Source organism: Notolepis coatsorum (assembly GCF_963971535.1).
Source record: "Notolepis coatsorum genome assembly, chromosome: 1".
Taxonomy (NCBI): domain Eukaryota; kingdom Metazoa; phylum Chordata; class Actinopteri; order Aulopiformes; family Paralepididae; genus Notolepis; species Notolepis coatsorum.
Window position 1 is genome coordinate 194,502,192 of NC_140165.1, and position 144,179 is coordinate 194,646,370.

The window sequence follows — 144,179 nt, forward strand, 5'->3', positions numbered from 1 at the left end:
CAGACTAGTAACGTCTGCGATTACACAGTCCGACTCCTGAGCACTCCTCGCTGAGAGGCGCGCCGCGCAGGTGCTTTGGTACCATGAGGTGCAAGCATAGTCGTAGTACCCTTAAATGAGTGCTCCTGCCAGCGTCTTCAGGGTATTCTTGTTTACCAGAGAGGAGATCCGGTACAAGAATCTAGTTCGTTGGTTGACTTTTTTTATTACCTTGGATGCCATTTTGTCACAGGAAAGATTTGCCTCTAGGATGGAACCTTACCTAGGTATGTAATTTCATCTTTCCTTGTGACAATAATTTGTCACCCACTGTAACTGAGAAGCCGTCGGTCTTGCTTAGTTTGTTATTTGATCCGAAGAGAATGGACTCTGTTTTACCAAGGTGTAATGATATATATATTTTTTTTTTATCCACTTTTTCTCCCATTTTCTATATTTTCTCCCATCCCAATTTCGTATCATCCAATTCAACCCTCCCCTGTCACGGACGCTGTTTCTTGCCTCCCACAAGCCGGCTGCAATGTGGACTAAGTCATACATAGCACAAGTCCCCTCCGGTACTTGAGGTAACAGCAGTCGCATCTTTTCACCTGCGCAGCTCGATCTCTCAGTGGCGAGGAGTAACGCGTGGGAGGCTCACGCTGCCCCGACACTTCCTGATTCTACTGCGCAGGCGCACCAACCGACCTGTAGGAGTCGCTGTCCACAACGCCCGATCCCCACCCATCAGTTTCCCACCCCCTAATACGGCCAATGTGTATTAGTACGGACGACCAGCTAAACTGAAAGCAAATGTGGAGCACTGGGCTCGAACAGGCAAGCCCAGCGTCTCCAGATTTCGTGGCGAGCGCCTTGCCCACTACGCCACGTAGCCGCCACCCAGGTGTAATGATAGTTTGTTATCAGCGAGCCAGGTGCAGATTCTGCCGAGTTCAGAGCTGAGGGTTTTTTCAACCTGTAACTTGTTCTTGTCAGAGACCAGCAGGGCTGAGTCGTCCGCGAACAAGAACAAGTTGCAGTCACAAGCTAACAACATGTAATTTGCATTAGGAACAGTAGCGGTCCTAGTATGCTTCCTTGTGGAACACCACAGCTCACTGTGAGAGGGGGGGATAGAGTACCGTTTACCTCCACCATCTGTTCTCTCCCCTCAAGGTAGGATTGCATCCAGCTCACTGATAAACTATCAAAACCAATTGCTTTTAGCTTGTCAATCAGAATGGAGTGATTGACAGTGTCGAAGGCCTTTTGTAAGTCCAGCATGACCATGCCGCAGTATTTTCCCGCGTCCACCTCTTGTTTGATGTGGTCGTTCAAATAGAGAAGGCATGTGTCTATAGGCCGATATCCAACCTATACTTACAAAAGATAAACTCAAGATACTTACAAAAATAAACTCCTTTCTCAAAGAAAGCAACATAATGGAGGAATTTCAATCAGGCTTCAGAATGCACCACAGCACTAAAACGGCTCGTACTAAAATAATTATTGACCTCAGAAAAAACTTGGTTGTAAATAAAGTCTCAATTCTCGTCCTATTAGATCTAAGCGCAGCGTTTGACACGATCGACCATGATATCCTATTATTACGGGTTCTAAACTGTGGATATCAAACAGGGAAGGTAAGGATAAGGATGAACTTTATTAATCCCCTTGGGGAAATTTGGTGACATACACATACAACCACAGCGTCATTATACAAATATTCCACAATTATTACATTGACAGTAATAACACTATGTTGACAGTAATAATGGCACACATAAATTCACACAAGCATGCACATTTGTTGATAACATGCAGGACTACAGTAGATCTTGAGACAGTGTATGCATAAATACGGTTTTAATCTGTTAAACAGTCATTCAGAACTATTTTATTGCACTGTCCATTCTATTACTACTCTATTATTACTCTTTTATTACAGGTTCCAAACTGTCAGGTATTGAACTGTGTGGGTATCAAGCAGGAAGAAAGACTGTCAGGTTTTAAAACTGTGTAGGGGACCCAGGCCTAGAACTGCGCCATGAGAGAGGGAACTGCGAGGGTGGTTGAAGTAGGGCTGGGCGATATAACGATAACGATAAATATCGCGATATATTTTAATAATCGATATCGGGGAAAAAAAATCGATTTATTTTTATTTTATTTTTTATTTTTTTGACCTGCAACAGAGACAGTGGACAGACTTGTCTTTTTTGCCTGCAACTTAAAGTAATGGCTTTGCTTGTCCAAATGACAATACTGACCAAATTGAGATTTCTTTTTCTCTTGTCCATTTATTTTGTTTGCTTTCTAATTTAAAATACAGTTTGAAACCGTCTGTACACAGTAGGCTATGTGTGCTAGCAGAGCTAGACTCCAGTCACGAGTCACGGTGCACATGTGCGGTGGTTTGTCCACCAAAAAAGCGCCAAAAGATAGAAAAGAAACTAGCAGAGCCAGAACTGTTCAACTCCCCTGGAGCCACAGCCAGCAGAGAAGCCGGTTTACTTTAGCTTTTAAACCAGCTGCAGCCTGAGAACTGGAGTGTGAGGGGATGTAACACTAAAGATGGCGGCAATGACAAAGAATTGCTGCAAAATAAACATACATCTGTTGTTTAAAAAAATAAAAATAAAAATTCTTATAACAATTTCGATAATTATCGATATCAAATGATATGATAACATTATCATATCGTTATCGCAATATGATTTTTTGCCATATCGCCCAGCCCTAGGTTGAAGGGTCAAAGTGGGTATCAAGCAGGAAGAAAGACTGTCAGGTTTTAAACTGTGGATATCAAACAGGGAAGGTAATGACGGTTTTAAACGGTTGAACATTAATTCAGAACTATTTTATTGCACTGCACTATTGCACTATTTTACACTGTCTATTCTATTTTACTCTTTTTATTATTGCCATAGAATAAAACCATAAACAAGGTGGCCTGTTGGGATGTTTTTATATGTCTGCACTTTATGTGCTCGTGTTGTGCCTGTCTTTTTTCTGCTGTTAAGCACTTCTTGCAATTCTTATATGAAAGATGCTATACAAATAAAGTTTATTATTGTTATTGTTGTATATCACTCTCTGTCCTTAACTATCTCTCTCTGTCTCTCTATTTCTCTCTCTCTGTCCTTAACTATCTCTGTCTCTCTGTTTCTCTCTCTCTCTCTCTGTTTCTCTCTCTCTCTCTTTCTCTATTTCTCTCTCTATTTCTCTGTCCTTAACTGTTTCTCTGTCTCTCTTTCTCTCTCTCTCTGTCTCTCTAACAGCAAAGTATGCGTGAGAATAAGGAGAAACAGGCTCTAGGTGACCTGATGATTAAGCCGGTCCAGAGGATTCCTCGTTACGAGCTGCTAGTCAAGGGTGGGTGGGTGGGTGGTGTGTGGGTGTGTGGGTGTGTGTGTGTGTGTGTGTGTGTGTGTGTGTGTGTGTGTGTGTGTGTGTGTGTGTGTGTGTGTGTGTGTGTGTGTGTGTGTGTGTGTGTGTGTGTGTGTGTGTGTGTGTGTGTGTGTGTGTGTGTGTGTGTGTGTGTGTGTGTGTGTGTGTGTGTGTGTGTGTGTGTGTGTGTGTGTGTGTGTGTGTGTGTGTGTGTGTGTGTGTGTGTGTGTGTGTGTGTGTGTGTGTGCGTGCGTGCGTGCGTGCGTGCGTGCGTGTGTGTGTGTGTGTGTGTGCGTGCGTGATGTATGTAGGGGAATGTACATTGCAAGGTATGACAGAATTTACTAATAGTTAAGGACATAATGCCAGATGCTCCATCTTCTGTTAAAATGTACTAATAACTCATGTTCAAACTGTGTAATTATGTATTTTGTATGTGACTGCTAAATACACCAGATGTGGTTGTTGTTGATGAGGACAGTAGAGAGGACAACATTTTAGAAGTAGGATGTACTTTTGATTACAGTCTGGAAGAGACAATTCTTACCAACTGCTCAAGGATGGTATTACACAGCTTGGGTACAAATGTAAATAGCTGGCGTTTATATTTGGAAGCCTAGGTAATGTTCACAGACTAGTTGTGAGAAGACTGCAGATGGCAGTAATGTCGAAACCAAGAGCTAAAGCATTGTTAAAGTTCTGCTCTATATCTGTGATAACTAGTCAAGTTCTGCTCTATATATGTCATAACTGGCAACGTTCTGCTCTATATTTGTGGTAACTGGTAAAGTGCTGCTCTATTTCTGTGATAATGGGTGATAATAACTAGTAAGGTTCTGCTCTATCTGTGATAACAGGTACAGTTCTGCTCTATATCTGTGATAACTGGTAAAGTTCTGCTCTATATCTGTGATCACTTGTAAAGTTCTTCTCTATATCTGTGATAACTCTTAAAGTTCTGCTCTATATCTGTGATAATTGTCAGTTGCCACTTTTGGAGGAGACGCTGCTTCCTGTATCCATAGACTCAGACTAGATGTTGCTTCCTGTATCCATAGACTCAGACTAGATGCTGCTCCCTGTATCCATAGACTCAGACTAGATGTTGCTTCCTGTATCCATAGACTCAGACTAGATGTTGCTTCCTGTATCCATAGACTCAGACTAGATGCTGCTCCCTGTATCCATAGACTCAGACTAGATGTTGCTTCCTGTATCCATAGACTCAGACTAGATGTTGCTTCCTGTATCCATAGACTCAGACTAGATGCTGCTCCCTGTATCCATAGACTCAGACTAGATGTTGCTTCCTGTATCCATAGACTCAGACTAGATGTTGCTTCCTGTATCCATAGACTCAGACTAGATGCTGCCTCCTGTATCCATAGACTCAGACTAGATGTTGCTTCCTGTATCCATAGACTCAGACTAGATGCTGCTCCCTGTATCCATAGACTCAGACTAGATGTTGCTTCCTGTATCCATAGACTCAGACTAGATGCTGCCTCCTGTATCCATAGACTCAGACTAGATGTTGCTCCCTGTATCCATAGACTCAGACTAGATGCTGCTCCCTGTATCCATAGACTCAGACTAGATGTTGCCTCCTGTATCCATAGACTCAGACTAGATGCTGCTCCCTGTATCCATAGACTCAGACTAGATGCTGCTCCCTGTATCCATAGACTCAGACTGGATACATGTGTTGTTTTGATATTACAAAGGTTTGTGCTTGCCATGATTGCATTCAAGGATCTTTGTCTAAATGTGTTTTGTTGATGCCTTTGTTGTGCCTTTTATCGCTTTTATCCATAGTTGGGGGCTAAGTGTCTTGCTCTACCTCCTGAGCCACTGTCACCCCGTAATACACATACACAATGGCTTTACTGCTGTTGTGTTTTTTTTTTTTACTTTGTATTGACTTGCTTTCCATGCTAACTACTGAGTTAATCTTCCATTCATACCAAACAAACTACTGTTGCTGCTGGTGACGTACATACAACGCATCACGTCCTGTGTACTGGACCATTTTCTTTCCCAGGAATGTCCTATCAGCCTCCAGTGTTTAGAACAGGAATGTCCTATCAGCCTCCAGTGTTTAGAACAGGAATGTCCTATCAGCCTCCAGTGTTTAGAACAGGAATGTCCTATCAGCCTCCAGTGTTTAGAACAGGAATGTCCTATCAGCCTCCAGTGTTTAGAACAGGAATGTCCTATCAGCCTCCAGTGTTTAGAACAGGAATGTCCTATCAGCCTCCAGTGTTTAGAACAGGAATGTCCTATCAGCCTCCAGTGTTTAGAACAGGAATGTCCTATCAGCCTCCAGTGTTTAGAACAGGAATGTCCTATCAGCCTCCAGTGTTTAGAACAGGAATGTCCTATCAGCCTCCAGTGTTTAGAACAGGAATGTCCTACCAGACACCAGTGTTTTGAACAGGAATGTCCTATCAGCCTCCAGTGTTTAGAACAGGAATGTCCTATCAGCCTCCAGTGTTTAGAACAGGAATGTCCTATCAGCCTCCAGTGTTTAGAACAGGAATGTCCTACCAGACACCAGTGTTTAGAACAGGAATGTCCTACCAGACACCAGTGTTTAGAACAGGAATGTCCTATCAGCCTCCAGTGTTTAGAACAGGAATGTCCTATCAGCCTCCAGTGTTTAGAACAGGAATGTCCTACCAGACACCAGTGTTTAGAACAGGAATGTCCTACCAGACACCAGTGTTTAGAACAGGAATGTCCTACCAGACACCAGTGTTTAGAACAGGAATGTCCTAACAGACACCAGTGTTTAGAACAGGAATGTCATACCAGACACCAGTGTTTAGAACAGGAATGTCCTATCAGCCTCCAGTGTTTAGAACAGGAATGTCCTACCAGACACCAGTGTTTAGAACAGGAATGTCCTACCAGACACCAGTGTTTTGAACAGGAATGTCATACCAGACACCAGTGTTTAGAACAGGAATGTCCTATCAGCCTCCAGTGTTTAGAACAGGAATGTCCTATCAGCCTCCAGTGTTTAGAACAGGAATGTCCTACCAGACACCAGTGTTTAGAACAGGAATGTCCTACCAGACACCAGTGTTTAGAACAGGAATGTCCTATCAGCCTCCAGTGTTTAGAACAGGAATGTCCTACCAGACACCAGTGTTTAGAACAGGAATGTCCTATCAGCCTCCAGTGTTTAGAACAGGAATGTCCTACCAGACACCAGTGTTTAGAACAGGAATGTCCTACCAGACACCAGTGTTTAGAACAGGAATGTCCTACCAGACACCAGTGTTTAGAACAGGAATGTCCTACCAGACACCAGTGTTTAGAACAGGAATGTCCTATCAGCCTCCAGTGTTTAGAACAGGAATGTCCTATCAGCCTCCAGTGTTTAGAACAGGAATGTCCTATCAGCCTCCAGTGTTTAGAACAGGAATGTCCTACCAGACACCAGTGTTTAGAACAGGAATGTCCTACCAGACACCAGTGTTTAGAACAGGAATGTCCTACCAGACACCAGTGTTTAGAACAGGAATGTCCTACCAGACACCAGTGTTTAGAACAGGAATGTCCTACCAGACACCAGTGTTTAGAACAGGAATGTCCTACCAGACACCAGTGTTTAGAACAGGAATGTCGTACCAGACACCAGTGTTTTGAACAGGAATGTCCTACCAGACACCAGTGTTTAGAACAGGAATGTCCTACCAGACACCAGTGTTTAGAACAGGAATGTCCTACCAGACACCAGTGTTTAGAACAGGTAGGTCCTACCAGACACCAGTGTTTAGAACAGGAATGTCCTACCAGACACCAGTGTTTAGAACAGGAATGTCCTACCAGACACCAGTGTTTAGAACAGGAATGTCCTACCAGACACCAGTGTTTAGAACAGTAATGTCCTATCAGCCTCCAGTGTTTAGAACAGGAATGTCCTACCAGACACCAGTGTTTAGAACAGGAATGTCCTACCAGACACCAGTGTTTAGAACAGGAATGTCCTACCAGACACCAGTGTTTAGAACAGTAATGTCCTATCAGCCTCCAGTGTTTAGAACAGGAATGTCCTATCAGCCTCCAGTGTTTAGAACAGGAATGTCCTACCAGACACCAGTGTTTAGAACAGTAATGTCCTATCAGCCTCCAGTGTTTAGAACAGGAATGTCCTATCAGCCTCCAGTGTTTAGAACAGGAATGTCCTACCAGACACCAGTGTTTAGAACAGTAATGTCCTACCAGACACCAGTGTTTAGAACAGGAATGTCCTACCAGACACCAGTGTTTAGAACAGGAATGTCCTACCAGACACCAGTGTTTAGAACAGGAATGTCCTACCAGACACCAGTGTTTAGAACAGGAATGTCGTACCAGACACCAGTGTTTTGAACAGGAATGTCCTACCAGACACCAGTGTTTAGAACAGGAATGTCCTATCAGCCTCCAGTGTTTAGAACAGGAATGTCCTACCAGACACCAGTGTTTAGAACAGGAATGTCCTATCAGCCTCCAGTGTTTAGAACAGGAATGTCCTACCAGACACCAGTGTTTAGAACAGGAATGTCCTACCAGACACCAGTGTTTAGAACAGGAATGTCCTACCAGACACCAGTGTTTAGAACAGGAATGTCCTACCAGACACCAGTGTTTAGAACAGGAATGTCCTATCAGCCTCCAGTGTTTAGAACAGGAATGTCCTATCAGCCTCCAGTGTTTAGAACAGGAATGTCCTATCAGCCTCCAGTGTTTAGAACAGGAATGTCCTACCAGACACCAGTGTTTAGAACAGGAATGTCCTACCAGACACCAGTGTTTAGAACAGGAATGTCCTACCAGACACCAGTGTTTAGAACAGGAATGTCCTACCAGACACCAGTGTTTAGAACAGGAATGTCCTACCAGACACCAGTGTTTAGAACAGGAATGTCCTACCAGACACCAGTGTTTAGAACAGGAATGTCGTACCAGACACCAGTGTTTTGAACAGGAATGTCCTACCAGACACCAGTGTTTAGAACAGGAATGTCCTACCAGACACCAGTGTTTAGAACAGGAATGTCCTACCAGACACCAGTGTTTAGAACAGGTAGGTCCTACCAGACACCAGTGTTTAGAACAGGAATGTCCTACCAGACACCAGTGTTTAGAACAGGAATGTCCTACCAGACACCAGTGTTTAGAACAGGAATGTCCTACCAGACACCAGTGTTTAGAACAGGAATGTCCTATCAGCCTCCAGTGTTTAGAACAGGAATGTCCTACCAGACACCAGTGTTTAGAACAGGAATGTCCTACCAGACACCAGTGTTTAGAACAGGAATGTCCTACCAGACACCAGTGTTTAGAACAGTAATGTCCTATCAGCCTCCAGTGTTTAGAACAGGAATGTCCTATCAGCCTCCAGTGTTTAGAACAGGAATGTCCTACCAGACACCAGTGTTTAGAACAGTAATGTCCTATCAGCCTCCAGTGTTTAGAACAGGAATGTCCTACCAGACACCAGTGTTTAGAACAGTAATGTCCTACCAGACACCAGTGTTTAGAACAGGAATGTCCTACCAGACACCAGTGTTTAGAACAGGAATGTCCTATCAGCCTCCAGTGTTTAGAACAGGAATGTCCTACCAGACACCAGTGTTTAGAACAGGAATGTCCTACCAGACACCAGTGTTTAGAACAGGAATGTCCTACCAGACACCAGTGTTTAGAACAGGAATGTCCTATCAGCCTCCAGTGTTTAGAACAGGAATGTCCTATCAGCCTCCAGTGTTTAGAACAGGAATGTCCTATCAGCCTCCAGTGTTTAGAACAGGAATGTCCTATCAGCCTCCAGTGTTTAGAACAGGAATGTCCTATCAGCCTCCAGTGTTTAGAACAGGAATGTCCTACCAGACACCAGTGTTTAGAACAGGAATGTCCTACCAGACACCAGTGTTTAGAACAGGAATGTCGTACCAGACACCAGTGTTTTGAACAGGAATGTCATACCAGACACCAGTGTTTTGAACAGGAATGTCCTACCAGACACCAGTGTTTAGAACAGGAATGTCGTACCAGACACCAGTGTTTAGAACAGGAATGTCCTACCAGACACCAGTGTTTAGAACAGGTATGTCCTACCAGACACCAGTGTTTAGAACAGGAATGTCCTACCAGACACCAGTGTTTAGAACAGGAATGTCCTACCAGACACCAGTGTTTAGAACAGGAATGTCCTACCAGACACCAGTGTTTAGAACAGGAATGTCCTAACAGACACCAGTGTTTAGAACAGGAATGTCGTACCAGACACCAGTGTTTTGAACAGGAATGTCCTATCAGACACCAGTGTTTTGAACAGGAATGTCGTACCAGACACCAGTGTTTAGAACAGCCATGAACAGCAAATGTAAAAACATTCATGAACTGGTTATAGAATCACTATTATGTTTTATCAGCTGGAGATGGAAATACTTTTATTTAAATGATAATCAGAAGTAAACCAGGTTCATAGAAGATGTGGTGAAAATCTTCAAACCACCCTGGTGCATGTCTGTGTGTGTGTGATCTAGGACCTGTTGAAGCACACTCCAGAGGACCACCCAGATCACCCCTTCCTATTGGATGCCCAGAGAGACATCAAGCAGTTGGCTGAGAAGATCAATAAGGGGCGTCGGTCAGCGGAGGAGGCGGAGCGTGAGGCCAGAGTGATGCAGGAGATCGAGGCCCATATAGAAGGAGTGGAACATGTGAGACACACTCAACACATGTGCAGAATAAACTCAACACTATGCAGAATAAACTCAATACTCAATACAAATACTGATCACACTCAACACTATGTAGAATACTGATCAAACTCAACACTATGCAGAATACTGATCACAATCAACGCTATGCAAAATAAATCCAACATTATGCAGAATTCTGATCACTCAACACTATGCATAATATTGATCACTCAACACTATGCAGAATACTGATCACACTCAACACTGTAGAATACTGATCACTCAACACTATGCAGAATACTGATCACTCAACATTATGCAGAATACTGATCACTCAACACTATGCAGAATACTGATCACACTCAACACTGTAGAATACTGATCACTCAAGACTGTATAATACTGATCACTCAACACTGTAGAATACTGATCACACTCAACACTATGCAGAATACTGATCACACTCAACACTGTAGAATACTGATCACACTCAACACTGTAGAATACTGATCACACTCAACACTGTAGAATACTGATCACTCAACACTATGCAGAATACTGATCACACTCAACACTATGCTGAATATTGATCAAACTCAACACTAAGCAGAATACTGATCAAACTCAACACTATGCAGAATACTGATCACACTCACTATGCAGAATATTGATCAAACTCGACACTAAGCAGAATACTGATCAAACTCAACACTATGCAGAATACTGATCACACTCACTATGCAGAATATTGATCAAACTCAACACTAAGCAGAATACTGATCAAACTCAACACTATGCAGAATACTGATCACACTCACTATGCAGAATACTGATCACTCAACATTATGCACAATATTGATCACACTCAACACTATGCAGAATATTGATCACTCAACACTATGCAGAATATTGATCACTCAACAATATGCAGAATATTGATCAAACTCAACACTGCAGAATACTGATCAAACTCAACACTATGCAGAATACTGTTCACACTCGATACTATTCAACAATATGCAGAATATTGATCAAACTCAACACTATGCAGAATGAATACTGATCAAACCTCTCTTTGAAAGCATTCAAGCGCTCAGCAGCATTAAGCCTTTGATATACTTGCTTCTAACCACGCATTCGCTTGCGCAAGATGGCTACCCTGTGTGTCCCGTTGGTTGAGCACGTCCTCACAAATTAACACTATGCATCCGCAAGATGCAACAATTCAGCATGTGAACAGCGGGGGCAGTATATCAGGATGTGACATGAAGTCACGGGAGGTCACAGGCAGGTCAGCAGCAGACTCTGAACAACAACAACAATGGTGGAAAGAAAGATATTTGTGTCGGTCAGGGATGATTCTATCCTGATCTGCCGCCTATAGGGAGGTGTAGTGGTTACGTCATTGTTGTTTCCGGCCGGTCCACCTCGCTTGAAATGTATTTCCAATGGACACATTTCTAAATCGTCTCGTTTAAAACAAATAAAGCATGAACATTGGCATGATGTACATTTCTGTGTGTATTCACCCACAATCTATAGCTCAACATGAAACAATTCGCAATTAATCGTAAAATAATTACGTATAATTTTGTTTCAACCAAAAATGCTTAAACAATAATGTTAGTGATAGAAGGGAACTCATTTTGTGCAAAAATGGAAAGCTTGCCAATGTTCATGAGGCAGAATTATTACAATAGCCGATAATACATTTTCCCAATGATAAATCCCTATACGAGTGGACCGCGTGGGAGACTAAAGTGACGTCAGACTACACCTCCCTATTGGATATATGTTTAATCCTCCAGGTACATAAAGTACAAGGGCAGGTATGTGAACAACGCTGCTTGCACCACCACCTCTCTTCTATGTGTTGTTACTAGTATAGTAAGTATATAAACCCCTTAGGAGTTAGTAGGCACTGGTTTGATCATGTAAAGTCTGTGTGTGTGTCTCAGATCCTGAATCCCCAGAGGAAGTTTCTGCGACAGGAAATGGTCATGGAGGCGGTGAGTTCTACTACCTGAATGAATAAACATTTATATGGAGCAGTTTAACCCTGACAATGTTAGTGCCTTGCTCTACCCATTGCACTACACAGAGAATATAACCCCTAACCCTGGATGTGTTAGTGCCTTGTTCTACCCATTGAGCTCCACAGGGAATAGAACCCCTAACCCTGGCAGTGTTAGTGCCTTGCTCTACCCAGTGAGATACATAAGGAATGGAACCCCTAACCCTGGCTGTGTTAGTGACTTACATTTACATTTACATTTAGTCATTTAGCTGACGCTTTTATCCAAAGCGACTTACAAGTTCTGTACGACAAGTCATCAGGAAGGGCACAACTCTATCAGCTGAGTAACAATGTTCATCAAAGTGTTGCGTGCTACAGTGTAGGTTAGTATATTGTGCATGACAGTAAGGTTAGTTAGGGTTAGATTATTTAAAAATATATATTTTATACAGCAGTGATGTTGAATTTATATTAAAACCTAAAGGTAAATAGATTATAGACATAGAATGATTAGAAAAATAGACAGAATAAGAGCAGTGCAATAAAATATTATATTGGGTGTTACCATGTTGATGAATGGGTTCGTTTATATGTTGTATTAGCTTGTGTTGGCTATTGAGCTACACAGGGAATGGAACCCCTAGCCCTGGCAGTGTTAGTGCCTTGCTCTACCTATTGATCTACACAGGGAATGGTGTTGGTTTGCTCTGTTTATATTTAATATACAGTAGGTCATGGTGTTGGTTTGCTCTGTTTATATTTTATATACAGTAGGTCATGGTGTTGGTTTGCTCTGTTTATATTTTATATACAGTAGGTCATGGTGTTGGTTTGCTCTGTTTATATTCAATATACTGTAGGTCATGGTGTTGATTTGGTCTGTTTATATTTAATATACAGTAGGTCATGGTGTTGGTTTGCTCTGTTTATATTCAATATACTGTAGGTCATGGTGTTGATTTGGTCTGTTTATAATTAATATACTGTAGGTCATGGTGTTGATTTGGTCTGTTTATAATTAATATACAGTAGGTCATGGTGTTGGTTTGGTCTGTTTATATTTAGTATACTGTAGGTCATGGTGTTGGTTTGCTCTGTTTATATTTAATATACAGTAGGTCATGGTGTTGGTTTGCTCTGTTTATATTTAATATACAGTAGGTCATGGTGTTGGTTTGCTCTGTTTATATTTAATATACAGTAGGTCATGGTGTTGGTACGTTATAAACAGTCTCCAGCTTCCAAAACCATGAGGAAATACATTATGGGTAATAATCGTACAGTTGAGTTAAGTTGAACTTTTATTAATCCCCTAGGGGAAGTTCATCCTCTGCATTTGACCCATCATAACTATTTAGGAGTTAGTTGGTAGAATACAATTAATACCAGTCATACCAGACAACCTGTCCTTCTAATAGTTAAAGCAACAGCAACATTACTCTACTGAACACATTTTTTAATATTTCAAACCTCTCATATCTCTCTTTCTCGTTCTATCTCTCTGTCTCTTTTGGCTTGCTCTGTGTAGAAGTCAGTAGGAGGGAAGAAGGATCGTTCTCTCTTCCTGTTCAGTGATCTGTTGATCTGCACCACTTTGAAGAGGAAGTCAGGCTCCCTGAGACGAAGCTCCATGAGCCTGTAGGACACACACACACACACACACACACACACACACACACACACACACACACACACACACACACACACACACACTGTGCAGCTTTACTCCCGCTGCTGGGGTGAAGGGATGGACAGGATGCCACTCAGTTGTAAAAAGGTTTTAATTCTTTTCTCCAACAGGTTACAAACCTTGAAACAAAACACACATTCAATCAATAACTACCACAATACTACTATCATTCTTAAAACAAATCGCTTACACACATTCACTCACCAGTCCTCACTCGTTTCCCTTAGCTGCTGTCAAATTCCCCGCAACTTCCTGTTTACTGTTTCACTGACACCACGTGACGTATCTCGACCAATTACAGCCAACTCCTCGCTACGTCCCTGGATCACATGTGAAATGAATACACCTCCATTCACAACTTTAACCAAGCATACAGTGCCTCCATACATCCGAAATGACAATATAATTATAACCATAGCTCAACTACCACTAATCAACATTCACATAAACGCACAGCATAAAAAACAACACAAAAAAAACATTACTTATTTACAAACACAGACTAAAGTGCACCTAACCTCCACCACCACAATAGAAAGCTGCACACACACACACACACACACACACACACACACACACACACACACACACACACTCACACACTCACACTCACACTCACACTCACACTCACACTCACTCACTCACTCACTCACTCACTCACTCACTCACTCACTCACTCACTCACTCACTCACTCACTCACTCACTCACTCACTCACTCACTCACTCACTCACTCACTCACTCACTCACTCACCCACCCACCCACCCACCCACAACACACACAAAATATCCCATCCCAAAATATTGTGCCATCTCCCAACTATTTAAAGCATGTACCGTACACACACTCTTTAGAAGTGAACCACGCTGCCCCCTGGTGGCGTTTCACAGATATTACAACATTCTGCCCATCATGTAAACCAGATACACACCAAGAGTGAATGAAGATACACCATCAGAATGAATGAAGATACACCATCAGAATGAATAAAGATACACCATCAGAGTTAATGAAGATACACCCATCAGAGTTAATGAAGATACACCATCAGAGTTAATGAAGATACACCATCAGAGTTAATGAAGATACACCATCAGAGTTAATGAAGATACACCCATCAGAGTGAATAATAATACACTTTATTTGTATAGCCCCTTTCATACAAGAATCGCAGCCCAAAGTGCTTCACAGCAGTAAAATAAAATAGACATAGGTATACAATGAGCATAAAATTGGCATAAATATAGACAGGCATAAAATTAGCAGAGAATCTACTAAATAAAACAATGCATTCAAGTAAATCATAAAATAGACAACATGTTTCATACGTTATCACAATTGACCTGTGCTATGTGTCCTATCAATCTATCAATAATACACTATGAATTAATAAGTTGTTAATACTGTATCCATTAGCTGTATGCTCTATGTTGCTTCGACACCACATAAATGAGAGGTGCCTCAATTATAATTAGCTATAAATCAAAATACTCTGAATGAAGCTAAACATCTGATATCTTTACTTCTTCTTCAGAATGCTGTACATATCGTATACATATATTTATCATACATATACATTTATTCACATTAGTCTGTACATACCTGCATATAATCCTTTTTTCATACCTGTAGATGCTATATATATATATCTGTACATATCCCTTACCTACTCGTTAGGCTGCTGGCCAGTATGACTTACTACCATAGTTTGATTTGATTTTGATTTGATTGAACTTTATTTCAAATATGCAACATAACAAACAAACATCAAGTACATATATAGCCTAAAGCCGTTCAAATAATAAATGTATATAAAAAAATAACAAAGAACAAACAAAAAAGTCAAACTAAATTTTTTTTGTTGTCATTTACTGGTACATTATTTGAAAATGACTGGGAAGAAGCATACACTTATTTAATCCCACCCCTATTTACTCATAAGAACATACTATATTTGATTTACTAATTCATACATTACTAGACTTATATTGAAAAATGTACTTAGTTAACAAAACAATACATTTTTTAATAATACCTTATTAATATTTGCCAAACTGTATGTTACCCTGTAAAGTTCCTCTAGCCATTTTTTACATATATACAACTGTATACCTACATATGCACATATATACATTTATATAAATAAAAATACACATACATACTGCCAGTTATCAAACCCCTTCTTCATCTCTGTACCTCTGTAAAACCATTTTACTGTATTTTATTTTAAACTGTTTTATGTTTTGACATTGCTTTAACTACCATAGTTATACCTGTATCACTGTACATTAGGGCTGCAACGATTAGTCGACATAATCGACGATGTCGATTATAAAAAATCGTCGACGAGGAATTGTTGCGTCGATTAGTAGTTTAAATTTTTTTTTTTTATTATTATTATTATTATAATTTTTTTGCACTACCTATCTTTGTGAAAGTGGCTTCTCAGCTCTGGTCCAGCTGAAGACTTCTTAGCTTAACATAACAGACCGACAGTAAGTTTGGGGGAACTAATGGGATAACTGGGGATGTTGTTTGGTCCTGACAAGAGTCTCAAAGTCTGGGGTGATGGTAGACAAAGCAACTATGAGGTCATGCTCAATGTCCAATCTGTTCCTCTGCTCTGTCTTCAGCTGGACCAGAGCTGAGAAGCCACTTTCACAAAGATAGGTAGTGCAAAAAATTAAAAATTAAAAAATTAAAAACAAATATAATTTTTTTTTAATATAATTTGTTTCCGATTAGTCGACTAATCGAAAAAATAATCAACAGATTAGTCGACTACCAAAATAGTCATTAGTTGCAGCCCTACCTTACATAATAATACTATAACACTGTACATACATCTGATTAGCACTATTACTCAGTAGTACTAATTTATATATTTTATATCCAGTTTAATCACCTGTACATTCTATATTAGCCTACTATTGCACTTTACTGTTATATTTGCACTCTGGTTGGATGCCAAACTTATTTTTATTGAGAGACTGGTATGGTATGGTATGGTTTATTTCTTAATCCCCGAGGGGAAACTTGGTTTGCCATCAGAGCGAATACAAATAATTAGTGCTGTCGGGCGATAAAAAAAATGTATCTAATTAATTACAGGATTTGTAATGAATTAATCTAATTAATCGCATTTTAATCTCATAACCATTTTAGGCCTGATATTCTATATTCTATAATCATATTTCAAATTGCATGTGTCCGGATGGCAGAATTCAGTACTGTTATCTACAAAACCTTCTGTTTAATCATCTTCCCTTTATTCATTTGCTTAGATTTTTCAGGTCTGGTAAATTTTAGCATGGTGTTATTCACAGTCAAAGATAAAAAAAAAAATTAATTGATATTCTCATTTGGTTCATTACAATTCACTCAAGCCTAGTAACACTTTCTGACACTGGGAATACATTCCCTGAGATCCATAGATGTCCCTAGAATCAAATACCAAGAACATGCAAATGGACCATTTAAAAAAAAAAAAGTCTATAAATGTTTATTCTACCGCCTTACGGAATGAATGAGATAAAACAAAATAATAATTCTTTATTAAAGGGGAACTATCTTATAAATGGCCTTTTTCAGTGTTTAGCATTGTTTCCTAGCTATGTGGACTTATATTAATATGATCTATGTCTCTAATTCTCATATTGGCGCATTCTTCCAATTCTCCTCTCACAATATTCACCCTCACTGAACTGAGTCATCTGAAAATGTGCTGATTTGTGATGTCAGAGAGACACCGCTGCATGATAATGTTCAGGCGGCGCAGTGGTTTAGGAGCCCAGGCTCAAAACGGCTTAAGATCTTGAGGTAGAAAAATGCTGTTTTTGAGGACTTCATTAGAAATACAAAACTATGAATTAAAAAAAATAAAAAATTACAGAGGTGTTCCATAAACTCACAGGAATTGTGTAAAAGTGCCCAAATAGTGAAAGAAATAGTAAAATAGTTCCCCTTTAAAACTTTTTTTTAATTTTTTTTATTAATTTTGCGTACATTTTCACAACGCGATAATTTGCTGTGTAATTAATTAATCTAATTAATGCGATAAACTGACAGCCCTACAAATAATACAAACATGAAAGAAACCGTTACATGATACAATACAGGATACACAACACAATAGGAGAGCCTCTCAACACAGTGCTATCGGTGTTCGTTAAAAGATTTAACCGCAGCAGGAACAAAGGACCTTCTCAATCGCTCAGTAGAGCATTGAGGCATCAACAATCTGTCACTAAATGACAGTGGGTGGCCTTCAAAAGATAAAATGGTGTTCAGTTTAGTTCTGGTTCGCTTGGCTATGATGATCTCCAGGGAATCAGGAGGAAGCCTTTTTAATGATTTTATTTATACGTTTTTTGTCAGAAACCGTGATGCTGCCCCCCCAGCAGAGAGCAACATTAAAAAGGACACTAGCCAGGATACCTTGATAGAATACATCGAGAAGTGACCTGCTGATCTAAGTTCTAAGGATCTAAGTTTCCTCAAATGAAAAAGCCGAGACTGGGCTTTTTTTAAGACAGAATCTGTGTTCTGCTTCCAGTCCAGCTTACCGTCCAGGTGAACGCCAAGATATCTATAGGACTGGACTATTTCAACCTCCTACCCCCTAATGATGACAGGAGAGACATTCACCTTCTTCCTACTGAAGTTGATGACCAACTCCTTGGTTTTTTCTATGTTTAATTCCAAGAAATTGTCATCGCACCAATGGACAAATGAGTCTATCTCCTTTTTATAGGCCCGGTTATCACCTTTGTTGATGAGACCGATAAGAGCAGTATCATCAGAAAATGTTTGCATATGGCACATGGCCTCGCTGTGTCTGCTGTGTATAGAGCACAAAGAGGAAGGGAGCCAAAACTGTTCCCTGGGGGGCTCCAGTTTTTGTCTAGATGACATTCGATACTATGTCATCCAGCCTGACAAACTGAGGTCGAGGAACAAGATATTTCGTGCACCAAGAGATGGTTGAGTTGTGCAGTTTAAGCTGAATCATTTTGTTTGCTAGGATATGTGGCTGAATTGTATTGAAGGCGCTAGAAAAATCAAAGAACATTACCCTAACAGAGCTGGCAGGCGATTCAAGGTGGCTATACATTTGGTGCAACATAAAAATCAGTGCATCGTCGACTCCTACACTTATGCAAATTGCAAGGGGTCTAAATAAGGTGCCACCTGCTCCCTGAGGTGGCCCAGCACAACCCTTTCAAAACATTTCATGATGTGACATGTCAGAGCAATAGGTCTCAGGTTAGTGAGGCTATTACGCACATTGTTCTTTTTAGGAATAGGGACAAGACATGATGTTAACCACATTACAGGAAGAGCAGATGAAGACAGAGATAGAGAAAAAAGATAATGAAAAACATGGCATAACTGGTCAGCAGAGACCTTGAGGGTGCGTGGATAAATACCATCAGGCCCGGGGCCCTTGTTTATCTTTATGCGCTTAAACTCCTGACGAACCTCTTCAGTAGAGATGACAATAGGGGGACAACTGTCCACAGGACTAGGCTGAGCCAGAGAGGAGAGGATACTCTCCTGCTCAGCAGAGAAATTAAATGTATCAAACCTACTGTAGCAAAGAACTGGTTTGCATGATTAACATCAATCTCAGGGCCTAGACAACTGGAATTGTTGGTCCAATCAGTGATTGATTTAATGCCTTTCCAAAGGCCCCTGGTATTGGTATTGGACATTTGTCTTTCTACCCTATCTTTATATTTAAGTTTTGCTTGTTTTATTTTAGCTTTCAGCTCCTTTTGAGCATGTTTAATCATATCTCTTATCACCGGTGAAAAATGCCCTCTTCTTTTGGTTAATTGCAACTTTCACCTCCCTGGACACCCAATGTTTATCATTGGGGAAGGTTTTAATTGTTTTACAGGGGATGGCATCATCAACACAGATGGTACTTGTGTTGTATAATGACATAAATACATTTTAATGTAATCTAGAATGGCTTAATCTCTCTCTCTCTCTCTCTCTCTCTCTCTCTCTCTCTCTCTCTCTCTCTCTCTCTCTCTCTCTCTCTCTCTCTCTCTCTCTCTCTCTCTCTCTCTCAGATACTCTGCAGCCAGTGTGATTGACACCTCCAGTAAATATAAGTTTCTGTGGAAGCTTCCTCTGGAGGATGTAGAGATGGTTAAAAGTAAGTTACACTCTCTGACATAACCATCATGGGTGTGGTGTGGGGATGTCTGGGTTAAGCTAATTAGACCTGGGAGCAGCCCTGGGTCAAGCTCAAGTCAAGTCAAGAGTTTTATTTGTCACGGCATAGAAGTTGTCATGTACAAAGGTCTGATGACCACACAAAAAAGTAACTGGAGCCGGCTGCACATGAACAAAAAACAGCCTCTCTCAGTAAATGCTTGTAAAACAGTCCCGGGCAGGTAGGTAATAAACAAAGGCGTTTTCAAATGGTAAATAATATTTATTGTAGCGGGACTTGAAACCCACTGCTTTTCCCCAAAGGGAAAATTATGTTTATTTTAGAGGGGATTTAAACCCAGAACACACACAAAGGGAAAAGGTAGGGGGAGAACACACAAGGTGAGATATAGATAAACAAACTAGATTAGCGTCCGCCGACACTAACCAACCAGCCAGAGGTTGGTACTGGGAACCACCCAGCCAAAACGTACCAAAGATACAAGTCCACACAAAGTGGCAATGGCATACAATTTACAAATACATATATATATACAGTTCCACTTAAAGGGAACAATAGCAAAATGGCAGCAAAGTATCACTCCACACTCAGTGGAAAATAGGCGCAAAGGCCAACAAGAGGATACTCACTGTGCAGCTTTACTCCCGCTGCTGGGGTGAAGGGATGGACAGGATGCCACTCAGTTGTAAAAAGGTTTTAATTCTTTTCTCCAACAGGTTACAAACCTTGAAACAAAACACACATTCAATCAATAACTACCACAATACTACTATCATTCTTAAAACAAATCGCTTACACACATTCACTCACCAGTCCTCACTCGTTTCCCTTCGCTGCTGTCAAATTCCCCGCAACTTCCTGTTTACTGTTTCACTGACACCACGTGACGTATCTCGACCAATTACAGCCCACTCCTCGCTACGTCCCTGGATCACATGTGAAATGAATACACCTCCATTCACAACTTTAACCAAGCATACAGTGCCTCCATACATCCGAAATGACAATATAATTATAACCATAGCTCAACTACCACTAATCAACATTCACATAAACGCACAGCATAAAAAACAACACAAAAAAAACATTACTTATTTACAAACACAGACTAAAGTGCACCTAACCTCCACCACCACAATAGAAAGCTGCACACCTCCCACTTGGTATCCTGGGCCCTCATTCATCAACGTGTGCGTAGAACATGTTCTATTTCCACACGTAAGCACAGAATTTAGAATGAGTGTACGCACAGGAATATTGGGATTCATCAACCGTGCGTACACAGGTCCTATGCTCCTCCGTGTTGATGAATACCACTTTGTTCTACCGTCAATGCTCGTGCATGATTATCCATATATGGTCATGAAAGTGAGGAAACACCCCCCATGGGATGTGAAATAATGGACGGACCCGAGCGGAACTCTGAGAAGCTTCACGGAGATTTTTCACTGCTGTCGAACCAAGAAGACACAACGCGCGTGTTTATGGGATAAATAAAAGGCGGACTTGTAAACGGTGATGTCAGATATCAACGGCTCCTAAGACCATTGCTGCAATTCTGCCTGGACAGCTCAAAATACTAATAAAGACCGTTCGTTGACCACTGTTTGGCGTTGGTTGTGTGTCATTATAACCGTGCTGTAATATGAATGCCTTTATTAGTTGTGTTCGATTGGCTATATGATTTTTAGAGGCATCTATTTTGTTGTCGGTATTACCGACAACAAAATAGATGCCTCTAAAAATCATATACTATTAGGTAGCCTATATGAATTACATATAATAGCAGCCATAGCCTACATTATGCAACAGTAACTTGCGCATACCAGTGTATGCGACGGACCAGTGTATACCTTGTATCATATCATATTCATATAATAGTTTACTCTATCAGCATACCAGCATGTAATATGTTCTTTGTTAGAACTCAACTCGTTCGACAGGCTGACAGACGTGTACACTTACGGTGATGTCGGATATGATATCATTATCTATTAACCATTGCTGCCTGGGCAGCGCAAACACAAAGACCGCGCTGGAATATGACTGCCTTTTCCCTTGTTGTTTGATTAATACCCAGGGATTAAAGTTCTCCTCAATTTTATTCCAAATCGCGATGGATCTTCCGTCAATTTTCTACCTGCTGCATATGATTTCTAGAGGCATACTACAATCTATTTTGATGTCAGTATTGGGTAGCTATTTTACAATGAACTATAATGAATTACGGTTCATACAGAACTTCTGTATGAACCGTAATTCATTATAGTTCATTGTAAAATAGCAACAGTAGTGTAATTATGGTCAAAACCCTATAAATAGCATTTGGAATAATAGATCTTTCTCTCAGAATGAATGCAGCATGGTTTATATAGCGTTATCGGAATATACGGGGTGTAGGCTACTGACTGACTGCGCTCCGCTAGTGTTATTATGCACAGAAGCTCATTTCCTTGTTGTAATAATATATTCTACCACTGGGCGTCAGCTAAGTGTGCTCTGACCTGTGCGTACACGTAAGCACGGAGTCAAGTTCAAGTTGAAATTGATGAATCCCACTCTTTGCTTAGAAATGATCGTACGCACAGGGTAAGCACAAATCTGTGCGTAAGACACGTTGATGAATGAGGGCCCTGGTCTTTAGACCCAAGGAGACCACAACAGATAAACACTCTCCCTTGGTGGTGGACACAAGCCTGTTCAGAGTTGACTCAGGGAATGCTACTCCCTTTTTAGCTGCCAAACAAAGTTCTCGGAAGCGGCCCCAAGCTCCCATGCTTCGAGGACAGACCCTCTTTTTGAAGATGAAGAAATGCCCCTTCAAGGACAAAAATGTCACATATTTATTTTGTTACAGCTTGAGTTTGAGATGTAATGTCTTCCATTTATTCTGTGAAACTGAAATCTCAGTTCCATTGCTAACAGGCTGTTGTAGTTTCCAGCTGTTTCAGAGAGCTTCTGTGCTCATATTCCATTCTTCCCAACTGTGCTATTAGACCATTGTTCTCTTCAGCATGTTTCAGCCTTTCAATTGAGGCAGAATCCATGACATGGGCAATGGCTGCATCATTCTCCTTCAGCTGTTGACCGAGTCCAGCAAGTAATTCCTTTCTTTGACTTATTTGAACGTTGATGCAGTTGATTTGCTCATCTTTGGCTTGCAATTCATTGTGTAGACAATGATGTTTGTTAACTGCCTCTCTCACTTTATCTGACTCTTTATGGAACTGTACGTGGAGATGCTCCACTTTCTCCTTCAGGGCAGAGGCCCCTTCACACTCATCATGGTGGATCTTCTCTCTCTCCTCAAGACTGTACTCAGTCATTTGCAACTGTGCTGATACTTTATCCAATTCACTTTTTAAAGAATTAATCTCAGACTGATGACTTTCTTGTGACCGTTTCATCATAGTATGTAAAGAGGCCTTTTCTTCCTCTAATGCAACACATTTCTCAGCCATGGTTAGCGACAAAATTGACAAATCTTTATCAGCACACTTTTTGCTTGCATCAAGTGCTTTGCCTCCCACTCTGCTCTCTCTATGGCTCCACCTCGGATTCGCCACTTGTTCACCGCTCGGCGGACCCAGCTGATGGCCCCCCCACAGAGCTTGGCCAAGCTGCTGAACCTTACACACAGCCTCTCTGGCATTGGGCAACACCAGGGTTTCGAGCGCCAGACTCAAAACCTCACCAGATTGCTTGGGCTGACTTCTTTCATGCCTCCCACTTTGACCGGACTGAACCCATGGCTTGAGAGAGAAGCCTCCAGCGGGGAGGATCTCTTCCACTCCTCTCGTGACCTTGTCCAGTTTCTGAGCCCTTTTTCTTTTGGTGTTTACCAGCTCGCAGGAGATCTCCTCCACCGTGATCGCTTTTGCTCTCATAGAGTGTGCAAAATGAGTCTTAGAGTTGTGGATTGACATCTCCATCTCCTCAAACAGATCAGGGTGCGTTCCCCCCACAGTCTTCCCTAGCGGGCCGTCCCACAGCACCAGATCTCCCACTCTCTTCATCCGCTGTGGAGCAAGCCGACCCTCCCGGTGGCTGATCAAGAGCTCGATCTTCTCTGGCCGGACCAGCTCCTCTGTTTTGACTTCTGGGAAGAATCTTTTAAGCTGCTTCGGGCTGACGACTCTGCCTGCTCGGGCGATTTCATCCAGGCCATAACAGACTATCTGGTGGGGACTCCATGTGTCCTCTGAAATATGCATCCTGACCTTGAGCAGGTACCTTTCTGTCTTGACTCTCACTTTCATCCCACCAACTCCATGTACAACCAACGTTATCTTCTCCCCTCTCAGTCTGAGTCTTTTGGCAGCTTGGTGGGTTATGTAGTTGGTGTCGGACGCAAGGTCTACTAGGGTCCCAATAGTTTGCCCTCCGTTTGTCATGACCTCCATGATCATCATAAGCACAGGATGCTCCCTCAGGCCATTTTTTCCACGGAGACTAACACCCTTACTGCTTGTGCTCATTGACACTGTTGTTTGATTGGTGAATGCCCTTAAAATCTGGTCCGCTGCTTCGGGGGAGACGTTAGCAAGTGCCTTCTGTTGCTCTTCTGAGAGTGTTCCCGTGTTTACGCCGCTTGTTTCCACCCTTTGCTTTCCCATTCTCCTCTCCTCTCCTTTTTGCCCTCCTTCTGCAGAGCACATGAGGTAGTGGTGGTCGGAGGTCTCTCCCTTTTGGCAGCACTTCCTGCAAAGGAACCTGTCGCTGCATTCTCCATCCCTCTGATGGGATGTCAAACATGAATGAATGAATGAATGAATGAATGAATGAATGAATGAATGAATGAATGAATGAAAACTTTATTTAACAGATTGCAGGATGGGTACAATACAGTACGGCTCAATACATACAATTGTTAAGGGGATGCAGACCTGAGAAAGACGTTTGTCTTGTTTCCATCAGGGTCCCCCATTTTCATTTCATATAGACATTTATGACATACACAACATACATGACATTTATGGCATAGGGACATATAGGTATTTAGTACTGATACATTTGTGACATAAGCGGTATTCAAATATACAGTACTGTTACCCCTAGATCCTGACAGAGTATATACATATGATGGGGAGGGGACTGTACATTAGGAGGGGGTGGGTGGGTGGGAGGGAAATATACATACGGCGGGGAGGGAATATATACATGCGGTGGGGAGGAGACTGTCTATTAGGAGGTGGTGGGGGTTTTGGGCATTTACGGTGGCCAGTTTCGAATTGCAGCCTCCCGTAGGTGCTCTTTAAGAGCGGTTTTGAATGTGGGCAGGGATTCACATTCCTTTACAGCTTTGGGTAGGGCGTTCCACATTGTTGTGGCATAATTGCGAAACGTGTTTAGTCCCTTGTTTGAGCCGAATCTGGGTTTAACATGATTTGTTGAGCTTCCTCTGGTGTAGTGGTTGTGGTATTCACTGACCTTTGGGAAGTATTTTGACATGTACATGGGCACCCCGGTCGTATAGTTTATCTTGAAGACCAGGCCCATTGCAAGTTGCTGTACTCTGTCGTCTACTCTAAGCCATCCTAGGTTGTCAAAGTGGGCAGGGGTGAGGTGGGTTCTGGGGTTCAGGTCAAGTAGTAGTCTGACCAGTTTGTTTTGTGATGTTTGTAATTTTGTTTTAAGCGCCTTTGAGGTGCTTTGGTACCATGAGGTGCACGCATAGTCATAGTACCCTTGAATGAGTGCTCCTGCCAGAGTCTTCAGGGTATTCTTCTTTACCAGAGAGGAGATCCGGTACAAGAATCTAGTTCGTTGGTTGACTTTTTTTATTACATTGGATGCCATTTTGTCACAGGAAAGATTTGCCTCTAGGATGGAACCCTGGTAGGTAATTTCGTCTTTCCTTGTGACAATATTGTCACCCACTGTAACTGAGAAGCCGTCGGTCTTGCTGGCAGGCTTCATTCCTTTCGACGACGTCTCTCTTCTCAGCCAGACTGAGCGCTTTGAACCTTTTGCAGAAGAAAATTTTGCCTCCGTGCTCCTCATCTCCACACACTCTGCATTCTTCTCCAGTCGCAACCATTCCTGTTGCTCGTGTGAACGTCTTCCACCCTGGCTTGCTTGGCTTCTCGAACACTTCTGAGGGTCTTAGCTGCACCAACGCCTCAAGGACTACTTCTTCATTTTTTAAGAATTTTAGGAGAGCGTCAAAGTGGCCTTCAGGGGTGACATTGTTCACAGGTGCAGCTTTAAAGGTGAGCCAGCTCCTCAGCTCACATTCCGGCAGTTTGCTTTCAATAGCTTTGATAACAAGTGGATTCTTTATAGCTACAATATTTCCTAAGTATGTCAGGTCAGTAAGGGCCTTCTCAACAGCTTGGATGAGCTCTATTGTTTTTCTCGGCTGGTTACCTTTTGCCACCGGCAACTTCTCCAACTCTTCAATTGTCTGAATAGCGATGGTGGTCTTATTCCCGAACCGGTTTTCAAGGACCCTAAACATATCATGAGCTGTGTCGTAGCTTGAGAGCCTAACGCCATTGATGATTCTCTCCTCCACACTGTCTAGGAGCTGGAATTTCTTTACTTCGACTGACCCAGATGGATCTCCCTGTCGCTGGAGGTTTTCCCAGTCTCTTCGCCAACGGTGAAAGTCTCTCATGCAACCATTGAACTTTGGTAGCTGTATTGGGTAGCTGTATTGGGTAGCTGTATTTTTTGGCCAGCTCGGCACGCTCTTCTGCGGCGGCCTCTGCCATTACCAACTGGATCTCAGCTGCCTTTTCTCTGGCATCTGCGGCCCTCTCCTCAGACCCAGCGCTAACTTCGGCTGCCTTTAGCCTGGTCTCGGCGGCTCTTCTTTCAGCCTCAGCGGCTCCTTTTTCAGCTTCTGCAATGTCGGAGGCGGCCTTTAGCCTGATTTCAATGGCTCTATCAGCCTGCTCTTTCTGGACCCTGCCGAATTCAACCACCCACCTTCGCCAGAGGTCAATTCTCTTGTCCTCCAGTACTTGCAGATTTTTTCTAACCTCGCACGCAGCGCCTTCAGGGATCCACCCTTCCCAGACAGCTAGCAGACTTTCTGCCTTGGTGATGAGAGATTCCAAGAGTGTGACTTGTTCTTTACCATTTTCGTAGGTGATTGTTTCCAGGTTAACTTCTCCCGCACCTTCATAGCTTCTTTCTGCCCGTCCAATGGCTGCTTTTAGCTCGGTCTCTGCATATTTTGACCAAAGGTTGGAATGGATTGCCTGCTTCACCTCTTTTAATGTTGTATCACACTCTATGGTTACCCTCTCCAAGTCTGCTTTGGCTTTATCATCCACAGCCTCCATGTCGCCTGCTTCATCAATCAGACAGGCCTCACACACATAATTAGCTGCATGAAGCCTTTCTGCGTCCTCAGAAAGGGATTTCCACTCACTTTTCAATTCCTCTCGCAGCATAGTTGGCGCCATTCGCAAAATGCTGTTGGCCTTTCTTGTGAAAGCTGCCTTCACTTTGGCCCTCTCTTTCTTTAATTGATCAATTTTTTTTTATTTTTTTTTATTTATTATTTATTTGACCATAAAATAAATAATTGTACAACAGGCACAATCATCTCCCAAATATTTCCGGTATCACGCTCTGCCAGACAGGGTTGTCCTCTTAGTCCCGGACTGTTCAATCTATCATTAGAGCCTTTAGCACAATATATAAGACAATCCCAATCCATAGAACCAATCGTAATCAAGGGCACACAACAAAAAATGTGTTTATATGCGGACGATGTAATATTGTTCATGCAAAACCCCAACACCACATTGCCTCATCTGCTCAAGTTGATTGAGGACTTTGGTGATTTATCAGGATTTAAGATAAATTGGCCGAAGTCGGCTTTCCTTCCACTTAACACCCCTGCAAAAAAAGATACAACCCTCCCAGGACAGATACCGATGGTAAAACATTTCAGATGCTTGGGAGTGGAAATATTCCCTACCATAAGACAAACGGTGAAGCACAACTACACAAAAATCCAAAACAAAATCAAAGACGACCTTGATAGATGGGCAAAACTTAAAAACACAGTACAAGCACGGATATCAATAGTTAAGATGGATGTACTACCTAAAATCAACTTCTTCAGTTCAATGCTACCGTTACCCCCTCCAGAGGGTTACTGGAAAAGATTACACTCCTCCACATACAAATTTATTTGGAATAACAAACCACCACGTATAAAAAGATCCACCGCACAGAGAAATAAAGCAGATGGTGGCATGGCATTTCCAGATTTTTTCCTATATTTTAAGGCGTACACATTAAGTCCATTGACAACATGGTTTGACTCCCAAGCATTAGCATCCTGGAGAAAAATAGAAGAAAACATAGTAGCCCCACATAGACTGAAGGACATAGCATACACTAAACTACCAATCAAGCACTGTGAACGAAAATTTGGCCCCATAATTACTCATGCGATCCGGATATGGCGTGAATCACAAAAAAAAAATCCTAACCCACAAAAATGGCACAATCATACTCCCTTATTCAATAACAATGCACTCTTAATTGGAAAACGACCTATAAGATTCCCTATATGGGAAGAGCAAGGCATACACTCATTAGGGGATGTTTTTAACAAACAGGGTTTTTGTAGTGATAAAGAAATACGCAAAAAATTTTATCTCACCAAGTCCACATGGCTTTTTCACAAACAGTTAGAGCTATGTTTGAAGTCTCACGGTGTTCCATTAGACAGACCAATTGAACACCACAGATACCACAAATTCTTCTACGCAAGAGAGACATCGAGAGGTTTTGTTTCAGAATTTTATCATCAATTACTAACGTCCTCGTATGAAACCCTCCAACTTGACTCTGTCTGGAGGAGGGATATACCAGACCTGGAAAATGACTTTGATTGGCAAGGAGCCTGGGCAAATGTCAGACTTACATCAAGGAACCCGGATCATCAACAAATCAATCTTAACTATATTCACAGGACATACTTGACTCATATAAGACTGTGCCGAATGCGTCTTCCTTAATGATAAGCAAGCAGTGCAAAAATGCTTCCGCATTCGTCACCGCACGCCAGTACGGTAAAGCGCCTTTCTTTTCAGGCCCCGCTTAGACAAATGCTATGGCATTTCCGCGTACATTGCAACGAATCACTTGAAACCTCGGCTGTCTTTAACTATGAGTGAACACAACTGTCTTTAACTATGAGTGAACACAACGCAACATTGTAACGTTAACGTGTAATTTACTATGGAATATAGTATATTATCACGACGATTGTAACGTTAACGTGTACTTCGCGAATATAGTATATTATCGCGACGCGTCGTCGGACTAAACGCTGTTGTGAACACAACACATTGTAACGTTAACGTGTACTTTACTATGGAATATCAGAAGAAACTACTCAACCTCGGCTGTCTTTAACTATGAATGAACACAACACTCTAACTCACCAATGTACAGTTTCTACGCCAAATGTATATACACTCCTTTTTCTGGACACTTTTGTATCACAAACAGTACTGTATTTGCAAATCTGATATGTCATAAATGTATAGGCGTAGCAGTACTGTCTATCTGTATGTCATGTATGTCATATATGAATTGAAAATGGGGGACCCTGATGTAAACAAGACAAGTCTTTCTCTGGTCTGCATCCCCTTAACAATTGTATGTATTGAACTGTACTGTACCCATTCTGCAATCTGTTAATAAACTTTTCAATCAATCAATCAAACCATGTTTAGATAATAAAGTACTCAACCTCTACTTGTCTACTGTCTGACTGAACACAACACTCTAACTAACTTACCATGTTTAGATAATGAAGTACTCAACCTCTACAGTCTTTAACTATGAGTGAACACAACACTCTAACTTACCATCTTTAGATAATGAAGTATGCAACCTCTACTGTATTTAACTATGAAGGAATTACAACCTTTATTTAATGGTTAATAGTTTGATAAAAGGTAATTTACTATATTTGTATCGCATTTACACTTAAAGTAGAAAAACAAAAGTAATCTGTAAAATAATAGTGAATTTCCTGTGAAAAAACATTTATTTTTTACAGTGTACGTTACACACACACAAATGCTACAGTCATTATGACACATTTTACAAAGAAAGTCTTGTATGAACTACCAGTAATATAAATAATATTAACAACAAAAATGTGTTCCATCTTCATGTCAGTAACACAGTAAAAGGTCTAAAGGCTCTGGTTCTGTGCACTGCTACTAAAACTGTTGAACCACAGTAAAAGGTCTAAATGCTCTTGTTCTGTGCACTGCTACTAAAACTGTTGAACCACAGTAAAAGGATTCTCCCTTTACCCTGGAGGAACTTTACGATGCACTGAAAGAAATGAAACAGGGGAAATGAAAGGCGCATTACTGCACGCCACTACGGTACATTCTTGCACTGCTTGCTTGTCATTAAGGAAGGGGGCTTAAACAAGATTCCAAATGCACCCAATGTGCAAATGGGGACGAAGGGACATTTATGCACATGTATTGGGACTGCTCACCAGTTAAGGCATTCTGGAAAGATGTGACCCAACAAATATCAAAACTCGTATCTTGGAATATACCTGTACACCCCTCGGTATTATTATTGAATGATGTTTTTGAGTTTGCAGTGAATCCACAGCTAAAGAGATTGGTTTTATCGGGTATCACAGTAGCCAAAAAGCTGATCGCATCACGCTGGTTTCAACCGGAAAAAATTTGCCGTAAAGTTTGGTTTCTTACATATCTCGATGTAATTTACCATGAAATATCTATAGCAAGAATTCTGGGTCTCAATGAATCCAAAATGTCAATGTGGTTAGAAGTGGTGGAGAGAATAAAAGCTAGCTTATAATGGTAGTGTCTGGTTAGGTGCGAGGGATAGTGGAGGTACTTCTCAAGGTGGGGTCCGGGAGGGGGGGGTTCGAGCTGAGCATATGTGTGTAGGTTTTTTTAGATAACAGGTATTAGGGGTATATCTTATATAAGACAACTAACTAAAATGTGATCTCATTGGATGTGCCCTGACAATTAATGCTTGTATATCTTATCGTGTGTTGTCATGTTTGTTTATATGTTTGTTTAAAAAATAATAAAAAAATAAAATACAAAAAAAATAATAATAATAATTGTAATAATAAATAATAACCTAATAAATAATAACCTAATTGAGCGTACCCGTAACTCCTTGTCTACCTTGTGTCTTCCGCCCTCTCTAGCTGCCTAAACTAGCTCAGAAGCTTCTTCCCTGACTATCCTAGCCTAACTAGTCTTCAGCGGCGTTACCAGGCTCACCAGAGGTCCCCCCAGGGATACCGCCCAAAAATGGAAAACAATACAAATAAACAAAGTGGAGTAGGTTTCACCTTCTCCCGCCGGCTTGCCACCCAGGTACACTCAAACTAAGCTAAAGGTCTTGAAATTAGAGGGCTACTAATCAGCATACACCTATATAATATGATTGGCACCATCGCAGCGCTAGTAAACAAACTATAGCTTTTATCCTCAACTGGATGGGGGACCCTGATGTAAACAAGACGAAAGTCCTCTCTGGTCTACATCCCCCCAACAACCGTGTGCACTGAGCTGCACTGTATTGCACCCACTCTCCAATCTGTTAATAAAATGCTCAAACAAACAATCAACTGCCTTCATTGCTTGTCCACGTTAGCTTTGGTATGCTATTTGATAGCCAGTTTCAGTAGCTTGGCATTACTCCTGATCGCATTTGAAGTTGGCACTGACATCTGCCAAACAACGTTTTCATTCATTCACTCATTCAGCTGCGTTAGCTTCCTTAGCTGTGTTAGCTGCTTGCATTAACATTTGAACCAGGTGAAAGTTCCTGCTCGCTGACCCGTATGGTCTGATGCGCGAGTTATTCCATTTACAACGACACAGGAGTACCTCATATCCCTCGGTTGTTTTGTCCTTGTCTGACGGCGCGTTTCAGCCACTCTTCTGCCGCCGTCGGTGGTTTGTAACTGTGCAGCTTTACTCCCGCTGCTGGGGTGAAGGGATGGACAGGATGCCACTCAGTTGTAAAAAGGTTTTAATTCTTTTCTCCAACAGGTTACAAACCTTGAAACAAAACACACATTCAATCAATAACTACCACAATACTACTATCATTCTTAAAACAAATCGCTTACACACATTCACTCACCAGTCCTCACTCGTTTCCCTTCGCTGCTGTCAAATTCCCCGCAACTTCCTGTTTACTGTTTCACTGACACCACGTGACGTATCTCGACCAATTACAGCCCACTCCTCGCTACGTCCCTGGATCACATGTGAAATGAATACACCTCCATTCACAACTTTAACCAAGCATACAGTGCCTCCATACATCCGAAATGACAATATAATTATAACCATAGCTCAACTACCACTAATCAACATTCACATAAACGCACAGCATAAAAAACAACACAAAAAAAACATTACTTATTTACAAACACAGACTAAAGTGCACCTAACCTCCACCACCACAATAGAAAGCTGCACACTCACTCAGGTAGAGAAGTGGCACATAGGCCAACAATATATATATATATTAACACACAGTACTTGGTCCACACAAAGTGGTAAATAAGCACAATAATAATCCCACACAAACAGTGGAAAACAATGGCAACCCCACTCCACTCTGGTCACTGGCAATTGACAGAATGAGCCGATGTGTGTCACCTCCCACTCTATTATCCACCCATCTCCACTGCCTGTTCGAAGGTGCACCAATCAGGCGCAACCAATCCAATCAGGGAGATGAGTGGCATCTGTGGAACAGAAACAGTGATTAGGAGATGACACAACATCACACATACAAAATATAACACATTAAATATACTAACCTGATGTTCAGATGGTGTCATAAATACAGTAATAATGGTAATGACCAACCCACGTACCCATGTACGTCACACCTCCCCCCATAAGAGCGAACCTGTAGGGTTAGCAAAACATTATTACTTATTACCCAACATCAGATTAGTACCACATACCAGGGAGAACAGAAACAACAACAACCTCTACTTTGACAGGCCGCTCCACCGATACCGACCTGTCAACAGGAGACAACAAACTGGAAACTTTTCCTGGGAAAAAAATAAAGAACAAATCATCTCATCGCGCTTAACAGGACAGCAAACAGGGAAACAAAAATCAGCACATGTCCCTGGCACCATCACAGCGCCCATTTCCTTTCAAAATGGCATCACAAAAATAACATGGTCAGGATCCAAAATGGTGTCAGTAAAAATAACATCAACAGGACCCAAAATGGTGTCACTCAAATTAGAACTTTGGTAATGGCCGGAACACTAATTCCCCCTCCTCTATCACAAAGGCCGGGTTCCTACTAACAGCAGCACTGGCCACTGCCGCAAAACAGCTTGATAGGGAGGAATCATTGTGCTGAGTAGTGATCAATGCTTGACGTCTCAGTGGCAATGGTACGTCAGCAAACTTGGGAATTACCAGCTTCCCCTGAACGCTACTTACAGCAACCTTTTCCATCTCGCCAATAGATGCCCCCCCCCCTGTCCTCAGCGAGAGCCTCGCCACAGACAGAGTCACTCAACGTCAAAGCTTGAGTTCGCTTCCTCTCCTGTGCCTTGGTGACAACACAAGTACAAAAAACATTGGGGTGATTATCAATCAATTCTTCACAACACAAGTCAGTCAATGGAGCGTTTTCAACCTCCACTCCTTTTGGTTCCTGGGCTGACCCTTTTCTCTCCTGTCGCTTCCTCAGCGTATGACAACTTTTTACCATATGGCCCATCTTTTTACAATAATTACACACCACCGGTCTCTTAGACGGCGGTGAGCGTGGCTGGAACGTTGACTCACGAGGAGTGAATGAGCCACCTCCAACACATACATTAGGACGTACAGAAACATGTTTGTGTGACCATTCAAACTCGTCTGCCGAAATCGCAGCCTGTCGGAGTGTTGACACCCCCTGCCCATGTAAATAGAGCACAGTTCGGTCTGGCAGGGAGGCTTTGGACTGCTCCATAAGTACCAATTCACTCAATGATGCAAAGTCTTTTACCTCACACGCAGAACACCACCGATCAAAATTAAGTCTCTCCTCCCGGGAGAAATCAACATGGGTTTGGGAAGGAGACTTACGGCGGTTGCGAAAATGCTGCCTGTATGCTTCTGGTACCAGTTCGTACACACGCAAGACAGCGCTTTTCACACACTCATAGTTTAAGCCGTCATTAAATGACAACGCAGCATGTGCTTCTTGTGCTTTCCCCGTGAGCCTGCATTGCAACATAATTGCCCACATGCCCACTGGCCAACACAGAGCCTGCACGATGCGTTCAAACGCAGAAAAGAACACCTCCACTCTAGACTCATGAAAGAGGGGAACCAAGGACATATGCTGGCTAATATCAAAGGGTGCCTGGGGGTCGGAAAGTACTGGAGAGGAAATTGTGCTACGTTTAGCGTCACCACACTCCAACTCCAGTTTCCTCATCGCCAATTGAAATTCCCTATCAGCCACCTCCTTTCTCTCCAGCCTGTCTCTCTCCTCCTTTCTCTCTTCCCAGTCTCTCTCTCTGTCTCTCTCCTCCTTGTCTCTCACCCCCTTCCTCTCTTCTCTGTCTCTCTCCTCCTTTCTCTCTTCTCTGTCTCTCTCCTCCTTCCTCTCTTCTCTATCCTCCCTGCGCAAAGCCGCCCTCTCTAGACAGGCTAAACGCAGCTCAGCGCTCAGTGCGCTCAACTCACCAGCAGAAGTAGTAGAACCATGGTCTGAACCTAGTGCAGAGTCAACACTCTCAGGATCCGACACACCAACATCCTAATCACAAACCTCCATAGCTCTACTCATGAAAAATCTATACTCTGCACCCTGCACTCTGCACTCTGTACTCTGAATACAGTTATGAAAGAAAGTATACTGCCGTAGCAACACACAATACTACCCACAATACTACAACAAATCAGACTTCAATAAGCCCTACAAAATAGCCACTCACCTATAGTACTCAATAATGTCCCTGTGCAACACTCAACAGCCACATTATGCAGTATGACAATCTGACCAATTCGATTTAATATCCACATCTAACATTCATGAAAACAATAAATGTCGGTTCTAACCACCTAACTAGGATCACCTGGGTAACACTAACTACCCCGACTAAACTACTTCCCTAGCGGAATGAGGACTACACATATCTTCAGTCGCTTACCGATTTCATTGCGCACTCCACCGGAATAGACGACGCGTGCCCCCCTCCCCCTAACCAAGCAGGTGATCCACCCTTTACCTATGTGGAAAAAAATAGAATGGTTAAGAGCATAACTTACAACAATGGTTTACAACAGTCAAGTGTGCAGCACGGAAATATAATAATATAACTTACCAAATGAAAAAAAACGCAACCTACCTGACACGCTCCAATCGACAAGTCCACATGTCACATAACAACAAGGAACAATACAATTGTGCAAACTAACGAGCCCCCATGTCATGTACAAAGGTCTGATGACCACACAAAAAAGTAACTGGAGCCGGCTGCACATGAACAAAAAACAGCCTCTCTCAGTAAATTCTTGTAAAACAGTCCCGGGCAGGTAGGTAATAAACAAAGGCGTTTTCAAATGGTAAATAATATTTATTGTAGCGGGACTTGAAACCCACTGCTTTTCCCCAAAGGGAAAATTATGTTTATTTTAGAGGGGATTTAAACCCAGAACACACACAAAGGGAAAAGGTAGGGGGAGAACACACAAGGTGAGATATAGATAAACAAACTAGATTAGCGTCCGCCGACACTAACCAACCAGCCAGAGGTTGGTACTGGGAACCACCCAGCCAAAACGTACCAAAGGTACAAGTCCACACAAAGTGGCAATGGCATACAGTTTACAAATACATATATATATACAGTTCCACTTAAAGGGAACAATAGCAAAAGGGCAGCAAAGTATCACTCCACACTCAGTGGAAAATAGGCGCAAAGGCCAACAAGAGGATACTCACTCAGGTAGAGAAGTGGCACATAGGCCAACAATATATATATATATTAACACAGTACTTGGTCCACACAAAGTGGTAAATAAGCACAATAATAATCCCACACAAACAGTGGAAAACAATGGCAACCCCACTCCACTCTGGTCACTGGCAATTGACAGAATGAGGCGCCCCGATGTGTGTCACCTCCCACTCTATTATCCACCCATCTCCACTGCCTGTTCGAAGGTGCACCAATCAGGCGCAACCAATCCAATCAGGGAGATGAGTGGCATCTGTGGAACAGAAACAGTGATTAGGAGATGACACAACATCACACATACAAAACATAACACATTAAATATACTAACCTGATGTTCAGATGGTGTCATAAATACAGTAATAATGGTAATGACCAACCCACGTACCCATGTACGTCACACAAGTATACAATGAAATGCGGGGGGGTCTTGCCCGCAACGATGTGCATAATACAATAGTAATATATAATAAGAATCCAATAGAACGACATTGTGCAATAAAACAAGTAAACAAAGTAGTGCATATCGGTATATGTACATGAGTTATTTACAGAGCATGGTAGGACATGCTAGGTCCTGTGGCGTACAGGCTGTGGCAGAGGCTGTGGCGTACAGGCGTAGAGACAGCTCTGTGTAGGAGTGTGCCCAGACATACATCAGACCGGTTATAGACATCTGTCATGTAATGATGTTAGCTTTGTGTGTTAGTAATGTGTCTGTTGCTGCTGTCACTGGATTATAAAATGGTCAAAACATATTACGTTGTTATGCAGAGAGACTTGCCAGCCTGTTAGCTGTTAACAGACTGTAATGCTAACAAGCATAAAGAGAGACTGGTAGCAACGCTAGCCTGTTAGCTGTCAACAGACTGTAATGCTAACGGACATAAAGAGAGACTTATACTAGCAGTGCTAGCTAGTTTGCTGAATCCAGATGGCTAGATAAGTGTCCCATGTGGATATATTCAGATATTGTTTTCCACTCTCAGTTTTTATCATGTCAGATTGTAGTTCTCATTAAACCTGATGGTTTGTCTTCCTGTACGCTAGGCTCCTCGCAGGCCACCAATAAGGAGAGTATCCAGAAGATGATTGGTCGTTTGGACGAGGACCTCAGCACTCTGGGACAGATCAGCAAACTTTCTGAGACTGTCAGCTTCCCTCACCAGGTACTGCACATGCACGCACGCACACACACACACACACACACACACACACACACACACACACACACACACACACACACACACACACACACACACACACACACAGACTTAAACTTAAACAGTCTGCTGTAATGGTCACAAGCACAACTCCTGTGGCTCACACTCTTTCTCTCTCTTTCTTCTCACTCTGTCTCTCTTTCTGTCTCTCTCTCAGTATAATATTTGGCTCAAAATATACATAAATAAAACAAGATTTGGTTACAACAACACAGTCCTAGGCTCTGACACATACTGGGCAGATACCAAACCCCTATCTCTCTCTGTGTGTGTGTGTGTGTGCGCGTCTCTGTCTCTCTCATGCTGACTCTTTTCTCTCTCACTGACTCTGTCTCTCTCTCTCTGACGCTCTCTCTCTGACTCTCTCTCTCTCTCTCTGACTCTCTCTCTCTGTCTCTCTCTCTCTGTCTCTCTCTCTCTCTCTCTCTCTCTGACTCTCTCTCTCTCGCTCGTGCTGACTCTCTCTCTCTGTCTCTCTCTCTCTGTCTCTGTCTCTCTCTCTCTCATGCTGACTCTTTTCTCTCTCACTGACTCTCTCTCTCTCCCTGACTCTCTCTCTCTCTCTCTGACTCTCTCTCTCGCACGTGCTGACTCTCTCTCTCGCTGACTCTCTCTTCTCTCTCTCTCTCTGACTCTCTCTCCCTCTCCCTCTCTCCATCTCTCTCTATCCCTCTCTCTCTCTCTTCTCTATCTATCTCTGACTCTCTCTCTCTATCTCTCTCTACCTCTCTCTCTCTCTCTCTCTCTCTCCCCCGCTGACTCTCTCTCTCTCTCTCTGACTCTCTCTCTCTCTCTCTCTCTCTCTCTCTCTCTCTCTCTCTCTCTCTCTCTCTCTCTCTCTCTCTCTCTCTCTCTCTCTTTCCTAGTCTCTAGATGAGGTGATTAAGGAGGTGATGGCATCGGTCCACAGGGAGCTGTCAGAGAAGCAGTGTGTAGCGTTCAGTTTGAGCCTCCTGCCCACCAAGCTGGAGTTCAGCACGGCGTCCGCAGAGAGCAGCTTTGTGTTTGACTTCACGTCCCCAGACGCTCGCTCCAACTTCGAACAGTCCTTTGAGGAAGCCAAGAAGAAGTTAGGTCAGAGGAATAACTACATCCACTGTGTCCACAATATGTTCTGTATTTATAAATATATATATATATAATATATATATAGTATATACTGTATATGCAGGTATATACAGACAGATGTGGATAAATATATACTGTATACTGTATGTATATGGTATATACAGCAGCATGTACAATAATGCATTGTATTGTACTTGTGCTGTATGATGCTGAATCTGAAGTGCAATGTTAAAGGAGCACTTCACCAAAAAACAATGCTGATTTATTTTGCACATAATCTCACACATATCCAAAAACTCAAAACAGTTTTGCACATGTTCATTTAGTGAATAAATGAATGAATTAATAGTTTACCGTAATTCCTCTATTGTAACATGTATTCTATTAAAATCCGGGTCTCTATTAATATCCGGGTGCGCTGTTGAGCTAAGCAATTATAAGCCGGCCTCCTAATACAAACCGGGTTACTAATATACACGTGAGCGAACCTCTCCTTACTTCCGTATGGAACACGGGTCGCGCGCAGCACGTAACACAACAACAGAGCTGAAAGCAGCTGACGGTAAAAGAGCACGTTGCTACCTACAGTTGTTCTATATATATCTATGCCTACAGTACCCGGAGCTGCTAACTGGCTAACGCTATGAGAGCCAACGTTGCCACCCACAGCACCCGGAGCTGCTAACTGGCTAACGCTACGAGAGCCAACGTTGCTAACTGGCTAACGCTATGAGAGCTAACGTTGCTACCCACAGCATCCGGAGCTGCTAACTGGCTAACGCTATGAGAGCTAACGTTGCTACCCACAGCTCCCGGAGCTGCCAACTGGCTAATGTTATGAGAGCCAACGTTGATACCCACAGCACCCGGAGCTACTAACTGGCTAACGTTATGAGAGCTAACGTTGCTACCCACAGCACCCGGAGCTGCCAACTGGCCAACGCCATGAGAGCTAACGTTGCTACCCACAGCACCCGGAGCTGCCAACTGGCTAACGCCATGAGAGCTAACGTTGCTACCCACAGCACCCGGAGCTGCCAACTGGCTAACGCCATGAGAGCTAACTTTGCTACCCACAGCACCCGGAGCTGCTAACTGGCTAATGCCATGAGAGCTAACGTTGCTACCCACAGCACCCGGAGCTGCCAACTGGCTAACGCCATGAGAGCTAACTTTGCTACCCACAGCACCCGGAGCTGCTAACTGGCTAATGCCATGAGAGCTAACGTTGATACCCACAGCACCCGGAGCTGCTAACTGGCTAACGCTATGAGAGCTAACGTTGCTACCCACAGCACCCGGAGCTGCTAACTGGCTAACGCTATGAGAGCTAACGTTGCTACCCACAGCACCCGGAGCTGCCAACTGGCTAACGTTATGAGAGCCAACGTTGCTGCTACCCACAGCACCCGGAGCTGCTAAGGTAAAGTTACTTGATTTCACTTTGAAAACGTTGAAATGACCAATGACCACCTGTAATTGCACTGTTTACTATTTCATACAGTACTTGGTTTCAATAAATGAACCCAGTACATTTTACTGGGTTCAAACTGACACAAAATGTTGATTTATTCATTATGATCTGTTTGAAAATTAGAAATATAGGCCTCTCTCTTATACATGCCTCCTCCTAATACAAGCCTGGTACCCGCTACAGTTGAAACAAATACAAGCCGGGGTTACTATTAGAGGAATTACGGTATTTCAAGCAATATAAAATTATTAAAAAAATAACAAGATAATTTACTGTGAAAGAAAAAAAAGAAAAGTAAGATAAAATAATAAACAAAACAGTTTATTGTCCGAAAAGGAATAGGAAGAAGCAAGATGTTTATCAGGTCCTGCCCCTTGTTAGTTATTGAGAGTAAATGTCAATATGGCCACCAGTGATGTCATCGGGTACATTAAATCCTTGTGTTGTGTTAATTACAGCTGCATGAAATGATGTAGATGAAGAAATATTAATACCTTGTCTTATAGCAGACCTGGGCATTGTACATGCCCTTTGTTATTAATGTTTCACATTTTGTTTATCATTTTGGAAATAAATTCTATTTGAATAAATGATATTTTTGAAAGCTAACCTCACCTTTTAATTGCCAAATAATAACATACACTCTTACCAGGGGTCAAAACAATGCCATTTACTGCTTTTTATATAGAAATAAAATTTATATTATGCATAATTGAGTTTGGAATTTTGGCCCGGCCCTCCAACATATTTTCAGTTGCTCATTCGGCCCCCCGGGAAAAATAATTGCCCACCCCTGTCTTATAGGGACTGCTACCTGCTACTTACAGTACCTAGTGCGACTTCTAGTGGCTGAATATTATCTATAGCACATTTAAATTTGTTCTGAAAGCCCTAACAAGTACTATCCATGCTAACCATATGGTTTAATGTAGTTTGCATTGCGTGAAAAATGTCTGCATGCTGCCTGATGACATATCTTCGTCACGCCGCACTGAAACCGCAGCGTCTTACATCCTGCTGTTGATTGGTTAATTCTACTTTCACCCATGTGACATGCTCGTTGGTCATGGAGGTGTTAGCAGTCATCTGTATTTCTGAAATATTAAACAATAAATATTAGGTAGAATTTGTATGCGTGGGCCCCGGTCATTTAGAAGAAGTCTTTATTTGTCATGCAGATCCATTTAGGATATTCCTTATTTCTACAGACACAGCCTTTGTCTATAAAGACGGCACAGTGGCTCAGTGGTTAGTGCTGCCACCTCACAGCAACACGGTTGTGGTTCCGCTAACCCCAACCCACTGCTCTTAGATAGTTAGGATGGGTCAAACGCAGAGGATACAGTACATTCCTGGTACAGTATGTGTACAAATGTACTTGGCAATAAAGACATTCTAATTCAAATGAGATTAACTTGTTGTGTGTGTGTGTGTGTGTATATAGCTATGAAGAAGGACCAGTGGAATCCTGAGTTTCTGAAGGCCATCCCCATCATGAAGACTCGTAGTGGGATGCAGGTGAGATTATCTCCAATGATATCTCTGTTAGACATCTTATCTCTAATGATATGTCTGTTGGACATCATTATTCTTATCTCTAATAATATATCTGGAAGACGTCTCTTATCTCTGTTATACATCTGTTATCTCTAATAATATATCTATTAGATTAGATTAGATTTAAATGTATTGTCATTATACAGTACAAGTACAGTGCAACACAAATAAGTTTGATATCCAACCAGAGTGCAAATGTAACAGTAAAGTGCAATAGTAATATACAATGTACAAGTGATTAAGCTGGGTATAAGATATCTAAATGAGTACTACTGAGTACTAGTGCTAATCAGATGTATGTACAGAGTTGTAGTATTTATATGTACAGTAATACACAGGTATAAAGACACTATGGTAGTAAACACTGGCCAGCAGTGTAACTAGTAAGAGTAGTTTCAAGTTTCAAGTTTCTTTATTAGTTGTCATACAGAAGTACAGAATAGTTTTATACAAATTCCTTCTTTCTGTTTCGCTCCAGAGACTGTGCTAGGCAAAAATAGATAAGTATAAAATAAGTATAGCAAGTATAAAATAGAAGTCAAGAATATATATATATATATACAATGCTCAATGTAGAGTAGAAGTAACTGAGTTACCATACAATAATTATACTATACAGTGCAAAGGATGAGGTACAATTTAGGTACACTTTACAGTAAGGTGTAATGAGGTTGAGGTATGGGTTGTAGTGCAAATTCTTTACCAATAAATATAAAGTGTGCGTAGGTGTTCTAAAGTGGTTAAAGTGGGTGCTGCAGTGAGTTGTATGTTTAAAGTGAGTGTGTGCGTGTGGATGTGTGTGCTGTGAGCTGTGAGTGCATTTGATGGTTGTTACATATTGTTATTGTTCGTTGATGGCCTGGGGATAGAAGCTTCTTCTGAGTCTCTCTGTGCTTGCCATGAGACTCCGGTATCGCTTGCCTGACCGCAGCAGTTCAAAGAGGCAGTTGTTTGGGTGGCTCGAGTCTTTGATAATTCTCTTAGCCTTGCCCATGGCTTGTTGTAAATGCCCTGGAGAGTGGGAAGCCCCCCTCCAATTGTGCGTTCGGCTGAACGGGCCACTCTCTGTAGTCTGCTACGGTCTTGTGCGGTGCTATTCCCAAACCAGGAGGTGATATTGCCAGTCAGGATGCTCTCTATTGTGCATGAGTAGAAGTTCTTAAGGATCTTCTGACTGACTTGGAACTTCCTTAGGCGCCTGAGGAAGTAGAGGCGTTTCCGTGCCTTCTTCACAACACTGTCAATGTGTGTGGTCCATGTCAAGTCCTCGGATATGTGGACTCCGAGGTACTTAAAACTGTTCACTCTCTCAACCGGTGCCCCGTCGATGCTGAGGGGGCTGTAGTCCCTGACCCCCGACCTCCTAAAGTCCACAATCATCTCCTTTGTTTTGCTGACGTTCAGGGAGAGGCTGTTCTCTTGACACCATCCCGCTAGAACCTTGACCTCCTCCAGGTAGGCCCTCTCGTCGTTTGCAGAGATCAGGCCCACCACTACTGTGTCGTCAGCTAATTTGATGATTGTGTTGTTGTTCCACTGTGCCACACAGTCATGTGTGTACAGGGAGTAGAGGAGGGGACTCAGAACACAGCCCTGGGGGGCCCCTATGTTGAGAGTGATGGATGAGGAGGTGCAGTTGCCTGCTCTCACCACCTGGGGTCTGCCCGTCAGGAAGTCCAAGACCCACTGGCAGAGGTCATAGTTCAAGCCCAGGTCCCTGAGCTTGGCTATGAGTTTGGAGGGGACTATGGTATTGAATGCTGAGCTGTAGTCGATGAACAGCATTCTCACATAGTTCCCCTGCCTCTTGTCCAGGTGTGATGCTGCTGTGTGCAGTACATGGGCTATGGCGTCCTCCGTGGACCTGTTGGGGTGGTATGCAAATTGCAGGGGGTCCAGGTTGATGGGGAGGGAGGAGCAGATGTAGCCCTTTACTAGCTTCTCAAAGCACTTCATGGCTATGGAGGTGAGAGCTACAGGGCGGTAGTCGTTGAGGCAAGCAGGCTTGGATTTTTTGGGTACAGGGATAATAATGGACTTCTTCAGACAGGTGGGGATGACAGCCTGTTCCAAGGACAGGTTAAATATGTCAGTGAATACCGGGGCCAGTTGGTCGGCACAGATTTTTAGGACGCGGCCGGGGATACCGTCCGGTCCTGCTGCCTTCCTGATATTCACTTTCTTAAAGGTCCTCCTCACCTCATGTTCTGTTACCCTGAACACTGAGTCTCCATCAGCAGTGTCCCCCCCCTCCATTGCAGTGGATTGTAGGCTGGTGCTGTTATTCCTAGCCTCAAACCTCGCATATAAGGTATTGAGATCATTTGCTAAGGAGATGTCACTGTTCAGCTTGAGGGAGGTGCCTTTGTAATCTGTCATCGTTCTGAGGCCCTGCCACATAGCTCTAGAGTCAGCCTGTTCATATTGAAGTTCAATTTTATCCCTGTAGTGCCTCTTTGCTTCTATCACTGCCCTCCTCACGTTGCATCTCGCCACCTTGTGGTCATTCATGTTGCCTGCCACAAGCCCGGCGTTGTAGGCTGAGGTGTGCGCTTTCAGAGCCTCGCGGACGGATTTGTCTACCCAGGGCTTTTGGTTTGGGTAAACTCTAATTCTGGTAGTGGGGATTGTTTCTTCCACCAAAGTACAAACAAAGTCCAGCACTGTCTCCGTGTAGTCATTAATGTTATCTGTGTTATCTCGGAACACCCCCCAGTCTGTACATTCAAGTGCAGCCTGTAGCGTTTCCTCTGATTCCACAGACCATTCTGCACCTCTCGCAAGACTACCGGGGCGTGCTTGAGACTTTGTTTATATTTTGGAAGAAGGAAGATGGCGTCATGATGATGATGTTGATGTATGCTAAGGACAGACACGCACTATAGCATCTGATCCAATGGCACCAAATTCAACACTATGGGTAATAGCGTTAGCAGTGCACCTATCGGCTCTAACTGTAAACCTATGATCAATAGGGGGGGGAAATGGAAGTTAGATAAAAGGACGGAAGGTCAGAGGGCAATGGATGCCATGACACCATGGCTTTCACAATCTGCCCACTCCGAGGAAGAGGAACAGAACGAATATTCATTCTGCCCTGGGCTTGGCGAAATTACGGCCGACACCTCCGACGACGATAACCAGGACCTGATGGCCGTAATACACAGGAGTAATGGACTAACTTTACCTGGATATAATTACCTGGGACCAGGTAACTCTGTGCCTAATGGGGAACCCACTAATCCCGTGGACGAGGCGACTAGGGAGCATGATATAACCTATAGTAAGTACCTCGATCACGGCATTATACCCTATATATCCATCAATAAGGCCGTTTATTGAGGACAATACAGGACTAGCGGGTAACCTAGCCAGAGGCATATTCCATATAAAGGAAAAGCTAGGGGAGGCGGGGATACTCCCTAAAGTGTCAGGGAGTTTAGAAGACATGATACATTCCACCGACCGTCCCCCTGTACAGGATAGGCCAATCGGAGGAGGGGACCATAGAAGGCTAGAGGAGGCGGGGATACTCCCTACAGTGGCAGGGAGTTTAGAAGACACGATACATTCCACCGGCCGTCCCCCTGTACAGAATAGGCCAATCGGAGGAGGGGAGAAGAGGAGGATCCCACCAGAAACACCCGGACATCCTACGAAACGGCTACGTGGTGAGACGGTGGGCCAGGAGGAAACGGCAATATCTCAGACCCCTCAGTCGAATGACAGTGTAATCGAAATGGATCTTACCCAAGTCGATACCGGGCCAGAGGGTACGGATGTTGTTGACGTTGCCCCGTATCCGGCAGGAGGACCTGTAGGTGAACCGTCAGGAGGTGGAGGCGCGATACCACCTCCGGTCCTGATTGTAAATCGGGCTATATGGAATGAGAGAGACGGACACGTGATCACAACATCCACAAGGAGGTTCTTCTTCCACAATGAAAGAGGCATAACAGAAGGCACGATGAGGTCATGGAGATCGAACACCGTCCCTACACAGCTTAATGGAGTCGTACATACACAGGGCTCTGATGTATGACTGGTATTATGCAGACTATAACAGCATGAAGGGACAGTGGCAGTCCAATGATCTACAAAGGCTATTAATGGACTATGACTGTTACAAGCCTATGATAGTGGAAGCCGAGTATGCAAACTTCCAGTGCGTGACGGAGACCGAAATAGGTGGGACCAAGGTTACAACCAAGCATACAATAGATAGCAGCAAAATAGACAACATAGAATGGTGTCTGCCAGTTCTATGGCAAATTTTAAATAGACCTTATAAAAGAGTAAAGTAGAATAGACAGAGTAAAATAATGCAATAGTGCAGTGCAATAAAATAGTTATCATCTACCCTCCCTACCTGTCTCTCTGTCTCTGGCTCCTCTACCCTCCCTACCTGTCTCTCTGTCTCTGGCTCCTCTACCCTCCCTACCTGTCTCTCTGTCTCTGGCTCCTCTACCCTCCCTACCTGTCTCTCTGTCTCTGGCTCCTCTACCCTTCCTACCTGTCTCTCTGTCTCTGGCTCCTCTACCCTCCCTACCTGTCTCTCTGTCTCTGGCTCCTCTACCCTCCCTACCTGTCTCTCTGTCTCTGGCTCCTCTACCCTTCCTACCTGTCTCTCTGTCTCTGGCTCCTCTACCCTCCCTACCTGTCTCTCTGTCTCTGGCTCCTCTACCCTCCCTACCTGTCTCTCTGTCTCTGGCTCCTCTACCCTCCCTACCTGTCTCTCTGTCTCTGGCTCCTCTACCCTCCCTACCTGTCTCTCTGTCTCTGGCTCCTCTACCCTCCCTACCTGTCTCTCTGTCTCTGGCTCCTCTACCCTCCCTACCTGTCTCTCTGTCTCTGGCTCCTCTACCCTTCCTACCTGTCTCTCTGTCTCTGGCTCCTCTACCCTCCCTACCTGTCTCTCTGTCTCTGGCTCCTCTACCCTCCCTACCTGTCTCTCTGTCTCTGGCTCCTCTACCCTCCCTACCTGTCTCTCTGTCTCTGGCTCCTCTACCCTCCCTACCTGTCTCTCTGTCTCTGGCTCCTCTACCCTCCCTACCTGTCTCTCTGTCTCTGGCTCCTCTACCCTCCCTACCTGTCTCTCTGTCACTGGCTCCTCTACCCTCCCTACCTGTCTCTCTGGCTCCTCTACCCTCCCTACCTGTCTCTCTGTCACTGGCTCCTCTACCCTCCCTACCTGTCTCTCTGTCACTGGCTCCTATACCCTCCCTACCTGTCTCTCTGTCACTGACTGGGGCTTAAGACTGAGTGAGTTGATAGAAAAGTCTTGAGTTCATTGTTTACCAGGGATTCCATCGGCTGATTTCCAAACACAAGGGAATTTACTAGTTGAAATGGAAAGATGAAATACATGTGCCAGCGGCTTAGCAATAACTTAAAGGCCAACTTGCAGGTTAAACCCTACTCTTCAGTTATGGGTAGTTTACATCATTGGTATCTAATTTCATTATTTATTTATTTCCATTTGACGCCGGAAATGCCACTCAGAAAGGGTTAAAAAGGTCCACGCACGAATAACATGCACGGAGCAAATCTAAACGCTTATCAGACGCTAGCAGGGCTGTGACGTCACTCGAGGCAACCTATGCCTTATGCCCGTCCGGGTCATAGTACTACTGGCTATGGCTCTGGCTAACGTTACCCCGCTAACGTTAGCATTATGGCTACTGTCGTGAACCATTTTAGATCGGGGCATGTAGAGGAGTTTGGGGAACGAGTTAAATGTGCAGGTCCTCTTCTCAGACCTGTGGGGCAAAGCACTGCACACTAGTGTTGTAAAAAATATCGAAACATCGATACATATCGATTCTGAATATTTAAAACGGTTTCAATACTAATTTCCCGGAAAAAAATTATATATATTTTTTTTTATAAGGAAGTTGCATTGTTCATTTCAATACCTGTAATAGTACAGTAGTCCACACACACACATGTGCATTCAGTTAACACTTTAATCGCCATGGGTTAAATTCATAATTTACCATCCCTCGCCAGCTCTATTTGTCTATGGAGAAGTTCCCCTTCTTTGCAGGGCTATAACTTTTTAAATTCTATTGCTAAATTGCCATTATTATGGCCCATTCAATGTCCTATATGTATTGTTCAGGGTGTAGCAACGTTAAACTTTTTCATTCACATATTCATACTAAAATATGGTCTAAAGTATAAGTATGTTTTTATCGTTTTCTGCAGCTTTCTCCAGAACTTGATTTATAGCTCCAAATGCATTATATTGATGATGAAATACAGTTTGATAGCGATCTGTGCCAGATAATAAATTTCAACTGGAGGTACTTCTAGAAGTTTCTACGTATCATCTGATGATGACCGGATGGGCGGGGGATCGTTTATAATTCCGTGGGCAGCGTTAGATGATTCATCCAGAGTGTGTCATATGTTCATCAGAGCAGTTAGTAAAGAACACGTTAGAATATAACGCTGAATCTTACCGTAGCTTCCTCGCGCCACTGGCAGATGAGCGTGGAACAGAATTTTTTCTATTATGGGATGTAGAAATGCCCGATGCATTTCCAGGTTGTATAATAGTATATACGTCCAAATCATGTTTTTTTTTATAGTTATTTGCACCGATCGATGTTCACTGTATCAAGACGGAGTCTCTCTAACGATAGCGAGTGGCCGGACCACATATGGATGAGCACTACCGGTTCAAAGGTTAATATCCGGTTGGCGATCTGCCGATCGGCCACCAGATGGCGCTCTTGAACCGCTAGAGAGTTGAGTGGAGCTTTGCACTGTCTCAGGGCTCCGGAAAGGAAATATGATTTCGATGACAGATTTTTTAAATATTGACATCAAAGACGAGTTACAGTGTCTTCGGCAGAATGAGCATGGCTCGGAATGACGTGAAAACTCGTTCCCGGCGGCGTGTAGCTTTATGCCAAGCAAGCAGTGCAAAAATTTACCGTAGTGGCGTGCAGTAATGCGCCTTTCATTTTCCGCCGCCCAGCGCCCAGGTCGCGCGGAAATAGGCTGTCTATTGCCATTCTCTTTGACAAACTCTAACCTTAACCAGCTCCTTAACAGCGCCTAAACTTAACCGTTCTAACCTTAACCAACTCCGAAACAATGCCTAACCTTAACCTTAACCTTAACCATGCCTAACCTTAACCATAGAAATTATATTGCCATTCTCTTTGACAAACTCTAACCTTAACCAGCTCCTTAACAGCGCCTAAACTTAACCGTTCTAACCTTAACCAACTCCGAAACAATGCCTAACCTTAACCTTAACCTTAACCATGCCTAACCTTAACCGGCGAAAGAATACACGTTAAAAAAAAATCACGTTAAAAAATATTTTCGATGGGATTCGAACTCGCCAGCAAACGAGCCATAGGATCCACAGCCATGTGGCCTTGCCAATTGAGCTATTTCTAGATACTGAATAAGGGGCGGTGACTTATATATATTGAGCTCCGCTCGTGTCGAACCAAGGCGGGATCTCATGCGCATGCGCGGGCACCTCGCGCGAGCACGCCGGCGCACGCACGCACCTGAGCGAGCACGCCGCCGCCGGTGCACGCACGGTAGCATTTGTCTAAGCGGGGCCTGAAAAGAAGGGCGCTTTACCGCACTGGCGTGCGGTGACGAATGCGGAAGCATTTTTGCACTGCTTGCTTGGCATTAAGGAAAACGCTTCCCGGCGATCATAGTGTTAAGTCGGAATATGGCGATCTCTCAGTGGCGAGGGTCTGCGTGGGAGGGACACGCCGCCCTCGTCGCTTCCTGATTCTACTGCGCAGGCGCACCAACCGACCTGTAGGAGTCGCTGTCCACAACGTCCGATCCCCACCCACCAGCTTCCCACCCCCTAATACTGCCAATTGTATTAGTATGAACGACCAGCCAAGCTGGTAGCAACGCCAGCATCTCCTGCATTTGTGGCGAGCGCCTTGCCCACTGTGCCACCTAGCCGCCACCAGGCAGTATTTCTATCGTTTAACAGAGTTGATGGGTCCTGTGAGAACCATGGTGCTACTTTAGGGGTGCATGTTTGTCAATAAATTTTTTTTATTATCCATTGTAAAAATCTAAAAGATATATCTGACTTACAATGGATGTTACTATTCATTATGTCTTCCATAATAGTCCAGCAGATATGTGAAAAATCTTGCACTTTACGATAAAAGCATGAAATTTGGCACACTGTTAGATTATGCCCTAAGACAAATCTGCAATGGCCCTATAGCTAAAAATCTTTCTCAGGGCATATTCTAACAGTGTGCCAAATGTCATGCTTTTATCGTAAAGTGCACGATTTCCTAAAATATTGCACCTATCTACTGGGCTATAAAGGCTTGGTCATTAAAACATTTATAATTTCTCCTCAGGGTTGTATACGATCTAGTTTTTGCTACCTTCACGCTCCTTACACATGCTGTGGGACAGTGGTTACTAAAATACAGTGGGAATACTCCACTAGCTACAATTTTGTCAATACGGTTTGAAAATACAAGGTCAATTAGAGTGGATTTTGATAATAAAATTATTATATGTAAGTACTGCTAGTACTGCTTCTAACTGTGTGCTGCTTGTATGTCTGTTGTGTCTCCCTCCCTCCCTCCCTCCCTCCCTCCCTCCCTCCCTCCCTCCCTCCCTCCCTCCCTCCCTCCCCCTCTAGTTCTCCTGTGCCTCTCCCAGTCACATTTGGCCAGACAGCAGCTGTGAGGTGTGGGTGTGTAACAGCGATGGATATGTAGGTCAGGTGAGTTGAGTTCCATACTGTCCCAGTAGCCTTATTCACTCTGTTATATACTAGGGATATGAACTACACAGTTTTTTTTGCTAGTCGACGTGTCTGAGGCATCTATTGATAAGTCATCTATCAACAAGTCGTAGTTTTTTTTGTGTGCATCTTTTTAAGATTCTGACCTATCGGCTTAAGAAAACACACTACTGTATATGTTATATGGCTTAATGCACTATCAATGTAAGATTATTTTCCCAGATGGGCCTATTTATTTTCCCATATCATATGGATTTGCTTTTTCCACACTTATCACCGACCATTCCAACAGACCGTGTCTGCACTGTCCTTTCAGCACCACAATTGCGGAGCGGAGATGGATGTTGCCTCTCTGTTGTGTTCTGCATAACAGTATACGGCTACATTGATCTGTTGTCTGTCTGTCTACACCGGTTTTTAATAAATGTTCAATGAATTCATTCTGTCTGTTCGATGCAGAGCCATGAAATAAAAACCTTTTACCTTCTGATGTTCATTCAGATGGCTAGCCGCTCCGCGTAGACACACATTCTACATGTTACATATACTGCAAAGACTTCTGGAGGTACTGATGCCTTCTCCATGTCCATGTGTTGTACAGGTGTGTTTATTGAACATCAAGGATGAGCCCACAGTAGAAGCATGCATTGCTGTCTGCTCCGCTAGGATCATCTGTATCGCTGCTGTACCTGGCCTGAAAGGGAGGTAGGTACACACACACACACACACACACACACACACACAGAGGGCGGCTAGAGTCATCTACAGTATATTAGAGTCTAACGAGGTCAGTTTATGAATTAGATCGTTGGGCTTATTTAAGGAACATTATGTGAAATGCGCTTACCATCTTCTTCAGAGTTAGACAGGAAGATAGATACCAATTTCCTCTTTGTGCGTTCACTAGAAAGCCATCCGGCTGCAAGCTAGCCTAGCTTAGCACAAATCGATAGAAGGACCAGGCTAGCTGGTCCATATCCACGTCCATTAATTTGTGCTAAGCTAGGCTAGCTTGCAGACGGATTGCTTTCTACTGAACGCACAGAGGGGAAATTGGTATATCTCCTTGTCTGACTCTGGAGAAGACGGTACGTGCATTTCACATAATGTTGGTGTGTTCCTTTAGCATACCCCAGTGAGTCCACTGAGTGTGACTAGAGGTTTATATTCTACAGAACCTTGTACTGTATAACTGTGGGTGCAGCTAGCCTAAATCAAGCCTAGCCTAAACCAAGCATAGTCTTAACCAAACCTAGTCTAAACCAAGCATAGTGTAAACCAAGCATAGTGTAAACCAAGCCTAGTCTCAACCAAGCCTAGCCGAAACAAAGCCTACAGTAGTTAAACACATGAAGAAACATTTCTTCCAACATATGACAAGAGTCTGATGTAGTCAGACTACGTCCCAGAGGGGGTTAATACAGGAACACTTGACTTGAATCTCAGGTCCAAAATGTTGACTCTGGTTACTGCAGTGACCTCTAACCTGTTTGGAGTTTTGTTCACTTCAACCAATCAGTGTTGTGCTTTCTCTGGTCTCCTAGGGAACGTGGAATAGAGCCCGCCCCTGCTCATCCCCCTCCTGTGGTTGACTCCGCCCCCTCCCAGCAGCAGCTCCATATCTCCATCTCTCATTCGTCTGTAGAGTTGACGGCACCCCCTGCAGGTCCCACCTCCATGGTTTTACAGCCCATTTTCACCTGTTGTGTGTTTGTGTGTGTACATGCATGTGCGTCTTGTGTTAGTGAGACCCTTAATGTTTTGGGCATCTGGGTAGTGTAAAGGTACAAGCACTCATCTACCGATGCAGAGACCCGCGTTCAATCCTGTCAGCAGTACCTCCAGCTTGGTCAGTCATCCCTACCAACATTTATCAGTGTTCACTGGTGGGACGTCGTGGGGTATGGGTCCTGGTTGTTGTAATAGCGAATCCTACTGGTTGGTCATGGGCGCATGTTCAGCAGGGATGGGATCTGGGGGAGATAGCGTGAACCTCTGCATGTGTTACTCTCTCCCAGTGAAACTCCTAGCTGTGGTAGCCTACACCCTCCTCAGACCGACAGTAGGGTAGTCTACACCCTCGACCAGACCGACGGTAGGGTAGTCTACACCCTCTACGGACTGACAGTCGGGTAGTCTACACCCTCCCCAGACCGACGGTAGTGTAGTCTACACCCTCCCCAGACCGACGGTAGTGTAGTCTACACCCTCCCTAGACCGACGGTAGTGTAGTCTACACCCTCCCCAGACCGACGGTAGTGTAGTCTACACCCTCCCCAGACAGACAGTAGGGCAGCGCAACGACCAGGAAGGGAATTGGCATAACAACTAAACCGGAGAGAGAATGGGAGCCTTCATGTTCAGACTCTGGTAGGCAGACAGGAAGCTGTCATCCTGCTGACTGTGTTTATCTTCATGTTCAGACTCTGGTAGGCAGACAGGAAGCTGTCATCCTGCTGACTGTGTTTATCTTTATGTTCAGACCCTGGTAGGCAGACAGGAAGCTGTCATCCTGATGATGAGTGTGTTTATCTTAATGTTCAGGCCCTGGTAGGCAGACAGGAAGCTGTCATCCTGATGATGAGTGTGTTTATCTTTATGTTCAGACCCTGGTAGGCAGACAGGAAGCTGTCCTCCTGCTGACTGTGTTTATCTGTATAACAGGAGAGGGGGCCGAGCTGGTGCCGTTCGACAGCGATGACACGGATGATGAGGATTCTCCTAGCCCCTCCTCCACCCTACAGAGCCAGGCCAGCCACTCCACTATATCATCCAGCTATGGTAGTAAGTATATACAGTATGCACACACACACACTTGTGAATGACACAGCTGGGCCTAATCTTAGCCAATAAAAAAAGACCTTTTTCCGATTTTTCTCCCATCCCACTGTTTAGTCGTTATGCCAATTCCCAACCCACTTCCTGGTTGTTGCGCACTCCCCCCTACTGTTGGTCCGGGAGGCCGGAGACTGTCTCATGCTTTCCTCCGACAGCGCAGATTCTCACCGGGAGAGTGTAACGTGTGGAAGGTCACACTACCTCCCTCCAGATCCTACCCTCGCTGTGCAGGCGCCCCAACCGAACTGTAGGGGTCGCTGTCCACAACGCCCAGGACCCACCCATCAGCTTTCCCACCCCTAACACTGCCAATTGTGTTAGTATGAACGACCAGCCAAGCTGATAGCAACGCCGAGAGCTGGATTCGAACCCAGCGTCTCCAGCGTTGATGGCGAGCGCCTTGCCCACTACACCACCTAGCCGCCCCTAATCTTAGCCAATTTAAGTGTGTGTGTAGTCTTCTAAAAGCACATGATGGAAAACCAAAATTTGTTCTACTGACCGACTCTGTATCTGTGACACACGTTCTCTCTCTTTCACTCTCTCACACACACACGCACACAAACAAACAAACAAACAAACAAACAAACAAACAAACAAACAAACAAACTCTCTCCTCCCCCCAGCAGAGGAGGCTCCAGGCTCTAAGGACATGGCGACTGAGACGACCAGTAGTGAGGAGGAGCAGGAGTTCCAGGCCGCCAGCCCCTATGGAGCTCCAGGGGTCCTGGGAAGTGTCGGCGAAGGCCGCGCCCACACAGAGAGCCCCATGGACGGCCGCGCCATGCGCCGCTCTTCCCGTGGCTCCTTCACAAGGGCCAGTCTGGAGGACCTGCTGAGCATCGACCCCGAGGCCTACCAGAGCTCTGTGTGGCTGGGCACTGAGGACGGATGGTACGCAGCTACTGGCTTCTGAAATGACATGTCCTAACATTACCAAACCATAGTAAACTAGACATGACAAGGAATCCATAGATACCAGCCATGTAAACTAGAGAAAACAAGGAATCGATGGATACTAACCATGTAAACTAGATATAACAAGTAATCCATAGATACAGTACCAACCATCTATACTAGAGATTATAAGGAATCCATAGATACTAACCATGTAAACTAGAGATAACAATGAATATATTGAAATTATTTATTCGGAATAACCCCTTGAGATGTAGCATCTCGTTTTCGAGGGGCTCCTAACAATACAATGTATATACATTTTCAGAAAAAAAAAACACACAAAAAACATTGGACATCGAAACAGTCTACAACAACAAAATCAAATGAGAAATGACATTACAAAATAAGTAAACCAACATACAAGATCACAAAATAAACAGGACAAACAAAACAAAACACAAATCAAGCAAGGATAGGAATTAGTGCACTGCAACCCTGCCCAAGCCCGCAAGCTGTCATCAGATAAACATTTGGATGTAATTACCGCAGCGCGCAGGGAGAACTCAGAGGAGAACTCGAGGGAGAACAGTGATGACCCTCAGGTGGATTGATGAACAAATGAACCGGACCGAAGTGGCATTGGTTGTGTTGGAACATAGCCAGTTGGCAAACGTTTTAATTTGTTCTTGGATGTATGTAGCCGGTTGGCGAAGTTTTGTTAACGTTGTTCAACGCGTTGCTGACGTCAACAGCGAAGTGGTGAGTCTGATGTTTATTATTTGCTGGGTGCTGCTGCCCTGTTTTGTTGTGCTTTCATTATGTTGCTCTGCTCGAAATCTGATTTCTGTTTTCTGTTTGTTTGTATAGTGACTGAGTAGGCTATTGTGTCGTGTGTGTGTGTCAAAGAAGATTCTATAGCCTTCAATACGCTTTACGAGGCTGTCTAATAAGCGAGCACTGGGACGGCATTCTAATAAGAGCGAAACAGGCTATGTAAATGCTTCTTAGTTTTCAGCGTGATATGCGTTATTTAGGCAGACCTATTGGACATTTTCGTTTTTGTTTATTTATTAAGTTCATATAAAACCGTGTTTCGAATATTTAAAACAAATACAAAAAAAGAATATTTTAATAATAATAATAATTTTTTTTCGGGTTTTCACACGGGCTAGGGCTTAAAATATTATTTACAGTCGGGCCTATTTTCGGGCAGGGCCTGAAGTTCACGGGCTCGGGCTGGGCACGGGCTTTATTTCAAGGCCCTTGCAGACCACTAATAGGAATGGATCGTTACTTCGTACGAGATAAGTAGTGAAAGTCATGATAGTATGCAGTATATAAATGATAAACTAGAAATTATCATCTAAAAACATGTACATGTACTATGAAAGTAGGAAGACAGCGCATTTTTTAATAAATAAAAAGATGAGATGGAACGAGTATTTGCAGGTAAGTTATTCCAATCAGAAGGGGCATTGAACAAAAAGGCTTTCTTGGCTGTTGCTTTTGAGAGTGTTGAAAGTGTAGGTATGGAAAAATAGAGTTGGCTAGAATGCCTTAAATAATAATTGGAATAATATGGAGTCAAGTATTGTTTTAGATATTGCGGATAATTAAGATGAATACATTTGAAAATAAATTGTAACCAGTGGCGCTGTCTTCTTACAGTGGGAGAGGGCAAATTCAGTGTTTCCTACATTAGACGGTGATGAGTTGTAAAAGGGCATCCAAGAGCAAATCTGTATAATTTATTGTAAGATGTATTGAGAGGAATGAGATTTGTTTTGGATGCAACCTGGTAGACAATATCTGCATAATCCATAAATGGCAAAATAAATTGAATTACAAGCTTCTTTCTAACAGAAAAAGTTAAGCAGTTTCTGGAGCGGTAGAGAATACCCACACTAAGATAAATATTTCTTACGATATGATCAATGTGACACTTAAATGATAGTTCAGAGTCAAGCCAAACACCCAAGTATTTTGTAGTATAAAAACATATTTATACTTTAGACCGTATTTTAGTATGAATATGTGAATGAAAAAGTAGAACGTTGCTACATCCTAAACGATAGATACTTAACGTTGAATGGGCCATAGTAATGTCAATTTAGCAATACAATTTAAAAAGTTATAGCCCTGCAAAGAAGGGGAACATCTCCATAGACTTATAGTGGTGGCAGAGAGGGGATTAAGATCAGAATAATCCCTGGCAGATAAAGGGTTAAGTGATGTCATGTTTATTTTTCAAATGTAGCCAAGAGTAAAGAAGACCCTACCCTATCAAAACAGCAGTCAAAGTGTATATATTCAGCACTACGTTTGTTTACCAATGATTTTAAGATGATTAGCGAAATATGAGCTTATAAAAATCAATGCGCATTGCACCGGAAAACGGACGATTTAGACGTGAGGAGAGGAAGCCGTCATGAAATCGTTGTAGCCCTAAGAAAGAGGAGACCCAGGGCTTTCGATGGACGTCTAAATTTCATAAATCTACACTACCCAGCTCACACCAATCGCAGACAAACAACGTGATATTACAAATATTGATGTGAAAATCGTGTTTATATCTCACGGGTCGAACAAACCTCAACGTTATTGCCATAAAATACAACGTATATTGTTTCTTTACCTTTCTGTGAACGTCTAGGAAAAAAACGCGTCTCAATCCGGTAAAAATGGTGGAGCTGTGGACATTATACAAAAGTAACTGTATTTACAGTAGATTTAATTCACAGTCTTTGCTGCCCTGTAACGGGCGCCTGGTGGTACTAAATCCAGATTTAACTCTGCCATTGGAAGAGGAGACTTGGCCCGATCCATATATGTATGACTTGGCCATAATATGGTAATTTATAGGCCTGATATTCTATATTCTATATTCATATTTCAAATTGCATGTGTCCGGATGGCAAAATTCAGTACTGTATCTACAAAAAAAACTGTAAATCATCTGCCCTTTGTTAATTTGCTCCGATATTTCAGTGTACATTTTTCGCTTTTGGTCAATGTTAGCATGGTGTTTGTTACAAAGGGTCAGATTAAACCGAATATATATATTTATTGCTTGAGATCCCATGTATAATATTTGTATATCGTCTGATATCCCTTGTATATTCTTTGTATATATACACAGAATATCCCTTTACCTAGGTACAAGCCAGACCATAATATTCGTTCTCCTATTGGACAGCGACCCCTAGGCGCCAGCTACCATACCCCCAATGGCGAGTTCAAAGCCACCGCCAAGGCTTGTCTCAACATGTCCAGGTTTGCGCAGTAATACGAGACAGAACTGAGGTTGGCACTAGATAATTCACCTTACGTATAAATACGGCGCAGGTGGAAACAGCAGCACTTCGCAGCTTAGTCGTTCAGTTCATTCAGTTCGTCATTCGTTCAAAGTAACGTTAAGTCTTATCAAACGTTAAAGCCTTCATCACGAGTCAACGACCAAGTGAAGTGAGCAACCTTGCGTCTAAATAGAGCACTTAGAACCGCGTGCGAATAGGATAGTAAAAGTGTCAGAGCTTAGTGAAATAACGTCAAGTTCGACCTAGTTAATGTGAAGTATAGTGCACAGGAGAATCTACACCGGCGAATGCAGAGCCTTTTCCGGCTGGATTATATTGCTTTTGGTACTGTGGCTGCTGGAGCAGAGAACCGTCTACCCACTGCTGTGTGGGATCTACCCGTGAGGAGCATCACTCGAGCCCGTCTCTAGGAAGAGGCTGGCTGGCTTTCATCCATGCTGTCGCGCATACTTGGATTATAGCTGCTGCTTTTGTCTGCCGATCGAGGGGAGTATATGTACCGCCTCCCGTAGCTGGAGCTTATTGATTCCTCGTTGATCCAGACTTTTGCTCCCGAACATTCCTCTCCCCTGCTGGCTTACAACCGGAGGGAACCCCCTTAGTATCTCCAGCTGACTACGAGTGTACCTTACGTAATTCTTATGCTACAGGTGGTATTCAATTATACCCATCGTAATATGCTCATGGACTTACGCTCTTGACCTATTTAAGTGTTCTTCGCCATATAAGCGCAACTCATAATTCTCATGTTGTAACCTATTGTTGCTTGCTATAATAATAAATCCCTCAAAATAGAACTTTAGTGTCATTGAAGTATTCTTGTGTGGGTGTTCACCATATATACCGTGTACTGTATGGCCAGTAATTAAAGTACATAACTAAGTAGTGGTTTAATAATACCATACTCTCAATACAGTCAGGGAATTGTACCCCTCAGTTACAATTGGTCCTTCGAGCCGGAGGGTATCAGTGTAATATCTAATATAATATTGATATTAACCACGGCCAGCGGTGAACACTCCCCAAGCAGCTCTCCCGAGCTAGAACGCCCGCAGCGCAGACGTCAGCCACCTCCCTATCTAGAGGCATACGCTGTCAGTCTAATACCTAGCTTTATAAAGACGTTAAATACGGATAAAATAAATAAAGCGGATAGTCAAAGCATGTCAAAACCTACCGACCAGGCGACCCTGCCAGTAGAGAACCCAGTGGGTTCTAACGTAACTGACCAAGCCCACGGGGGGGACCAGGGGGGACATGACATGACTACACCCCCAGACAACGTCAACGGGACGGTCCCCGGAGAGCTCCAGGATAAAGAAAGCGCTCCAGGGACAGAACCCGACCCACTACCAGAAGAGAAGCGCGCCCAGGAGACGGACCTCGAGGCACGCCCAGAGAACAGATCTCCAACGAGCACTGCCAGAAGCCGATCACCTCCGTCAGTGTCTTCCCCCAGCGAAGCGGACAAGATGCTGGCGCAGGCATTCATCGCCACCCTGGCAGCCTCCACAGAACGCGATCGACTTCAAGCGCAACAACTAAGTGAGCGCGAACATTCTACCATGGAAAGAGAACGCCTCCAGGCTCAACAGACGAGCGAGCGCGAACAAGCTGCAGACCAACGAGAGCGCCTTCACGCGCAACTCCAAGCGCAAGCCCTTAGTGAACGCTGCAACCGAGCGAGAGCGCTTCCAGGCGCAACAAAGGAGTGAAGACGACCGCATAAGACTGGAAACCAGACGCCTTCAGACGGAAGAGAACATTGAATGCACAGCGCCAATGCACAGCGCGACGCCGCCAACGCACAGCGCGACGCCGCCAATACCCAGCGCGAAGCACAGCGCGACGCCGCCCATACCCAGCTCGAAGCAGAGCGCGACCGGCTGCAGGCGCAGATGGTAGAACAATTGATTGCCATGGCGACACCCCCTCTCTCCGCACGGAGCTCCCGGAGATCATCACGACAAGGGTCTAGGGCACATTCCCCTACCCGACCAAGCGACCCGGGACCCCGCCAACAGGAGGATCCTGTCTGCGTCTCCGAACCCCCTCCCCGGCCGGTCCATACGAGACCCAGCAACCGGGAAGAACCGGCCTACGTCGCCGAGAGACTGACTAGAAGACTCCAGGACCTAGCAAAGGAAGAGGAAGAGGAGGAATGTCAAGCCGACCAGCAGCAACGTACTCTGGACCAGGAGGCCCAGTACAGCCCCGACCAGCAGCAACGTACTCTGGACCAGGAGGCCCAGTACAGCCCAGACGTCAGCCCCGAGTCACTGCGCTACAAACCCCCGACTCAACTCACGGGTGAGTTTGACGCACCGTCAGCACCGAGGAACAGCACCTGGGTACCCGGCCCCTGGTACCCACCAAGTACCAACCCACGACATTTACATTTAGTCATTTAGCTGACGCTTTTATCCAAAGCGACTTACAAGTTCTGTGCGACAAGACAGCAAGAAGGGTATAACTCTATCAGCTGAGTAACAATGTTCATCAAAGTGTTGCGTGTTACAGTGTAGGTTAGTTTATTAGGACAAGTGCATGACATTAAGGTTAGTCGGGGTTAGATTTTTATTTTTTTATTTTTTTATCATTTCAGATAATGGTTGAAGAAGTGAGTCTTTAGTCGACGGCGAAAGATTGGACGGGATTCGGCTGTCCTAACTGGGATGGGTAGTTCATTCCACCATTGTGGGGCAAGGACTGAGAATAGGCGGCTTCTCTTTGATGACCCTCCGGGAGCTTGGATAGGAGTAGATCTGAGGCGGCCAGAAGATGCAGAGTGTAGGGGTCTTGAGGGTGTGTAGTTAGAGACCATTGACCGGAGGTAGGCGGGAGCGGTTCCCTTTGCCGCACGGTATGCTAGGTCGAGGGCCTTGAAGCGGATACGTGCAGCAATGGGGAGCCAGTGCAGGTCCCTAAGAAGTGGGGTGACATGGGCCGACTTCGGTAGGTTTGAGATCAGGCGGGCCGCTGCGTTTTGAATGAGTTGAAGAGGCTTGGTGGCAGTGGCCGGGAGGCCAGCTAGCAGTGCGTTGCAGTAGTCGAGGCGGGAGATGACTGTTGATTGGACGAGGAGTTGGGTGGCTTCTTTTGTCAGGAAGGGGCGTATCCTTCTGACGTTGCTCAGGAGGAATCTGCAGGTTCTGGTTGTCGCTGCGATGTGAGCAGAGAAGTTCAGCTGGTCGTCGAGGACAACACCAAGGTTCTTGGCGGTCGGCGACGCGGTCACAGCTGCATTCTCGACTGATGGAGAGGTCGGTCAGGGGGGAGGATTTGGCCGGCAGGTGGAGCAATTCTGTTTTGCTTAGGTTCAGTTTGAGGTGGTTGGTCGTCATCCAGGCGGAGATGTCGGACAGACAGGCCGAGATCCGCTCAGAGACGTGGATATCTGAGGGAGGGAAGGAGAGGAAGAGTTGAGTACCATCGGCATAACAATGATATGAGAAGCCATGAGACGTGATAATGTTACCCAGTGATTTAGTGTAGAGGGAGAAGAGAAGGGGTCCTAGGACCGAGCCCTGGGGGACACCCGTCCGGAGGGGGCGGGTGGCCGACAGAGTCCCTCTCCATGACACTTGGTAGGAGCGGTCATTGAGGTATGATGTCAGCCATGTCAGCGCAGATCCAGCCACTCCCATTCCTGCGAGGGCCGCGAGGAGGATCTGATGGTTGACTGTGTCGAAGGCTGCAGATAGGTCTAGGAGAATCAGGACAGAGGAGAGGCCTTTCGCTTTTGCTAAGTGAAGTGCCTCTGTGACCGCAATGAGGGCCGTTTCTGTGGAGTGGCCAGTCCGGAAGCCAGACTGATTGGGGTCTAGGAGGTCATTCTGTAAGAGATAAGCAGTAAGTTGGTTGGATACAGCACGTTCAAGTGTTTTAGAAAGGAAGGAGAGAAGAGAGACAGGACGATAGTTGGCTATGACGGTGGGGTTCAGGGTTGGTTTTTTTATGAGGGGCGTGACTCTGGCTTGTTTTAGGGAGGTGGGGACCACCCCCGAGTTGAGTGAGGAGTTGATGGTTGCAGTTAGGAATGGGAGGATGTCCGGTGCTATGGTCTGGAGGAGTGGGGAGGGTAGCTGGTCCAGCTGGCATGTAGTCGGACGGTTCGACGTTACCAGTGTCAGGGTCTCGGCTTCTGTAATGGGAGAGAAAGATGACAGAGTGAAGGATGAGGTTCTCGATTCAGCGTTTGGAATGGGTGGGGGTTGGGAGAAGGAGCTGCGGATGTTCTCCACTTTTTCCTCAAAGAAGATCGCAAAGTCTTCGGCAGAAAAAGATGAGGGAGGAGGAGGTGGGGGGGAGTGAGGAGGGAGGACATGGTAGCATGCAGTTTGCGAAGATTCTTGGCAGAGGCCTCGATCCTATGGTGAAAGAAAGAAGCTTTGGCATTAGTAATGGTTTTGGAGAATGTTAACAAGAGGTTGTGATATGTGTCGATGTCAGCAGTGAGGCGTGACTTTCTATACTTCCTCTCAGCCGCTCTCAGGACCTGTCTTTGTTCTCTCACTGCATCCGTCAGCCATGGACTGGGTGGGGAGCGGCGGGGAGACTCGTATGGGGAGACTCGCCCAGGAGGCATCTTCCCCAACGCTCACCGATGTGCCAGCCATCCATGGCATCGTACCTTGGCACACCGACGTTCCCCGACTTTACGCGCGAGGACAGAGCACAGTACACGGAATTACGGATGTGCTTGGAGACTATGATGTCCGACGTCCCTGATGAGACGTACAAATATGCTATCCTCCTCAAGCACCTGAAGGTGCCCAGAGCGCATAATATAGCGCTGGCATATTCCAACTCAAGTACCCCATACACCGCGGCTCTAGTAGCCCTCGACCAGCGTTATGGACGCATATGGGACTACGTGATACAGGAAATAAGAGATATCGACCGCCTCCCCCCAGCCAGAGACAACAGAGCATTGGATGACCTCTCTATCAAGGTACAGTCCCTGGTAGGGATGCTGGGGTCCCAAAAGGAAAAAGGGATATATGAACTGTACGCTAACTCTAATGTAGAAAGGATATTAGAGAAGCTCCCTCCCGCCCGACAAGAGCGTTTTCGGCGGCAGAGAGACCACCGCGACCCCAACGGCCCAGAGGCATCCCTCCTAGACTTATCTGACTTCCTCGCGAGAGAAGTCAGCAGCCTACGACTGGACACGTTTGTGTGGAGTGGACCAAGCCCAAGACCAGGACCTCGGGGATCAAATGATAACCGCCGGTCGGTGACCGTTATGCACCAAGCCGAATCAGTACCGCAGCACAAGAACCACAACACCCCCTCGACGAAAGAGGAGTGGAAGATTGAATGCCAGTACTGTGAAGGGGAACATCGGCTGTATCAATGTGACACTTTCAAGAAGCTGACCACGGACGAGGTGAGTCAGTGGATCAAAGACCACCGCCGCTGCTTCCGCTGCGCGCGCAGCCATATGGCAGCTGAATGCCGTTTGAAGAAGAAGTGCAGCAGGTGCGGCGGCGCCCACTTGGAGGTCCTGCATGACATCAACAGGCGTCCGCCAGGACAACAAAGTGGGCCCGTCACGGTAATGTACCAGGCCGAGGCGGTGGCACCAGTACCGAATATCCACCAGACCGCCCCCTGGTGTCCCGACTGCTACAGCAGACACTGGGAGTCACGGTGCTACTCGGACGACCGCGAGTCGGCACCACCCCAGAAGGTCCAAGGCAACCCACCAACAGGAGTGCTCCATATAGACCAGCATAGCGGGACCCCCCGAGTGCTCATCAAAGTGGTCAGAGTGCTCCTGAGCTACGAGGACAAGGTCCTGGACACTTACGCCGTCCTAGACGATGGGTCTGAAAAGACTCTCCTCCTCGCTTCCGCCGCAGCCCAGCTGGGTCTGCGGGGTGCCAAAGGAACAATGACAATACGTACCATCAGAAGAGACCAGAAAACCATAAAGGGTGAAAATGTCTCCTTCAAGATAGCAGCGGTGGACCAGCCCGAGAAGCAGTATAGTATCACTAACGTCTTCACCAGCCACGACATAGGCCTATCACAGTACACCTACCCCATCCCACAGCTGATGGCGAAGTACGTGCACCTACGTCAACTACCTATACCGCTCATCGATGGCGCCACACCGACCCTGCTCATCGGCTCCGACCACGCGGACCTCATTCTCCCAATTGAGGCGGCCCACATCGGACCCAAAGGATGCCCAGTCGCGGTTCAGCCCCGACTGGGGTAGACGCTCCAGGGCCCCCTCTACGGACTTGACAGTAAACCCACGTCTACACGCTGCCTGCACACAAAGGTGAGCGACACCGGCCACTCTCTCGTACAGCCTGTTGAGAGGCTATTGACATTAGGCGAGAGGCCTGTGAGAGAACCGTGGGCACAAGAGGGAGTTCGGAACTCCACCCCCCTCAGCTACGCTCCAGACGTAGCTGACCTCGAACCCAGCACCCCAAGCGACTCCTTGATGGGGCGGCCGGAACCGGCCCCACCTCAGACGAGGTACAGACCAAACAAGAGGAACAGACGGAGGATGTGGAGGCACAGCCAAGCACAGACCACAGTCTCAGGCCCGCTTCCTCCTAAGCCCCCCTCCATCCCTTCCAGCCCGTCAGAAGCGGGTCAAGGACGGGGACAACTTAAAAGTGGACACAATCGTCATGATCATAGACCAGTCACTACTCCGAGCTGCGTGGCCGGCCGGCCGCGTAAGCAAAGTGATCACTGGTGCCGACGGAAAGGTCAGAGCGGCAGAAGTTCTTGTCCAGGGACGGACATACACCCGACCCGTGGCGAGGCTGATAGAGTTGCCAAGGCTCCCTGACCCCCTTGATGACCCACTGACTTTGTGAATTGCCCTACTCCTCACAACGGACATTGAGTAGTGGACAAGACGGTTAATCTGTCTCTGCTTATCTAATTAGGTGCGGACTAATTAGGAGGCGGCTGTTACAAAGGGTCAGATTAAACCGAATATATATATTTATTGCTTGAGATCCCATGTATAATATTTGTATATCGTCTGATATCCCTTGTATATTCTTTGTATATATACACGGAATATCCCTTTACCTAGGTACAAGCCAGACCATAATATTCGTTCTCCTATTGGACAGCGACCCCTAGGCGCCAGTTACCATACCCCCAATGGCGAGTTCAAAGCCACCGCCAAGGCTTGTCTCAACATGTCCAGGTTTGCGCAGTAATACGAGACAGAACTGAGGTTGGCACTAGATAATTCACCTTACGTATAAATACGGCGCAGGTGGAAACAGCAGCACTTCGCAGCTTAGTCGTTCAGTTCATTCAGTTCGTCATTCGTTCAAAGTAACGTTAAGTCTTATCAAACGTTAAAGCCTTCATCACGAGTCAACCACCAAGTGAAGTGAGCAACCTTGCGTCTAAATAGAGCACTTAGAACCGCGTGCGAATAGGATAGTAAAAGTGTCAGAGCTTAGTGAAATAACGTCAAGTTCGACCTAGTTAATGTGAAGTATAGTGCACAGGAGAATCTACACCGGCGAATGCAGAGCCTTTTCCGGCTGGATTATATTGCTTTTGGTACTGTGGCTGCTGGAGCAGAGAACCGTCTACCCACTGCTGTGTGGGATCTACCCGTGAGGAGCATCACTCGAGCCCGTCTCTAGGAAGAGGCTGGCTGGCTTTCATCCATGCTGTCGCGCATACTTGGATTATAGCTGCTGCTTTTGTCTGCCGATCGAGGGGAGTATATGTACCGCCTCCCGTAGCTGGAGCTTATTGATTCCTCGTTGATCCAGACTTTTGCTCCCGAACATTCCTCTCCCCTGCTGGCTTACAACCGGAGGGAACCCCCTTAGTATCTCCAGCTGACTACGAGTGTACCTTACGTAATTCTTATGCTACAGGTGGTATTCAATTATACCCATCGTAATATGCTCATGGACTTACGCTCTTGACCTATTTAAGTGTTCTTCGCCATATAAGCGCAACTCATAATTCTCATGTTGTAACCTATTGTTGCTTGCTATAATAATAAATCCCTCAAAATAGAACTTTAGTGTCATTGAAGTATTCTTGTGTGGGTGTTCACCATATATACCGTGTACTGTATGGCCAGTAATTAAAGTACATAACTAAGTAGTGGTTTAATAATACCATACTCTCAATACAGTCAGGGAATTGTACCCCTCAGTTACAGTGTTATTCACCGTCAAAGATGAAAAAGAAAACTAGAATGGTAGTCTGACGGACCGGATTAAACTAGAGAGAGCTACCAGACAGGGTTGTTGTCTTTCGCCGACGCTCTTCGATGTATTCATCGAACCACTGGCCCAACTAATTAGACAGACCAAAGACATCAAAGGGGTGGAGATAAGGGGGACGGAACATAAATTGGGATTATTCGCAGATGACGTGATAGTATATATGAGACAACCAGACATAAGCTTCCCGACACTGATGGATCTGCTGACAGAATATGGATATTACTCAGGGTATAGACTTAATGTGACAAAGACACAGACATTAGCACTGAACTACACACCAACGATAGAGATCAAAGAAAAATACAAAATCAAATGGGACATGGACAGGATCAAGTACCTAGGGGTGAACATCACAAGAGGGGGGGAGGGGCTATACGATGCAAACTATACACAGATAAATCAGAAAATCAAGAGAGATCTAGAAAGATGGACAGTGATGCCCCTAGATTTCAGTTCAAGGATCGAAATCATTAAGATGAACATATTACCAAGGTTACTATACCTATTTCAATCCCTACCTATATTAATACCACAAAAACAATTTAGGGAATGGGATAGACAGATATCAAGATTCATTTGGGGGGGGGGAAAGGCCAAGGATCAGATATGTGACTCTACAATTACCAAAGGAGAAAGGAGGGATGGCAGTACCCAGTTTAGAAAGCTATTACTATGCAGCACAGCTTAGAACAGTAGCATGCTGGTGCAATGTGAACTATGAGGCCAAATGGAAAGATATAGAAACCAAAAGAGAGGGATTCAAAGTGCAGACACTGATAGGAGATAGGGAGCTGTTCAGAAGACAGGAACAACTACTAGATCCAATTACCAGATTCACTATAAACATATGGAACACAATAGTAAAGAAATACAAGCTAGAAAAAGAATCTAAGATACTGAGATGGATAGCACACGACAACAAATTCAGACCAGGGATAGAAGATCATGGGTTCAAGAGGTGGGAACGGGGGGGTATAACAGCAATGTGCACGATGACGGAAGGAGGGGAGATGCAGACTCTACAAAAATTGAAAGAAAGATACGGACTAGAGAATAGGGACCACTTTAGATATTTACAGATTAGGGACTACTATAACAAAGAAATAAAGCAAGATAGAGACAAAGAACAGAATGGGGTAATTAAGATAATGGTAAAGTCATACGAAGGACGGAAGGGGAGGGTGATATCAGCACTATATCAGGCAATAATGGACAGTAAGGGAAATACAACATTGTATGTGAAAGAAAAGTGGGAAAGAGAGTTGGAAATAGAGATAACAGAGGAGGAATGGTATGACACATGTAAGACACAACAAACAACCACAGGATCAAGGATATGGAGGGAGTTTGGGTGGAAAAATATAATTAGATACTTTATAACACCAGAAATACAGGGCAATTACACACCAGCAAAGAAAACATGTTGGAGGGAGTGTGGACAGGAAGGGGCGAACCATACACACATATTCTGGGGATGTCAGAAGATAAGGCACTACTGGGAAGAGATGGGAGGGATAATAAATGAAATAATAGGATACGAAATACCCCAGGGAGGCCAAGTGTTGTATTTGGGGAATCTGTCACAGGAAGGAATCCAAGGGGAAGACAAATATTTGATTAAGATATTGATAGTGGCAGCCAAGAAAGCTTTAACTAAACTGTGGTACAAGGTAGAAGTGCCGACAAAGGATCAATGGATAGAGTTGGTAGAGGGGATACAGGAAATGGAGAGAATCACACATCTGCTGAGGCTGCAAGAAGAAAAGTTTGAATGGAAATGGGGAAAATGGGAAGAATACAGGAGGGGAAGTAACGACATCACAGAGGGTTGAAAAGGATACAAGGAAATGAATAAAAATGTAAATAAATAATGCAAATGTAGAAGGGACCAAAGGACCCATGTCACACTTTTTCTTTACCCATTTTTTGTCTATTTGTTTTAATTTATGTACTGTGTATTGTCTATGAATGTTGTCTATGTTGTTGAAAAAATGAAAATAAAAATTTAAGTTTAAAAAAAAAAGAAAACTAATAATAATAATAATTTTTTTTTTTGTATTTTTTTTTTTATTCTTTTTTAAAACATAACATAAAATTAGACACACAAGCATTAGCAGTAAACATCCAATGTAAATCACCATTTTAATCAATATAAATGTAGTTTACGAGATATATACCTAATACTTGCTATCTAATACAATACATACATATGCTCTTGCTCGCTCTCCCCCCCCGGACCCCCACTTGGATAATCCATCCATTTTCATTCGTTTCTAACCAGGCACTACAATTCATATGCTAGCTTTTATTCTCTCCACCACTTCTAACCAGATTGCAATGTTGGTTTGTTTCACTGACACCTAAAATTCTTGCTGTAGATATCTCTAGATAAATCACATCGAGATAGGTAAGAACCCATACCTTCCGGCACATTTTATCCGGTTGAATCCATCGTGATGCTATCAGCTTTTTAGCAGCTGTGAGACCGGATAAAACTAGTCTCTTTAGCTGTATAGGGGCTGCAAACTGAAAAACATCATTCAACAGCAATACAGAGGGATGTACAGGTATGTTCAGAAATAAGAATTCTGATAATTGCTGGGTCACTTCTTCCCAGAATATCTTAACCGGTGGGCAATCCCAATACATGTGCATAAATGTACCCTCATCCCCATTTGTACATAAGGAACATAGAGAATCTTGTTTAAGTCCCATTCTGTTCAATCTTATAGGAGTCAGGTATGTCCTATGAATATAATTAAGATTAATTTGTTGATGGTCCGGGTTGCGTGACGCAATTCGAACGTTTGCCCAGACTTCTTGCCAATCAAAATCTATTTCCAAGTCTGGTATATCCCTCCTCCAGACTGAGTCTAGGGGAAGGATTCCATACGAAGACGTTAGTAAGTGATGATAAAAATCAGATACGAAGCCTCTCGATGTCTCTCTTTCATAGAAGAATTTGTGATATCTGTGGTGCTCAATTGGTATCCTTAATGGGACTCCATGAGCCTTCAAACAATCCTGGAACTGGTGAGGTTAAATTTGTTATGTATATCTTGATAGCTACAAAAACCCTGTTTGTTGAAAACATTTCCCAATGTGTGTATGCCCTGCTTTTCCCATTTGGGGTATCTGATAGGTCGTTTTCCAATAAGGAGTGCATTGTTATTGAATAGGGGAGTATGGCTATGCCATTTATGTTGGTTAGAATATAATAAATAATAATAATAATTTATATTCTCCTTTTGTTCATTACAATTTACCCAAGCATAGTAGCAGACACAATATTTCTGACACTGGGAATACATTCCCAGAGGCCCATAGATTTCCCTAGATACCAAGAACATGCAAATTGTAGTGGAGTAATCTTCCATTTACTTGGAATGGTGGGTGTGTACTTTTAGGCACATTTTCAGAAAATGTTATTTCACTGTTAGTCTGTTTTATTTATCTGTTAATGTTTTATTTCACCATTAATCTTTTTAATTTCACTGTTAATCTGTTTTATTTCACTGTTAATCTTTTATATTTCACTGTTATTCTGTTTTATTTCACTCTTAATCTAGTTTATTTCACTGTTAATGTGGTTTATTTCACTGTTAATCTGTTTTACTTCACTGTTAATCTGGTTATTTAACTGTTAATCTGTTTTATTTCACCGTTAATCTGGTTTATTTCACTGTTAATCTGGTTATTTCACTGTTTTTTTTACTGTTTTTATCTGTATCTTTTCAATGTTAGTATTGTCTGAAAGGAAATCAGTCAACCACTATGAAGGGAACTACTTGAGCACACAATATACTGCACCTCTAAACTCCTTCTGTTTCTCTCTCTGTCTGTTTCTCAGTATTCATGTATACCAGTCATCAGACAACATCCGGAACCGTAAGAACAGCATGAAGATGCAGCACTCTGCCTCCATCCTCTGTATACTGTAAGTATCACTCTGCCTCCATCCTCTGTATACTGTAAGTATCACTCTGCCTCCATCCTCTGTATACTGTAAGTATCACTCTGCCTCCATCCTCTGTATACTGTAAGTATCACTCTGCCTCCATCCTCTGTATACTGTAAGTATCACTCTGCCTCCATCCTCTGTATACTGTAAGTATCACTCTGCCTCCATCCTCTGTATACTGTAAGTATCACTCTGCCTCCATCCTCTGTATACTGTAAGTATCACTCTGCCTCCATCCTCTGTATACTGTAAGTATCACTCTGCCTCCATCCTCTGTATACTGTAAGTATCACTCTGCCTCCATCCTCTGTATACTGTAAGTAGCACTCTGCCTTCATCCTCTGTATACTGTAAGTAGCACTCTGCCTCCATCCTCTGTATACTGTAAGTATCACTCCCTCCATCCTCTGTATACTGTAAGTATCACTCTGCCTCTATCCTCTGTATACTGTAAGTATCACTCTGCCTCCATCATCTGTATACTGTAAGTATCACTCTGCCTCCATCCTCTGTATACTGTAAGTATCACTCTGCCTCCATCCTCTGTATACTGTAAGTAGCACTCTGCCTCCATCCTCTGTATACTGTAAGTATCACTCTGCCTCCATCCTCTGTATACTGTAAGTAGCACTCTGCCTCCATCCTCTGTATACTGTAAGTATCACTCTGCCTCCATCCTCTGTATACTGTAAGTAGCACTCTGCCTCCATCCTCTGTATACTGTAAGTAGCACTCTGCCTCCATCCTCTGTATACTGTAACTAGCACTCTGCCTCCATCCTCTGTATACTGTAAGTATCACTCTGCCTCCATCCTCTGTATACTGTAAGTATCACTCTGCCTCCATCCTCTGTATACTGTAAGTAGCACTCTGCCTCCATCCTCTGTATACTGTAAGTATCACTCTGCCTCCATCCTCTGTATACTGTAAGTAGCACTCTGCCTCCATCCTCTGTATACTGTAAGTAGCACTCTGCCTCCATCCTCTGTATACTGTAACTAGCACTCTGCCTCCATCCTCTGTATACTGTAAGTATCACTCTGCCTCTATCCTCTGTATACTGTAAGTATCACTCTGCCTCCATCCTCTGTATACTGTAAGTATCACTCTGCCTCCATCCTCTGTATACTGTAAGTATCACTCTGCCTCCATCCTCTGTATACTGTAAGTATCACTCTGCCTCCATCCTCTGTATACTGTAAGTATCACTCTGCCTCCATCCTCTGTATACTGTAAGTATCACTCTGCCTCCATCCTCTGTATACTGTAAGTATCACTCTGCCTCCATCCTCTGTATACTGTAAATAGCACTCTGCCTTCATCCTCTGTATACTGTAAGTATCACTCTGCCTCCATCCTCTGTATACTGTAAGTATCACTCCCTCCATCCTCTGTATACTGTAAGTATCACTCTGCCTCTATCCTCTGTATACTGTAAGTATCACTCTGCCTCCATCCTCTGTATACTGTAAGTATCACTCTGCCTCCATCCTCTGTATACTGTAAGTATCACTCTGCCTCCATCCTCTGTATACTGTAAGTAGCACTCTGCCTCCATCCTCTGTATACTGTAAGTATCACTCTGCCTCCATCCTCTGTATACTGTAAGTAGCACTCTGCCTCCATCCTCTGTATACTGTAAGTATCACTCTGCCTCCATCCTCTGTATACTGTAAGTAGCACTCTGCCTCCATCCTCTGTATACTGTAAGTAGCACTCTGCCTCCATCCTCTGTATACTGTAAGTAGCACTCTGCCTCCATCCTCTGTATACTGTAACTAGCACTCTGCCTCCATCCTCTGTATACTGTAAGTATCACTCTGCCTCCATCCTCTGTATACTGTAAGTATCACTCTGCCTCCATCCTCTGTATACTGTAAGTATCACTCTGCCTCCATCCTCTGTATACTGTAAGTATCACTCTGCCTCCATCCTCTGTATACTGTAACTAGCACTCTGCCTCCATCCTCTGTATACTGTAAGTAGCACTCTGCCTCCATCCTCTGTATACTGTAAGTAGCACTCTGCCTCTATCCTCTTATACTACATGCTGATATATTAGTGTAATGACCTTTATAAATAAATGTTGATAGCTTAGTGTAATGACCTGTATGAGGGTATTGTGATGTCATGATTTGGCAGCAGTTCTACTGGATTGCTTCATGTTTTTCAAACTACATACAGTCATTACTACTGCAACCGGAATGGACTTCCATTGATTCATTCCTCTCCTCCTCTATCTATCTTTATCTCCTCCTCTATCCATATATATCTCCTCCTCCAGGTATTTGGATAACAAGGTGTTCGTGTCTTTGGCCAATGGAGACGTGATAGTTTACCAGAGAGAGGCAGGTAAGGTATGATAGTTTACCAGAGAAGCAGGTAAGATGTGACCGTTTACCAGAGAAGCAGGTAAGACGTGATCGTTTACCAGAGAGGCAGGTAAGACGTGATAGTTTACCAGAGAGGCAGGTAAGACGTGATAGTTTACCAGAGAGGCAGGTAAGACGTGATATTTTACCACAGAGGCAGGTAAGACGTGATAGTTTACCAGAGAGGCAGGTAAGACGTGATAGTTTACCAGAGAGGCAGGTAAGACGTGATAGTTTACCAGAGAGGCAGGTAAGACGTGATCGTTTACCAGAGAGAGGCAGGTAAGATGTGATAGTTTACCAGAGAGGCAGGTAAGACGTGATAGTTTACCAGAGAGGCAGGTAAGACGTGATCGTTTACCAGAGAGAGGCAGGTAAGACGTGATAGTTTACCAGAGAGGCAGGTAAGACGTGATCGTTTACCAGAGAGGCAGGTAAGACGTGATCGTTTACCAGAGAGAGGCAGGTAAGACGTGATAGTTTACCAGAGAGAGGCAGGTAAGACGTGATAGTTTACCAGAGAGAGGCAGGTAAGATGTGATAGTTTACCAGAGAAGCAGGTAAGACGTGACAGTTTACCAGAGAGGCAGGTAAGACGTGATAGTTTACCAGAGAAGCAGGTAAGACGTGACAGTTTACCAGAGAGGCAGGTAAGACGTGATAGTTTACCAGAGAGAAGCAGGTAAGACGTGATAGTTTACCAGAGAGGCAGGTAAGACATGATAGTTTACCAGAGAGAGGCAGGTAAGACGTGATAGTTTACCAGAGAGAGGCAGGTAAGACGTGATAGTTTACCAGAGAAGCAGGTAAGACGTGATAGTTTACCAGAGAGAGGCAGGTAAGACGTGATAGTTTACCAGAGAGGCAGATAAGACGTGATAGTTTACCAGAGAGAGAGGCAGGTAAGACGTGATAGTTTACCAGAGAGAGACAGGTAAGACGTGATAGTTTACCAGAGAGAGGCAGGTAAGACGTGATAGTTTACCAGAGAGGCAGGTAAGACGTGATAGTTTACCAGAGAGAGGCAGGTAAGACGTGATAGTTTACCAGAGAGAAGCAGGTAAGACGTGATAGTTTACCAGAGAGGCAGGTAAGACGTGATAGTTTACCAGAGAGGCAGGTAAGATGTGATAGTTTACCAGAGAGGCAGGTAAGACGTGATAGTTTACCAGAGAGGCAGGTAAGACGTGATCGTTTACCAGAGAGGCAGGTAAGACGTGATAGTTTACCAGAGAGGCAGGTAAGATGTGATAGTTTACCAGAGAGAGGCAGGTAAGACGTGATAGTTTACCAGAGAGGCAGGTAAGACGTGATAGTTTACCAGAGAGAGGCAGGTAAGACATGATAGTTTACCAGAGAGAGGCAGGTAAGACGTGATAGTTTACCAGAGAGGCAGGTAAGACGTGATCGTTTACCAGAGAGGCAGGTAAGACGTGATAGTTTACCAGAGAGAGGCAGGTAAGACGTGATAGTTTACCAGAGAAGCAGGTAAGACGTGATAGTTTACCAGAGAGAGGCAGGTAAGACGTGATAGTTTACCAGAGAGGCAGGTAAGACGTGATAGTTTACCAGAGAGAGGCAGGTAAGACGTGATAGTTTACCAGAGAGAAGCACGTAAGACGTGATCGTTTACCAGAGAGGCAGGTAAGACGTGATAGTTTACCAGAGAGGCAGGTAAGACGTGATAGTTTATCAGAGAGAGGCAGGTAAGACGTGATAGTTTACCAGAGAGGCAGGTAAGACGTGATAGTTTACCAGAGAGAGGCAGGTAAGACGTGATAGTTTACCAGAGAGAGGCAGGTAAGATGTGATAGTTTACCAGAGAGGCAGGTAAGACGTGATAGTTTACCAGAGAGAGGCAGGTAAGACGTGATAGTTTACCAGAGAGAGGCAGGTAAGACGTGATAGTTTACCAGAGATAGGCAGGTAAGACGTGATAGTTTACCAGAGAGAGGCAGGTAAGACATGATAGTTTACCAGAGAGAGGCAGGTAAGACGTGATAGTTTACCAGAGAAGCAGGTAAGACGTGATAGTTTACCAGAGAAGCAGGTAAGGTGTGATGCTGTCAAACATCAACCTCAAGGCAAAAGAGCCCTGCTTGGTATTGCGCTTTGGTTACATATTTTGTTTTGGTCCGATGTGTGTGTGTGTTTGTGTTTAGTAAAGTATTATAAAGTAATTCCTCCCTGTCTCTCTCTCTTTCCCCCTCTCTCTCTCCCCCTCCTCTCTTTTGCTCTCTCTCCCTTTCTCTCCCCCCCTTCTCCCCACCCTCTCTTTCTCTCTCTCTGTCTCTCTCTCTCTGTCTCTCTCTCTCGCTCTCGCTCTCTCTACAGGTAGTTTCTGGGATGCTCAGTCTTCTCAGACGTTAGTTCTGGGCACGCCCAGTAGTCCTGTCACCAAGATGGTTCCTGTGGGAGGAAAACTTTGGTGTGGCTCCCAAAACAGAGTCCTAATTATCAACACCACAACTCTTGTACAAGAGGTAGGTAGTACTGCATTACTGTAGTAGCAGTAGTAGTAGTAGTAGTAGTAGTAGTAGTAGTAGTAGTAGTAGTGGTAGTGGTAGTGGTAGTAGTAGTTTAGTACTTTAGTAGTTGTCCAATTATCTAGCAGTCTCAGTCAATGAGTCAACTAGATGTCCCCCTTGGAAGGGTGTGGGCGAAATGACTTATAATCAAACCAGTGAAACAATTCGGACTTTGTAAGAATGTTCGTTTATTTGGACTTCAATGTCCAGCATCCAATTACTACTCGTTGTAATAATCACCAGGTGGCCAATTAAACAAGCGGTTAGCTTGTAGCTGATAGTTAGTAGCAGCTTACGTTCAAGCATCAGTGGATAATGTCAGTAAAGGTCGATATGGTATTTGGTAATGTTCAACCAAGTCGACTTTGATAATAGTTTGTTGATAGTTAGGTTGCAATTTAGCAACCGCCGGTACTTGATAGTGTAGCCAGACGTTTAGCCAGCAGTAGCCAGGTTACAGTTAGTCAGACGTTAGTCAGTAGTAGCCAGGTAACAGTTAGTCAGACGTTAGTCAGTAGGCAATCAGCGTTTAGTCAGCAGTGTTCATTCAAACGTCAGTAGACGATACAGAGTCTATAGTCAGCAATGTACATTCAGTCAGATTATTTACCTATACAAAGGAAAGGAAACAAATGGCATTAATTAGTAACTAGATATATGAAACAAGAGATAAATGCGGATATTAACGGCGCATCCAATGCAACGTACCATTGGCCAGTCAGAGTTCGCCCACAGGGCTTTTCACCTTACAGCCTAGGGCTAAGAGTGTCACTTAAATAGCGCGACGCGCCGGCGCAGAGACAGCTTACCTGTCCAGAGTCGCAATACGTGTTCCAAAGTGCGTCCACTAGGCGGCACCAGATAATGACTAACGCATGCAATAAATGCATACAATAAATGTTACTAATAATGAAGGATAATAATGATAAACATATTGGGAAAAACGTCGGATAATTCTCCACCTCCCACTTAGTTTTCTGAACGTCAGGCTCATAAAACTATCCAAATTATACAAAGTGATCCCGGTCTATATTATTATTATTTCTTTACAGGGGCACGAAGAATTAAACTATGCCGCATTTATGGTGGTAGCACAAGCGGCTCCCGCGAAAACTATGCAGGTTACGCCGGCAACGGATGATTCTTGACGTCCTCAATCCTGCCAGAAACAGGCGACTTTCGACGTCCTTCCTTGTGCCAGAAACAGGCGACATTCGACGTCCTTTGAGCCAGAAATAGGCGACTTTCGACATCCTTTGTGCCAGAAACAGGCGACTTTCGACGTCCTTCCTTGTGCCAGAAACAGGCGACTTTCGACGTCCTTTGTGCCAGAAACAGGCGACTTTCGAGGTCCTCTGTGCCAGAAACAGGCGACTTTCGACGTCCTTTGTGCCAGAAACAGGCGACTTTCGACGTCCTTCTCTGTGTCAGAAACGGGCGACTGTCGACGTCCTTTTCTGGTCATTGTTCCTCGAAAGGTAGAAGTACCACCAACCTCCTAACGTCCCTGTGGAGGACGGTGGTAGGGCACACCCCGACGTGACGATCATGCATGGGATGACCGGCGGTAACGGGAAGGCTATGGCAAGTCCTTACTTCCACGTTTCTGATGACACCCTTCGGGTCAGGGTGAGTCTTTATCACTTGGCCCAGTCGAAACTGGCCTCTGAGTGCGTTCTGGTCCGCAAGCCAGACCAGGTTTCCTGTAGCAACATTCCTAGCGGGAATGTGCCACTTCTTCCGGACAAAGAGTTCTGGGCCCGCCAGTTGGCTCCATCGTTTCCAGAACCTGTCCACTTCAATCTGGATTGCTCTCAGACGGACGAAGGGGTAGCTAGCGGACTCGAAACCTCTGGGGTCTCCACGGGGCCTTGCACGTCCCAGTAGGAGAGTGTTGGGGGTGATGACCTCAATGGTGCCATCCCGAAGCTGGGCGTTGGCGCCAATAGGCCTCTCATTTGATAGATTGGCAGCTAGGTATAGGAGGGTTTGGAACTCCAGGGCCGTAAGGCTCCCTTCTTCGCCTATGCTGCTTAGTGCTCTTTTCAATACTCGCACAGCTGCTTCAGCCGCGCCATTCCTATGAGGAGAGTCAGCGGGGTGGAACACCCAAGTCCAATCTGTTCCAGACTCTGCGGCTTTCTTCTGTACCTTGTATTGTCGATATTCGCTAGGAACTTGTAAAGTTCTTCCAGCGCTGGCTTTGCTCCCACGAAATTAGTTCCTTTATCGGACCAGAGCTTCCTAGGATGGCCTCTCAATGCAGTGAAGCGTTGGAACGTTTTTAGGAAACCTTCGGTCGAGAGGTCTTCCACTATGTCGGCATGTATTGCTCTGGACGCCATGCAGCAGAAAACAGGCTTTCTTACTTGTCCTCTTTTTCACTGAGTCTTTGATCGTGTAGGGACCAAAGAGGTCCAACGTGGTATACTCGAATGGTGTGGCCGGCTCTGTGCGCTCCGGGGGGAGTTCGCCCATGATTTGACGGCACATTTTTGCCTTGTTCATTCGGCAGTGTATACACGAGTCAATCGTACTTCGGGCTACTCTTGGCCCCTGCACAACCCAGGCTTTGTCTCTCATGCGCAAGAGGGTTCCTGCAATGCCCTCATGGTTTGCCCTGTGGGCTTCCTCTGCCAGGAGGATGCTGACCCACTCCCTGTAGGGAAGTAAGGGCACCCCAGGCCATTCTTTGGCCATGGCTTGAACTCTGCCGTGGCACAGTAAGAGTTTGGAGTCCTCCTCTTTGTGGACCACAAGTTTGTCCAGTGTGGTCACGGGGAATTCTGCGCCTTCCTGTGCGGCCAGGCATAGTTCTTTGAATGCGCTTCGCAGTTCGTTTACTGTTAATGCCTCCCACTTTAGCAATGTGTGGGTTGGCAAGCGTGCTTTCGTCGTCTGGGCCTTTCGGGTTTTTACTGACGCCCAGAACTTTAGTGCCCTTCGGATGAAGCCGATGACGCTGCAGAGTGTGTTGAGAGAACTGTATCTCCTTGGGTTTATCTGGCCTACGAGAGCCCCGCCCCAAAGTTTGTCGGAGGTTCTGTTTGGCGAGATAATGATATCTGATTCTTCTTTTATGGCTGTTATCTTTCCTTCCCCTGAGCTGGCAGGGGAAGGCATTGTCTTTGCTTGCGCTCTTGTGATAGCAACTGTGAAGGCCTTTCTTTGAAGCCTACTTACTGCGTCTCTCGCAGCTGTAGCTACCTCTGAGGCTGATTTCTTTGGCCATTCCACTTCGGGGTAGGCGAGGAAATCAGGGCTGCATTGCCAAGCAGAGTCCTCTCCGAGTAGCTCTGGGGAGCAGCAATGTTGCGTTCTCCTGGTACCCACCACCAATCAGTGACGGGACCAGCCTTCTGGATCTCTCCGACCCGATTCGCGAAGAATGTCTGGAATCCATAGCTTTCTCTTCGGATAGCACCCAGCACCGTCTGACTGTCGACGAAGTGGAACCATCTCTCGATTTTGATTCTTCCATGTTTAAGTACATACTTTTTTAGACGGGAAGCGAACACCGCCCCACAGATTTCCGCCTTTACTGGGTCACCTCTAAGGTCAAGAGGGGCCAGTTTCGCTTTTGACTGCACTAGCCGGGCGACTGCTCCCACAGACGTCTCCCACCGTAGATACAGTACTGCGCCATAGGAATCACAGCTCCCGTCTGAGAACGTGATCCCCCATGGCTTGCCCAACCAGCCGGCGGGCGTGATACTTCTTGGGAATGTGACGCGGCTCAGGCGAGCATATTCCTTGAACAACTCCACTGCTTTCTCTCGGAGCTCCTCTGATAGTGTCTGGTCCCAAGTGTCCTTTGTCATCTTTCCAGCCTCCTGGAATGCTCTTCTCACTAGGATCACTCCCTTCTGCTTGAGTGGAGTTGCGAGACCAATCGGGTCATACAGTCCTGCGACTTGGCTGAGTAGGACTCGGCGTGTCAGAGGGTTAGGCGTCCTCTCTATGATATCTTCTTCGGCTAGATCTGCTTCCATCCTCATCTTTTGCCTCCTCCGGGAAAAGTCGATGGATGCCATTACGAAGAGCTTGTCTTCCTGAACAAGGTATCCGACTCCCAAAGCCTTGTTATCTTCTTCCTTGAGTTGGTTCGGTAGAACTAGTGTCTCTGGCTTGGTCTCCGGGGCGTCATACCTCCCACTGTGACCAGATCGGACCCAGGGTTTGAGGTGGAAGCCGCCTGCCTTCAAGATGACTTAGACCCCCTTAAGGATCTCTTCCAGTCTGTGTGAGTCATTGTGTGACACGAGGAGATCGTCCACGTAGCTGTTGTCCACGATGACAGATCTTTCATCAGTTAGATGGGAGAACCGAGGGAGGTATGCGGTCTCTCGCATAGCAACTTGGGCAATACATCCGGCCGGCTTGTCTCCCATATTCACCCTGACGACGGCGTAATCTTCAATCTCGTCTTGCGGTGAGTCTCTCCATAGAAAGCGGTGTACATGAACTTCCTCCTCTTCCAGCCACACTGAGTTGTACATCTTTTTGATGTCACCGATGGCTGCATGTTCTCCTTCCCGGAATCTGAGAAGTACCGCTCGGATTTGGTTCAGCACATTTTTTTCCTACCTTTCAGTAGGATATTGTTCATGCTTACACCTCTGTACTCTTGGCTGCTGTCCCAGACGATGCGTACTGGAGTGGTGACAGAGTGTGGGTTCGGTGCGGTCAAGTGACTCACGTACCATACTGCCCCTTTCCATTGGTCCATCACCTAGTTAGTTTCACGGCAGCTCCTCTCTCCACCATTTCGTGGATTTGCCTGGTATAGGCGACTTTCCATGAATGATCTTTCTCAAGGCGCTTCTCCGTCCTGAGGAAGGTTGACTCCACAGCTCGGCGATTGTTAGGGAGAGATGCTAGTTGTTCCTTCTAGGGGTACTTTGCATCCCAGTGGGAGTCCCCACAGTGCAAGTCTTTCTCCTTGAAGGTCAAGCCAGCCTTGATGGTCTCTAGCTCCCGCTCGTCAGCCAGTGTCATCTCCTTTCCTCCAGGAGGACAGTTACCGCAGCGACATCCCCCACAGACGGGGTCACAGGCTGCTCCGATGCTGTCCCATTTCAGCCAGTCGAAGACTTCCTTGTTGCTTGCGGCAGTTACTGCTTCTTTTATGCTTTTCCTCCTGGTTAAGTCCACCGCGAGGTGTTTGCATTCTCTCACGACAGTTGTTCCCATGGAGCGTGCGAAGTGGGTCAATGAATGACGCGTGGTCAATTCTACTTCTTCGAAGAGGTCCGGATGCGCACCGCTCACAGTTTTGCCCAGTGGGCCGTCCCATAGCACCAGATCACCGGCTCTCTCCATTCTTTGTGGGGCCAAGCGACTTTCCCGGGTGCTAATGAGCAGATCAATGGTATCAGGCCGGGTCAATTCTCCTGGCTTGACACATGGGAAAAACTGTTCAAGTCTCTTGGAGTCCACCACTCTGTCTACTTTGGCGATGTCCTCAAGGCCGTAGCAGAGCATTTCGTGGGCCCTCAAGGTCCCCTTCGGGGTCCATACTTTTATTGCCACCACATACCTCTTGGTATCGACTCTGACTGCCATCTTCCCAACACCGTACACGACCAGTGTGATAGGCTCGCCGGCCAGCCCGAGCCTCTTGGCGGCTCTGTGTGTGATATAGTTGGTGTCGGAGGCGAGGTCCATCAACGCTCCAACACAGTCTCCTCCTCTTGTCATGACGTCCATGAGCATCATGAGGACTGGGTATTCTTTTATGCCACTTTTGTCCAACAGGCTCTTGCTGGCGTACACTTGGGAGGTCGCTTTGTTCGTGAAGGCTTTCTTGAATGCTTCCATTTGGAGCGTTGACAACTTTAACTCTGTGACCACCTTCTCCTGCTCAGCCGTAAGGCCTCGGAGCCCTTTACGAGCGCCGGGCTCATTGGTTGTTTCGTTCCTGCTCTGTGTCTTGGAGCAGAGGAGAAAATGATGGTTGACAGGGCCGCCCCCCTTCACGCACTCGTCCTTCTTACAGAGGAATCTTTTCTCACATAGGCCGTTGGCCCCGTGATAAGCGAGGCATTTGATGCATGCACCAGCTTTCTTCACCTGGGCTCGTTTCTCAAGTAGTTTAGCCTTCTTGAAGGCCGGGCAGAAGTAAAGTCTTTTCCCATGTGCTTCCTCTCCACACATGGTGCACGAGTCCCTCTGGGGCTCTCTTCTTATTTCGCTCGCTGTCGTTCTTGTAAATGACCGTCTATCACCTCCCCTGTCGCTTAGCCTTTCACGCTGGGTTGGTCTATCGCCAGCGTGGGTGGCTCCGATCTCCAACTGTGCTAGCCTCTCGAGGATCCTTTCCTGTCCTTTCAGAAATTACAAGAGTCTATCGAAGTAACTTGCGGGCGTGACGCCATTCGCGGGGTCACGCTCATAGGAGATCCACTTCTCTCTCATGCCTATAGGCAGTTTTCTCTCTATGGCGGCGACAGTTAGGTGGTTTTTGATCATGTCCTCCATCCCAAGGTCTTTTAAGTCGTACAGTGCGGTTTCCACTGCCTGGATCAGGTCGATCATTGGCCTAGGCTGGTTACTCCGTACTGTAGGCACTTCTTCCAGACCTTTGAGGATCAGACTTGCGGTTGTGCTCCTGTCTCCAAAGCGGTTGTCCAGGAGCCTGAAAACGTCGTCCGCTGTTCTGCAGCGATCCAGCCCGAGTTTCTTTCTCAGTGGCTCTTCTACGCTGTCGAGAAGGTGATATAATTTGCATACAGGCAATCCTGATGGTTCGGCTAAAGCCTGGAGGTCCTCCCAGTTATCCCGCTAGCGCCAATAGGTCCTTCTGTCACCACAGAATTTGGGCAGATTGATGGCGGCGAGCTTTATCTTTGGTCGGGCCCCCTGGTGGTCTCTGTGGTGAGCGAGACCTTCTCGCGTTGCGCCCTCATCACCTGGTGGCGTGGCGTGGTCACCTCGTGACTGAGGCATGATAGTGAGGTCAGCGCGCTGGTTAAAATAGGGTTCGCCGCCGGGTTGTCTTACCCGTGGGAGCGAACTCCTGTCGGTATACTTGTGAGCAATGTTCCCTCTAATTTTTTTTCGGTCTGAGCAAACACTCCAACCTCCTGAGCAGACATCAGCAACTACTGAGCAACATACGTCACCTGCCAATTAACCGGTTAGTTGATAAGCGGCGGTTTGTAAAAAATCTGAGAATCTTAATTTCCCTCAATGTCTAACATAAAAATATATACATTTTGCTGATACACCGAGAAATAATACAAAAAGGCATATTATATTCCTTAATCAAATATTTATTTGACCATTGATTGACGATACAGAGCAAAGTCCTTTCTTTGGCGGCAGCGGTGTGAGTCTCGTCACTAACTTTTGTCTTTTTAGGAGGCTGACTCGTCATTATTTTATTAAGTGAATTATAATGCGACTTCAAGGGTGACCATATTGTGATTTTTTTTAAAGAGGACACTGCCTTCAGCCTCAAGATACTTAATGATACTCAAAGTTTACTCAAAGATGCCTTATCATTATAATATATTTAAAGTATGCCTTCTCTGTATGGATATAAAATTATTGTTTATTATTTTATATAACAAAATAATATCTCTCTATAACCAAAGTTACTCAACATGCTGTATTATGCCTAAAGTAATCTATCTGACAAATCTCAAGAAAATAACTAAATCAACCTATGACAAAATAATATATATTTTCAAGTCTTACTGGACAAAATAAACGACAAGAAAAATATGAAGTAATGTTCTAAATAATACCTCTTCTGTATTAGAAAATCCAGCTTAAAAAATATATCTTTGTATCTTTTCAATGTAATGTAAATTATAAAACAGTAACCTCACAAAGATACTAATTTAAAAGTGCACTATGCAGTTTCAGATTTGTTGCAATTAGTGTACTAAACTAATTTATTACACACATAATCCTTAGAATGATTGTATCATAACAAGCATCTTATCAAACCAAAACATCATTTTGAGGCATCAAAATAGTTTTCAATTATTTTCTTTCTCCCTCTGTATAGCTGCATTCTTCAATCAATTCGGTCAACTTTGCCATCAAACTCTCGCCTCGCACAGCTTTGTTTGTAATGTTTTTCTGTGTCCATGTGAGCTTTGAGATCGCCACCACTTTTATTAGACACAGAAACATATGGTCAAGCTTTGCACGCGTTGTACTCCGCTTCCAATTAGTCTCGACCGGGATGATTGGGAAATTTTCTCTGCAGTTCATCTGTAATGTACATTTTCGCGTTTGCATTGAGGAGCCAGCGATGCTGGTCGGATCTGTCTGCTTCCTCATCTGTTGTGTGTGTCTGTGAGAGCGCGCAGTAGCGACGCCCACAAGGCACTGAAAGCGAGGCTTCTCTTGGTAACGTCACATGCAACAGGTTACCGTAGTATTCGGTGCAACGCGCCAGTCAATTTAACTACATGCATATTTTACACAAACGCTTCTGTGCGCAACAGATTTCAGATGTGCGCGGGAGCGTTTTGGGGGAACACCTTAGGAGGAACATTGCTTGTGAGGCCCACTTCTTGTGGTCTTTGCTCCAAGCTGGAGATGGGTTGCTTTAGGGGCCCCCTTGTGGCTCCCGAAAGGTAAGGGAGAGTCTTTATAAGCGCCCTCTGTTTGACTACTGTCAAGCTGAGGAAATGACGAGTGGATGTGAAGCCCATTGGGTGCTGAGTCTCTTTGTCTCTTCCAAGGCCTCCTTGAACTCCACTTCAAGGGGGCCTAACTTAGGACTTCCGGTTTAGCGTTAGAATGGAGTAGGTCGCATGTGACACAGCTGCTCACCCGTTATTTTTTTTCGTTTTAAAAACATATTTATAAACCATTAATGCGTTTAAAACTTGACTCATATATCAACTGAGACTATCAACTAACTATATTGACCAAAAGAATCGAGATGAAACCAAAGAAAAACACAACGAGTCCAAAAACAGTCGTAGAGGTCCCGCCGCAGGAATCAGGATTCGTACGGCATACAGCAGAAAATATAGACTTGACAGTGGCCGCTTCAAGTTCAACCCCATCAAACACCTCCTCAGACACCGAACATATCATCCGGAAAATGGAGGAAATGGGGAAGACAATGGAGAAGAGAATGGAGGAAATGGAGAAGATAATAACCGAAAAAGTAGATGCTATTAAAGAATCTATTGAAGGCAAAATAGATGCGCTGAGAGCGGACGCCGACGCACATATCAAACGCACGAGGCTCTGGAAACAGTAATGGAAGCCCACGAAAAAAATGTCGCTCGAATCTACAACGAAGTAGAGGTTATCAACGTTAACCTAACTGCTGAGATGAAGGGAAACTACAAAGAAATCAATACGGAGCTCAGCGAAATAACGTTGGAGCTTAAGCGAATCAATGAAGAACAGAAAGCCAAAATATTCGAGATGGAATATCAAAAACGCAAGCTGAATATTCGTATAGTCGGTCTGGACGAGTCAGTGAGATGTGCTCGCCCTGAAGAGTTTGCCACAGAATTACAGAAAATCTTGGGAACAGAGATCCTTCCTAATGTACCAGAGGTGGAACAGTGCTACAGATTGGGGACCCGTTCCATTGGCAATAACGCTAAGCCCAGAGTGGTATTGGTTATCCTGCGCCAAGTCAGAATAAAAGAAATGATCATTCGTGAAACTCGCAGGATGAAAGGCAATCTGAAATACATGGATGTACCAATACACTGCTTTGAAGATTATTGTCATGATGTAGTGGACCTGCGTGCCAAGTTCAAGACGGTGATGTCTCAACTATATCTGGAGAAATACAGACCCATATTAACATACCCCGCAATACTTCGCATTGTCGATAGAAAAGGAGCAAGGGTTTTCCTCAACTCGCCTGAAGATGCAGCCAAATACTTGTCTGCACAACACGCAGAATAGTGTATAAATGGCCTTTTAATCTCTGTTATGCAAGGTCACCATATAGTACAATCTTTAATGAACCGAGGATTTGGGACAGAGAGACCTACGTGCTCAGAGTTAGTGAATGCTTTCCCCGTCGGGTTTCTATTATTGCGGACATATTGGATTCAAGATTGGAACACTACAGAACATACTGGAACATTCAAACAATGTAAAAACGACATATTGGAATAATCTAGAACATCTAGAGCATTCTTTGATATAGGGAACATTCTGGAATAACAGCAATACGTGGTCAGTCACTCTACCAGAAGCCCCTCGGGGGAATAATCAACAGCGTCTATATGCAGAACCACAGAACCATCATAGCAGCGGCCGGCTGAAAGATCATTCTACACAACGATCATCGCCCACCCCGGTCAGGGGAAATGCTGCATATACGTATTTAAAATCTGTTTTTTATTAATTGGAAATATTTCCACTACTTCTCCAATTTATACTTTAGATGTTTACGCATAGCAATGCTCTTTTAAGATCTAAGTTAATGTTCTCTTCCTTTTACTTGTTTTTTTTCATCCGTTTTCTCTGATTTATTGAGGCTCTCTCTTCAGTTCAATACCTCCATATTATTCATGGGTTACTATAAATTACACAAGTTCATATAAAATGTAAGTGATTAGGGCATGACAAATGAAGCTTATTTTTGGTCTTTATTTTTAGTTTTATCTTATTTAAATTTTTATTTTACGGGAAAGTGGCCAAGCCACAGTCGACATTCTACTTATGGTAGAATTTAGAGTGTTAGATCCTATGGTATACATAGGAATGTTAAGGATAATTGGATCATTCTGGGATATCCGGTGGTGCAAGGGAGGGAGTCATACGCAAAGGTTGTGTTCATGGAACACAATCCTGTACGACTCTCGGTGGGAGGGAAGGGTAGGGGATTTTTATTTGTATATATGTATGTTTTTAAGCTCGGCTCTCAACGGGACCTCACTAGTGGGAAGTATATCTATTATTGCCTCGCACTCTAGAAGCATTACCAAAAATTACAATACAACATGTATAGATTATGGCTAGTTTGAATATAATGATATGGAACACCGGGGGAATAAATAACCAACTCAAACGCAAAAGCGTGCTCACACTGATGAAAAAGGAACATGTGGACATTGCTCTGCTAAGCGAAACGCACATTCTAGAGAAAGACATAGATAAATTAGCGGACAACACATACCATAATATTAGTCACTCTTCTATTGGTACGAGAACTCGGGGTGTAGCCATAGTCGTTAAACGTAAGTTGAATATTGTACTAAAGGGAGTATGGTCTGATGTAGAAGGTCGGATAACTATAGCTAAGATTGAACATAAGAACAGGAAAATAGCGTTGGTAGCGGTATACGCCCCAAATTTGTACGAAGAAGATTTCTTCACTACACTAACCAATGCAATGTTAGACATTCCCGATTACTCATTTATAATAGGTGCGGATTTGAATGCCATCTGGAACCCAAGGATGGACAAATCTTACCTCGCCTTTTCCAGCGAACAAAAAAACTCATCGAAGGCATTAAAGGATTGGTCGAAGATTACAGGTGTAAATGACTTATGGCGGTTACTTAATCCCACTACCCGAAAGTACTCATGTCGATCTGCGAGACATAATACACTATCCAGAATAGATTATGTCTTTGCATCACAGAGACTATTTGATAATTATGAAGTGGAAATGATACCCAACGCACTATCAGATCACTGTTATTTACTCCTTAAAGGTACATTTGGTATACTATCCTCCCGAGCCCCAAGATGGCGATTTAACTCGTTGCTGCTTAATAACAAGGAATTCATTACACAACTCAAAGAAGCTCTTATAGTATTCCAACGGGAGAATGCAAACTCGGTGCAAGACCCCAGAATAATATGGATGTCGGTAAAGGGAAGGATCAAAGATTTCACGGATAGCTTTTCCTCCAAAATGCGCAAGAATCAATGCACAAAACTGGCTGAGCTGGAAACGCTTTACTCAACGTTATTTAATTCTCTAAAATACAACAACTCAACTCGACTAGAGAATCAAGTTAACGTACTAAAAATAGAGATCAATGCCATACAGACAACAATCGGAAATACAAATACGCAGCACAAGACAACAGCAGTACTCCCATGGTTCCAAACCCAGCCACCTATTAGCCATGCGATTAAGAATTAATGCAAAATTTGCAGATATAACTACCATTAGAGCACAACAAGTACTTGTAACAGATCCTGTAAAAATAAACGATACATTCAAAGAATTCTACTCCGACTTATATAAATCAGAAACGACCTTCGATCAAAACAAAATGGACACATTTCTTAATCAAATTATTCTCCCTAAACTTTCAGAGGATGACGCTAAACAGTTAGAAACACCGATCACACTAGAGGAACTCAAGAAGGCCATAACCGCAATGCAAAGTGGTAAGGCTCCTGGAATAGACTGTTTCCCATCAGAAATGTACCTTTCATGTTGGGACATAATTGGCCCCTTATTACTAAATATGATCTTATACTCAGTCAAGGAGGGGAACTTCCATAAGAATGACAATATTGCACTCATAACAGTCCTCCTTAAAAAAGACAAAGACCCCAACGAGTGCGGTAGTTATAGACCTTTAAGCCTCCTCGGAACCGATATCAAACTGTACTCTAAGGTATTAGCCATCAGATTACAAAAGCATATGACGTCTTTAGTTCACCCGGACCAAACTGGCTTCATAGGAGGCCGCCTGATCACTGAAAACATAAGACGAATACTGCACGTACTTGATGCCGACAAGGAGGACACCATACCTAAGGCGATGCTGTCCCTGGATGCTATGAAAGCCTTTGATAGGCTGGAATGGTCGTATCTATGGGCAGTACTAGAAAGGATGGGGTTAGGAAAGGGATTCATCTATATGATTAAAGTATTATACAAAGACCCATCGGCCATGATTACAACAGGCACAATCATCTCCAAAATCTTTCCGGTATCACGCTCAGCCAGACAGGGTTGTCCTCTTAGTCCCGGACTGTTCAATCTATCATTAGAGCCTTTAGCACAATATATAAGACAATCCCAATCCATAGAACCAATCGTAATCAAGGGCACACAACAAAAAATTTGTTTATATGCGGACGATGTAATATTGTTCATGCAAAACCCCAACACCACATTACCTCATCTGCTCAAGTTGATTGAGGACTTTGGTGATTTATCGGGATTTAAGATAAATTGGCCGAAGTCGGCTTTCCTTCCACTTAACACCCCTGCAAAAAAAGATACAACCCTCCCAGGAGAGATACCGATGGTAAAACATTTCAGATGCTTGGGAGTGGAAATATTCCCCACCATAAGACAAACGGTGAAGCACAACTACACAAAAATCCAAAACAAAATCAAAGACGACCTTGATAGATGGGCAAAACTTAAAAACACAGTACAAGCACGGATATCAATAGTTAAGATGGATGTACTACCTAGAATCAACTTCTTCAGTTCAATGCTACCGTTACCCCCTCCAGAGGGTTACTGGAAAAGATTACACTCCACATACAAATTTATTTGGAATAACAAACCACCACGTATAAAAAGATCCACCGCACAGAGAAATAAAGCAGATGGTGGCATGGCATTTCCAGATTTTTTTCCTATATTTTAAGGCGTACACATTAAGTCCATTGACAACATGGTTTGACCCCCAAGCATTAGTATCCTGGAGAAAATTAGAAGAAAACATAGTAGCCCCACATAGACTGAAGGACATAGCATACACTAAACTTTCAATCAAGCACTGTGAACGAAAATTTGGCCCCATAATCACTCATGCGATCCGGATATGGCGTGAATCACAAAAAAAAAATCCTAACTCACAAAAATGGCACAATCATACTCCCTTATTCAATAACAATGCACTCTTAATTGGTAAACGACCTATAAGATTCCCTATATGGGAAGAGCAAGGCATACACTCATTAGGGGATGTTTTTAACAAACAGGGTTTTTGTAGTGATAAAGAAATACGCAAAAAATTTAATCTCACCAAGTCCACATGGCTTTTTTACAAACAGTTAGAGCTATGTTTGAAGTCTCACTGTGTTCCATTAGACAGACCAATTGAACACCACAGATACCACAAATTCTTCTATGAAAGAGAGACATCGAGAGGTTTTGTTTCAGAATTTTATCATCAATTACTAACGTCCTCGTATGAAACCCTCCAACTAGACTCTGTCTGGAGGAGGGATATACCAGACCTGGAAAATGACTTTGATTGGCAAGGAGCCTGGGCAAATGTCAGACTTACATCAAGGAACCCGGATCATCAACAAATCAATCTTAACTATATTCACAGGACATACTTGACTCCTATAAGACTGTGCCGAATGGGGCTTAAACAAGACTCCAAATGCTCTCAATGTACAAATGGGGACGAAGGGACATTTATGCACATGTATTGGGACTGCTCACCAGTTAAGGCATTCTGGAAAGATGTGACCCAACAAATATCAAAACTCGTATCTTGGAATATACCTGTACACCCCTCGGTATTACTATTGAATGATGTTTTTGAGTTTGCAGTGAATCCACAGCTAAAGAGATTGGTTTTATCGGGTATCACAGTAGCTAAAAAGCTGATCACATCACGCTGGTTTCAACCGGAAAAAATGTGCCGTAAAGTTTGGTTTCTTACATATCTCGATGTAATTTACCATGAAATATCTACAGCAAGAATTCTGGGTCTCAATGAATCCAAAATGTCAATGTGGTTAGAAGTGGTGGAGAGAATAAAAGCTAGCTTATAATGGTAGTGTCTGGTTAGGTGCGAGGGATAGTGGAGGTACTTCTCAAGGTGGGGTCCGGGAGGGGGGGGTTCGAGCTGGAGCATATGTGTGTAGGTTTTTTAGATAACAGGTATTAGGGGTATATCTTATATAAGACAACTAACTAAAATGTGATCTCATTGGATGTGCCCTGACAATTAATGCTTGTATATCTTATCGTGTGTTGTCATGTTTGTTTATATGTTTGTTTAAAAAATAATAAAAAAATAAAATACAAAAAGGGGGCCTAACTTTGGTTGAACGAAGCGGGACCATACCTCCGAGAGGATCTTCTTCTCCAGTGCCACTTTCCTCTGCCTCCTCCAATGCTCCAACATAGTCCCCGGTCGTGTCAACGAGCTTCGCAAACTCTATTTGAAGAGCTTTCCGGTCGTTGACGAGCTCCGCTGGCGATGCGGTGTCAACATTGTCAGCTACCTGGTTGGCTCTCCTTGTGAAAGCTGTTTGCGCCGCAGTACGCCTCTTCTTTAGCTCTTCCACATCTACGCCCTCCATCTTGTCCCAGTCAGCCGTTGCCCCAACTGGAGCTCCTTTTGCGGCTGAGTCACTGGTCGCCAGTGATGCCACAGATTACTTGTAAAAGTAATCTGATTACTGATTACTGATTACTCCTTTAAAAAGTAATCTTAGTTACTTTACTGATTACTTGATTATCAGAGTAACTTAGTTACTTTGAAAGTAACTAGGTTACGAAGTCGTCCCCCCTGCTGCTGCCACAACATAAGAATGACAAAAAAAATTGAGTAAAATGTACTCAGTTTGAGTAAAATGTACTAATAGGGCAGGTAGGCCTATCTATAGATCTATAGATTTCACAAAAGATAAATGGTCAATAACACCACATGTAGGCTGATATGTAGCCTACCTTTGAGGCCTGCCCCATTCAGATATGGTTCTACGTTATTATTATTTATTATTGTGTGAATGAATGAATGAAAACTTTATTTAACAGATTGCAGAATGGGTACAATACAGTACGGCTCAATACATACAATTGTTAAGGGGATGCAGACCTGAGAAAGACGTTTGTCTTGTTTCCATCAGGGTCCCCCATTTTCAATTCATATAGACATTTATGACATACACAACATACATGACATTTATGGCATAGGGACATATAGGTATTTAGTACTGATACATTTGTGACATAAGCGGTATTCAAATATACAGTACTGTTACCCCTAGATCCTGACAGAGTATATACATATGATGGGGAGGGGACTGTACATTAGGAGGGGGTGGGTGGGTGGGAGGGAAATATACACACGGCGGGGAGGGAATATATATACTGCAGTGTTGTCAGTGTGCTACTGACAACCTACATACTGCAGTATGGTGTTCCATGTTCATGAATAGTGCAAGCAAAAGATGTTTAACTCAAAGGTGGAACATACTGTTTGGCTGGTGCAGCTCCGACTCCGAGTCCTGTAGAAGTCGATGGTCGTGCTGTTCTGTATATTCCATATGCGGTAGACAGTATTTTGTTTCCTCCGCAAAGTGAATGTTTTTTTCACCCGGCTTAGTTTACACAAACGTTAAGTAGACTAGTGAACTTCCAGTGCAAGGAAGCGTTACGAGCGCGAGCGTCTCCCTGCTACTGTAGCTCGCAGGTCAGCCTGATAATAACAATAACAGCCGCGCCCACCAGCATGGCTCAACACGCGAGTTTGCGTGCTGTGACGTCACTCCCCAATACAAGGAAAAGCTTTCCAAACGTATATTTGACTGTCGAAAACGAAAGAAAATACTGCATTCCGCCTGCATTATGATGAGATAGTAACGAAATAGTAACGCACAGCCACTTGAACAAGTAACTGCAATCAGATTACTGGCTTGTAAAGATTAACGCGTTAGATTACTATTTTCGGGGGAAAGTAATCAGATTACAATAACGCGTTACTTAGTAACGCGTTAGTGGCATCACTGCTGGTCGCAGGCAGTAGTAAACAATGGGGTTAATAGTCAGAAGCACAGTTGTACAGTTGGCGTGTAGCAGTGTGATTACAATGACACTGCTCCCAGCAGGGGATAATGACGGGACCGTATAGTGGCTCAACGTAGTTTCGCTTCACTTACTTGAAACCTGGTAATGGCCACAATGTGAGTGAACAAGTAGGATAGAGTTGGTGAGCACCGTTACAGCTTTTGGTTAATTCATTAATAGTACAGTTCACGACGTGAAGAGCAATTTGAAAACTGTCGGATGAAACATAGTCACTTTAGGTCTGTTCATCAATAGTACCGTTCACAGCGTTTGGAGCAACAATATAATTGCAAGGTTCAACACAGCCAAGGCATAGGCGTGTCAATGATAATGTTCACAGCGTTTGGAGCAACAATGTAATTGCTTTGTTCAACACAGCCAAGGCATAGGTGTGTCAATGATAATGTTTACAGCGTTTGGAGCAACAACGTAATTGCTTGGTTCAACACAGCCAAGGCATAGGTGTGTCAATGATAATGTTCACAGCGTTTGGAGCAACAACGTAATTGCTTGGTTCAACACAGCCAAGGCATAGGTGTGTCAATGATAATGTTCACAGCGTTTGGAGCAACAATGTAATTGCTTTGTTCAACACAGCCAAGGCATAGGTGTGTCAATGATCATTTTCACAGCGTTTGGAGCAACAACGTAATTGCTTGGTTCAACACAGCCAAGGCATAGGTGTGTCAATGATAATGTTCACAGCGTTTGGAGCAACAACGTAATTGCTTTGTTCAACACAGCCAAGGCATAGGTGTGTCAATGATCATTTTCACAGCGTTTGGAGCAACAATGTAATTGCTTGGTTCAACACAGCCAAGGCATAGGTGTGTCAATTATAATGTTCACAGCGTTTGGAGCAACAACGTAATTGCTTGGTTCAACACAGCCAAGGCATAAGTGTGTCAATGATAATGTTCACAGCGTTTGGAGCAACAATGTAATTGCTTTGTTCAACACAGCCAAGGCATAGGTGTGTCAATGATAATGTTCACAGCGTTTGGATCAACAATGTAATTGCTTGGTTCAACACAGCCAAGGCATAGGTGTGTCAATGATAATGTTCTTTAGCTAGCATTGGATGGCTAGCAGCGTTCGCATTCTTTGGCTAACAGCGTTTAGCATTGAGCATTGGTGGCTAGCAGTGTTAGCATTGGTTGGCTAACAGCGTTGGCATTGGCGGCTAGCAGTGTTAGCATTCTTTGGCTAATAGCGTTAGCATTGGCGGCTAGCAGTGTTAGCATTGGTTGGCTAACAGTGTTAACATTGGTTGGCTAATGGCGTTGGCATTGGCGGCTAGCAGTGTTAGCATTCTTTGGCTAACAGCGTTAGCATTGGCGGCTAGCAGTTTTAGCATTGGTTGGCTAACAGCGTTAGCATTGGTTGGCTAACAGTGTTAACATTGGTTGGCTAATGGCTAGCGTTTAGCATTGGTTGGCTAGTGGCTAGCAGTTAGCATTTGGCATTGGTTGGCTAGTGGCTAGCAGTTAGCTTTGGCTGGAATTCAGCGACCCCACCACTTCAAGCAACCAGCATGTGGGCGGAATACGGCGATTCCAACCCAGTAAGCAGTCAACATCAACGTTTCACTTCCCTTGAGCTGACTGCGTCCTCTCCATGTACCCCGTCGTGTGTATCCCCTCCGTCCTGGTTCCACCTTGACGTTGAGGTGGTATCTCACTCGGGCACCTCCTTCTGCGTTCCGTCCGTCCCGTCTCGTAGCGGGCGCGTGCGGTAAATAATTGTCCAATTATCTAGCAGTCTCAGTCAATGAGTCAACTAGATGTCCCCCTTGGAAGGGTGTGGGCGAATTACTTATAATCAAACCAGTGAAACAATTCGGACTTTGTAAGAATGTTCGTTTATTTGGACTTCAATGTCCAGCATCCAATTACTACTCGTTGTAATAATCACCAGGTGGCCAATTAAACAAGCGGTTAGCTTGTAGCTGATAGTTAGTAGCAGCTTACGTTCAAGCATCAGTGGATAATGTCAGTAAAGGTCGATATGGTATTTGGTAATGTTCAACCAAGTTGACGTTGATAATATTTTGTTGATAGTTAGGTTGCAATTTAGCAACCGCCGGTACTTGATAGTGTAGCCAGACGTTTAGCCAGCAGTAGCCAGGTTACAGTTAGTCAGACGTTAGTCAGTAGTAGCCAGGTAACAGTTAGTCAGACGTTAGTCAGTAGGCAATCGGCATTCAGTCAGATTATTTACCTATACAAAGGAAAGGAAACAAACGGCATTAATTAGTAACTAGATATATGAAACGAGAGATAAATGCGGATATTAACGGCGCATCCAATGCAACGTACCGTTGGCCAGTCAGAGTTCGCCCACAGGGCTTTTCACCTTACAGCCTAGGGCTAAGAGTGTCACTTAAATAGCGCGACGCGCCGGCGCAGAGACAGCTTACCTGTCCAGAGTCGCAATACGTGTTCCAAAGTGCGTCCACTAGGCGGCACCAGATAATAACTAACGCATGCAATAAATGCATACAATAAATGTTACTTATGATAATAATGAAGGATAATAATGATAAACATATTGGGAAAAACGTCGGAGTAGTAGTAGTTTAGTAATAGTAGTAGTTTAGTAGTAGTAGTAGTAGCAGCAGTAGTAATAGTAGCAGCAGTAGTAGTAGTTTAGTAGTAGCAGTAGTAGTTTAGTAGTAGTTTAGTAGTAGTAATAGTAGCAGCAGTAGTAGTAGTTTAGTAGTAGCAGTAGTAGTAGTAGTATACACTGAAATAAGAGCTAGGTAGTACTATACTATAGTAATACACTGGTCTATAGACTATTTCAAACTTCAAACATAAACATTCTAAGTTGGTAAATTGGTTTATTTCCTGTTGTAGTGCCAGAATCACTTGAAGGGGACAGGTCAGTAGCATCATAGAAACGTTATGACCGGGAGACGAATCACCTTGTAAGAAGTGGTATTGTCTCCCAGTACTGAATAATTCTCTCTCACTCTCACTCTCTCACGCTCTCACTCTTACTCTCAGCATTGGTTCCAGGTGGGGTCAGACAGTAGTCGCTGTGTGACGTGCATGGTGGCTTATGGCCAGGGGGTGTGGTTAGCGCTGCAGGGCAGTGCCCAGGTACGGCTCTATCATGCTCAGACCTGGGAGAGTCTCACCGATGTGGATGTGGCACCTGCTGTGCACAAGATGCTCGCCGGTACGTACACACACACATACACACACCGACACACACACACACACAGCGACACACCGACACACACACACACACACACACACACACACACACACACACACACACACACACACACACACGGACGGACGGATGCGCTCTACTATATAACAATATAACAACAAACAAATCTAATGTCACCACATTCCAGTATTATACCACCAGATGGCAGCACAAGCTACACTAAACATTACACTGTAAAGTAAACCATACAGTGTAACTGTAAACCATGCAGTGTAAAGTATACAGTGTACCACCTGATGACATCACCTGATATTTCATTTTTTATTTGTTCATTGTACACCACAAAGTTACACGTACTTTATAAAAGGGGTTAAACAAATAAAGTTGTATTATTATTATATGAATGTCTCTCTGTTGCTCCCACCAGGTTCAGATGCAATCATCAGACAACACAAGGCCGCCTGTCTGAGAATCACCGCTCTGCTGGCCTGTAAGGACCTGCTGTGGATCGGCACCAGCGCAGGTAGAAAAATACATTAATTCATTCATGAACCTTTAACTAAATAACTATGACTGTCTATTAACTAACTAACTAACTAACTAACTACAGGTAAGACTATCTGTCTACCCTGACCTCTACTAGTTAGCCATCTGTCTACCCTGACCTCTACTAGTTAGCCATCTGTCTACCCTGACCTCTACTAGTTAGCCATCTGTCTACCCTGAACTCTACTAGTTAGCCATCTGTCTACCCTGAACTCTACTAGTTAGCCATCTGTCTACCCTGAACTCTACTAGTTAGCCATCTGTCTACCCTGAACTCTACTAGTTAACTATCTGTCTACCCTGAACTCTACTAGTTAACTATCTGTCTACCCTGAACTCTACTAGTTAGCCATCTGTCTACCCTGAACTCTACTAGTTAACTATTTGTCTACCCTGACCTCTACTAGTTAACTATCTGTCTACCCTACCCTCTACTAGTTAACTATCTGTCTACCCTGACCTCTACTAGTTAACTATCTGTCTACTCTAAACTCTACTAGTTAACTATCTGTCTACCCTGACCTCTACTAGTTAGCCATCTGTCTACCCTGAACTCTACTAGTTAGCCATCTGTCTACCCTGAACTCTACTAGTTAACTATCTGTCTACCCTGAACTCTACTAGTTAACTATCTGTCTACCCCAGTGGTTCCCAATCCTCTCCTCGGAGCACCCTAGCCGTTCCATGTATTTGTTAAATTCCACCACCAGCACACCTGATTCAACTTAACAAGCCCTTTATTAGTTGAATCAGGTGTGCTGGTGGTGGAATTTAACAAATACATGGAATGGCTGGGGTGCCTCGAGGAGAGGTTTGAGAACCACTGGTCTACCCTAAACTCTACTAGCTAACTATGATTATCTGTCTACCCTGACCTCTACTAGTTAAAAAAGCCTTAAAGGATTAAATAATTCAGGAGTACAGTTTTGAGTAAACAAATTTTTCTTTCAAAAAATTATATCTTGTAGCATATTTTAAGTTTTTCTTTCTTATATTAAAATATATTTAGTTTTTAAGAATTTGTAAGGGGCAAAAATAAGCATGTGCCGTTGATTTTGGATTTTGTGTGTGAGCTTGCCTTGAATATGTACATTTGTGATATTTTTTTTCTTTTTTCTTTTCTTTTTGTAAGTCCACACGAGTGTGTTTGATTTGTTTGTAAACAAGACAGAAAAAAAAACTTCATTCATTCATCTGTCTACCCTGACCTCTACTAGTTAACTGTCAACACTGACCGTTGTTGGTTCTTGACTGGTTCCAGGTATATGTACAGTACGCATTGCTTGCTTCATATCACAGCCAGGCAAATTAACATAGACAAACATAAACAAACCTTTGATCTTTGCTTCCTCTCTCCACACGAACAACTTCCTTTTTCATCATCATTAGGTGGCTTCTTCGTTCCGAAGGTTGCCTATCACTCTCCAACCCATTCTGTCCCCACTTCTTCTCTCCAACTCCGTGACTCCGCCTCTCACTCTGCTCCAATCACAGACGTCGTCTACCCAGCCTCTTTTTGGTCTTCCACTTCCTCTCTTTCCATCCACCTTCCCCATCACCACCTTCTTGAACATCTCCCCGCTGGATCCTCTCAGAACATGCCCGCACAACTCCATCTTTCTCTTTTTCAACCTCTCCAGCAGCTGTCCTCCTTGCATATCCGCTCTTCTCAGTACCTCCTCATTCTTGATCTTATCCTTCCATGTTATCTTCAGCATCTTCCTCAGCGTCCACATTTCAAAAGAGTCTATCATCCTCTTTGCCTCTTCATTCAGCGTCCATGCTTCTGCTCCGTATGAAAAGACTGACATAACATACGTTTCCAAAATCCTGGGCCCTCATTCATCAACGTGTCTTACGCACAGATATGTGCTTAACCTGTGCGTACGACCATTTCTAAGCAAAGAGTGGGATTCATCAATTTCAACTTGAACTTGACTTCGTGCTTATGTGTACGCACAGCTCGGAGCACACTTAGCTGACGCCCAGTGGTAGAATATATTATTACAACAAGGAAATGAGCTTCTGTGCATTAGTTTCAACACTGGCATGTTCTGTATGAACCGTAATTCATTATAGTTCATTGTAAAATAGCAACAGTAGTGTAATTATGGTCAAAACCCTATAAATAGCATTTGGAATAATAGATCTTTCTCTCAGAATGAATGCAGCATGGTTTATATAGCGTTATCGGAATATACGGGGTGTACTGACTGACTGCACTCCGCGTAGCTCAACTCGTTATTATTTTGCGCACAGACCGCAGAAACACGGGAACGTTTTGATTATATTTAAAAGGCTTTACGTTAAACGAAACAAGTGGAATTTCGAAGCTGTAAGCAGAATATAAGTCATATGAACACCCACAATATAGTGTTCTTCCCCCTTTTTACTGTATAAGAAAGAATAAAAAACGCATTGCAATGACACCAGATAGTGGACAGACTATGTAAATATGATGATGGGATTCAAGTTCGCGTTTTTGTTGACATGCTGTCAGAGTATGATATCTTAATCAAACATTCTAGAACATTTGTCGTCACAGATCATGTCATAATAGAACATATAGGCTACATGGCATGGTCCATCGTGATATTGTGTAGACCGGTACCACCCATTGTGACAACAGCCTTGTGAGTCCCGCACACAAACATGATGGAATTCAAGTTCATGTATTGAAAGGCAGGCTACATCATACAGTGAGATTCATTGTTCTTGTATATGCTCTCGTATTATTGTTTATATAGGCTACCCAATACTGACATCAAAATAGATTGTAAGCCTCTAGAAATCATATGCAGCAGGTAGAAAATTTACGGAAAATCCGTCGCGATTTGGAATAAAATTGAGGAGAACTTTAATCCCTGGGTATTAATCAAACAAAACGGGAAAAGGCAGTGATATTCCAGCACGGTCTTTATTAGTGTTTGCGCTGCCCAGGCAGCAATGGTTAATAGATATCATATCCGACATCACCGTAAGTGTACACGTCTGTCAGCCTGTCACATAACACGCTTCCCTTGGCTTAGTCCATTTTTCCACATTTCATGGGGGTATTCCATTACCGTATATGGTTAATCGGGGCGGTTCTGGTATGCAAATACTTAAAACAGTGCACGAGCTCAAACGTAGGATCAAAGTCATATTCATTATGACAGGTGTGCGTAGAGCCTGCGTACGCACGTGTGGTGAATCCCGTTTATTTTGTGCGTGCACTGATTCTAAATTCTGTGCTTACGTGTGGAAATAGAAGATTTTCCACGTCACGTTGATGAATGAGGGCCCTGGTCTTCGTTTTCCAACTTATGTTTCTTTTAACCAACAATTATAAGAAGAGTTTGTGTTACAGTCGCATAGTTGTCATATTCAGCACTAGTGAGAGAGGATGCTGATAGATTTCGTCATAATCAGCCAGTATCACTTCGTCACCTGTGGTTCCGTGAAGTTTCTGCGTTGTGTTTATCTCTTACTCCGAAGTCGACTTTCCCCGTACTGGCTGACTATTTCTGACTATTTCAACCCCATTAATGCAATCCGACTCATGAAGAATTCGACACTGGCAACGTGATCTCTTTCCTTAGATCGTGATGTTTATTTTCATAAACATAGACAAGATGGAAACAGTTTGAAAGTCTTTGAAGAAACTAAATTCATTATTCTAATGATCTCCTGTTACCAGAGGTGTGGACTCGAGTCACATGACTTGGACTCGAGTCAGACTCGAGTCACGAATTTGATGACTTTGGACTTGACTTGACCAAATCAAAAAAGACTTCGACTTTGACTTTAATACCAATGACTTGTGACTTCACTTGGACTTGAGCCTTTTGACTTGAGAAGACTTGATACCTTGGCTTCCCCCATGCCCCAAGATAAGTTATATTAAATACTGAATGGTTCGTTAGTTACTGCGTTATTTTTATGTAGATTGGTAGCGAGCTGCAGCGCAGTTCTCCTCTCCGGTCTGAGACCAATAGGGTCCAGCTGCAGCGCCGGAGAATCCTCTTACTGGGCAATCCTGTGGCAGCCACGAACCTTCTTTCTATAGAAGCAGCTCGGATGTTCAATCAATCAATCCAATAACACACGCTCGTCGTAGGGCTGGGCGATATGGCCAAAAACGTTATCGTGATAAAATTATAAAATAATTTTCATATAACTCGATATCGATAATTATTGTCGATATAATGTCTGTCAAGTTTAATTAACTTCTTATGCCCGGCACCGATGGACGGGCTATTAATAGACTTGTTTTGCTGCTGCGAATGTCTCGAGTTGATGTCGTCATCAGTCCGCGCACGTTAGCAGTTAATCAGAGCAAGAGGTGTATCCCATGACAATGTACTAAATATGACCCTAAAATACTCCGTTCTGCCCCAATACATTGCAACGACGTCCACCATATACCCCACACTACTATAACCGTGGCATCAGAATTCACGCCACACAACCACTCGGCACGTAAACTATAAAATAGCGCCGTGCAAGCTAATTATCCTAGCCAGCCTTGTTTACAATGTACTAAATATCACCATAAAATACTCTGTTCCGCCCCAATACATTGCAACGACATCCACCGTATACCCCACACTACTATAACCGTGGCCTCAGAATTCACGTCACACACCCACTCGGCACGTAAACTATAAAATAGCGCCGTGCAAGCTAATTATCCTAGCCAGCCTTGTTTACAACTTGAGTCCTACCTCTCTACCCAGAGGTGCAGCGCGGGTCTCCTTCCGCTGTCCACCATCTCCTGATTGGTTGTTAGTGCGTGTGCTCATATCCAAGCTTGGAAAATCGATATATCGAAACTTTGCGACCACGTTTCATGTTTATTTCGAGGAAATAATTTATCGCGATAGTTATCGTTATCGTTTTATCGCCCAGCCCTAGTTGAAAGACAGTTGGATGTGTTAGTTGGTTGGATGTCTTAGTTGAAAGACAGTTGGATGTGTTAGTTGGTTGGATGTCTTAGTTGAAAGACAGTTGGATGTGTTAGTTGGTTGGATGTCTTAGTTGAAAGACAGTTGGATGTGTTAGTTGGTTGGATGTCTTAGTTGAAAGACAGTTGGATGTGTTAGTTGGTTGGATGTCTTAGTTGAAAGACAGTTGGATGTGTTAGTTGGTTGGATGTCCTACTGAGAACAGTTAGATGCACTTCCGAGCTGCTTCCACATGGAGGCAACTTCTCTTTTTTTCTTTTTTGGGAACTACTTTTTCTGGCGGATGGTTTTTTCAATAAATCTTCAATTAATGTGTGTTTATTGTATAGCAATAAGGTTGGATGAATGTGGCAGTTGTATATAAGCATTACACCACTTGCAGTCGTGGTTTTGAAAAATAAACCATGCCTAGGGGGGTCTAACGACCACCCCTAGGCATGGTTTATTTTTCACAAACCACTCCTACGCGTGATGTAATGCTTAAATACATCAGTTTGTTTACAGACTCCTTTGAACTGTATTGGTGTCAATGGTAGTTGGAAGGTAAACATAAGTACACTACTAAAGCTAAATGAGCCTGGGTTATAAATGAGCATGTATGGATGACTTACATACTCCCAGACTTCAAAGTATGTTCTCATTAAGTCTTGGAGGACACAGGGTCCTCATGTCGAAGTTTTGAGCCTTCTATTTAAGGCTGCTTGATTACGGCAAAAATCATAACCACGATTATTTTGATTGATATTGAAAACACAATTCTGTCATATTCTACAAGTTACCAAAAACTTTTCAAAATAACTGGCTCCCTCCTCCCTCTGAACACGTCTGTTTGGGCTTGGGGGAGGAGAGGTGGAGCGCACTACTGTGAAGGAAGGGTGCACTGCATTTACAACACAAGACTAAGGCCCTGTCCACACGATCACGGGTATTAATGACACAGAAGTTTTGAAAAAAATAAACCTCTGTCCACACAGGTGAATAACCGCGTATAACCGCATACTCACGGCGGCTGGAAAACCAGCAACCGATACATGAAGTACAATGCCAAAGCAGTAGGCGGCGATGTTGTTCAGACATGAAGGCCATTTCAACCAATCAGAAAAGGTTGAACGCTCACTACACTTCCTGCTTAAAAACAACACAGCCACCATCTTTAAATACCTCACGTTAGCCATTTAGCCAACGGAGCATATATTTTTCAGCAAATAAAGTGCAATAAAAGTGCAATAAACAAACGGATACATTCACTGTGTGTTCTGCCTCTCATTTGTTGATGAAACAAAACCAACAGCAACACAATTTACCACCAAGAGCGGATAGTTTAGTCTCACAAAACTATCTCCGGTGTTGTTAGCTACATGCTAATGTGAATGGCATTCTCTATGTATAGTATATAGCTTACATGCTAACGTAATAATGTGGTAACGTTAACGCTAGTATAATGAATGGATGCAAACGTTATTTAACACATTGCAGAATGGGTACAATACAATACGGCTCAATACAAACAATTGTTAAGGGGATGCAGTCTGGACTGGGTTCCTTATAACAATAACTTGACAACACACGAGTTTAGTTTAGCCGCAGCTACATGTTTACTCTGAGCGTCAGGTCAGGAATGCGACAACAGACATCAGTCGATCACAACACTCTTCAACACAGACGATACGTTTCGAACAAAAGTTTGTTACAATAATTTTCATATAACGCTACTTGGGACAGCTCTGCTGTAAACACTGGTGTAGCTGGCTCTGCTCTAATCTCTCTACCCCGCGCTCGGTTGCTAACTTGCTATTGTTTGCGACAGTCTGCCATGAACATGGGAAATAATTGCGACAGCTCTGCTGTAAACACTGGGAATAACCACACGCACTTACTGCAACCGGGATGTGCGCAAAACTTCACCCTGGACTCCGGTTTTCAAAGACCGCGGTTGCAGTGTAGCAAAACCCCGGTTGTGTGTGCCCGAACAGTGCAACTGCGCACATACTGTACAATCATGGTTACATTAAATCCAGCGCTCGTGTGGACGGGGCCTAAATGAGACCCACACGGCATACGGCACAATAATGGTTTCATCTGGATTATCTTGTTATCATGATGGTGGGAAGATTATCTTGTTGTCATTATGGTGGGAAGATTATCTTGTTGTCATGATGGTGGAATAACAACATCCTAATTGAAATTTAAACTCGATTAATCGCCCAGTCCTACTTCTATAACTTTCAGCCAGTAGGGATGAGCATTTGAAGCCATCAATATCCAAAATATTCTCTAAAAAACATTTTGGTTAATCAGTTAACCCAAACTCTGTTGGAATATTTTAATAACTGTTCCCATCCCTACCTCAGAGCATTGTGAAATTCACCCAAGATGACTGCCCCTCAATCCAGAGTGAAAGTGCTGATGTGAAGCGTGTGAATCGGTCAGACGTTGGGATTCAGCCGATGAACCGTGTTTCTCTGGTTCCCTAGGGGTGGTGCTGACCCTGGCTATCCCAGCGGTGAGCTCTGGTACTGGGGCGGGTACGCTGAGGACCCCCCTGGTCCCTATGGGCTCTGCCCATGGACACACAGGCCATGTCCGCTTCCTCACCTCCATAGAACTACCAGAGGGCTTCGATGTCAACTTCCCCCCTCTGCCCACAGCAGCCGACAGCACAGGTGAGTAACACCTGCTACAGAACTAGAGCGCATTCTTTCATTCCTTCCTTATTTCCTTCCTTCTTTCCTTCCTTCCCTCCTTCCTTCTTTTCTTCCCTCCTTCCTTCATTCCCTCCTTCTTTCCTTCCTTTATTTCCTTCCTTCTTTCCTTTCTTTCTTTCTTTCTTTCTTTCTTTCTTTCTTTCTTTCTTTCTTTCTTTCTTTCTTTCTTTCTTTCTTTCTTTCTTTCTTTCTTTCTTTCTTTTCTTTTTTTTTTCTTTTTTTCTTTCTTTCTTTCTTTCTTTTTGGAACTTTTTTAAAGCTACTTAAAGTTACAGTGTACATTTTTGTTAGTTTTGCTCCATGCTCATCAGCTGAACTAACCTCAGTTTCAGTTTATTTAGGATCCCAAACTCTTACTGGGGTCCTCTCAAAATAACATAACACATTCAAACATAAAATCATTGTACAATCAGAATAAAACAATACAGTACTTCCATGCACATTGTACAAGCAACAACACCAAAACAAAGAATAATAATGACAATAAAGATAGTAATTTGTCTGTCTACATGAATGAAGCTCCACAGAAGTGGAAAGGTGACAGAGGTCCCAACTCTCACCTACCACCACACAAATGCCCTAAATTGGATTTTAAAAAAGAAAAGAAAAGATGTCTTTCTGTAAAATCGCTGTTCTCAATTTCTTTTTGAAACTTGTGTTAGATGTAATGGCAGTTTGTTCCAGTTTGACATAGCTCTATACATTACAGGCGGGCAGCTCTGTTCTGAATCAGTTGGATCTTGTTAAGCTCTTGTTTTGAGGCACTAGACCTGACTGCTGGACAGTAGTCAAGGTGGGATAAGACTAGGGACTGTATTACATTGTCATTTCTGCTAAGAAACAGTGATTGGCGTCAATAGGCGGAAGGTTTTATATGTTGTGTATTTAACTTTTATTTACCCAGGCAAGCAAGTAAGAACAAATTCTTATTTTATTTATTGTGGGGGGGGGGGGGGGGGGGGGGGGCCCTGCATATATCGGTATCGGTTGATATCGGTATCAGAAATTAAGAGTTGGACAATATCGGTATATTGGATATCGGTAAAAAAAGCCAATATCGAACATAACTAAATAAAAGCAATGTGCAGACATACGAATAGGTATAAAAGACAATAAAAGTAGTGCAATGTAAAAAGTGCAGACATAAGAATAGGCATAAAATAAGTAGGCCTACAATACGTACAGTGTTGCTTGAAGCCTTGAAGCATGTGAACCCCCCGGAACAGCCAGTCCCCCAAACACCCCACTCATCAATCCCCACCACATCCCCATCCAAGACACCCCCCCTGATGAAGCACGTCATGACCGAAGGAAAACACAAACAGCCCACACGCCACTCACAACGCCATGCATGTGCGACAGGGGTCATTCAAGATTCAAGAGATTTATTCGTCACATACTGTACATACACGAGACATATAGTGAGAGTGCCACCTGTGGTGGAAATAGCCGAAGCTAATAACTTCAATAACAGTAATAACAGTCAAAAGAGACCGGGTTAATACAATTTATTAACTCAAAGTATAAATACAAAATAGTCAGAGTTAGGCTGGATGACTCTCACAGAGGCGTTTAGCTAGGACACCACCGGAAGAGAGCTCCTTCACCGGATCTTCAAACATCTTTATACATTTAAAAAACTGAAGGGGTGGTAAAGCATAGTAATTTAAAAGTAAATAAAAAAACTAGATACTTTTACAATATGAACCTTGATTAAGATGTATCTTTCTAATTTCAGAGTTGTGGTTTTCACTCTTTTTCCTATCCAAAATATTGGTTTTAGTTTTAGTAAATTTGACCCAATGTCATGTGAAGTAAATGTATCATTGAGTGACCTTCCCAACTCTGATTTGGCCTAGAATCTGAAATAAATCCCCTTTTTATTTCAATCGGGGAGAAAAATATTCTATACCTTTCCTTCAACCTTTTGCCAGTTGCCGAAAACAAACCCATAATAGCTTGAATTAAGGGATAAAAAAAACTGATTTAAGTCAATCTATGCAGTGCATAACCGTGAAAGTATGGTGCAAGAGGATTAAGCGGCTAATCATGTATTTCATCTCTTGTCTCTAACGCGACCATTATGGTTGTAGTGGTCTCTGAGCAACATGATTTTATGATACATTTAATCGACATGTTGGATTATGTAATTGGTTTGTCATGACAAACAAATTAAAAAAATTGCGATTTACCCGGTGGCTACAACAACACACAGTGACTACATGCAGTCACTGTGTGTTGTTGTAGCCACCGGGTAAATCGCGATTTTTTTATTTGTTTGTCATGACAAACCAATTACATAATCCAACATATGTGTAAAGGCACAACATATTCCAGTTAACGGTATCTTTTTTTAATGATTCGTTACGGCGTAGTCAATACTTCCATGCGTATAAATTGAGGAAGGCGAGAACACACAGGGACCTCTGCCGCGCGCTGCAACACACAGAGCGGCAGGCGTGGATAAGGGGGCGTGCTAGCGCGCGGTCACGTGGGCGTCATGGCCAATCAGAGAAACGCTGAACGCAAGTTAGTTACCTTAAGTGTTCACACGTCCAGGGAGCCTGTAGCTGTTCCGCAACCGTTCCTACTTCCGGGGTAGGCCTGATTGGCCCCGACAGGCACGTGACCCGCCGCGGCCACGCCCCGCGGCAGCCCCAGGAGCAAGCGCGCTACTGCTGGAGTTCGCTTCGCCTTTCACATCGCTGCCGTTGGCGAAAGCAGACAAATGAATGACTAATTCGGTCAGAAATAACGTAACTAATAACGTTAGTAAGCACTGCTTATATGCTTATTATGTCTGCGGGGTACAGTAAACGTTTCTCCCGGTACATTCTGAAGAGCACACCGCTGTATGTTGGAGAACCAGCGGTACATTCTGAAGAGCACACCGCTGTATGTTGGAGAACCAGCGGGCTGTATGTTGGAGAACCAGCGGTCTTCCTCACTCGAGTGAGACTAAAGCCGTGCACAGCTCAGCCCTGTGAGACGCTTATGTCTGCGGGGTACAGTAAACGTTTCTCCCGGTACATTCTGAAGAGCACACCGCTGTATGTTGGAGAACCAGCGGTCTTCCTCACTCGAGTGAGACTAAAGCCGTGCACTGCACAGTCTCTAACAGTGTAACAGTAAGAAGCATTTTGGATAAAAGTATTCTGTACTTCTGTATGACAACAATGTATGCCTTTCAAATGTTAAATGATTAAATGATACACAGCTAAATCTACGCTCTCACCTCTCATCCTGCTTTCGCCAACGGCAGCGATGTGAAAGGCGAAGCGAACTCCAGCAGTAGCGCGCTTGCTCCTGGGGCTGCCGCGGGGCGTGGCCGCGGCGGGTCACGTGCCTGTCGGGGCCAATCAGGCCTACCCCGGAAGTAGGAACGGTTGCGGAACAGCTACAGGCGTCCAGGGAGGGAGGGGGGAGGGTGGATTTAATGTGTCAAAGCACTTCATGATGATGGGTGTCAGAGCAACGGGACGGTAGGCCTGATTGCTTTTACCAAACCGTTCGTGTTTCCGCGTTCCCGTTTTGCACTCTGATTGGCCACTGACGTTTCTGGTCATGTGACATGTGCGCCCAATCGTGTGACGGCAAGTACTTTGGACGGTTAAGCTTAGGCGCTCTTTCGAAGTTGGTTAAGGTTAGAGACTTAGAGTTTGTCTTAGAGCAGGGCGATATCGTGTGACGGCAAGTTTTTTCGCCGGTTAAGCTTAGGCACTCTTTCGAAGTTGGTTAAGGTTAGAGTGTGGATCGTAGGCGTTAGGTAGTTTGCTGCTGGTCGAGGCGGAAATGGGCGCGTCATGCGATTGGGCGCACATGTCACATGACCAGAAACGTGCGTGGCCAATCAGAGCGCAAAACGGGAACGCGGAAACACAAACCGTTTGGTAAAAGCATAGACGTGGAAGCAATGACGGTAGTCATTGTAGCAGGTTGGAGAATCCTTATTTGGGACCGGGATGATGATAGTGTCTTTGAAGCATGTGGGGACAGCGTCAGAGAGAGGGATATACCTGTAAAATGTACTGGGGCAATAGAGACTGGTATTGCATTTGTCTTGTCCTTGTCGAATTTTCATTTTAGATTTTGTACATCCATTCGCTGTTTCTGTAGGCCTGTCTAGAGACGATTTGTGACAGTCTGTCAGTGGCAGTGCCATTAATGGTAATCTTATCTGATGTGGAGTGCGGTACCAATCCACACACAACAGTCCGTTTGGTTAGCAATGTGTGTCACTGCTTGGCTCAGTTTCAAGTATAAGCAATGCGTCATGGGTTTGCCTAAACCAAACTCCTCTATCACAGACTGAATATAGTTCAGTTGGTGTGGTGGTCGTCGTTGGGGTAGTCTAGGTTTGAGGGCGGAGCTTCGGTGGCCAGTCCCTCCTGGGCTGGCGTTGGGGTGATACAGGGGTCATTGAGGTTTGAGGTTGGGGCTTCGGTGGCCAGTCCCTCCTGGGCTGGCGGTGGGGTGACATGGGGATCATGGAGACCAGGAGAAATCAGACGGAGACGCTTGCCATTCGGGGGAGGAGTCAAGTCTGTCAGGGAGTTGGAGGTGAAGGTGTAATTCTGGGCTGGTCGCTTCTTTGGGTTGGGGTCGACCTCAGGTGGTGTTGGTGGAGTGGATTCCATTTCTTCAGTCTGTTGGACAGAGTTTGGGGGTGGGGAGATTGCCTCATGCAGGCTCGCTGCAGCAAGGCCGCGGGTCCGATACCAGGTGGGTGGTGTGGAGTGTTCCCAGTTATCACTGTAGCAATGTAATTTTCTGTTGTTTGGGTTCCTTTGTTGCACTTTGTTACAGTTTGGTGGTAGATGGTGTTATGTATGTGGGAACTGTTCAGAAAAACTCCCATAATATCACCGTTTGGGGTGTTTATCTCTCATTTTCATTGTTGGTCGCTTCGGGGATCATTAAAATCTCTGTTAAAAGGAGGAGCTTCTCTGTGAAGCTTTAGAATGTATATCTCTGCTCTGCTGCTACACTGATGAAACTCACTACGGTAGACAGTGTGTTCATGTGAAGTTGAACACATAAAAACATATGTGTTTAGGAGCAAAATTCTAACAAAAACATCTTAGACATTGTAACTTTAAGGAGTTACCATTGTTCCATGAAATTCTGATTCCAGTAGACTAAAATATGATGTCCTGGTTTGTGTTTGTGTGTGTCAACAGTATACACAATATTTAATAACGTTTGTGTGTATTCTAACCATCTATATTTACTTCCACCCACTCATGTCATAAGGTAACCAATCCCAGAGCGGCATCACGGTTGCCGGGGGCAACGGGAGCCTTCAGAGGCGGGACTCTGCTCGCCGCCGAGTCTCCATCCACCTTTCCCCCAAGACCAATCAACTGGTCATCTCCGGGGGCGATGGCTACGAGGACTTTAGATTGACCAATAGCAGCGAGACGGTGGGGCGGGACGACAGCACCAACCACCTATTGCTGTGGAGGGTCTGATTGACGGGCGAACGTCCAATCTGTGGGACTTATTTGACTGAAACCCAGCCCCACCCCTCTCGGCTGAACTCTGAACACAAGCCTGTCCTCCTCTGTTCTGCAGACTCCGCCCCTCTTGTGTTTTTTTTATATTCTTCTTGGTCAGCCCTGCTTCTATGTGCATGGATGTCAAAGCCCCTCCCCTCTCAAGGACTGACCAACTAACAGTCGCTACTTTTAGTATGTTTCTGATTAGAGGTAGTGTGTGTGCGTGTGTGTTGTTATTGGCCAAGTTTGTGTGTGTGTCTGTGTGTGAATTAGTTGTTTTTCTGGATGTAAACTCTGTGATATTAGTACTGCTTGGAGTCAGCAGACTGACATGTCGTGAATATCAAGTCTACTGAGAGAGAGAGAGACAGGGAGACAAGGAGGGGGACATATTGAAACTTTAATGACACAACAGAGGGAGGGGAGAGATGGAGGGAGGGACGCACAGTGAGGAGAGGAGACCAGAAGAGACAACTGCTCCACTCCCATCTTACAGAAGAGAAGAAGGAGGAGAGGAGTGAAGGAAGGAACATAATGTTGTATACTCTAGCACTCTATAAGACACACAGTCAATATATTAATATATATCTATGGAAGAAAACAGAGTGAATCATTATGATGTAAGCCCACTATGATGTCACACGCTTCTGATGTCTAGAGGAGGAGGGAAAGGATGGTAGGAGAGGAGAGGGAAAGGAGAGAAGGTGAGAGTAGTAGATCTCAGATCTAACAACAGATCTGAGATCAGATCTACCCAGTCCTATTTCTACTGTACTAATAGAGGAATGACACAGTGGCTGCTCCCCAGTCAGTGGATATGATCCTGCATTAGTGCTACAGTTTATGGTAACATTACATTAGTACTACATGGGCAACCATGGTAACATTAGTACTACAGTGGTAGCCATGGTACCATTAGTACTACAGTGGTGGTCATGGTAACATTAATACTACAGTGGTGGTCATGGTAACATTAATACTACATTGGTAGTCATGGTAACAGTACTACAGTGGTAGTCATAGTACCATTACATTAGTACTACAGTGGTAGTCATGGTAACATTATATTAGTACTACAGTGGTAAGCATGGTAACATTAGTACTGCAGTGGTAACATTACATTAGAACTACAGTGGTAGTCATGGTAACATTACATTAGAACTACAGTGGTAGTCATGGTAACATTACATTAGAACTACAGTGGTAGTCATGGTAATATTAGTACTACAATGGTAGTCATGGTAACATTACATTAGTACAACAGTGGTAGCCATGGTAACATTAGTACCGTGGTAGCCATGTTAACATTAATACTACAATGGTAGCCGTGGTAACATTGCATTAGTACTACAGTGATAGTCATGGTAACATTAGTACTACAGTGGTAGCCATGGTAACATTAGTACTACAGTGGTAGCCATGGTAACATTAGTACTACAGTGGTAGCCATGGTAACATTACATTAGTACTACAGTGGTAGTCATGGTAACATTACATTAGTACTACAGTGTAATGGTAACATTAGTACTACAGTGGTAGTCATAGTAACATTACATTAGTACTACAGTGTAATGGTAACATTAGTACTACAGTGGTAGTCATAGTAACATTACATTAGTACTACAGTAACATGTAATCATGTTAACATTAGTACTACAGTCTGCATGGTAACATTACATTAGTACTACAGTGGTAGTCATGGTAATATTACATTAGTACTACAGTGGTAGTCATGGTAATATTACATTAGTACTACAGTGGTAGTCATGGTAATATTACATTAGTACTACAGTGGTAGTCATGGTAATATTACATTAGTACTACAGTGGTAGTCATGGTAATATTACATTAGAACTACAGTGGTAGTCATGGTAATATTACATTAGTGCTACCTCACATACACACACTTCTACTGTCTGCACATTCTTAACTCGTTTAATCAACACAACACAGTCTTACTCTTCCGTACATAAACATATATTTTTTATTTGCTGCTACAGTGGTTATGGTAACATTAGTACTACAGTGGCAACCACTGTAACATTAGTACTGCAGTGGTAGTCATGGTAACATTGCATTAGAACTACAGTGGTAATCATCGTAACATTAGTACTACAGTGGTAACCATGGTTGCATCAGTACTACAGTGGTAGCCATGATAACATTACATTAGTACCACAGTTGTAGTCATTGTAACATTAGTACTACAGTGGTAGTCATGGTAACATTAGTACTACAGTGGTAGCCATGGCAACATTAGTACTGCAGTGGTAGTCATGGTAACATTAATACTAGAGTGGTAGTCATGGTAACACTACATTAGTACTACAGTGGTAATCATGATAATAATACATTAGTATTACAGTGGTAGACATGGCAACATTAGTACTACCTCACTCACTCACACACACACACACACACACACTTATACTGTCTGCACATTCTTCACTCATTTAATCAACACAACACAGTCTTACTCTTCTTCCTCACATAAACATGTATTTTCTTTTTTTTTAAATGTATATCTTTATTTTATATCAGTAAAGCATGATATGAAACAAGCTGAATGGCTCCCAGTTGTTGAGTTGAGTTAACATCTTTCAGAGAACAAGACTTGTGAACGGGCTGAGCAGAGGCTCATATCTCCAGAGGTCTCCATTTAATGGACCTGTCTCAAACCCTGCCCCTTTTCTTGATCCTCCAATCACAACTGTCGCTTACCTCGGACAAACCAAGTTTGTCCGAGGTAAGCGACAGTTGTGATTGGAGGATCAAGAAAAGGGGCAGGGTTTGAGACAGGTCCATTCCTCTACTTCCTGGAACAGGGCTAGGATTAGAAGAAGAGGGTGGGTCAGTGTTGTCACGGCAACGTTCCAAAATGGCTTTCCCTGTTACCACAGGGAGATAGATTGCGTTGTAAGAAGTAACGTTGTGAAAATGTTGGGACTGTGACCTCATCCTCTTCTCCTCCTGGGAGGCTGTGGGAACCGTTAGGCTGGTCTGAGAGGAGGTTCTGGTTTTGTAGCAGAGATGACTTTTTCTAACCTATTTATGGGTTTAATTTTTGTTTGTTTTTACAGCACTTAATTTATAGATTATTGTTGGTGTCAAACTCTGTTCAGTGAAAATCTTCACACAATCACTATAGCTGCAGTAATGAAGGTGTGTGTGGTGTGTGTGTGAGAGAGAGAGAGAGTGAGAGAGAGAGAGAGAGAGAGAGAGAGAGAGAGAGAGAGAGAGATGCGCTGATCTCCAGCATGTGCCTTCAGAAGACTACAGGTTAAGGTGTCTCTCTCGCATAGCCTACACACAGCTGTTCAGTCACAATTGTGTGTCCTCAGGCTTGGAAGTTAAGTGGTGATTGTATCGGATCCTTACTAGTGCAGAAAACCTACACACACACCACCACCAGCCACCTGGGAGGTTCACCTTAGCTTTCCCCTTCCAAATGTATTAGCATTAGGCTACTAACTGTCCCACTGTGAGCTAATGGCAGGGGCTAACGGCTAATAGGCTGCTGATAGCTTGGTAGCCTGCTCTCTGTGTCTGTGTGTTACTGTAAGTGTCTGTATCTGCTAAAAGCTGGTTTTGCCCGGCTGTATCACGTGTTGTTGAACCATTCTGAAGGCCACGGCTGAATTCCAATCAGCTTAGGGGAGAGGATGAGACATTTTCAACATGTTCTTGTTAATGCAGTTGGAATCTTCCTGGCGAGTGTCCCTGGAACATAATGTACCTCTCTGGCTGACTGCATATGAAACATGAACCATTCTGACATCAGGACGACTGTAGAAACATGTTCCATTCTGACATCAGGACGACTGTAGAAACATGTACCATTCTGACATCAGGACGACTGTAGAAACATGTTCCATTCTGACATCAGGACGACTGTAGAAACATGTACCATTCTGACATCAGGACGACTGTAGAAACATGTACCATTCTGACATCAGGACGACTGTAGAAACATGTACCATTCTGACATCAGGACGACTGTAGAAACATGTTCCATTCTGACATCAGGACGACTGTAGAAACATGTACCATTCTGACATCAGGACGACTGTAGAAACATGTACCATTCTGACATCAGGACGACTGTAGAAACATGTACCATTCTGACATCAGGACGACTGTAGAAACATATACGTATCTGGCTGAAGGAACCAGGGTGAAGCTGACTGGTTGGAATTCAGCCTGTTCTTCTGGATGTTAAAGAGAAGAGGGTGTTTAGATGGCCGTCATCTTCTCTGTTCTCTGCCTGTGCTACTGCCTCCATGACACGGGTTCTTAAGCTATGGGTGGGGATTTCGGTTGAGTCACAGCTGTATTTTTGGTGGGTCCCCACATGACTTAAGAGTGACCTGTCAAATAGTTGTGAATATTCTTTGTTAACATCATCTTGTAGGCAGAACTCTGCTTCCACGTCCAAAATGTGCACAACATCCTTTCGTTGAAATAATAGAATTAGCTCAACATGCGAAATAGGCACATCATTCTGTGATGTCTCCATAGTTCTCATTATCTGCTTCAGTCAGCATTAGAGCTGGTCAGGATCTCTGATGTTTAACGTCCTTACGTACCAGATTAGACTATTATTACACTCCGCTGTCTTTCCACAGGAGAGACTCCAGGGACATTCTGGTTTGTCGGACATCACAGGGTTTTGTCCAGACTGTCCCTGGAGACTTCCAAAACCAGAATTGCACACGCATCCCAATCACATCACTGTTTCCAAACAGTAGAAGGGCCCATAGGACCACTACTGAGCTGTTTGCCGTCAAACTAAAGGTCTAGAATAAGAAAAGTATGTTTTAACTTTTCAAACAACTGAGGTTTTACATCTCACTACCCAAAAACTGCAGCTTTCATTCATCTGTATAACTATATTTAAAATGTAGCATTGCAAGAACCTTGTTCAGAATGACTCTCCTCCTTGTGGCTTCATTTCAATAATTAGGTTGTGGGGTCAGATGGAAATGGGAAGGTTTTACCTTAAAGGATGCTGGATGCTAAGTTGACCTGCCATACAGAAGAACTGCAGTTGTATTTTATATTCTGTATTGAATTAACTGAACAATGAATTAACTGCAAACCCTGGACACCATTATATTCTTCACACACTGTGTTGGAGATATGAAGTAAAAACAACTCGTTATTGAGAGAATTCAGCATGTTATTGTAGCATTGTGCCGATCACTCAAATGTTTTATTTTGCTTCTTTTCCATCACACCACATCAGTCACTTGTAAGTAACCTCTTATTGACCGTATGTGAACGTAGTCTTTATTGTTGTCATGTAAATATTGGTATATATTGCCTGTATTCTGTAAATACTGCACCCCATGCTCCTGACTTGTTGATATGAATCTAATGGCATATTTTTATATACTTGTGGAAGGTTTGTTTTCCCCTCTGGCATGTGCTGTCAGTCATGTTTAAATTATAACTGTCACAACCTTTCAGAAGGAGAAGATGATGTAGCTGTTCTGTTGTGTCACTGTGGGGTTTCTCTCTGTAATTAAAGCAGCTACCAGGTGTCCGTGTGTCTGTCTCTGTTTGGATCTCATAACTTTATAGATACAACAGTTTGTAAATAATGATTAAAGGAACACGCCAGCATTATGGGAAATGCACTTACCATCTTCTCCAGAGTCTCCAAGATAGATGCCAATTTCCTCTCTGTGCGTTCAGTAGAAAACTATCCAGCTACTAGCCTAGCTTAGCACAAATTAATGGAAGCAGATATGCACCACTAACTCCAGGACAGGTGTTTTTGGCCATCAGTTAGGCTAGCTGGTCCATATCCACTTCCATTAATTTGTGCTAAGCTAGGCTAGCTTGCCTTGCAGTCAGATAGCGTTCTACTGAACACAGAGAAGAAATTAGCATCTAGCTTCATATCTGACTCTGGAGAAGATGGCAAGCACATTTCCCATAATGTTGACATGTTCCTTTAAGTACCTAGGAACTAACAAATATGGCCAAGCTGCATGAATACAGACCATTCAGGACATCCACACGACAACCAGTCTCGCTCTCACACACACTCACACACATACTCGGATACATGCACACATATTCACAAGTGCCCCCATTCCCCTCAAATCTAACTTTGTATTACCCACACATATCATTCAAACATCCCCCCACTCCTGTCAAACAAATGAATGGGGATACACAGCCCACCATAGAGACAGTAGCAGCTCTTGTCTCTAGAATGAGATACACAGCCCATAGACTAGCAGCTCTTGTCTCTCTATAATGAGAGGTTGATAGTGAGAGTCATTGAGCCCCTCAGCCAGCTAGGGTGATGGTGACTGGAGGAGTGTGAATGCTCTTGTATGGTTGTAGAAGGCCTCTGGTCCAGATGTAGATGGTTCTATCATATTCAGGGTTCCCACGACCTGGAGACCTGGATGGAAAACACATGGAAAGGAGACGGCTGGTCAAATGTTGTGGGAAACTCTGGAAACTCTTAATGTTACATGCTCTTACGATGCCCCCTCCCCTGCCTATTGAACTTGACATCATGGTGGATGATTAATAATAATAATAATCTTCATTTATATAGCACCTTTCATACACGGAGTGCAACTCAAAGTGCTTAACAGAGACACGTCTTCTTTAAACAAGTCAAGAAGAAACAACACAATAAGTCAAGAAAAAACAAGAATACCATAAGGTCTAAAAAATTATAATAAACTCAAAATAAATAAATGAATACATGCATTCTGATTATTTCTGGGAGCCGGCTCAGCATGAGCAAAATATACATTGTGTATTACGTTTAGTTTTCGCCTATCTAGTTTATAGTTATAGTTTATATTTATAGCTATAGTTATAGTTTGTATAGATAGAAATATATGTTGTGTACCATGATTACAAACTATTACTATGGTTGAGGAACCGGGGAAAACAAGCATCTCAAATTTTTTCTGAATGTATACATAATGAACATAAACTAACAACAGACTTCTGTAATGCAATGTTTAGTTTTGGTCTCTGGCCCCTTATAAACAAACCCCGTAGGATAACTAAAGATAGTGCCACACTTATTGATAACATCTTTACGAATGTTCATGGCCAAGCAACAAGTGGTTTGTTTTTAAGTGATATCAGTGATCATCTTCCTATTTTTGTGATATTACATAATTTAAAGGTAAAATGTTCAAATGTGAACCTTCTTGTAAATTTGTAAGAATTAGGACACCAGAAAGAATGGAGGCCTTAAAGATGGACCTTACAAACTACAACTGGGATGAGGTGTATGTTGACGATCCAAATCAGGCATATGATGCTTTTTTGTTGACGTTCACAGAGCTATACAACAAACACTGTCCTATTAGAAAGAGCTTGGTGAAGGATAAATATAAAGGAAAGCCATGGATGACTAAAGCCATGCAAAGGGCGTGCAAAAAGAAAAACGTACTTTACAAGAAATATTTACAACTGAGAACCAGTAAAAGCGAAGAAAAATATAAGCTGTATAAGAATAAACTGACTTCCATTATGAGAGTACAGAAGAAGGAATACTACAATAAAATATTAGAGGACGGTGCAAATAATATACAAAGGACCTGGAAAATAATCAATCATATTATTCGGAATAGAGGTTATAAATCTGAATTTCCAAGTTATTTTCTAAATAGCTCTGATGCTAAAGTGGACAATGTAAAAAGCATCGTTGAAGATTTCAATGACTACTTTGTGGGTGTTGGAACTACTTTGGCCAGCAAAATTGTTGTGCCTGAGGATAAAAAAGATATGTTTAATAATCTGATTAATGGTAATATCAGTTCTATGTTCCTTTGTGGGGTAAATTAAATTGATATAATTGAAATTGTAAGTAAATTAAAAAACAAAACATCAACTGATATAAACTCCATTGACATGGTAATTATTAAAGAAGTAATTGAGTCTATTGTAAAAAATATATGCAATCTGTCTTTTCAAAGAGGTGTTTTTCCTAATAATATGAAATCAGCAAAGGTAATACCAATATTTAAAAATGGAGATAAGCATCAAATGAACAATTATAGACCAGTGTCTCTACTTCCTCAATTTTCAAAAATATTAGAGAAATTATTTGTGAAACAACTTGACAAATACAAAATACTGAGTGAACACCAGTATGGGTTTAGGGAAAATAGAACTACTACATATGCAGTGATGGAGATGGTAGAAGAAATAACTAAAGCAGTTGACAATGATGAGTGTTCTATTGGTATTTATATTGACCTACAGAAGGCTTTTGATACAATAGATCACAGCATATTAGTGAGAAAACTGGACAAGTATGGGATACGAGGTATAGCTAACTCTTGGCTGAAGAGCTACTTGGAAAACAGACAGCAATGTGTGCAAATTAATGACACTGTGTCAGGATTTAGGAAGGTCACCTGTGGAGTACCCCAGGGATCTGTGATAGGTCAAAATAATAAAATCTTTTTTTTATATATATATTTTTTTATTATTTTTTAAACATACACAGAAACATAACAACATAAAATTAGATATACAAGCATTAATTAACAGTACACATCCAATGAAATCACCATTTAAATAAATGTATTATACGAGATATACACCTAATACTTGTTATCTAATACCCTACACACATATGCTCTCGCTCGCTTCCCCCCCCCCCGGACCCCCACTTGGATAATTATTATTTATTATTATTTATAATTATTATTACTTGGATCCATTATCATTCGCTCCTACCCAGGCACTACAATTCATATGCTAGCCTTTATTCTCTCCACCACTTCTAACCACATTGCAATTTTGGATTCACTGACACCCAAAATTCTTGCTGTAGATATTTCTAGATAAATCACATCGAGATATGTAAGAATCCAAACCTTCCGGCAAATTTTTTCCGGTTGAAACCATTGTGATGCTATCAGCTTTTTAGCCGCTGTGATACCAGATAAAACTAATCTCTTTAGCTGTATAGGGACTGCAAACTCAAAAACATCATTCAACAGCAATACAGAGGGGTGTACAGGTATATTCAGAATTAAGAAATTTGATAATTGCTGGGACACTTCTTTCCAGAATATCTTAACTGGTGGGCAATCCCAGTATACATGTGCATAAATGTACCCTCATCCCCATTTGTACATAAGGAGCATCTGGAGTCTTGTTTAAGTCCCATTCTGTTCAATCTTATAGGAGTCAGGTATGTCCTATGAATATAGTTAAGATTGATTTGTTGATGGTCCGGGTTACGTGACGCAAGTCGAACGTTTGCCCAGGCTTCTTGCCAATCAAAATTTATTTCCAGGTCTGGTATATCCCTCCTCCAGACTGAGTCTAGGTGGAGGATTCCATACGAGGACGTTAGTAATTGATGATAAAAATCTGATACAAAACCTCTCGATGTCTCTCTTTCATAGAAGAATTTGTGGTATCTGTGGTGTTCAATTGGTATCCTTAATGGGACTCCATGAGCCTTCAAACATAACAATAACTGTGCGTAAAAATAATATGTGGAACTGGTGAGATACATTTTTTTATGTATTTCTTCATATCTACAAAAACCCTGTTTGTTGAAAACGTCTCCTAATGTGTGTATGCCCTGCTTTTCCCATTTAGGGTATCTTATAAGTCGTTTCCCAATCAGGAGTGCATTGTTATTGAATAGGGGAGTATGACTATGCCATTTATGTGGGTTAGAATATTTTTTTTGTGTTTCACGCCATATCCGGATCGCATGAGTAATAATGGGGCCAAATTTCAATTCGCATTGCTTAATTGATAATTTGGTGTATACTATGTCCTGCAGTCTATGTGGTGCTACTATATTTACTTCTAAATTTCTCCAGGATACTGATGCTTGGGGATCAAACCAGGTTGTCAGTGGTCTTAAAGCGGAGATGAAGCAGTGCGATAAATACATATTCATAGCATCACATTAGTATTTAGATAAGCCACAGAAGAAGTCACGTTATAAAAATAAGCAGTTTCTAAGAAAAAACGATTTGTTGTGTACATTTCTGAAGCATTTAGCATTATGGGCGCGGCCATTTTGTTGCTGACGTCATACCGTGGCTTGGGTGTATACACTCTGGTTAGCTGCCTATATTGAATGGGTCAGTCAGCAAATAAAATGTTGCCTACAAAACAACGGGACCGCGGTGGTTCTGTTTGTATTGCTCCTGGCTGTTCAAACTAATTTTACCATGTGAGAGAGAGGAAAGTTGGTTAATTTCCACAAACTACCAGTGAAAAAAACAGTGTTGTTGACATGTTGGCTCGGGCTGCCTGCACCCAGACGGCGCGACCAGCCTGTTGGACAGGGAAGGAGGATCTGCAGCGAACACTTCATTGCCTCGGATTATGTTGTTGGGGTGGGATGTTTGTCCAGAAGACCACTAATCAGCTGAAGCCGGACGCGGTTCCCTCGGTCTTCGACAGACAGACCGGCGTTAGCTCTCGGGGCCCGGCGTTAGCTCTCGCTAGCTAGCGTTAGCAACCGGAGCGTCGCGGAGCATTCAGCCTGCTGGCTACACAGCTTGTGTAGCCAGCAGGCTGAATGCTCCGCGACGCTGGTTGAAGTGGGTCTAGGTAGCCAGCAGGCTGAATGCTCCGCGACGCTGGTTGAAGTGGGTCTAGGTAGCCAGCAGGCTGAATGCTGGCAATGCGGTTGTTCATTCACCGGCTTCAGTGCGCCGCCCGCGGCTTGACTCGGTTCAGCGTTCACCCTGATGTAAAGTAGCGATTTTTATTGTTTTGTCATGACAACCCAATTACATAATCCAACATATGTGTAAAGAAACAACATATTCCAGTTAACGGAATATTTTTTAATGATTCATTACGGTATAAATTAGGTTAACTGGAGCCAGCGGGGCAATGCGGTTGTTCATTCACCGGCTTCAGTGCGCCGCCCGCGGCTTGACTCGGTTCAGCGTTCACCCTGATGTAAAGTAGCGATTTTTATTGTTTTGTCATGACAACCCAATTACATAATCCAACATATGTGTAAAGAAACAACATATTCCAGTTAACGGAATATTTTTTAATGATTCATTACGGTATAAATTAGGTTAACTGGAGCCAGTTTTTGTCATGACAACCCAATTGCTAACGCTAGCTAGCGAGAGCTAACGCCTGGCCCCGGCTGGTGCCAACTAGCTAGCGATCGCTCCCGAGAGCTAACGCCGGTCTGTCTGTCGAAGACCGAGGGAACCGCGTCCGGCTTCAGCTGATTAGTGGTCTTCTGGACAAACATCCCACCCCAACAACATAATCCGAGGCAATGAAGTGTTCGCTGCAGATCCTCCTTCCCTGTCCAACAGGCTGGTCGCGCCGTCTGGGTGCAGGCAGCCCGAGCCAACATGTCAACAACACTGTTTTTTTCACTGGTAGTTTGTGGAAATTAACCAACTTTCCTCTCTCTCACATGGTAAAATTAGTTTGAACAGCCAGGAGCAATACAAACAGAACCACCGCGGTCCCGTTGTTTTGTAGGCAACATTTTATTTGCTGACTGACCCATTCAATATAGGCAGCTAACCAGAGTGTATACACCCAAGCCACGGTATGACGTCAGCCATGACGTCAGCAACAAAATGGCGGCGCCCATGTTGAAAACAGGGATATTATATTATATTTTTCAGACAAATAAGATAGATTTCACATTTGATTATAGAACCCTGTCTTACACAAGGTACACAACAAACAAACTAGGATCACATTGCTCACTGCTTCATCTCCACTTTAAAGTGTACGCCTTAAAATAGTGGTAAAAATCTGGAAATGCCATACCTTCCATCGGTTTTGTTTCTCTGTGCAGTGGATCTTTTTATACGTGGTGGTTTGTTATTCCAAATAAATGTATGCGGTAGAGTGTAATTTTTTCCAGTAACCATCTGGAGGGGGTAACGGTAGCATTGAGTTAATGAAGTTGATTCTAGGTAGGACATCCATCTTAACTATTGATACCCGTGCCTGTACTGAGTTTTTAAGTTTTGACCACCTGTCAAAGTCGTATTTGATCTTATTTTGGATTTTTATGTAATTGTACTTCACCGTTTGGCTTATAGTAGGGAATACTTCAACTCCCAAACATCTAAAGTGTTTAACCATTGGTATTTTTTTTGGAAGGAGTATATTTTTTGCAGGGGCATTAAGTGGAAGGAAAGCCGACTTTGGCCAATTTATCCTAAATCCCGATAGATTGCCAAAGTCATCAATCAACTTGAGAAGATGAGGCATTGCGGTGTTAGGGTTTTGCATGAACAGTATTACGTCGTCCGCATATAAACTAATTTTATGTTGTGTGCCCTTGATTGCGATTGGTTCAATGGATTGGGATTGTTTTATATATTGTGCTAAAGGCTCTAATGATAAATCGAATAGTCCGGGACTAAGACCGTAGCAGACTACAAAGAGTGACACGTTCAGCCGAACGCACAATTGGAGGGGGGCTTCCCACCCTCCAGAACATTTACAACAAGCGGTGCAAGGGGAAGGCTAAGAGAATTATTAAGGACTCGAGCCACCCGAACAACTGCCTCTTTGAACTGCTGCGGTCAGGCAAGCGATACCGGAGTCTTAAGGCGAGCACAGAAAGACTCAGAAGAAGCTTCTATCCCCAGGCCATCAGGCTGCTAAACGAACAATAAACACTATGCAACAACCATCAAATGCACACAGCACACACACCCACACGCACACACTCACTCAAACAAACAACACACTGCAGCACCCACTCTCCACACTTTAGATCACACAAACACACTTTACACTTTATATTTATTGATAAAGGATTTGCACTACAACTCGTACACCTACTGTGAATTGTACCTAAATTGCACCTCGTCCCATTTCTGCCTTGCACTATATAGTATTGTATATTAGTACACTGCACAGTATTGTATATTGTATGGTAACTCAGTTACGTCTATTCTGCATCGAACATTGTACATATGTCTAAACTGAACACTGTGACCTCATTTTTTTTTTACTTCTAATTTTACTATGTTATTTTATTTCATACTTATCTTGTCTTGCACAGTCTCTGGAGTGTAACAGTAAGAAGCATTTTGTATAAAAGTATTCTGTACTTCTGTATGACAACTATTAAAGAAACTTGAAACTTGAAACTTGAAGAGGGCAACCCTGTCTAGAAGAGCGTGATACCGGAAAGATTTCGGAGGTGATTATACCTGTTGTAATCATGGCCGATGGGTCTTTGTATAATACTTTAATCATATCAATGAATCCTTTTCCTAACCCCATCCTTTCTAATACTGCCCATAGATAAGACCATTCCAACCTATCAAAAGCTTTCATCGCATCCAGGGACAGCATCGCCTTAGGTGTGGTGTCATCCTTGCTGGCATCTAGTACGTGTAGTAATCATCTTATATTATCCGTGATCAAGCGGCCTCTTATGAAGCCAGTCTGATCCGGATGAACTAAAGACGTCATATGCTTTTGAAGTCTGATGGCTAATACCTTAGAGTACAGTTTGATATCGGTTCCGAGGAGGCTTAATGGTCTATAACTACCGCAATCGGTGGGGTCTTTGTCTTTTTTAAGGAGGACTGTTATGAGTGCAATATTGTCGTTCTTATGGAAGTTCCCCTCCTTGATTGAGTATAAAATCATATTAAGTAATAGGGGTCCAATTACGTCCCAACATGAGAGGTACATTTCTGGTGGGATACCGTCTCTTCCAGGAGCCCTACCACTTTGCATTTCAGATATGGCCTCCCTGAGTTCATCTAGTGTGATGGGTGTTTCTAACTGTTTAGCGTCATCCTCTGATAGTTTAGGGAGGTTAATTTGATTAAGATGTGTCCATTTTGTTTTGATCGAAGGTCGTTTCTGATTTATACAAGTTGGAGTAGAACTCTTTGAATGTCTCGTTGATTTTTTTAGGGTCTGTAACAAGTCCTTGTTGTGCTTTAATTGTAGTTATATCTGCACATTTTGCGTTGACTCTTAATCGCATAGCTAGTAGGTGACTTGGTTTAGAACCTTGAGAGTAATGCTGTTGTCTTGTGCTACGTATTTGTACTTCAGATTGTTGTTTATAAATGGCATTAATCTCTTTTTTTAACACATTAATTTGAGTTTCCAGTCGAACCGAGTAGTTGTATTGTAAGGAAGAAAATAACGTAGAGTAAAGCGTTTCCAGCCCTGCCAGTTTTGAGCAACGATTCTTGCGTATTTTGGAGGAAAAGCACCCGGTAAAATCCTTGATCAATCCCTTTACCGACATCCATAATATTCTGGGGTCCGGCACCGATTTCGCATTCTCCAGTATGTAGCAGGGTGGATTATCCCTGCTTCGTGGGAACTGGGGTGCACGGTCACTAGGTAGCGAGACACAGTAGAACTCGGGCTAGCTGCACCTCCGGCTTTGGGGTCAGGAGCGTCAACTGGAGGCTGGCAGTGGGGTGTATGAGGCCCAGGATTTACAAACCTAGTCCGGTACTCCGGTCTTCCTCCCTCTCTCTTGGGCAGTCAGCAGTACTCCCCAACACGCCCTCACTCTCCCCAATTGTCCCCTAGCACCCCCCCACACCTAATGACCGAATGGTAAATAAATAACTTGGTTCCCCCCGCAAGCAGTACCCTCCCTCATTAACACCAGAAACCTTACAATGGAAAAGGGAATGTTGAATAGGAAGGGGTTAATAATGGATATATTATCCGCATCAAATGGTTAGAATTAGACTCAATAAAAGACACACACACCGTGCTCCCGTTCAGTCTGAGAGTTATTATATCAGGGGCCTAGTTACAACATTGCTACATCAGGTGATTATTGCACCATGGGTATCATCACACAATGCTTACAGTCTGGTAATTATATAATTACACCTAGGCACCAAGTGCTCTCACGGTACCCGGACTAAGTGCTGTCCACTGTACACAGACTAAGTGCTGCCCACGTCTGGGCTAAACACAGTATCCACCTTCCCTACATATACTGCTCCAGGTCGGTAATATGGGGAAGGAAGGGGGAACATAGGGGAGGAAGTAGAAGGGTTCACCGAATGGGAAATATTAGGAAACACACATATTATCACGCTCAAAGGAAATGAACGAAAACAAAAGAGTGGGCCCACAAAATACCAGTAAAGTCCTATCTTAATGCCGGCATATATTGTTTGGGGTACCCCTATGGAATGGTAGTAGCAACGTTACTTTCGCCCGCAGGCTGCACCACACTGTGTACTGTATAATAACTCGGGAGCATCAATGCTCATTTGTACTCATCCGAAATGGCCGCCTCGCCACGCCACTGTTGTCCGGGAGGCAAGATGGCGTCGAACGCTCTCGGTGAGGATGTTAGCAGGCGGAGCTGGGCAGAGAGGCAGCGCCGGCTGAGAGCGTGTGCTGAGCGATGACGACCCCTGCTGGACGGGACGAACTCCCGTAAGCTGTAGGCAGCCGGGTGCAGGTCTGATTGAAGTCAGCCGGAGCAGACTGATTGCAGGCAGCCGGGTGCAGATCGGGTTGAAGTCAGCCGGAGCAGAACGGTTGTTGGCCCACGCTCGCCTCGGGCTCGTACTCTATACCGCACACAGTAGCTACTATAACTCGATTGTTAGTGCCTGGCTCTGCACTAATTGTTCACACACTATCGCTGGTACTGCTAGGATATCGTGTCCACTAGCCAGTACTTCCTATCACCCGTTGCTATCTCACGGGGCCCTCTGGCATAACTTCAGCAACAGGGCTCTCCAGAGCCCCCGTTCGTTGCGACTGTTCGTTGTTCAAGTTCACTGCCGAAGAGGTTCTCTTTCCGTCTTCCGCCCCCATATATCACGTTCCATCTCTGTCCAACACTCTCTGTCAGACACCGCCCCCTGCTGGTCCCGCCTACTAGTCACACAGGGAAGGATGTTGATCATGGTCCAGCGATACTGTGTATAGTCCATACTTCAGTCGATAGAAGGAAGAGAAACTCATATCATTGCTCGTGGGAATATCAATGATGTCTTTGTGTACAAAGGGAATATAAAACACCAGTCAGCAGTCCTGAATAATATACAATATTTTCAGACTGCTACATTTCCCCCCACTTTGAACTTGCTAAGTCCTCTGCAAGTTAACAACAACAACCAACGCATGCATGAAAACGGTCCTGAGACCAACAGTTTCACACATCGATCGACACTCGTACCTTATGCTAACAGTTTCACACACTCCTTCATGAGCTGGACACACTGTTCAACAAACACACTCTTGAGCACGTAGTCCTGGCGATACCGAACGGGTAGCCGACCTCTGGTGCTCCTGTGGGGCCGGGCTGGTTCCACTCTGGGGGGTTCCACTCCCCCCACCTCCGACTCCGTGTCGGATTCTTCTGTGTCTGTAGGTGGGTCAAGGACCACGGCCTCGCCCTCCGGGGCCATCGGTGGACCGCCCGCGGCCTCCTCTTCGACTCCGTTTCCGCCTTCATCCCTCTCTTCTCCTGATGGGGTCGACTCTGCGTCTGACCCAGCGTTCGCTGCCTCTTCCGGGACGTCCCGCACGGGCCTGGGGTGGTTACACGCCCTAGGATGCGGTTCTCGGCGGCACCCGAAAGCATCTCCACTGTCTGATTCGGACGAGCTCCGCAGCGCCACAGGGGTCTGTCGAGGGGCCCTCACCCTTGCTTCTGGGTCGGAGGCTGGAAACGGACAGGTCTTGAGCTGGTCTCGATGCACGGTCCTCTCGGGGCCCCCTGTTTCGGGCCTGACTGTGAACACGGGTGTCCCTTCGTGGCTCTGCTTCACTACCACGTACGACGTAGGCTCCCACTTGTCCTGTATCTTGTTACGGCCCCGGGGTCGGTGGTCGCGTATCAGGACTCGGTCCCCCGCCCGCAGGAGTGCACCTCTGCTCTTCCTGTCGTAAATCCTCTTGCGCCGATGAGACGCCTGCTTCGCCGTGGCCTCGGCGGCCTCGGCAGCGGCCTTTAATCGCTCGTGATGACTCTGTACCCACTCGTCTAGGTCCCCCGCTCCCTCCTGGATGACGTCTCGGCCCCCCAGGACATCTCGGGGCATTCTGGCGTCCCTTCCGAAGAGCAGGTAGAAGGGGGAGTACTCCGTGGAGGAGTGCACATGGCAGTTGTACGTGAGTACCAACTCGGGTAGGTGCTCCTTCCAGTCTCGCTTCTTCTCGGCGGGCAGACTCCGCAGCATGTCGTGCATTGTCCGGTTGAACCTCTCACATTGCCCATTCCCCTGAGGATGGTAAGGCGTGGTGCGGCTCTTGGAGATTCCGTACAGTCGGCAGAGTTCCTTGATGACGCTCGACTCTAAATTACGCCCTTGGTCGGCATGGAGTCGGGCAGGGCAACCGTAATACACGAACCAATGCTTGATGATGGCGGCGGCCGTGGTCTTCGCCGTCTGATCTTTGGTCGGTATGGCAATAGTGAATCTGGTGAACATGTCGGTCAGTACCAGTACGTTCTCATAGCCACCCACTGACCTTTCCAACACGGTAAAGTCCATAGCAAGGACCTCCATGGGGGCTGTCACGTTGGTGCAGGTCATCAGGGCCTGGGCTTTAGGAAACACGTCCCGGGCTAATGCGCATCGCTTGCATTGCTGCACCCATTTCTTCACCTCTTCTGTCATCCCGGTCCAGTAATAACTTCGCCTCATCAGGTCCACTGTCCCTTGCCCTCCGTAGTGTCCTCCATCTTCGTGTTGGGTCTCGTAGATCCTCCGTCGCAGGGCCGTGGGCACCACCAGCTGCAGAACCTCCTCCCCGTCCCGGGGGTCACTGACGCGTCGAAACAGTACTTGTTGGTGCAGACGTGTTACGTGCCCCCGTGGGGAGACGCAACACTAGGCCACAGACAGGATAGGTGAGGATGCAGTGACACAAAACACCATAGACAGATTGTAAAATAACAATTGTATTATACATATATTTGTGTATTATTGTACACAAATGAGATCAGCAACACAGAGAGCAAAGAGGACCTACCAGTGAGCACCAAATAATATCAAAATGAAACAAAAGCCCCCCCCCCCTTTACAGGCGCGGACGCCCCAAAGTACAGGAGGTGGTGCTCACTCTAAGCTGGTGTCTTTAACAGTAGTTCTCCTACGTGATGCAGATGTAGACCCCAGGGTATCTTTCTGCCCTCAATGTCCCTGTGTGCGAAACAAAAGGTTAGAAACAACACAATCACCATAGGCTGGGTGACAAACAAATATACAAAGGGTTAGTACAGAAATGTACAACAACACAAAAGATACAATGCTATATAGACCAATGGCCCAAATAACTAGAGCTTTGACCAGCTCTCACACACAATGAGCTCACACAGAGCTTTGATTAGCTCTCACACAGAATTAGCTCCAATTAAGCTTTTACCAGCTCTGACACAAATGTACCCTAAGAGCCTCAGCTCTATTACCAAAAGCCACAAAAGAGAGTGTGTAACAAAGAGTGTGTACAAAGACACCAAGAGCTCTACTTTACCACATCAATGAACCAGAGAGCTCTACCTACAAAAGCACCAACACACTAGAGCCATAGTTACCACCAACACACAGACCAAACGAACCAGGGAGCTAACTAACACTGAAACACAAAGGGTATTATGAAGGGAGTGGATGTTGATTGCTGAACGAGTCTCAGCTGCCGCTGCACCGGGGTGAGTGGGTGATTGACCAGCTGCTGCTGCAACTGGGACTGGGAACCTGAGAGTGGGATATGTAGACACAAGAGGGAGACAAGACAACAACAAACAAAACATGCCTATATACACAACAGATTACATACATTACTCCCATATATATACACATAAGGACACAGTCCGTAACAAGACGGAACCGCTCCCACTGCCCGTATAACTTGCGGAGTCTCGGGTCTCCCTCCTTCAACTGTACTTTGGTGGGGGGGACTCCCCGGGTCCCCGCCACACCGGACCCAACTCGGGATCGTCCGCCTGTAGCTGCCGCATTTCCGCCCAGTCATACCCGCTGTTCCCTTTCTGTGTCGCTATCCGACAAGCGCTGGCGCTCGGGACCTCCCATGTCTCGGTCGGTCTCTCGGGGCCTAGCAGGGCCCGTACTTCTTCCGCTGGGACCAGGACGTAGCCATCGCGGGCGACTGAGGCGGGGGCGCAAAGGAGGCGGTCCGTTCCGGTAGACCCTGACGGGTGTGAGTGCCAGTCGCGGGTATTGTTAGTGTTGTGAAGGATCAGATTAAACCGAATATATATATTTATTTATATATATATATTTAATAGTATTTGTATATCGTTTGATATCCCCTGTATATTCCTTGTACAATATGCACTGAATATCCCTTTAGTCTACTAAACAGCCCATAATAGTTTCATTCTACCATTGGACGAGAACCTGGCGCCAGCAGCCATACCCCTAGGTTCAAGTTCAATCGTGCCGCCCAACATGTCGTGGCAAGCCCGGTTCCGCGTAGGAATACGTCTGGCGAAATACGAATGGTACTATTTGTTCACAGCGCATATATATATGGCGCAAGTAAAGTAGAACTTTCTTTTAGTCCATTAGTTCTTTACCCTCCAACCGAGTAACAGACGCGAAGCCTCACCCACGACGCACGTGTGGTGCAGTAAGGCCTACTTGGCCTCAGAATAGGCATTGAGATATCGTGTGGATTAATAGTTGAATTGTCATAGTTTGGCACTATACCGTCGAGTTGGACGTATTCTATTAAGCTAATAATAGTCTATTTATGTATGGTGCATCGTCGGTTAGAGTTATAAAGTTATCAGTACCCCCATCGTTCCTGACGTTATCTGGAGTCTTAACCAGGCTGGGCAGACCACTAGTGGTGCTTGCATCCGAGGAGCTCCGGGCCAGGGCGACTGGACCTGTACATTGGATTACTCTACCCGGACGACGACGAGCCTTCCACGGCTTGGATTATGCTTTGGGTGCTTTGATTATTCCATGGATAACGGCCAACACTGCGGAGTGTTGGAACTACCCCCCGGAGAGGAGCAAGGTAAGACGGCGCTCTACACCAGTGAGGTCGCCTCACGTCTCTCCGTTGTGGACCGGCAGCTACCGTCCACCAGAGGGTCCAGCTGTATTCGTCTGCGGACCGAGGTTCTGTGGGCACCGTGTTCAAGACTTTGAATTCTCCCAAGAAATCGTCGGCCAGATGGGATACCGCCAGCGGCTTCTCTAACCCCCCCCTCCTACTGTCTTACAACCAGCGGGACCCCCCCCCCCCCTTAGTGTATCCAGCTATAATCATTTAAGTACCATCGCTATAGTTTCCTAAAGAACCGGGTTGTATACTTACTCCCTGCGTAACCAGAGATTGGACATTCAATGTTGATTTACCTACGAATACTCATTTGCCATACAAGTGCATTTCAAATCATAAGTGTAAACAAGTGAACGTTGTATATACCTTTTGCTATATTAAATATTCGATTTGTACATTTGTGTGGACTTCGTTTCATCAGGTGGGAAAGTGTTCATCATATTTATATCATGTACTGGATGGCCAGAAGTTAAAGTACAAGAGGTAGTGGTTTAATACCATACTTAACAATACAGTCAGGGAATTGTACCCCTCAGTTACAATTGGTCCTTCGAGCCGGAGGGTAACTAGTGTAATATTAATATAGTGTTATTAATATTAAAATGGCCTATGATGAACACTCCACGAAACGGTCCTCCTAACGTAGAACGCCCACGGCGCAGACGACAGCCACCTCAGTACTTAGAGGATTACGCTGTCAGTCAACTACCTAGCCTTCGACAAACGGTAAACGCGGTAAAAGTAGAAAGTAAAATTATGTCTGACCTTAACGACCAGGTTTCCCCGACCACAGAGGCCCTAGTAGGTCCTAATGTAACTGACCAAGCTCACGGTGGGGACCAGGAGGGAGCTGACATGCCTTTACCCCCCGCCAATACCGAAGAAGTAGTCCCCGACCAGCCCCGGGAGGAAGACAACCCTACAGAGAGAGAACTCTGCACGGAAGAAGAAGAGGAGAGCGCCGAGGAAATAGAGCTCCAGGACTCCCCAACGAGTACACCCAGGAGCGGCTCACCCAGGAGCGGCTCACCTCCACAACCGCCTTCCCCCAGCGAAGCGGAGAGGATGCTACAACAGGCGTTCCTCGTCAGCCTGACAGCCTCTACCGAACGCGATCGACTTCAGGGTGAACGCGATCGTCTCCAGGCACGGACGCTTAGCGAGCGCGAACAACTCCAGGCGCAGCAACGGAGCGAAGAAGAGCGCACGCGCCTGGAGATGAGACGCCTTCAGACGGAAGAGAATATGGCAAGAGACCGGGCCGACGCCCAGCGCGCCGCTGCCGGTGCCCAAAGAGAAGCAGATCTCACCAAGCGCGAAGTCGAGCGCGACAAGTTACAAGCGCAGCTAATGGAGCAGCTGATCCGCAAGGCAACACCCTCTCCCTCCGCCAGGGGTTCAAGGAACTCGTCGAGACAACAGTCAAGGGCAGCGTCTCCTAACCGAGCAAGCGACCCTGAACTTGACCAACAGACCAAGCCTATACCCCCCGCAGACCCCCTTCCCAGACCGGTCCAAGCGAGACCCAGCTACAAGGAAGGAGCGGCATACACTGCGGAGAAGCTAAATCAACGACTACAGGATCTGGAAGACCTGATAGAGGAAGAAGAGGGAGAGGAGGAGAACCAAGCCCGACGACAGCACAGTACTCCACCGGACCAGGAGGTCCAGTACAGCCCAGGCTATACCCCCGCGGCGCTGCGCTACAGACCCCCGACTCTATTCACGGGTGAGCACGACGCACGACCAGCCCCGAGGAATAGCACCTGGACCAGCGGGCCATGGTACCCTGTCGGTACCAGCCCACAGAGAGGCGCAAGAGGGGACTCGCCTAGGAGGTCTCTCCCCCAACGCTCGCCGATGTATCAGCCATCCACGGCGTCATACATTGCCACGCCGTCATTTCCAGACTTCGCCTATGAGAATCGAGCACAGTACACGGAGCTCCGGATGTGCTTAGAGACAATGATGGTGGATGTCGCTGATGAACGCCACAAGTATGCAATATTACTGAAGCACCTGAAAGTACCGCGAGCGCACAATATAGCGCTAGCCTATGCCACCTCTACGACCCCATACACAGCGGCCCTGGCGGCGCTGGACCAGAGATATGGACGTATATGGGATTACGTAATCCAAGAGATAAGGCATATTGATCGCCTACCCCCAGCAACAGACAATCGCTCATTAGACGACCTGTCAATCAAAGTGCAGTCCCTGGTAGGGATGCTGGGAGCGCAACGGGAAAAGGGCATGCATGAGCTATACGCCAACTCTAACGTCGAGAGGATTTTGGAGAAGCTGCCACCCGCAAGACAAGAGTGTTTTAGGCGGCAGAGAGACTACCGGGATCCTAACGGCCCCGAACCATCCCTCCTTGATCTAGCCGACTTCCTGGCGAGAGAAGTCAGCAGCTTACGACTGGATACGTTCGGGCGGAGCACGCCAAGCTCCAGAGAGGGACCCAGGAGAATAAATGATGGAAGAAGATCGGTGACTGTCATGCACCAATCCGAGTCAGTACCGAGCAGTAAGAGCCACAGTACCCCCTCGAGAAAAGAGAAGTGGAAGATGGTTTGCCCCTACTGTGAGAAAGAACACTGGCTGTCACAATGTGACCTGTTCACAAAGATGAATGCAGAAGAAGTGAGTCAATGGATAAAGTCCAACAGGCGCTGTTACCGATGTGCGCGACCACACATGGCAGCCGAATGCCGCCTAAAGAAAAGGTGCAGTCGGTGCGACGGAGCCCATCTAGATATACTACACGACAGTAACAGAAGACGGCCTTCACCTGCACCATCGAGCGGCACCAAGGCAAGTGTCATGTACATTGACCCCGCCAGCAGCAGCGGCGCCCAAGTGCTCTTAAAGGTAGTCCGTGTGACATTGAGCTACCAAGATAAAGTCATGGACACTTACGCCGTCCTTGATGACGGGTCAGAGAAGACCCTTCTGCTCGCGTCCGCTGCGGCCCAGCTGGGACTGCGGGGGAGCAAGAACGAAATGACGATTCGGACAATAAGAAGAGATTTAAAGACGATAAAGGGCGAGAATGTCTCCTTCACTATCGCAGCAAACGGGCAGCCAGAGCGACGGTATAGGATTACAAATGCTTTCACCAGCCAAGAAATAGGACTATCGCAGTACACCTACCCTATCGCCAAGTTGATGGATAAATATGTGCACCTGCGACAACTACCTATCCCGCTCATAGACGGCGCTACCCCGACCCTGCTGATAGGCTCCGACCATGCAGAACTCATAGTCCCGATTGACCGGGTCCATACAGGACCCCGAGGCTGTCCTGCAGCAGTCGAGACCCGCCTAGGGTGGACCCTACAAGGCCCCCTCGCTAAATCTCTCAACCGAACAGCAGCCACTAGCTGCCTCCACTCCAGAACGACAGAAGAAGACACCACTCTCCTGCAGCATGTCGAGAGGCTATGGACACTAGAGACAATGCCCTTTAAGAACGAAAAGAAAGATATTCGTTCTAAAGAAGACATTTACGCCATCAACCTACTCGAGCAAGGGACAAAGAGAGTCACAGTCGGCGGAGTGATGAGATACGCAACTCCACTCCTGAGGCGAGAGGGAATGCCCACCTTTCACGCAAAGAAAGACGCCACGGAGCGCTATCTATTGAACACAGAGCGGCGCCTAGCCAAAGACCCCGCTCAAGAGAGTGTGTACCGCGCTGAGATTGAGAAGCTAATCACAGCGGGACACGTGACAAAGATTGACATTAAAGAGGCCGATCAGACGACCGAATCATGGTACGTGCCGCATCACAAGGTCCACCACAACGGCAAGGATCGCATTGTGTTTAACTGCAGCTACCAGATCGGATCCCAAAATCTGAATAAGGAGCTCTTGCCCGGCCCCACACTCGGCCCCTCCCTACTAGGCGTGCTACTGCGCTTCCGCCAGGACAAGGTGGCTATCAGCGGGGATATCAAAGGGATGTTCCTGCAGGTGAGACTAGTGGAGGAGGACAGGCCCCTGCTGCGGTTCCTATGGAGAGAGAGGATCGGAGATGAGAACCCAGCCATCTACCAGTGGGAAGTACTCCCCTTCGGAACCACATGCAGCCCGTGCTGTGCTACATTTGCACTACAGAAACACGTCGCAGAGGACCCAGCAGCAGATGAAGAGGTCCGACACAGTGTGAAGAACAGTTTCTACGTGGACAACTGTTTACAAAGCGTTTCGACTCAAGAAGAAGCCGAGGCTCTCCTAATCAAGCTGCGCGCCTCCCTGATCAAAGGCGGCTTTGATCTCAGGCAGTGGGCCAGCAGTGACCCGCACGTATTGCGCAGCCTCTCCCCCGCGGACAAGGCTGCCAGCAGCGAGACCTGGATGGCGACCATCCCAGGAGAAGCCCAAGAAATGACACTAGGACTAGTCTGGCGCTTCAAAACAGACTCGCTCCACTATAGACACAAACCCCTGACTCCAGAGCAGGGAGGGTCGACGGCGACACCGACCACCAGACGGAGTGTGTACAGAACACTCGCCAGACAATATGACCCGTTGGGATGTATTCTACCTTACACCACCAGGGCAAAGATGATTGTACGAGCACTATGGGACAAGGACCAGGGCTGGGACGACCCAATACCCGCACACCTTGCCTCAACATGGAGAGAGTGGGAGACGGAACTCCGCTCACTCCCAGGCGTCAATATACGCCGCAGCTACTTCCCATCCACAGTGAGGCCAGAGACATGCAAGATTGATCTACACGTCTTCAGCGACGCCTCCGAAGTAGCCTATGGATCGGTGGCCTACTTGCGTGCCCAAGAGAAGGGAGGAAAGATACACACTGCTTTCATCCTGGCTCGCTCAAGAATAGCCCCACGTAAGCAACAATCTATCCCGCGTCTAGAGCTCTGCGCAGCCCTAGCAGGAGCGCATCTAGCCACGTTAATCCAACGTGAACTCACCATTCCGGTGCACAGAACAATCTTGTGGTCAGATTCCACGACAGTACTCACATGGATCAAGTCTGATTCATGCAGATACAAAGTCTTCGTGGGAGTCAGAGTCACCGAGATTCAAGAGTTAACAGAAGCAGCGAGCTGGCGGTATGTGGACACCAAACACAACCCAGCTGACGTCATCACCCGGGGAATGTCTCTGGATGACCTCACCCGTCGCAACATCTACAGTGACGGACCAGAATTCCTCAAGCTCCCGGAAGAAGAGTGGCCTACGCCCACCCCACGGGAAGCAAGTAACGAGGAGGCTGAGAACAAGAAACCTATGTTCTGTGGACTGAGCACAGTCGCCTCCACAGACCCCAACATAGATGACTGCATTACCCTAGAGAGTGCGCAGCAAAGAACATTCCTGTGGCACCACCCAGAGATTCAGTCCACCACCGACATGTCAGCAGCTGACTACGAAGAAGCAGAACTTCTTCTACTACAACGAGCCCAGAGAGACTCGTTCCCCGATGAGCTAGACTGTCTACAGGGAGGAAAGCCCGTCCCATCAGACAGCAGACTGCTCCACCTGGCACCCGAGAGTGACGCCCATAATCTCATCAGAGTGGGTGGTCGCCTGCGGAGAGCCCCCGATCTACCGGATGACATTAAGTACCCGATAGTCTTGAACAGCCGACACAAGGTCACAGAGCTGATCATAAAGAAATACGACGAGGATGTACACCACGCAGGAGCAGAGAGAGTCTTCGCGGAGATCAGACGTCGCTATTGGATACTTCAAGGAAGAGAAGCGGTGCGACGCTTCCAGCGAACCTGTCTAGACTGCCGAAAGTGGCGCGCGCAGCCCAGCATACCAGGGATGGCTGACATACCTCCCTGTCGCCTCCGACTCGGCGACAAGCCATTCCACTCCACAGGCATGGACTGTTTTGGCCCGTTGTATATAAAGAGAGGAAGAGGAACCGAGAAGCGGTGGGGTATTGTATTCAAATGCATGACCACCAGAGCGATACATATCGAGCTCCTTCCGACCATGAGCACAGACTCATTCCTTATGGCCTTCCGAAGATTCACATCACGGAAAGGAAAACCATCTACATTGTTGTCTGATCACGGGACAAACTTCAAAGGCGGAGAAAGAGAGCTGAGAGAGAGCTTCCAAGCTATGGGCCCAGAACTTAAGACCCACCTCGCTCCATCCCAGATTGACTTCCAGTTTAATCCCCCGAACGCACCCCACTTCGGTGGAACCTGGGAACGAGAAGTACGTTCTATAAAGACAGCCCTGTACGCCGTGCTTGGGGCCCAGACTGTGGCGGAGGAAGTCCTAATGACAGTCCTCACGGAGATCGAGGGAGTATTGAACTCAAAACCCCTCGGTTACGTCTCCAGTGATGTAGCAGATGTCGACCCAGTCACCCCCAACACACTCTTAATGGGGCGGCTGGACCCCGCGCTACCCCAGACAATGTACAGGCCTGAAGAAGCGAACGACCGAAGAATGTGGAGGTACAGTCAAGTACTAGCTGACAAGTTTTGGAGCAGCTTCCTACTCCACTACCTACCGTCTCTACAGACCCGCCAGAAGTGGGTAAAAGAGAGAGACAATTTGACAGAAGGAACAGTCGTCATGATTATCGACCAGTCACTACCCAGAGCTATGTGGCCGGCTGGCCGCGTAAGCAAAGTGATCACCGGTGCCGAGGGCAAGGTCCGAGCAGCTGAAGTACTCGTCCAAGGGCGAACTTACACACGACCCGTGGCGAGGCTAATAGAACTGCCCCGACTCCCAGATACTATCGATGATGACCATGACCCCATGACTTTGTGAGTTGACTGACCCTTACAGCGGACCTTGAGTGGTAGACAGTGCGGTTAATCTGTCTCTGTTTAGCTAATTAGGTGGGACTAATTAGGGGGCGGCTGTTGTGAAGGATCAGATTAAACCGAATATATATATTTATTTATATATATATATTTAATAGTATTTGTATATCGTTTGATATCCCCTGTATATTCCTTGTACAATATGCACTGAATATCCCTTTAGTCTACTAAACAGCCCATAATAGTTTCATTCTACCATTGGACGAGAACCTGGCGCCAGCAGCCATACCCCTAGGTTCAAGTTCAATCGTGCCGCCCAACATGTCGTGGCAAGCCCGGTTCCGCGTAGGAATACGTCTGGCGAAATACGAATGGTACTATTTGTTCACAGCGCATATATATATGGCGCAAGTAAAGTAGAACTTTCTTTTAGTCCATTAGTTCTTTACCCTCCAACCGAGTAACAGACGCGAAGCCTCACCCACGACGCACGTGTGGTGCAGTAAGGCCTACTTGGCCTCAGAATAGGCATTGAGATATCGTGTGGATTAATAGTTGAATTGTCATAGTTTGGCACTATACCGTCGAGTTGGACGTATTCTATTAAGCTAATAATAGTCTATTTATGTATGGTGCATCGTCGGTTAGAGTTATAAAGTTATCAGTACCCCCATCGTTCCTGACGTTATCTGGAGTCTTAACCAGGCTGGGCAGACCACTAGTGGTGCTTGCATCCGAGGAGCTCCGGGCCAGGGCGACTGGACCTGTACATTGGATTACTCTACCCGGACGACGACGAGCCTTCCACGGCTTGGATTATGCTTTGGGTGCTTTGATTATTCCATGGATAACGGCCAACACTGCGGAGTGTTGGAACTACCCCCCGGAGAGGAGCAAGGTGAGACGGCGCTCTACACCAGTGAGGTCGCCTCACGTCTCTCCGTTGTGGACCGGCAGCTACCGTCCACCAGAGGGTCCAGCTGTATTCGTCTGCGGACCGAGGTTCTGTGGGCACCGTGTTCAAGACTTTGAATTCTCCCAAGAAATCGTCGGCCAGATGGGATACCGCCAGCGGCTTCTCTAACCCCCCCCTCCTACTGTCTTACAACCAGCGGGACCCCCCCCCCCCTTAGTGTATCCAGCTATAATCATTTAAGTACCATCGCTATAGTTTCCTAAAGAACCGGGTTGTATACTTACTCCCTGCGTAACCAGAGATTGGACATTCAATGTTGATTTACCTACGAATACTCATTTGCCATACAAGTGCATTTCAAATCATAAGTGTAAACAAGTGAACGTTGTATATACCTTTTGCTATATTAAATATTCGATTTGTACATTTGTGTGGACTTCGTTTCATCAGGTGGGAAAGTGTTCATCATATTTATATCATGTACTGGATGGCCAGAAGTTAAAGTACAAGAGGTAGTGGTTTAATACCATACTTAACAATACAGTCAGGGAATTGTACCCCTCAGTTACAGTTAGGAAGTCTTTTTCGGTGTCTTCTACCTCAGGTTCGGTTCGCATCGGCATGCGAGACAGGGCGTCGGCGTTCTGGTTGAGTCGACCAGGCTTGTACTGGACCACGAAGTCGTACTCTGCGAGCTGAGCGTTCCAGCGCTGCTCCACTGCTCCCAGGTTGGCCGTACCTAGGTGCTTCACACTTAGACCCTTTGAACCTCCCTTACGGGCGCAGTTCCAGGCTAGGTCCCTTTCCACCCCTAGGCTTTACCATCCAGACTCCTCTGGACCGACAAGCCTTAGCTTTCTGCTTCCCGGCATTTTCTTTTCAAAAACACCGATCACAGAAACACTACTCGCTTACTAACTCATTCGGTTTCAGCTTATAGTGGCCTGACTGTACATTGAGCCGAACGCGGCGGCCATCACCATGGTCTTACTGCCATATGCGATCCGACCGGCAGGTGACCCAGTCGATAGCGATCCTAGACCCCGTAGTGGTTGTTGGCCACCCAGGTAAGAACCGACGGTCTGATCCCCACCCCACTTTGCTTTGGGTATGGAAACTTTGACCGTTTTCACCCGCCTTGCCTGTTCACAGAGGTGCCCGCGCACGTCTCTGCTAGGTGTGGACTATCATCCACGTACCACGTGTTGCCCCCACACTTGCGTGTGCGACACACACGCCGACTAGACGGTACCACGGTGGTATGTTGATTCATACCTCATCAGACACGGGGGCCCGTCAGTCTCTCCCCAGCACTATACCACATATTTTACGTGCCCTCTGGACTTTGCAGTCCCACCGCCGCCTGTTACACACTAGAGGTTCGGGGCGCCTACCCCCTCCCTAATGGGTTGTGGTCGGTGATCACGGTGAACTGGGCGTACATCAAGAGGTCTCGGAACTTCTCAGTGAGTGCCCACTTCAGGGCGAGGAGTTCCAGCTTGACACTTAGACCCTTTGAACCTCCCTTACGGGCGCAGTTCCAGGCTAGGTCCCTTTCCACTCCTAGGCTTTACCATCCAGACTCCTCTGGACCGACAAGCCTTAGCTTTCTGCTTCCCGGCATTTTCTTTTCTAAAACACTGATCACAGAAACACTACTCGCTTACTAACTCATTCGGTTTCAGCTTATAGTGGCCTGACTGTACATTGAGCCGAACGCGGCGGCCATCACCATGGTCTTACTGCCATATGCGATCCGACCGGCAGGTGACCCAGTCGATAGCGATCCTAGACCCCGTAGTGGTTGTTGGCCACCCAGGTAAGAACCGACGGTCTGATCCCCACCCCACTTTGCTTTGGGTATGGAAACTTTGACCGTTTTCACCCGCCTTGCCTGTTCATAGAGGTGCCTGTGCACGTCTCTGCTAGGTGTGGACTGTCATCCACGTACCACGTGTTGCCCCCACACTTGCGTGTGCGACACACACGCCGACTAGACGGTACCACGGTGGTATGTTGATTCATACCTCATCAGACACGGGGGCCCTTCAGTCTCTCCCCAGCACTATATTACATATTTTACGTGTCCTCGGGACTTTGCAGTCCCACCGCCGCCTGTTATGACCTAGAGGTTCGGGGCGCCTACCCCCTCCCTAAGGCACTATAATTTTTGTCATTCCTTTCGGACCCCCGCAGACCTCGGCTCGCAAAGGCGATGACTCGCTCCACGCTCTCTTGCTTCTGGCTCAGTACCGCTCCCAGTCCCAAATAGCTCCCGTCTGTGGTCACTATGAAGGGGAGTTGGAGGTCGGGGTAGGCCAGCACCGGAGGCATCAAGAGGCACCCCCGCAGATGATCGAAGGCCGTCTGACACTGCAGAGTCCACTTGAAGGCCTCGGGCCGGCCTTTAGCGAACCCCTTCTTTTCTTTTCCCATCAGGGCATGCAGGGGCTGGGCCACTTGGGCGAAGCGGGGCACGAACCGCCGATAATAGGACAGGAACCCGATAACCTGCCTCACCTCCTTCGCTGAGCATGGCGCTGGCCAGTCCTCCAACGCCTTCACCTTGTCGGTGTCCACCTGTATGCCGGCTGCGGAGACGACGTGTCCCAGGAATTTGACCTCGGTCTTCAGAAGGAAGCACTTTTGGGGCTTGAGTTTGAGCCCATGTTCCCGCAGTCGTCCAAACACCAAGTCCAACTTCTGGCAATGGCTCTCGAAGTCACGGGCGAACACTAAGACGTCGTCTAAATAGACAAGCAGGACGTCGAAGGCCAGGTCTCCCAGCACGGCGGTCATTAACCGCTGAAAGGTTGCGGGTGCGTTACACAAGCCGAAGGGCATGCGGGTCCACTGGTAGAGGCCGAAGGGCGTCGTGACGGCTGTCTTCTCTTGATCCTCTTCTTTCACCGCCACTTGGAAGTAGCCAGCGGTGAGGTCGAGTGAGGAGAAGATCTTGGCCTGCCCCAAGGCGTCTAGGGACTCTTCAATACGAGGTAGGGGGTACGCATCTCGGTGCGTCACGTTATTGAGGCGGCGGTAGTCACAGCAGAACCGCACGGAGCCGTCCTTCTTTATGACGATCACGGCCGACGACGCCCACGGACTGCAGCTCTCTACTAGCACCCCCTGGTCCACCAGGTCTTGTACGTGCCGCTTCACCTCTTGAAACACATGAGGCGGTATTCGGCGGTGCCGTTGCTTGACCGGGGATGCGTTACCGGTGGGGACGTAGTGAGTGACCGTGGTTGTGTAACCGTAGTCTCCGTCATCCACGGAGAACACCGCCTTGTGTTTCTCTAGCACTTGATTTAGTCGGCTCACTTGGGCCGGCGTGAGATCTTGCAGATTCGCCTGCACGGGCACGGCCAGTCCTCGGACCCTTCCGTACAGCTCCACTTCTGGCGGGCTGTCTCGAGCCTCAATCGCCGTCACTCGGACGCCTCCGTCTACTTCCTCCACGGTCACCCTCTCCTTAGGCCGCACTTGAAGGGGACAGTGGAGCTCCGCCAGCCTGGACCTGGGTCTGAGCACCATCTCAACGTCAGTCGGGTTCAACACCCGCACCGGCACTCTTCCCTGTCGGGCGTAGGTCACCACGTTCGCCACCAGCATTCCGGGGGGCAGGTTAGCACTTGGCGTGTTCTCTAGCATCACGGGGCGCCGCATCCCCACCGTCGTCTTGCAGCGGCCTGAGACGATCACTTCGCTGTGTGGGGGAATAACCACCGGCTCTCGGCCGGCCACTTTGACGTACCCCATTCTTCCCGGGGCGGTACACTCTCTGGCTTCTTGGGCCATGGCGGTGACTATACGGCGGATGGCGATGCTCTTAGCGTCGACCCGTCTTCGGCTCGCCAGGCGCATCCCCTTAATTCCTCTGAACAGGCCGTCTACCCCGCCGAGCACGTTCATGCCCAGAAGTCCCTGGACGGCGTCTCCTGGTGCCACTCGGGCAGGGTCGTCCTTTAGGATGAATATACATTTACCCACAAACGTCATCTCTAGGCACTTCACTTCGGCGTATAGACACCCCACCACCAGGATCTCAAACCCGTTGGCGGCGATGAGGGTGATCAAGTTGGAGGGGGTCAACCTCGACCGCGGAAAGTGTCTTCTGAAGTGACTCTCGTTCATGGTTGTGACTTCGGCGCCTGTATCGAAGAGGCAGCGGGTCTCGACCCCGTCGATCTGAACGTCTAGGGTGAGACACTCCCCGTGCACGTCCTGCGTCCCAATGCCCTCCGTAGCCGAATCGGTGACTCCGGCTGCGACGGCGTCCACTGCTCTTCGTGGCCCGGGCCGGTACCCTGTCGGGCCCGGAGCTTCGGGGGCGGGGTTAGCGGCTAGGCATGGCCTGCGGGCTGAGCGGGGACAATCTCTGCTGATGTGGCCCGGCTGATTGCAGGCGTAGCAGATCAGCCTGCCCTCTTCATCTCGGCGGGGTGGTTCCCGTGTGGCGGCGGTCGCGTCGTCTCGGCGTCGCCGCCCAGTGGCACCTCTCCGGGGCACGTCACGTTCCTGTTTGAAGGCCAGGAATAGTTGCTCTTGGCGCGCACCTAGCTGCTCCTGTCCTGCCTTGAGCTGCTGAATAGCTTCCTGCAGCGCGTCGACGTTCGGTGGGGCCTCCCGTCTCTCCGCGGCCGCGGCGTGTACTAAACCCCAAGGGGAGCTCTTGTCGGAGGGGAGGACCAGCTCGTCCTCCGACCAATCGATCGCCGCCTTCAGGACTTGAGGAAACGGCCTCGTCGCGTCCTCTCTCATGTACTTCCGCATTTCTCTCCTCAGGGCCTCGTCTCTGAGGCCTACCACAAACCGCTCTTGTAGCAGGGCGGCGGCGTCGGCAACCTGTGCAGGCGCCCGACGTCGTAGGCGACGGATTCTCTCCTGCAGGTCGTAGGCGAACTGGCGCACCGTCTCCCCGGCGGCCTGTCTTCGGTCAAAGAACTCCCCCAGGCGAATGCTGACCGGGACCTTGTCCCCGTAGGTTTCCTCCAGGAGCGAGAACAGGGCTTCAGTGTCGGGGACGGTTCCCTCTGTCAGGAAGCGTACCGTCTGTTTCGCCTCGCCTTTGAGGTGAAGCTGTACGACCTCCGCTTGTTCCTCCTCAGGTATTCTACTGGCACGGAGGTGGGTCCTCATCACCTGGATCCAGTCTTCTACTGGCGGTTCCCCTCTCTTCTTTTCCCCTCCAAATTCGCTGCACTTCCGCTCTCGTTGGACGTACACCACCGGGAGGGGCGCGGGAGGAAGCTGTTGGAGCACGGCCTGTGCCAAGGCAAGCGACTCTTGGCGTCGGGCCTGCTCTAATTGTTCGTGCTGGTGATCCAGGACGCCTGCCTGGTCTTGGAGTTGACCCTTTAGGAACTCCACCTCTGCGGTCAAGGTCTGCACCGTCTCGGCTTCTCTTCCTTCCTCTTTGAGCGGGGACGGCGAGTCATCTCTTTGCTTCACCCGGGACGGCCCGGCTTTGGCCTCCGGCTTCGGGGTGTCGCTGTCTGACATCTTAGGTCTCTTGGTCGTCACTTACGAGGGAGTGGAGTAGGATGTAGATCCTGTTCGTGACGCCAAATGTAGCAGGGTGGATTATCCCTGCTTCGTGGGAACTGGGGTGCACGGTCACTAGGTAGCGAGACACAGTAGAACTCGGGCTAGCTGCACCTCCGGCTTTGGGGTCAGGAGCGTCAACTGGAGGCTGGCAGTGGGGTGTATGAGGCCCAGGATTTACAAACCTAGTCCGGTACTCCGGTCTTCCTCCCTCTCTCTTGGGCAGTCAGCAGTACTCCCCAACACGCCCTCACTCTCCCCAATTGTCCCCTAGCACCCCCCCCACACCTAATGACCGAATGGTAAATAAATAACTTGGTTCCCCCCGCAAGCAGTACCCTCCCTCATTAACACCAGAAACCTTACAATGGAAAAGGGAAGGTTGAATAGGAAGGGGTTAATAATGGATATATTATCCGCATCAAAGGGTTAGAATTAGACTCAATAAAAGACACACACACCGTGCTCCCGTTCAGTCTGAGTGTTATTATATCAGGGGCCTAGTTACAACATTGCTACGTCTGGTGATTATTGCACCATGGGTATCATCACACAATGCTTACAGTCTGGTAATTATATAATTACACCTAGGCACCAAGTGCTCTCACGGTACCCGGACTAAGTGCTGTCCACTGTACACAGACTAAGTGCTGCCCACGTCTGGGCTAAACACAGTATCCACCTTCCCTAAGGGTTTACATATACTGCTCCAGGTCGGTAATATGGGGAAGGAAGGGGGAACATAGGGGAGGAAGTAGAAGGGTTCACCGAATGGGAAATATTAGGAAACACACATATTATCACGCTCAAAGGAAAGGAACGAAAACAAAAGAGTGGGCCCACAAAATACCAGTAAAGTCCTATCTTAATGCCGGCATATATTGTTTGGGGTACCCCTATGGAATGGTAGTAGCAACGTTACTTTCGCCCGCAGGCTGCACCACACTGTGTACTGTATAATAACTCGGGAGCATCAATGCTCATTTGTACTAATCCGAAATGGCCGCCTCGCCACGCCACTGTTGTCCGGGAGGCAAGATGGCGTCGAACGCTCTCGGTGAGGATGTTAGCAGGCGGAGCTGGGCAGAGAGGCAGCGCCGGCTGAGAGCGTGTGCTGAGCGATGACGACCCCTGCTGGACGGGACGAACTCCCGTAAGCTGTAGGCAGCCGGGTGCAGGTCTGATTGAAGTCAGCCGGAGCAGACTGATTGCAGGCAGCCGGGTGCAGATCGGGTTGAAGTCAGCCGGAGCAGAACGGTTGTTGGCCCACGCTCGCCTCGGGCTCGTACTCTATACCGCACACAGTAGCTACTATAACTCGATTGTTGAGTGCCTGGCTCTGCACTAATTGTTCACACACTATCGCTGGTACTGCTAGGATATCGTGTCCACTAGCCAGTACTTCCTATCACCCGTTGCTATCTCACGGGGCCCTCTGGCATAACTTCAGCAACAGGGCTCTCCAGAGCCCCCGTTTGTTGCGACTGTTCGTTGTTCAAGTTCACTGCCGAAGAGGTTCTCTTTCCATCTTCCGCCCCCATATATCACGTTCCATCTCTGTCCAACACTCTCTGTCAGACACCGCCCCCTGCTGGTCCCGCCTACTAGTCACACAGGGAAGGATGTTGATCATGGTCCAGCGATACTGTGTATAGTCCATACTTCAGTCGATAGAAGGAAGAGAAACTCATATCATTGCTCGTGGGAATATCAATGATGTCTTTGTGTACAAAGGGAATATAAAACACCAGTCAGCAGTCCTGAATAATATACAATATTTTCAGACTGCTACAAGTAGGAATACTGAAAGAGCTTCTTTGAGTTGTGTAATGAATTCCTTGTTATTCAGCAATATCGAGTTAAATCGCCATCTTGGGGCTCGGGATGACAGTATACCAAATGATCCTTTTAGGAGTAAATAACAGTGATCCGATAATGCATTGGGTACCATTTCCACGTCATAGTTATCAAATAGTCTCTGGGATGCAAAAACATAATCTATTCTGGAAAGTGTGTTATGAATTGCAGATCGACAAGAGTACTTCCGGGTCGTGGGGTTGAGTGATCGCCATAGATCATTTACACCTGTATTCTTCGACCAATCCTTTAACGCATTAGATGAATTTTTTTGTTCGTTGGAAAAGGTGGGATAAGATTTATCCATCCCAGGATCCCAAATGGCATTAAAATCCGCACCAATTCTAAATGAGTATTCAGGAAGGTCTAACATTGTTCTGGTGAGTGTAGTGTAGAAATTAGCTTCGTACAAATTTGGGGCATATACCGTTACCAACGCTATTTTCCTATTCCTGTATACAATCTTAGCTATGGTTATCCGACCATCTGCATCAGACCATACTCCCTTCAATTCAATATTCAACTTCCGTTTCACGACTATAGCAACTCCACGGGTTCTCGTTCCAAAGGAAGAGTGACTAATGTTATGGTATACAGTGGCGGCCGGTGGGTACTTCGCCACTAGGGGCGCTATACCAAACATTTTGCAAAATGCAAACATGTACAGTACAGTACCACGCAACACTCATGGCAAGACGTGAGCGATTCGACTCACGCTCACGGCAATGAATCGGCTCTTATGAACGAGTCGCTCAGCTGTTACTACAACAACACACAACCAGTCAAATAAAGTATAGTCTAGACTCTAATTCACAACTTGAAACACAATATATAAATAGAAAAGTTAGAAACAAAACTCGCCCGTCTACAAACACAGGCAGATCTCTCCCTCTCTCCTTCTCTCTCTCACACACAGCGCGACGTGGAATCGATTCGTTACACAATCAGACCTATTATATACCAAGAATAACTTCAGTATGAGTACAGGGCTGTACACATATTTTGCATATTGTTAAACGAGCCAAGGCTAGCTATTAAACTATCGATATGAATCGAAAATCTGGGACCCTGATGTAAACAAGACAACCGTCTTTCTCTGGTCTGCATCCCCTTAACAATTGTGTGTATTGAGCCGTACTGTATTGTACCCATTCTGCAATCTGTTAATAAAGTTCTCATTCATTCAAACATAGACGATATTGAACAAGCCATAATCCACGTATTTTCAATCCGAGAGAGCTG

The 144,179-nt window shown here is 45.0% G+C and overlaps 1 protein-coding gene across 2 annotated transcripts; it reads left to right on the forward strand.

The window, feature by feature from the left end:
* Window positions 1–3,264: 3,264 nt before the first annotated feature.
* LOC311241720 (rho guanine nucleotide exchange factor 17-like) lies at window positions 3,265–110,533 on the forward strand. 2 transcript variants are annotated; one of them, XM_084330601.1, is made up of 20 exons: window positions 3,265–3,351; window positions 9,910–10,088; window positions 12,029–12,079; window positions 13,616–13,725; window positions 19,858–19,943; window positions 37,009–37,127; window positions 38,048–38,255; window positions 41,168–41,241; window positions 49,940–50,023; window positions 50,646–50,749; window positions 51,589–51,710; window positions 52,709–52,828; window positions 53,509–53,776; window positions 69,193–69,279; window positions 71,588–71,655; window positions 74,010–74,158; window positions 93,950–94,124; window positions 94,549–94,644; window positions 102,088–102,276; window positions 107,572–110,533. In XM_084330601.1, exons 1-20 carry the CDS (start codon window positions 3,267–3,269, stop codon window positions 107,787–107,789), a joined length of 2,592 nt encoding a protein of 863 aa, XP_084186727.1. In that variant the 5' UTR covers window positions 3,265–3,266; the 3' UTR covers window positions 107,790–110,533. The 2 variants fall into 2 exon arrangements, with proteins under 2 accessions (XP_084186727.1, XP_084186728.1); XM_084330602.1 differs by having other exon boundaries at window positions 53,512–53,776.
* Window positions 110,534–144,179: the final 33,646 nt, after the last annotated feature.

Bases quoted from the DNA above. Each gene is read 5' to 3' on its own strand.
- LOC311241720 (XM_084330601.1), top strand. From the start codon at position 3,267: ATGCGTGAGAATAAGGAGAAACAGGCTCTAGGTGACCTGATGATTAAG. The intron at 37,128-38,047 runs GTACTGCACATG...TCTCTTTCCTAG, and splicing joins CTGTCAGCTTCCCTCACCAG to TCTCTAGATGAGGTGATTAA. The intron at 41,242-49,939 runs GTGAGATTATCT...CTCCCCCTCTAG, and splicing joins AGACTCGTAGTGGGATGCAG to TTCTCCTGTGCCTCTCCCAG.